Genomic DNA, 144,179 nt, shown 5'->3' on the forward strand with positions numbered 1-144,179 from the left:
CAGTTGGGCATTAAGAGATGATCTGCAGAAAACAAAGGATCACCGGGTGTGAGGGACAAACTCACACCCGAGATAGATATTATTCACAAATAGTGTTATTTAGAGCAGGACAGCTTACTCAGAACTCCCATTTGAATTCATCCAGGCAGGTTCTGAAGCAGTCGAAATCAGCATATGTTTTCGTGTTTTTCTTCCCCCTCTGCCTAAGTAAACAGTAATCGGGCCAGTACGTCAATGAATAGTGTCTTTATTCCACATGGATGGCTGCAGCAAAGGATCTACTTGAAAACATCCCCTAGGTGGTCTTGATTCAAGTGCAGACTGGAGCAGTGATTGAATTACCGACCGAAACCTTGTATTTTTATTCAAAATGCCGAGATTAGCGAATGCATAAAACAGGAAACTTGTTTCAGGTTGCCTTGAAAAGTGGATTTGGAGGGAGCCCAGTAACAACATTAGAAGGCTGATGTGATTACCGGACTGTTGGTCGGCACAGAAATGTGACTTTAAAAGCCGGCAGACTTGTGATTGTGACGCTTCTCTGTAGCAATCGGTTTAACTAGTGGAGGTGTCAGAGTTGCAGGACGCTAAAGAGGGACAAAATCAAACATGATGTATGGTTTTGTGTTGGACTGGGAGCTGGTTGGCAGGAAATGCACATCCATCAAACCAACAGCCAACCTATTTAGTCTCTGACTGAACACTTTAAATCGTGCTTAATTTGATTGACTTTTGTGAAAGAGTGTTTCCTAACCAAATTTGCACACGAATCTGACTAAGTAGCCTTTGTTTTGTGTTTCTGCATTTTGAAGGTCTTTCAAAATAATCGTCAATGGGCTGTACTTTTCCCAACACGAACTCAATAGTTGTTAAAGTGATGCATTGAGAAGGAAAGGTGGTATGAATGCAAAGCCTTGAGAGAGCGAAGGCTTTTCGGCCATGTCAGCAGCTCCGTCATGCTGTACTTATGTAGAGTAGTGCTTTGGGCTAAATACATCAACATGATAACATGCTCACAATGATCATGCTAACTTTTAGCAGATTGTTTACCATATTCATGTAGCAAGTTAGCAGGCAAACATTTGCTAATTAGCACTAAACATTAAAGTAGAGCTAAGGCTGAAGGGAATGTTGTTACAGGGTCATAAACCAAGTATTAGACAAAGTGAAAATGTAACCTGTTGGGGATCACAAAATACAAAATGAAGGGAACACTAAAGTGATTACTCCTCCTCCTCTGGAGGCAATGCATGTCTGTTCCAAATGATGTGACAATCTATCCTGTTTTTGCTGAGATATTTCACAAAAATATCAACCTTGTAATAGAAGAAAGATCACAAAGTGAAAGGGTTTCATCCCCTGGTGACCATGAATTAATGTACAACAATGTCATGGCAATCCATCCAATAGTCTGGATCAAGGTAGTGACCTGTTATTAGCTTTCTCAAAACACTTTCTGTGCATTAAAAGATATACAGAAATAAGTATTCCGAAGTTTTCCAGAGTGGATACAAAAGTTTCGGGAAGAAACTTCTAAATCTTTTTCTTAAAACAGGAATCCTCAGTATTTTCTGGAAGTCTCCGCCGTCGACTCCAAAACATCTCAGGACCGTTTAAGGTGTGACACGCGAGCTTGTGAATGTCTTTGTTTTGGTTGTGGTGAACTGAGGTCACTCTCTGTTTTGTCCTCAGGCTAATAGCGGGTTAAATGAGCCTGGCAAGTTGCAAAGAGGGCAAGAGTCCGACTGAAGGGTCTCACAGCTGATTTGTCCGCAGACAAAGTCCAACACGATGCAATTTATGCAATTAATGAATCTTTTGGGATGAATAAAAATCTTTTTTTTTTCTTCCTTGCACATTGCCTGGGTAGAGTTTGGGCTGTCAAGTTCGATGTTGTGTTCAGACTGTTGAGTCAATCCTGTAGGTCCGGGTTGTCGCCACTGGTTCCCCCGGGGACGGGTGACCTTTGACCCCCCCCCTTGGTAGCCAAGGGGTCGCCAAGCTTTGACCTCGGCAGTAACAAGGGTGCGTTCCCACTGAAAGGGGTTGAAGCCCTGAAACCCCAAGTTCGCAAACACACACATTCAGACACAAACAGATGCACACACACACACACACACACACACACACTCCCAAGCATAAACACATTCAAAATACCAACTGAGCTGCTCTGCCGAGTCAGCAAAAACAAACTGGCTGGTTTTGATAATCAAGTTTGCCTTTGCCTTTCAAGTTTGCCCCCCCCCCCCCCGAGTCACAGAGTCTGGCTTTATTAATTAGTGCAATGAGTAGCGAGTGATTTACGGTGGGAGTCTTTGGTGTCGGAGTTTAGAGTGGTGGAAATAGGTATCATTAGTCTGTGAGACGCTCTAAGTATTGGCCATATACACATAATGAAGGCTTTCATTAGGAGTCTGGGAGGGTTGGTTGGGCAAGGCGAGTAAGTGTGTGTGTGTGTGTGTGTGTGTGTGTGTGTGTGTGTGTGTGTGTTGTGGCAGCATGATATGAATGAGAGTAAGCGCGCACACTTGTGTACGTGTACCTTTTTATTTGGTTTAGTTTGTCCATGTTGCCATTTGTTCCTCAACCCACATGACCCGTCTCCCTCCCACAAGTGTCTGTCTCCTTGAATTGAATTATTTTCCATTTATTTATCTTGTGTACCAGTATTTTTCATGTACTCGAGCTTCATCCCACTCATTTTAAAGATGATGCTTCTTTGCCCTGAGTGCTTTCAGCTGTTAGACAGTCTGTGGCTGTCATCCGTGTATTCAGATAAGATTCAAAGTAAATATAATCTTGGGTTTTATGTTTGTTATATTAAATTATTCTTTTGTACAGACTAGAATGTCCCTCTGTCCCTTTCTGTGCTTCTGCTGCCTTGACCCTAACACTCTATTCATTGCAAAGAATAGTTAAAGCCATACTTCAGTCCCAGACAAGTCAGTTCGGCCATTTTTTGGGAACCAGAAATGACACGAGAGGGCTGAGCTAAGATACTTTTGGGCAACCAAAATGATACAATCAACAACTTTCACGAATTGAAAGCACCATTTTAAAGGGTTTGATTTGATTTTGGGACAACTCAGTTGATAAATAACGAATTAAACTTGCCAACAAGGTCTAGATTCTATATCTAATGACTCGTTGGTATGCTGAGTGTGTTTTAGATGTTTAGATGTTCACCATACAGAGCAGTTTTATTTTCTTTGTCGATTTATTCCGAAATCTTTTCATGTGTTTGTAGTTCAAACTTGGAACGCATGCAACACGTCTGAGGTCAAAGAAACAACAAAGGGAGCAAGCAGCATATGCAGCTTCTCGTTGGGGTAAAGTGAATGCACCTGAGGGGGGCGTGTCCTGTCCAGGTAGGACTGCTTGTGCTGGTCTCCCTTGCCCAGGTGTGACATTTGTGGCCTCCTGATCGGCACTTTTGACAGTTTCCATGAAATGGTTCTCATCGCATAGAAACTCGTATATTATCACTTTTTGACTTACTTACTGAGGATAGTTGGTGTTACTTTCTTCAAACAGCACATTTCAAATTTGTATGCCTCGTGAATGAAAATCCAATGTCTTCACCAAAATCTCCTATTGGATGTGAATTTATGCAGTACAATCACACTAAAGTGTTAATATGAGCAATGCCTTCTGCCCACAGTGCTGCTAAGCTGCCAGTGGATACAACTACACTAAACACACACACACACACACTCACACATACATACACAGCCAGCAACAAGCAGCCAATTAACCGCAGACCACACCAGTTCATCATTAACATTGTGAGTCTCTCAGTGTGTGTGTGTGTTTGTGTGTAGACAGAGGGATCTCTAACCTTATGTAATCTGTGTATATCCTGTAGGCTTGTCATCTGCTGGTAAATGAATCATTAAGTCCTGCTGCTGCTGCACTGAACCATCTCTGGCCTCTGGTAGCCTCTGGTTTATTTTCAAGCTGTGCATCAAGCTGTTCTTTTATAGAATACTAAATCCAGTGTAAAAAATTAAATATATTATCTTTTATGACTTTCATTCCTCCTGTCTGTAAATAAATAAATACAAGCTAACTTTAGCGTATCTGCACTCGCTGTAAGTGAAATGACATTTAAACACCGAAAATTTGATACCGAAATTAGACATAAACCAAAAGGTTCTCAGAGACGGAGTTGCGTTTTGAATATAATTAAGAGCTTATCCACAGGGGCATCTTCTGATGGCTTTGGTCCTCGGAGACTCGTTGATCTCAGCAGCAGGTTTTTATCTCCATTCCTGTCTTCCCTGCTGCTGTACGCAGATGGTTAGCTCCTTCAAACAGCTGAAAGGGTTTCTCAAAAAGCACCTTTAGGAGAGTGCACGATTTGTGCTCTTGCAGAATGTATTCTTTGTCAGTTCTTCTCCTCTCTCTTGGTGCAAATTATTTTTTAACACACACTCACAAAGACACACTCTGTGGGAGTTGGCTTGCCATGGTGGCTGAGTGTGTGTGATGTCAAGGCAGCAGCCTGGTGCGGCAGTGACGGTGAGTCATAGCTAGCGAGAACACAGCAAGAAGCCATGGCACCCAGTCATCACACACACACACGCACACACACACACACACACACACACACACACACACACACACACACACACACACACACACACACACACACACACACACACACACACACACACACACCAGACAAGATACAAACCAGGTGCTGTGCAGATGCAGCAGTTTCTTTGATTCAAGTGAGAATCAGCATGTTGAACCGATGAGTTTTCCTTCGCCATCACTCTGTCTATTTGTATATTTCTGTAATTCTCCTGTGTGTATTTATTTCTTCTCTATCTGTTCTCACATCAAAGTAACATGATTTCCAACCCACTCAAACACTGGGCCTTAGTACTGTCAAACAACACAATCGCCTCATCGTCACAATAACCTCTGCAAAATACATTGCATCAATCCTCCCCTGTTTTCATTCTCGAGGAGATGGTGATGCCGTGCTTGGTTGCAGAAATCGATGGTGGTTTGCCACATGCGTGACCGTGTGTGATGACGGCTGTGCGCCTGCATGCACACGTCAGCATTCATGAAGGGCTTTTTGCATAAAAAGCCCTCCTTAATGATCTGGAGACATGATTACGGGCAGGAATCAGAGTTTTCCTCCTCTCGATTCGCTAACCTGTAAATGTCAGCTGAGGCGAGCACAGCTGGTTAGCGCAGCACTGCGAGGCCCCACTCTGGTGGCTTTATGCCTCATTGGACTCTAATGTAGCGTGGTAAAGCAGCAACACAGATCAGGTAGCGAGCTGACGTATCGCCGAATTAAGAACTTCAGAACAAAATCTGATAGTCGTCATTTGAAAATTGAGGCCCGGTCTTATGGGTAGAAGTAAAAATGACCCCTTAAACCTGAGTTAATACCCCTTCAGATCATCAAAAATGTATTGTGTCAACTGTGCTGACCTCCAATGACAAATGGTAAATCATAATTCATGTACAGACAGGGCGAACAAATTCACACAGACTCTCCCGTAACATGTAGGTCACAAGTTCACTCCATATAGCTTCCCATTTGCTGCCATTACAAGCCAAGTATTCACTCTCAGTTTGAGCTGTTCTGACCGTTTCGCTCGTCCGCTGTAAATCACTGCAGTGAAGTCATGACAAGTATTTTGTGTTGCTTGTTCTGCGGGCGACGAGGTCGTAAAACAGCAGATGGGTTGCCGAGGGTGGCATCTTTACTTGCAGGTAGTTTGTCAGGAGGTGCACTCTGGGGGGGAAAGAAAAACAGCATTCCTAATAGTTCTCTGTCTCTTCTCTGCACACACACACACACCTGAGCCCACCTGTGTGTGTTATTCTACACCCAGCAGCAGCAGCAACACCCCGGGAGAGCTCAGGCAGGTGTAGCGTTACATCACTGACACACTTTACCGTTAGCTACAGCTCATCAGGGTGCTTCTCGACTCGCCAATCACTGTTTGGGAAGGTCTTCGACTGTGTTGTCACTACTTCACGGAAAGATGAGATGTGTGGTATTGACTTGTGAAAATGCGGTGGGATGATATGTTATGTTCTCTGTGCAGGCAGCCTGAGAATAGATGGCATTCATCTGAGGCAGACATTGCTATATCAAAGCTCTGAGTCCCATATGGACAACCTTTAAGTACAGTATATCCATTTGATGCTACTTTGTAGCAGTTTCAGTGCAACAGTATCAGTATTTAAATTGCCCCTTGTGTTTAAACCGACTCTGTAAATGACTAAATGATCAAATGTATACTGCATATTGTACTTTATAGTACATGTATCTGCAGTTTGCCCTGGTCCAAGGCAGCTGCTGCAGAAGCACTGACTAAATGGAAACAGTGTTTGGATTTTCAATGTTTATTTATAATGTTGCTGTGTATATATATATACAGCACACTGTCTGTCATATATGTTACACCATCCTGATGCCCCTCTGCAAAGTGTTCCAGTGTTTCACTTGTTTTAGTTCAGTATTTGTTGATGTGTCTCGCCATCGGTCTCTAAACCAAAGCAAATCCTTGTCCATTTATTGCCCTTGGCAAATGAAGTGATTTGGATTCTGATGATGAGAGTGTCAGAGTTTGGCTCGGCGCTGCTTTCTATACTTCCGAGAGATGGATGAGAGGTGGAGCAACAGAGGTGGGTGGGGGGGAAGAGTGTAAGGGACAGAATGATAGATGGACCAGGCACAGTGGAGGCATGTTCAGTGGACACAAGCCAAGATTTCTGTCGGAGGGGCTTAACCCAACAGGGTGACCTTTCTCACATCCTCCCCTGGAGTGTTTCAGCACCTCCCCTCGACTACGTCCGTCCCACCCATATTCCCCCCATATCCCTCATATTCCCCCCTCTTTCCCTTCTCTTTTTATAGCTCTCCTCCATCTGTCTCCGCTCTTCCCTTCCTTCCCGCCGCTCTTCTCCCTCTCTTCACAGGGGTGATGACAGAACTTCCCCGGCACGTGTTGCACAGATGAACCTCCAGAGTCTCCAGACACAGACAACAACACATGCACACCCATGCAGGACACATGCTGAATGGATTTAGTCACTGTGCCATGCCTACCTGGGTTGAGGAGACGGTGATGGAACATAGAGTGAAGCCTGCAACACTATTTACTGCCTTGCTGTGGTGTACCATTTCCTTAGTACCATCTGATGATTCAGCTGGAGATATGCCGCCCTGTAACTTGATGCGCATCCGTGCCAGAAACAACGTGTTAATTAGTGAGCTTCAGAGGTGCTGGAGGAGGATGTTGTTACCTTTGGACAGAGCCAGGCTCGCCGTTTCCCCCCTGCTTTCAGGATTTATGCTACGCAAAGCTCATTGGCTGCTGGATATTTAGCAAACAGTCATCAGAGTGGTATCTATCCTCTCATCTAACTATTAGCAAATACTTGTGTGCACAAATGTGTCATGTCCCACCCTGCTCCTTAGATTATGGTTTTAATTTTTTTTTATCCAGTAAAGACTTCTTTATTTTTTATAAATTCCCGCGTCTGAGTCGTCGACAAAAGGTGCATCCTAGAGATCTATGATCAGATCACAATGTGTTACAGCTTCTTTGTCGTCAAAGTTTCATCCAAGATTTTTTGCCACGGGTGGACTGATTCAAATTTTAAACTCCAAGTTTGTAGCCTTTATTGAGCAAGCTAATACTTCTACATCTGTGTCTGAGCTCTTTTCCGCCTTCTTTGATTTATTTTATGATTAATGGAGCATGGAGAGCGTGTGTCCTCTTGTGTTAGTATGATTGTGCAGTGGAGAGAAATAGTACCCTTTGAGATTTGGTCTGCTTTCTCTGGATTATGTCTTGTAACAGTGTCTGTTGCTGGCACTGGACTCAGACCAACTCTGAGCATTAGAGGACAAAAGGACATTGAGCTCATTCCACTCAGCCCTGGACTTTTAATACGTTTGCTGTCATCGAGCAACCGATATTGAACATGCAAATTCTTTTTAAAGATCTGCAACAGATGACAATTTCTGGAGTAATGTTTGGTGAGCAACAGACATAATGCAGAGAAAGCTGCATCAAACTAACTCGTTGAATTTCAAACATATGAAATCAATATAATTTGCCGCAGGGCTCAGTGAAATTGCCGGACACATTTTTTGTTGTTGTTGCCAGAAAGTGTTTTGTTTCTTCTCAAAGAAAATAATGACGGCATTATCTAGCCAAAAATCTGCACTTGTTTTCTCTCTTGGGCCTGTGGGAGCCTGGTTTTGGTGCTGGACAAGGCTGTGAGCATTAGCTCAGGATGCACAGCACACACTTCACGGGGCGTAGTTTGATAGGAAGGCATGAGACACAGCATTGCATCATCACTGTATATATCATAACCTATATGTTATGAGCCCCGTGTATATTGGAGGAGTGCCCATTCTTTTTTGACCACCCACTTTTGAGTTCAACATTTAGTGAAATACTGTTGTTTGATTCGCTTTCTTGTCCAGAGTTAGACAAGAAGATTTATTGTTTTACAGTTCGGATGGGAGAGTGGTATAAATCCTCTCATCTGTCTAACGCAGGCACATTTTCCAAAATGTCGGATAAAGTCAAACCCCTGGATATGGAGTTCAAGCTACAAACCTGATGGCACACCGTGTGCCATTTCAAAAGGATCAACTGATAACTCAAAATTAAAAAAACACATAAAGAAAAAGAAAAAAAACTCCTTGAAAAGTCTTCGATGGACAAAATGATAATACTGTTGCAAAGTGAATACCCACTTGTTTTGAACAGCTGTTTGGAATTGAACACTTCATCTGCAGGAGAAAGACAGAGTCCCCTGGGACACCTTAGTCAGGGAACCTTCAAAGAGTTCTCAAATCAAGTATTTTCCTCATATGTTATCCGCCTTTGACATGCTGCGGTCTGGGGACTGTAGGGAGGGTTTGACTTATTTGGCACCAGTTATATCAACGGCAGGAAAATTCATTTCTGGACTGTCAAAGACATTTGTTCTCCCTCGCCTCCCAAGGCGAGAGTGCAATCCAAGGTCTCTCCTTTTCTTTCCCCTCCTCTCTTTGGTCCCTCCATCCTCGCTGCCTTTCACCCTCTCTCCAGTCTTGTCCTTGGCCGACATATCCTCGGGATTCTGTGTGTGTGTGTGTGTGTGTGTGTGTGTGTGTGTGTGTGTGCGTTTCTGTGTGAGACATTCCTCAGTGTGGCCCAGGAACTACGAGCTGTCACACACTTCCTCCCTGAGGCCAGAGCCCTGAGGAGGGGGAAGCAGGAAGAGGAGGCAGGGAGGGGGGGGGGGGGTCACTACTTGGAAATACTTTTGAAAAATGCACACAGGTACATTAACATCTCATGCACACAGTGTACATAAAACACAAATCCAAGAAGAGCCTCTGGTGAGCATGAGCGCTGAAAGACGTGATATCATGCACACTGTCACAGACGTCACTCTGCATTTTTAATGAGTGTCATCTCACTCTTCATAGCCCACACGCCTCACATACGTACATGTCATTCATACTATTTTAATGAATATATTGTATTATATTCAACTGGCCCAGATGGCAACGCTGCTGGAGTCTAATTTCATTACTTCCTCAAATCGTAAATCACACCCAAAAGGTAAATAGTAACTTGCAAGATGAATCTTTCATCATTAGAGTTGCGGAGTGCACCTTTAAAATGCGCTCCTTTTGTTTCACTGCTTTGGAGAGTTGATCATAAACGGCGGTGCTCGGTTTCTCCGGAGGCTTAAAGATTAGACAATGTCATATAGGAGAGGTTTAGCATTAACTCAGTGAGGCGATCCCTTTAAGATCTCTAGACAGAGAAGCAGACAACAGGTCCTACATATGGTCACTGATTTGATCTCAAAACGCAAATAGACATGTTATAAATTACAATATACATAAAGATAATGATTTATACATGATGAACTGTATAGATAAGAATGTATGCTTTTGTTCTTGCAAAGCCGAATGTGGATTTGCATCTTTGATAATGAATGTAATTTCTTTAACTGATGACACTGATTACGCGTATGGTTTTCCATGCATTGCATATCTGACACTGTTGATGAAGGTAAACCTCGTTCACAACAAATGGAATTGGAAATTAGCACTCTCATGACCCACCGTGAGGATCCTAAATCTTGAGTTACAGGAAGACTTCACTGTTTTACAGTACAGCCCTGAGGGGGAAAGTCCACTCCAGGGACACAGTCAGGTGTTACACTGCAGATGTGGATGAGGTTGCTCTGTTGGCCAAACATTCGTTTAAGTGTTGAAGGGTCTGGATTATAGATCCAACGGTACACCATCAATGCAAGGGGCAGAAATGTGGAATATAGTGGCATAACCGACGGGTCTGAGGGAAAGGTTCAATCCATACAATTGAACATTGATTTCAAGTCATAAGCCCGAAATCACAGATTTGCCTCAAAGTACTTTACAATCTGTACAGCATCCAACATCTTTAGACCTTTGATTTGGACGAGGAATAAAGTCACCCAAGACAAACTTAAACTGGGACAAAAAATAAGGGAAAAGGAAGCAATTCACAATAAAAAACACATTTGACACAAAGTTTATTAAGGGCTGCCATCAAATCCTTCATATGAAGTGAAGTGTGGGTTTCTTGGCCAGGCAGTGCACTGACCTCTCCAGTAATTGTGTTCAGTAATGGGGATGCAGCAGGAAGCCGCAGGCAGCAACGTGGCGACTTCCATCCCCTCCAGTTGAGCTTAACGACCACCCAACCTAATATGGTCAAAGACTCGAGAGTTAAACAGCCAGGCTCTCGGGGGTTCAAGTGCCTGACAAAGTGCTCAGGTATGCCAGCTATGGTCGCTTAACTGCAGGACGTCCTGCACAGGTTGGAGGTAGCACGCAGGATGCGATGTGTGTCCTTAGCCTAATTAGGGCAGTTTGAGAGGTATCGCCATAGGAGTTGCTTTGTGTGTGCGTAGGGACTAAATGTGCCTCGAGCAACGAACAGTAATGGGATTAACATTTAACCAGTGCGCTCACTCTCTGTCACACACCTGTCTAAAGAAAACACCACACCAGTGAGTCAGGAAGCTGTGTGCGTGTGTGTCCCGGTAGGGGGGCCCCAGACTGTTGATTTACTGCATTCAACTATTACCACTCAGAGGTGGCAGGAATTCCAGAAATGAGGAAAGATTGCGTTCCGCTCCGTCCGCTCCGAGCCCTTCCTCTCGTAAAAATGCCTGAATTAGTCGCAATAGTTGCCCAAGCCTCTCCTGTGTCATACCACATCTCACCCTTGACGGTCCACTTGTCATTGTGAGTTACCTATTCCTCTATAAAATGTTTTATGTTGTGCATGCAGGTATAAGGGTGAGGCGCAGTGCTCAGTTGGGCCGGACATGGGCTTTATAGTAATTGATTTGTTTGTTAAAATGTAAGGGGGAAACAGTCATCCCAGCTCTGTCCAAGTCTGCCTACCAGTACCTCTAAAGCTCAAAAAAGCTTGAAGCTCTAAAATCTTAAATTAGTACACAAAACAAAGTGTAAATACAAGTTTTGCATCGTGAACGCAGAGCATTCACACCTGAATACATATAATGAGCTATATTATTTACCTACATTGTCTTTTGTTTAAAGTGACGATTGAAGCTATGATTGTTCAAAATACAAAATTCCTTTCTCCATTCCAGAACAGCCCACGTATACATGTATGAATGGCTACAACTGCATCTGAAAAATGGACAACGGGGCCTTGCATCCTGTAGATCTTTCCGGTAAGTGTAACCAAACCCCCCTCTGACTTGAGTTAACTGATGACAGCTCAGTGACAACAGTGCCCCCCCCCCCCCCCCCCCCCCCACCAACCCCCATTCTGCCTGTGGTAATGACAGAGATGACACAGGCAGATCGACGAATGGCAGGGGAGAGAGGCAACATATTGCAGGTAGATAACTGCGATGAGTGGCAGTGAGTGAGCGGACATCCGGAGATATACGAAGAAAAAGTTTGTGCTTTTTTGTAACTTCATTAAAATAAGGTCTTCTGCTTTTATCTGAAGGAGAAAGAAGCCTCACACTTTGTTTGTTTCAGGTGAAACAGAGCAGGATGATTCACACAACATTCCTGGTCACTGTCTCCTCCAGGTGATGCTTCGGAGACGGCCGGACGATTACGAAAACGCTGCCCAGATTCCCACAGCTTGATTGACAGTTTTCCTTCAGGGCCATATCTGGAACCACTTACCTCATTCCCATAAAGATGGAAGGAGGTTTTTGGAGCTGGGTTATACAGGGTCACAGAGAGAAGGGGCCCGGTGGGTTACAACTAGGAAAGGGAACTGTCTTTTTTCTTCCTTCTTTTTTTTTTTTTTTGCACATTGCTTGATGATCGCAAGCTATTTTCGCCAGATCAAAACATTTTTACTTTGTATCCAAAGCTGCCTTAGCCACAGCTCTGTTGTAGTTTTCCCAGCTGGTCTTTATCTCATCCGTCTGACATGTTTTACAGGGTTAAATATGACTTTTAATGCACAAATGCATTAGTCACGTTTACGACACGGTGTGTGGTTCTCCAGTGTTTTAATGACGAGTCCTAAAAGCACTTTTCTTTGTTTTACTTTCACTGCTCACCCAGTTAACACGTCCTCTTTGAAATCCATCACCAAATATGAGCAGGGAAGCAAAAGCATAACCGTATTTCCCATTCCAACAAATATGCCAAATGTCTGGGATAACTAATCAGGCCACCGTATGAAAGATGAGCCTGGCGTAGTTCAGAGGAGATGCCTTTTTATCGTCTCCAATAACCAGATAAGCTGATATCTTCATGCAGCAGTTTGCCATTCATTGCTCCCGTCACAAAGCAAGCGGTCCCACATCAATCTGGATTGTTTTCAAAGCAGTGTTCCATAAAGAAAAGAGAAGGGGAGGGGAGGGGGGGGGGAGATAAAAGATAGGATCAGAGATGTACAGCGTGCTGCTCCTGCCTCTGACACTTTCATCAACCGTGCCGCGCTTCCACGCACCAGAAGGTGACAGGGACAGGATTTACTGACCCCCGAGGCCCCTTTTGTGCTCTCCACGCTGCACTGATCCTCGCTTCCTCCCCGGCTGCATGTGTAGGCCTATAGGCTTACCTTTCTATACCCCTCTGCCCTCGCTGTGTTGTCTGCTGTAAATAGGCTCAATGTTACAGATGTCTGTGTGCGAGCACAAAGAGCTCAAGGCGAAGCACAGTGGGCGGCTGTATTCTGCGTCGATGCCGGGACAACAGGTGGAGAGAGAGCAATCGGGTCACAGAAGATGATCGGATTTCCCGTGTTTTAAGCGTGTTTTAAGTGTGTAGCTGTATATGTGTGAGTGATGTGACTCACAGCAGGTGGATTGAGTGGTGAGAATAGCCACTCAGTCAAAGACAAAGTGTTATAGCTCTGTTTTTAAGAGCTAGTGTGGATTTTCTTTTGTCCTTGTTAAAGTGTTTTGCATATTTTTCCAGGCAGCAATAAACATCTGTGGCCAGGTCCCTAACAGAAACACACCACTGCTTGTTTTCAGGATGTCGTTATCTACGAATTGAAGTTCATTCTACTGCTGCACGCATTGCAAGTCCCTCTGGATAACAGCTAAAAGACTGCAAACGTGAAGTGTACATTGAAGTTGTAAATCAAGCTGTCAGAGCAGCAGCCAGCAGGGTGAACGAGGGCGTCCGCGGGTTCCCTCGCTGTGTGGCCTGACTGACTGGCTGGCGGGGGACAATAAGCCATACTGTTTGACCTGCTCAGTCTGTCCCACTGCCAGGCTCACGGATATTCAAAGGGCTCTCTTCACTCCCCATGACTCCACAGCTGAGAGTGAAAAATTCAATCCAAACGCAACGCTTCACAAGTCAGGATTGGCTGCCTTTTGAAACTCTTCATTACTCCATGTTCATCCATCTCTGTGAGCGAAGGAATTACCCTTTTGACAACCATGACCTTAAATAGTAAGACGAGTAATGTTTTGCTCATTCTGTGCATGACGGACATCTCTTCTTTTCATTAAACTATGCTGCTGGTATCACAATATGTCTTGTGTTTGCTTCCGATTGGTCCCTCTCATGACCATAATCACTTTTTTTTAAATAAATGTTTCCATTATTTATCACATTTTAGCAAATAGATAATGTTACTTCAGGGTTGTTGTGCTCTAAAATGTGAGTCAGGGAATGTTACATGGAGATTTACTTCAAAGAACCATTCATTAAAAGGTCAACCAGCAATGGAAGCAGTGCGCATGGTTGTGCGTCGAGGTGTTGAAGGTGCAAACGACTGATTCAAGGTGGAGCACGTGGACTATAAAGCCTGGAGGGCCCAGGTAAACTGCATCAAGCTGACAATTCTCTCATGTCAATCAGAAGCTTGCTGAGGTTGGCCAGGACAGCCTGTTGAGACAGTGGGAGGGGCGTCACAGTTTAATAATACATCAACTCATGATTTTAGCAAACATGGTGGATATATTTTTTAACTAAATCAGTGGTTCTCAACCGCTTCCTGTCATGTCCTCCTTTTGGATCTGCATCCAATAACACCACTGTGGAAATCAGCAACAAAACAAGCCGTATTGATAAGATTGATAAGATGCCACTATTGTTTGTTTTTTTACTGCTATGCATACGGTCCATCCAATCAAGTGTTCCTTGTAAAACTGTATAATGTGTGAAGAAGAGGTGAACCCAGAGGACATTTTGTTACATAATTGCTGCTGAATTCCTATGGGCACGTGCAGTGTCTCTATGGTAGCAACTAATGAGTTCCCAATGCCCTTATCATACTTGTAATGGTATTTTTAGACACATGTGGACTTGAGTATGCTTCCGAAACATATCCACAAAGGCGTGGCGTGGATGTACACAGTATTCTGTGTGCCTGTAAGTGAGAGGGAGGCGTGTGCGTGTGTTGAGGAGGAGGAGGAGGAGGAGGAGGAGGGGGGGGGGAGGAGGAGGAGGAGGAGGAGGGGGGGGGGGGGTTAAACCAATAGGCGCAGAGCAGCGCTGGGGTAATTTCTCGACGCTTAAACTTGGTGGCAGAGCTGCGCAGCGCTCAAACCTTCTCTTTCCACGACCATGCACTGAAAGACCGCATCCATCGAGCTGATTCGGGACTCGGAACGGCACTGAGTTGTGTTTGCTGGTTGCAGTCAGCCCGGATGCCTCCAGAGTCGTGATTTTATTCTGATAACCGGAATATTCGAACCCGATCCCGCACCAAGTTGTTGCTTCTTCGGTGAGTGCGTATTTTGTTTTGGGCTCCGAACTATTTTCACAATAATGTATTGTGTTCTAAATGTTGTAACCTTGCTGTTTTAGTGCACGCAGTCGTGTGTGGATGTAGGAGTTTTCAATAGATGTGTGATCATTAAGAAAATGAGCAAGAAGCTTTGAAAGCCAATGTACCAACGAGATGAAGGGATGGAAATGATTTGTCCCTCCATTACTTCGTGGCCAGACGCATCAAAGCGTATCTTGGAAAGTGCGTGTGCGTAAAGACGCACTTTAATGGAAGGTTGCATTTTGGTTTCCAGATGTGTGGACTCAGCTGTTGCTTGTCACTCAGGTGGTCTCTCTCGGTCTGTCTACTCTTTTTTCCTGGCTTCACGCGCCGCACTCAGTCTTTTCACGCAGCTCGTCGGAACCGCATCAGTGTTGACAGACCGCAGCCCAAATCCTCACGACCATTACAAAGTGAAGCCACATTACTTCAGCCAATCAGAACAATTGACCAAAGAGGGCATTTTTTCTCATGCACAATCACATGTCAGAGACTTAAATCTACTTTTAAAGCAGGTGTCGGAGCTGTTTTAAGTGTTTGTAATCAACTTGTTCCAGATTGTGAGAGTCATTCGCTCCATTTCTTATCTTCTTTGTTCTGAGGCACTGACTTTTGTCTCAGAACGCATAGAGATGTATTTAAAGATCCCAAAGAAAAATGTTTAAATGGGGAATACGAGTATGATGGACTTTCTTCTCAGTGCTGTGTGGTCCGTTTTGAAGCCAGTGGTGGCACCTAGTGGTGGGAACGATTTGTAAAGATGCTGCAGTTATAGAAATAAGCTTTTGGGCTCTTCAGAGAGTTTAAAACTTGAAGGGCGTGCGTTAAAAACCGCTAAAATCGACCTTGAATTTAAAATCTCTATATTTTGAAGTAGTCCCTGGCAGTGCTCTCAGTTCTGCAGAGTCCCCGTGCCGTGCAGTCTTGGTCCTGTAATTGAATGACAAGCTGCTGTGTGTTTAGCTGATCCAGGATGAGAGAGCAGCAGCGGATCAGGTGACTGAGGTGTATTCCCCCTCTGTGGGAGGCCAGTCAGCCAGACTATAGCTGCACGTTGCTGGGGGTATACACGCTGCAATGCTCAGCCTTTGTTAATGAGTATGTATCTGTGTGTGTGTGTGTGTTTCCTTGTCTGTGTGTGGTAGGCCTACTGGATGCACAGGGTCTGCCTGTCTATTACTTTGTATGCTTGTGTGCACGCATACATGTGTGTTTTTCTGTGTGTCTGAATGCCCCTGCTTATGTGTGTGAGAGAGAGAGAGAGAGAGAGAGAGCGAGAGAGCGAGAGAGAGAGAGAGAGCGAGAGAGGTGTTTGGACCCAGGAGTTAAGCTGCTGTTAATTGGTCAGCCATTTGAAGAACATGGGAGAGTCAAGTCAGGCAGTAGCTGAGATGATCGGTGTGCTTGGCTCGACTACTGCCAGTTATGGGACACAACATTGATTCTCAGCTTTTAATGGGTCTTTTGTCTCTCTCTATTTCTTATAATAAATGCAACCGTGCACGGTAAATTCTATGCAGCAGTAGTTTTTGGGACATTATTTTGGGAAACACACGTGTTATCTTTCTACATGTCTGTAAGCTACATGTGTAGCAAGAGCCAGCAGATTACTGAGCTTAAATACTGGAAACAGCCAGCCTGGCTCTGTTCAACGCTCGTTATATCTTGTTAATTTAATCGAAACAAGTGTGGCGCCTTGTTGCATCACCGCCACTTTCACTCGGCAACCAGCAGAGATTACACCGCTGACTTTGGTACAAACTAAACAAGGTATAAGTTATTCGTGAGGGAGCTTTAGTAGGTGCTGGTAGGCAGATTGAGTTTACATTGGGCTGCAGCTTCGTATTTACCATAGAGAAACAAGAGTGACATCACTCTTCACATCTAACTCTCGTCAAGAAAGCAAATAAGAGTACACTTCCCCCAAACAATCCCAGGCGTTTATGTCCCTGAGTTCATGGTGAAGTTTGATATCATATTTTTGCTCGCTTAACAAATGAGACCCAGGGTGAAAAGGTTGATTTAGTTTAAACATGTCGGAGCGAAAGGAGGAGGAAAATGTTCTGGCTGAGCAGGATGTGATTCATCGGGGAGGATGTGAAGCAGTTCTGGAGGAGAGGACTTTTAAGGTTTCAAGACAGAGAAGGACTGGACATGTACCGTCATACAATTATGAGCCTAGCGTTGGCAGCAGAGGTGGACAGATCATGAATGCATCCCTTGACTTTTTTTTTTTAAGGCCCCTGCTGACTTTTCGTTTCTGGACAATTTTCTAAATTGACAGACTGGTTTTTTCAGAGCAGCAACCCGCGATGAGTCTTCATCCTACACTTCTTAATTTTCTCACATGCAACCCAAAATTCTCATTCTCCAGCGGGGTTTGAGTGCCAGAGAGGAAATGCAGCCTGGAGATTGTTTTGATATTGTTGGACACTCTCCTGGAAAACCTCTTTGGCTCAGCGACCACGGGTGTTCTCGATTTAGAGCCATTGGCTCCTCGGCCGAAAAACACCTCATCTGATCACAGCGGTGAAGCCGTTTGAAGAGCTGAAGAGGCTCAAACCAAAAGGAGATTTTCACCATTTAAAAAAACAACATGGAGATAAATTCTGCAACTTTTGAATACATAGCAGCTCATTTAAATCCCTGGTTAACTTATCATAATGCATTTCTCCCACCTCAGTGATGAATAGGGTGTTTTAGAGCAGTTTTTCACATTTACAGTGCTTATATAAACATGCACTAATAATACATACGGGATACAGTATGCAGCTAGCACACATTTCTTGTGTCCCAGGGTTTTAAGTCCAGATTTGCACTAGACTACATGAATGGAAGCAATAACAAACATACACATCTATATAAAGTGTGTTTGTCTGTAAAACAAAATAGCGATCTCCATCTATGAGTAAGTCAACAGTGTTCTGTCTGCGCTGTCTCCGTCAGCCTAATACCTCAGACCAACGTGTGTACCGGTACACACAGGCAGGTTTGTCCTGTCATACTGCAATTAATCGAGTGTTGGGGTTGTGTAAATCATTCCAAACCTCAGAAAACACACACTCACGCACGCACACACACACACACACACGCCTGCCAAGCAGCCATCCCCTTGTAGATGTGTGTGAAGGGCCAAAGAGTGAAGGACCAATCGCTGAACGGGAGAAGCAGAACAGTGAACAATGACAAACATGCTTTCTTGGAAGAACGGAGATTAAACAAGTCTCAAAGTAATATTGTGAAATTGTACATGGGAACAACACAGTTATACCAGTTATCAGCAGCATTATCACTGGTGCAATGGGATACAGTTCTGGGACCAACCTTGACCAATCAAAACATCCCCTGGTCGCAGCTGGAGTTGTTTTTTTTCACTCTTGAGAGACTAAACAATGAATCAAGATATCGGTTGAAAAAAAGCAAGTGTTGCGTCCCAACGTGCATTTTCACATGTGATAAAAATGTCTGTTCATGTTAAAGGAAATATTGCACTATACATGTTGAAAGAGGGCCTGATACTGTGCATGTATATTAGCCATACAGTAGCCATAAACCATGGCTATGCCAAGGGCTGGGAAAGGTGCGGTGTGTAAGTGTGTGTGTGTGTCAGTGTGTGTGTGTGTGTGTGTAGGGGGTTGGGACGGTAGTCCTAGATGTGCGAACACCAATCGTGATCCTTGTGCTCATTGAGTGGTTACAGACCAAACCCTGTCGGCCGCATTGGCTCCACAAGCCTGGTATTATGGTCAGCTTGTGGGGAGCAAAAGTAAACCAGGGTTTAGAAGAATATCAGACGCCGCGCTGTGTTAAAACTTGCATGACATACAGTTGCCCGCAGCACTTGCCAAGCGATGCAACACTGAGGTGTTGTTGAGAGTTCCTGACTCGTGCCTGCGAGTGAGAGTCGATTCGGCACCAGCCTAATTACCCATACACACAGCTGTATTTGATGATGATTAAAGCCACTAGCACACACAGATACACACACACACACCTGCCCAGACACACCTTGCCAGTCGCCAGTCACAGTAGTTAGGGAGACATTAAAGGCGATGATTATTAGATGATAAGAATCAAAAGGGCTTTAAAGCAGTACAGATAGAAGCACAGTCTCATATAGAAAGACAAGACAACCATGTAATTATTCCTCATCGAATGACCACCCTGAGGCAGAACACAAATGATAGCTTCCAGTTTTGTTTTTGATTGGGGAAAAAAACATTAAAGGTCTCCATAACAGATTCTGGTTTGTTGGGTAGATACATCACTCGTACGATATTGCTGTTGCGATGTGAAAAACCTCCTAATTCCAATTTTGATGATGGTTCTTCACACTCTGATGTTCGGTGGTTTCAGGTTTTCAGCGCAGATGAAGGAACACCCTTTCTAAATCCATGGGATCATGTCAAAAATGCACCGCCACAGAACCAAAAACACTCCCAGTGTTCGTGAAAAAGCTGACATTTTGGACATAAATGGTTGACATTTAACAATGATGTCGTTAAAACCTGGTCTTGTCCCATCCAAACGGTATAACTTGCAACTGTTTGCATCATGCAAAGAATATAGCTGGAAACAGAGGAAGGGCTAGCCCGGCTCTGTTCAGAGGTTACAACGCTCACTATAATTATCTCGTTATATCTCCTTCATTTGATCTAAACAAGTCTGGAGACTTGTCATCACCGTGGCCATGCCTCCTTCACTAGGCAACCAGACGAGGCTGTCTAGAAAAATGCTGGAAACAGAAGAACGTGTCCAAAATGTAAGTGACACCCACTCATTTTGTCATGAAATAAAGTATATTGTGGATAACGGATGCAGAAAGCAATTATTGAGCAATCGTTGGCTGAAAATAGCTGTAATGAATGGACAGAACGAGGTCGAAGATCATTATTACTGTTCATAAATATTCCAAAACGGATATACAGGGAATCTCATCGTATGTGATTCCGGGATTAAAGTTGAGGTGCATGCATCAGGAAAACATGGCTAAGCTCCTGCCGTCCCTCTTAAAATCGGTCTCATGTGTTGGACAATTTGTTCCCCGAGGCTAAGACGAGCTCCTGAGCAGAGAATGTCTTAACTCCGGTCTAATCGGGGACAGCCTGCTCTTTTCTTCCTCTTACCGCGTTACCTTCCCTCCAATATGCATGAAGCATCAGATGGCACAGGATGTTTCACATGACTCTAACTCTTGTTTTTTTTCTCCATTGTTAGCTTCAATAAACAGAAGCAGATGAGGTAGAGAACAATTTAGAAGTTTTGTGACAAATGTTAAGTTGCACAATTTCAGGATGACATCCACATTTATGTAAACTGTCTGCTGTTGGGTGGCCGTCTGTCTCTGCAGAAGCCTCTGAGGACATGTCCTATCTGTCATTTTTACCTCCATCTTGCCTCCCAGCATCCCAAAGGAAAAGCAACCAGTTTATTCACCCAAAGGGGAAATGTCTCCATCCAATCGGATGCCACTCAAGAGTCAGGAAATGGCCTTTTTGTGATAAATGCATGTGTGAATGAGGGCGGGGACACTTCCAGGATTCTCACCAAATTCACCAAAAGCTGCACATTTTCTTCAGCACTCACGTGAGTCCTGCTTTCGGGATGAAATGGTCATTAAAGCTGCTTTGAATATTGTTAAAAGTAATATTTCCCTCCGGAGTAATGTTGCTGTGTAAATACTGGATGTGTAAATAGGCAACATGTTTACCTTAAAAGGTGACATGTCAGAGTTCACAGCTTCTTTCAGCTGCCCTCACGTGACAATTGAAATTGCATTTGTTTGTGCAGAAGTCCTGCCGGGCATTTGTAGACGGTACATACTCCTCAAAGGGAAAAGCCTGCACTTCGTTCCTTTTAAGAGGACCACTTGTCTTCTAATGTAGCCATTAACTTTGTTTTCTGTGGCAAGTAATCAAACAGCAGTGTATCCTTCAGCGAGGACAATTTCATCTCCAAGAAAGGGAGAATGGAATCGATACTCTCCAGTTGTGGTTAGCTCATGAAAGCTCGGGGCTTTCCAAGTGTTTCCCGCAAAACCAATCCAAACAGTGATTTGACAGCTGTCTGGTTGTCAGCGCTCAGAGATGCATTCTTTTTTTCTGCCTGAGAACGGGAGCTTAAATTGCCATTTGCATTAATGAGGTAGTAAGTAATGTCGTTTGTGTTTACACTAATGACCTCAAAAAACAGACAGTAAACTGGATGGCTACGGCGTTTATTATCTCTAACCAGCCACCTGTGAAATCCCACACGTGTGGTGGGCTTGTATGTATCATTTGCTTGTTTTAATACATTTGTATTCATTCAGTACTTTACACATATCTGTGAGCGTGTGAATGAGTGTGTCTGCATGTACCCGTCAGAAAAAAAAGCTCTCATGAATCCCCCCTCAGGACCGTTCAGACATCTGGTTGCGGATGGGCAGCTTATATCTCAAAGTAATATGTCCAGTTAAGCCCCTGGGAGCCGCCGCTGTGCACATCATTACAGCCCTCCTCCGGCTTTGCTTGGAACTTTGCTGAAACCCTATCGTTTGGTTTAGAGGGTACAAACATGCTGTATATCCTTTTATACTACTTCCTCCGGTCCGTCTCCCATCTGTTGCAGATTAGTCTTCGGAGTGTGTTTAGAGAGCCGAGCCCGTCGCCCGAGCGGGACAGATAGCAAACCCAGAAGGTTTGAGTCAGAACTGTCAGGTAGGTCTGAATTAACAGAGGCCAACTGAGGATATGGCTGGCTGAGAGGAAAAACAAGGCGGGAGGTCGAAGGAGAGAGAGAGACTGCTCCAAAATTACACAGCGATTTACCCATGAACCTCAGGCCCGCTACTCGAGGGTCAGTGTGGAATGCCAACAGCCAACCGCCTGGCCAAATTCAACCACAGTCCCTGGGAGCGGGGGGGGGGGGGGGGGGGGGGGGGACAAACAGCCTGCAAAATGACCAGTCACGCCACTTTCCCTGTGATACTGACTTTATTTAAGCACGGAGCTCAAAGCCACTTTCATATGACACACAGCCTCGATATCTGTCACCTCGTGGCATTCCAAACCCGCCACCAAAATGTTGCCATGCTGCGCTGAGCTGATATCACTCCGCTGCTTTGTTGTCCGTCTCATTTCTATCGCTGGCTCAGTAACCCATATACAGCGGGACAAAAAGCGCCTTGGGAATCAGCTATCGGAGCTGAAAGCTATATGGTTTCACACACACACACACACCCTTCTCCGACACTGCGCTGCCTTGAGAAACGAGCCAACCAATGCAGGCAAACTGCAGCCCGAGTGTGACAAAGGGCCGGGGGCGGGGGAACTTGGTCAAACCTGCCGTTCCAAGCTCTTGTTGTGTTTCCATTGCTTAATTATGGGAAAGTGAAGGGGCCGGTTGTGTAATACACATCCGCTTGAATGATGTGCAATCCCTTCAGGGTTCTGTCATGAAGCCTCTGTGTACACAACCCCAATCCCTGGCATACATCTATCTCGTATGCAAAACTCATGTGCGATTCTCTCTCACACACACACACGTAAAAACAAACAGCTTTCCCTTAAATGTGATGCAATGCTGCTGCTTGTCTTGCATGGTATGCCATCACATTCCCTCTCTTTAGTTCTCTTCATGGATTTGTTTTTTTTAATCAAGCAATGCTTCCATCTAGCTTGAGTGACAAAGCCCTGACTTATCTGTTTCCTTTGGCTGAATGTGTCATGTGACACACTGTGGTCAGACAGATGGATCCTTAGATTAATAGAAGGATTGCGTGTAACGGCAACAGAGAGGCTGCATCATTCTTTGTTCAAAGTATCATTGAGGCCAGTAAAAATAAAGGTTTTTTAGTGTGCAGCTGGACTGTTTCACAATTATTTTGCTGTTAAAAGGAAATAGAGAAACTGGCTTCTTATCTTTGATTGTCGTCTTTTGGCTACCGTCAAGCCCTGTTACATCTGTGGCATAATAACAGTTTGTTTGTGACTTTTCTTTAGAGAGCAGCTCGAATATTTCACCTTCTATCTTTTATTTGTTTTTGTTTTTACCAATGAAGTAAAGCAAGAACAAGAACAAGAAAATCTGGTTCTTGACATTCCACATGAGTGCATCCCTGACCGCTGTTCCAGCGACAAATATCTGCCTGTTCGTTCTCTTCTGTACTGTGTATGTGAAGCAATGTGATCGCAGCAGCCTGGGACTTTGTTAATACGCTTCAAACACACACACACACACACACACACACTCCTTTCACATTGTTAGTTGAAGTAACCTCTGGCTTTTGTTAAAGAAGGAATGCATCGCTTACCAATATCAAATTAGTGTTTGATGGGATGCACAAGACATGAAGCAAGTCTTCCCTTTCTCTCAGACACACACACACACACACACACACACACACACTCTGTACTATAATGACAGGAGGTTCTTTTTGTTCCTTAATAGGTATTACAGTTTTGTGATGGTGTTTCGCACTTATATCCCAGTTCCTCACTGAATGTGGTGAGAATGTGTGAAAGTCCTCTCTTATTTCATGCAAATGCATTGCTATTACCGGTATAAAGGATTGTCACACTCTGGTAAGTTGAGAGTGATGCTGTTTAACATTGCTGCCTATTTTTGTATCAATGCAGCAGATTGGATATGTGCATATCTTTTGAAAAACATGACCAGCTACTCTCAGACCTTAGTTGCCATTATTTTCCAATACAGAGAAATAAATGTCTTCATCTATTATTAATCGTTTTTCCACAGTGGATATATTGTATAACCCAGTTGCCCGATGAAACACTTTGTATCCAGGGGAATACTTTGGCTTGGCAAGATATTTTAGCCTACAGGGACCATCTAGGACTTGCATGCTGTCAGATTCAGGTAATGACTCTTATTAAGCGGTTTAAGTGAGGCAGACCCCGCCAAATCATGGAAACAAATGATAATAATGAATAACTTACCTCTAGACATGAACGGGAGAAGCCTCTGTATACTGTTTTTGACAACCCTATTTAGCCCTGAAATAGCGTAATTCCTCAACATAGTCGAATCAGCCTGTGAGTAGTGGAGGGATTTATAGAAAATCCCCTCAAAGTTCAGAATAATGGGCTACATGTGCAGGGATATAGGCAGAACCAAAAGCACAATACCGATTGCCATACACACACGTAAGGCTGAACAGAAGCTGCATTGAAGCAGCGATTATTTTCATTTTGCAGCGATTTCTCTTAAATCTGATGCCTACTATTTTGGAAGTGAATGAATAGAACATTTAACCGCGTCTGTTGGACGCACACCAGTGACTGAAGTCAGCTCTAGCTTCAGACGCCCCAAAGCCGATAGATTTAACGATCTTGTGAGAGATCACAAACACTGATCCATGTGCAAAGGTTTCCTGTCTAGTCAAGGAGTTCACTTGCAACGGTAATGCCAGCATGCACACAATGACAACGTGCCATGCTATCGTTAGCTAATTAGCAGGAATTAACACAAAGTCCAGCTAAGTCTCATGGGAATGTCATTCGGTTTGCAGTTATTTGGTCAAAACGTAGATTTAGACCCGATAGTGTTTCTAGATTGAAAGTTGAACGTTCAGTAAGGGCATTGCTATTCATGACAGGTTGCAGGAATGTCAGTACCTATTTTTTTGTGGCAATACATCCAATAGTTGAAAATAGTAGAGTCATGTCACACAACATCTCTTGGTGGCAATAGAGGAAGCGTCAGGGATCACCAAAGTCATTCAGATTCTTATAGGCTTCCATGGAATAGTTGTTGAAATGTTTTAGTGTGGGCCGGACCAACACCAATAATGGGCTGTCCACTTTGCATTGCACTCATAAATGGTTTAAGTCAAGTTGTGAAGCTTTTGGTAAGCTTCCATTCAGAAGAATCTGAACGGAAGCTTCCCAAACCAATCCCTATAAGCTCCCGTCGCTTCCTGCATTTTACAGCCCTTTTATTGCTGCTCCTATTGTCCCAAAGGTGTGCAGGTAACACCCTGCAGTGGTTGACAAATCTCAGAAGAGGGTTTTATGACAGAAACTTAAATCTCACTCGGGCCCGGGAGTGTCGGGGAATATTAACACCGAACTGGCGAGACCACTTAGCAGCACTTCGACGGACCTGATATGTGGCAGCGAGTTAGGCTGGTGGGCCTTGTTAGCGAGGTTTAAAGATCCTTTTGCTGGTGTGAAAGGCTACTGAGAGGCGTCTGTCGGCGTCAATCGGGCTGAATGAGGCATCATAATGGATGTGAATTGAGACGTGGAATCGGAGGTCTTTTTCTGAAGCAGAGATGTGCGTGAGCTCGTTTGTCAGCCGCTGTGCATATGACCTTTGTAAGCGGGACACTGCTGATTAAAATCAGAACGAGATAGTCCGGATACTGGTGTCTTTATCTACTTGTAGAAAGATGTGTCTGGTGGGAGTTGCTGTGGATATATATTGACAACAAATAAGTCCATATGACACAGGGCAATACACGGGTCTAAAAAGGTCTTCAGTCGAAAGAAGTTTCGCTTTCATCATTTGAAATGCCTCTATTGTGATTGTTGTTGTTGTCTGGGCTTGTCAGCTTTGGTTCAGCAGTGGTACTTGTTGTGTCAGGACCTTTTTCAAGATTTCTCTTGCAGCTAACATCATGAGTGAGTATGAGGAGACAAAGGTGTGCACCGTCTGTACAGTTCATGGGGTCTCTTCCCTCTTTGCGATGGCTGATCGTTGAGACGAGCTACAAACATTTGTGCCTTCAGACTTGCTGGGACAACTGTTCTTACGAACCAGTTCATCTCAAGCATAGACTAGCCTTTTCAAGGCGGAGAACATGACTGTTGTTTCCTACAAATTGCATTTAATTGCTGGTAATTTAGAACTCCGCCATAACCTCCACGCCCTTTAGATTTAACAGAATTATATGAACATGGGGTAGCCCTGAAAATTGCCATTGAAGGTAATAATCGTGCTGAAAACTTTCAAACATTCAAAGCTTACGTTGGTTTGTTTAGGAGAGCCATTTGCACAATCGTATCTCCGTGTTTTAATGACGACCTGTCCTGCAACAAGTTGAGACGTGTCAACTGTCCTCCTCGATTTCTGCATTGAACAAACAGAGGGACGTCACCACTGATATTTGCATTCTAAGGAGTCAGTCAAACCCCCTCTTTGCCTCCTGGGGATGAAACAGAGTAGTGGTGGTAGTAGAGTCCAGGTGTGAATGGCCGTTATAAAATGAAAATGCAGAAGAGAGCACGTCTGCTTAGCACAATAAAAGGTTAAGGAAGGGCCAAATTACCAGTTGAGTTCTGTTCCAACAGATAGATGAAATGTGCAGCCAGAAGGAGTGAGTAAGCGTGCCGGGTATGTGTAGTCTAGACGAGGTCTTGTATTTCAAGTCGAGAGAAAGCCAGTCGATCTTGTCTGAACCCCAGGCCAAAGCTTTTGCCAAAAGAAAGACGACACCACTCAGAAAGTCCTTTTTGAGAGACTTGATCGAAAGGTTTCTGCCCAAACTCAGTCTGACTTCACTGTGCTCAATGTCAGCGAATAATACGAAATATCAGCCAAATATCAGGTTCCTCCATTAAATGAGATTAATTCATAATCAATGTCAGTGTTTCTCCCTGTCCTAGAGTCGTTGTGGTTTTATATAGTCGTGACATGTGATGCTGCCAGTCATGTGATATCATTTTGAATAACGCAGAGCACTTGCCTTTTTTTCGAAACAAAAAAAAGGTGCCATCTAAAGCAGCTGTAGCTGTGGTGAAACTGTGCATTTGTGCACATTCACTACGTCTGCATCTTACGTTTGTATTTGCAAGCGTTTGGCTTGGGTCAAAGGTCACTGCATAAACCCCCCATTTGTTAGTTGCTGCTCCTCAGCCTCCGGCATGTGAATGAGACCAGAGTGTCATCCATTCAGCACATGTCCACATGGCTTTACAGAGGGGCTGATACATGACGCCTTTGCCTTATAACGACTAAGACCCATTTAAAACCTCACGTTCATTTTGCAAAGCGAGGGACAGAAGACAGAGGTCTACTTTTCAGCTAAATTGTAATCCTGCTAATTGAAAAGCCAATGAATCCAAACATGAAGAAAGACGTCAAAGTCCTCTTTCCTTTGTGTTTTTTGGCTGTAAAAGAACCAAAACCAACAATAAGACTGCATTTTAAAGAACTTCAGATACTTTCTGCACCCTCTCTTCTGAGAGGAAGTAGAGGAGACGGTAAGGTCAACCGACCTCTGGTTTTCTAAAGGACCCTTCGGTCTTTGGCCACAAGCCCAGGCCCAGTCTGAAGGGCCGATATCTGCCTATTGTGTGGGATAAAGCCACTCATCCTCTGACCTGTCCTCTATTCACGCCAGATAATTCCTCACACACTCATTGTCTGCATTTTTAACCCAAATTAAGTACTTGTCTGTCTCAAAAATAGAACTTTTTCCTCTCCATCCATCTGCCTGAAACATGATTTAGAGAGTTTTTCCTGTTAAATATCTCAGGAAACTAAATGCACATCTTTCAGAGAGTTAAACGAGAAGCGGCTTTCGCAGAGCACCGCCAAGACCCCTGGAAAACCAGAGAGCTGTTCTGAAAGGTTTACCCGCTGACTGGACTGCCAAGGCCTCTCTCTCTATCCCTCTCACACAATTTGTCGGTGGAGCACATAGACAATCCCATCTCCATGCACACAGAGAATCTCTCACTCTGCTAAGCTAGCTATCTAACTGAGCTATTTCTCATTTGTAGCAGGTATTTTGGCTGGAGACAAACAGCTCTGTTGGCCTCTCTCTGCAAGTCACTTTGTGGGGTTGTCAAGGCACAGGGTGTCTTTGTCTGCCGGACAATTGAGTAAACTCATTTGTCATTTTAGGCTCTTTAAATGAAGCCGTTGCTGCTTTTCAGCCTTTCACAATGACGGATGGTGCAGAGCTCGTTCAAATAAATTACAACAAACTTCCCCGGGCATATCAAGCGAGTTGTTTGTGTTTTGTCCACTTCACTGTTTTTGAGCAACATTTCACATCTTATATTTTGATAATGCCGATGTCCCGTTTCTCACATGTTGGATATCTTATTTTAGAACAAAACGCTTGTGCCGGATTGTCAGGAGTTTCCTGACGAGAGGTGCTCTTTGACAATAACGTCGTTGTGATTGGCTGAAAGTGAGAGACGAGGACGGGGGACTCCTCTCCTCACACTCAATTCAGATCTCCAAAATGAGGAAGGGGGCGGTGGTACCAGTGACGGGCTGAGCAGACAGATCCCCAGCGTGAGAATTTCCTGAGATGGATGAGGCTGCCTCGGGAGGAAGCACAGTCAATATGTAACTAGGAAAACCTCAAGAAGAACATGAGGAGTTTCATTTTGGAAAGAAAAATGATCAGCTCCTTTTTATATATTTCAATACCTCTAAATCAGGGAGAGACGTTTGTCATGGTGTTAATATGTTGGCAAACATATTAAGACAAACACTATGTTACCAGTCCAGCACTAAACAGCAGATAGACAAAGTTAGGCAAGTGTTAAAAGTTAACCATATTAACTCAACTGTTTCTGCTCTTCCAAGTGGCTTAGAAAAATCTGTTATTGTAAGTTTAAGTTAACTAATGTCCGTTTAAAAGTACCATCATTTTCCACAGATTTGTGCTGTTAGCCATCATATAGCGTATGGTAGAACCCTTTACAAAGTCAGATTTAGCTCCGATTATTGCAAAGATATTCTGTTTTGTTAATGAGATAAAAGGAGCAGCTGGGCCCAGAAAGCATTGCCACGGGATCGAATCAGCAGCAGAGTAGAAATGAAATGCAACTATGCAGTCACTTGCATTCACTTCAAAAAAATGAAGCTGGTGGGAAAAAAAGCAATGAGTCGATTTATGCTCTTTTACACTTGTATTCTCAAAAAGGAAGGAAAACACTTTTTTTTTATTCTAAAAAGTAAAAAGATGAGTTTGAAATTGCCTCTGGTATCAATGACCACTCACTCATTTCTTATACGGCAGTGAGTAAGGCAAGGCAAGTTTATTTGTACAGCACATTTCAACAACAAGGTAATTCAAAGTGCTTCACATAAAACCATTAAAAGCATCAAAACATAAGGCAAAAGAAAAGGAGATTTAAAAACAATTAAGAACATTCATTAAAACATTAGAAACAGTGTAAGAAATAAAATGCAGAAATGCAGGAAATTGATTCATATATTAATTGAATGTGGTTCAATTAAAGGCAGCAGCAAACAGAAAGGTCTTCAATCTTGATTTAAAGGAGCTGAGGGTCTCAGCAGACCTGCAGCTTTCTGTAATCTGGCTTGTAGAACCAAAATGTTTAGAAGGATTAAGACAGACAGAGAGAGTGTGAGAGTAGAGTGGACATGTCATCTGGCTCTCAGGAATCCTGCAGCCGAGATGGGGGGGGGGGGGGCTGGGTGGAGGGCTTGATGTCACTCTGGTGGAGGAAGGGGGTTTTAGAGATAGGTGGGGTGTTGACTGTGAAGTGTGTGTGATTGAAGTGCAATGGCAGGCGATTTGCTCTGAAGGGGGGGGGGGGGGGGGGTGAGGGAGGGGCCGACAAGTTTTGGCTGCCCCAAGAGCACACACACACATCCACTCACTCCCACACACTCACAGGGCTCAGAGACACTCCAGATACAGACGTCACCTCCTCTTTTTGCTCTTTGGACCTCGACATTTTGGATAGCTGAAGGAGCCGCTCCCCAGCTGCGGCGTGAGTGAAAGTTGCGTCTTTCCAGACTTTCCCCTCACAGCTGACGTTGGGGGAATACTTCCTGGCTGAGTGGGATCTGGATCTGATTTAGAGCTTGGATCCGTTGAGCTTGCAGACATGTAGCCAGAGTTGGAGCAACTGTGTGAACAGGGGGATTGTGTCAGTGAATGAGGGCTTTATGCGAAGGCGGAAGGAAAGATGCTTTTCCTGGAGGTGAGAGGAAAATAGATGAGCTGAAACTTGCCAAAGTGCAGGAAGATTTTGTTGAATGAAGAGCGCTTTTGCAGCTCTGCTGTGGAAAATGCTTCCGCCCAAGTTCCAGCATAACATAGATCTGTGCGTGAGAGAGGTGATCGTGTGTAATGCTCTATTTGTGATGTAGTACATGGTGTGTGTGTGTGTGTGTATAGAAATATACACACTCATTATGTGTCTGTGCAGGTGGTCTCACTCAAGCTGTGTTAGGTACCCCCTGACACCCATTTGGCCTTTAAAATAACACTCTTTGGCCAGTCAAAGAGCGATGACCTCGGCCTTTGAACTCTACAATTTAATGGTTTTCCTAAAGTAAATCCTATGACGTTTAGAAAAATAGACTTCACTTCGTTTTCACTGTCTTGGTCTTAGCAAGTGCTCAACACCTCCATATCTGTTATTTGAATTAACTGCAGATAACTAAAGCTGCAACTGCTCGACCGATTTGATGTTTGCATAAATATCTGCTCACTGACAGAATTTGATACACATCTGTATATTAGGACGTATTCCTTTAGTTTGAAAAGTGTTTGATGAACCAATTCCTCGGCGAAGGAGGGCCCCCTTTTAAAAGTGTCAGTTAAGCGGGGGAGGCGCACACGATGAACCGTTAGCCGGCTACATCTGGCCCGTGTTTACACAGACCCAATGTTGTGACTCTTTAAATGCCTTTTTTTTCAAAGAGTTTCCCCTTTTAACCTCTTTCACCTTCTCCTGTCACGTCTCCGCCGTGGCCCGGGTTAGAGGAAGGAATGCTTGGACATTTTGTTTTTGTTTTCGACAAAGACAGCCATTGTGTTGTTGCCAATGGGTGACATGGTGTAATGTGAGTTGCAGTGTGCATTGGCTCAGGAATCCGCAGTCATCTTTTTTTTTGTTCCCTCATAGCTTGTGGGATGAGAGGCAGGAGAGCTGAAGGGCAGCGGAGAACAGATACAAGGGCACCAAACTAGAGCAGAAAAGATCAGATTCTTTGGTTTTAGCTTCTCAAAAAGGGAGGATTTGTTGCTTTAATTTGTCAACAATGAAAATAATCAAATACCAAAGAAAAAGGTGAGGTGCATGAGGTGATGTTTTGGTGTTCTTTGGCACATTCCTTTTCCAAACATGTCAAATGGCATCATGCAATATCGTGCCAATGGGAACAGAATCACTCTAGTAATTGCCAGTTTGTAAAATGTGACGGCGCTCATGTTGTTTAAGTCTGTGGTGATGCTGGGTGTCCATTAACAAATGTCATGTCTACATTTTTTTTTGCTGGAAATCAAATTTGCAACCATGCTGTCACCAAGAAAAAAAAGAAAACCAAGGCCCCTTATTCTTTCACAAACTACCATTGTGCCACTAAGATAGTGGCTAAAACGTGCACTCCATCTAATTGCAGAACTTTGTGGTCTGAACTAGGTCAGTCGAGATAAAGCAGAACAGGTCAAGAAAAGCTTCTGGGTGATAACATTATCTGTCCTACCATAAAACCTGCTAGATTAGTCACTGGAGAACAAAGCAACAGTCAAATACCCTTTTTTGGTCGTGTGATAAGAGCTTTGGTTTGACTTTTAACAGCATTTCTAATCTGTAAATTCAGTGTTTAGAGTCCCTGGGCTTCATTCAACTGTATGCTAATTGTGGCAATGCTAATATTTCCCCAGTCGTGTTACTTTTGACTGAACAGCTTGGCGTTGGAGGCCTTAAGGGTGAGCTGTGAAGACAGAAGTGACATTTTTAGGAGGATGGGGCTGCACAACAACAGCGTGTTGCTTGTGAATTCAGTTGCAGCTGACCTGTGACCTTTTGGAGGGGGCACACGCAAGATAAACATTCTTTAGAGGAGCATACATTATCATACATTTTTAAGGAAATGTAGGAAATGTAGGAATGGCGAGTGAACTACGGCACCTATTTATGACATAAAGACGTGTCAAAGTACTTCGACGATTTTCAAAAAAAGGATTTCAATTTTCTATTTACATAATGTTGTATCTGACAAGAGACTCTACAGAAGTTATTATGACCGAGGTGGGAAAGGTCAGAAAAGGGGAAAGGTTATGTTTTTTAGATATTCAATTTTTTTGGGAGGTCAGGGGAGGGTCTAAAATGTTTCCTTGGCCCACATTTATATTTTCTTTCACTCTTTTCTTGCTAGATTTACTGTAAAATAAACCCTTACGTAAACATTATTACACGTGAAACTTGCATGTACGCCTATATTGATTGTTCATTGACAGCGGTAACTGTTTATTTCGTGGCTTTTGGTTCAAACATATAGAATTTGGAATGCTTGGAAGACAGGGTGCACCATTTGTCATGTTTATCATCATTTTGGCAATTGCTAATTCCACTTGGAATGTGCGATTTGGACGATGTTAAAGTTATTGCTCCATTCACATATCTAGCTTAAAATCAGGGTTGAATTGAGATTTGAAAAACAATTATGAGTAACACTGGGGAGGGTCTTGCTTTAAAATCACCCTAATGTCCCTCATACTGTGCTGTTGTGTAAAAGATTAAAACTACATGACGTTTTGAGGGCCTGTGTCGTTTCTGACAGTTTTTACCCAAACAAGTTCTATTCTGGTACATATTTGCATGTCAAAGAGGCCGAGCAGGGCAGATCACGAGTGTGCTTTTTTCAACACCATGAGACCAAAGTGCTGTTTATCAGGCTGAGGGGGCTCAGAAGAACATGGCCGCTGCGATAAGAGGGCTACTGCTGAAGGCGGACGACACAGCGACGAGACTGATTAATCCATATTCATGTAACGGTCAAACTGTTATCAGCTCGTGAAGAGGAAGGGAAAAAAAGCAGCTGGAAGTGGATTCATGACCCAGCAGTCTTGAGTGGACACATGCAGATTGTTTTGTCTTTTGGAAGATTATTGCCACATTACTGAGCAATAGTGATTTCCTGCAAGTAAATCACCGCCCCAGCACAATGTGGTAGGCTGCGCTGCTTACACGTGCTTCAGTACGTTGCACAGTGGATCAGAGCAACAGATGTTTTGGTGGAGAACAGCTGGAAAGTTCTGTTGCATCACGTCAAAGCCTTATAATTCTAGTTGACAAAGAATGTGCCTTTGTAAGTACTGCTTTATGGTTGGTTGTTGAATAAGTGCACCACACTGGAAAAAGCTTGCAATGGTTTTCCTTTATATATCATCCTAATGTCTTAAGTTCCCTTTGAAGGTGGACAAGTAGTAGTTTGGGTACTTTATCAAGCACGGTTCTGTGATGGATAAACAAAGGAAGTCATGACATACTCCACTAATGGGATGGAAAATAACAGATACGTTATTCATGAGTGTAACTCGAGAGGTTGAATTGTGAAAGGATGGCCTTATGCGTTACAGAGAAACGTTGTCCTTTCTCAACTCTTAAAATACTGTTGAGAAACAGAGATTAAAACGAATTGACTGATTGCAGGCAAATACAAAATGCAGAGGAACTTATAATAAGTGCAAAAAGACCTAAATCGGCATGTATCCCAGCCACAAGAAAAGGCGAAGTAAAAGCCAGAGCTTTGGGCATAATCAAACAGAGGAGGAATAACAAATTGAAAGGTATTTTTTTATAAATGTGATTCCTAAATCCCCCCTTCTTATCCACAGCGCCCGTGTGTGATGAACCTGGAGCGCAGCGAAAGAGGGGAGCGCCCTTCACCTCGAGGCCCGGACATGGAGCCTCGTACTGGGGGAAAGATAGGGAAAATATCCGTGGGCTTCCAGAGGAGCTCCACCTCAGATGACGACTCTGGGTGTGCGTTGGAGGAGTACGCGTGGGTGCCACCGGGACTCAGGCCTGAGCAGGTAGGACCCCTTTACATGCTTCCTCCAACATGACTTAATTGACTTAAATGACAGCCGCCCTTTGTCTTGTCGGTGGTTGAATTGTCCTTCAGAGGATGAGAGTACAAAATTGAGATTGACATGTTTGCCCACCAGTATCACTAAATAAAAGGACACATATAGCAGCAGTCATTCTGATACTGATAGCACTGCTTGCCTTCTGCTGCAACAGTCCTCTCTCATTCATGTGTACAATCTAACTGATCGTATGATGGAAAGAAAATGATAATACAGGGTCTTTCAAACTCAAAAATGACGAGAGGATGATACTCCCAGTGCACTAAACAAAGCTACCTGTCGGCTGACATGATGTAAATTCCTTCTGTCCTCTGAAGTTCATTCATTCGCCTTCATCCGCAGGTCCAGATGTATTTCTCCTGTCTGCCAGAGGAAAAGGTGCCGTACGTCAACAGCCCCGGAGAAAAGCACCGGATCCGACAGCTCCTCTACCAGCTGCCGCCGCATGACAACGAGGTAGAGATAGTGAGAGAGACAGTGTGTGATCAAACAGACACGCCACCTTGTTATGACTTATAAAAGCTCCTATAGGGCCCCTCGGAGTATCTTAAAGTCTTGTAAATTTTGTCAAAATCTGATAAGTGCGTCATAGATATTGTAGCTAAGGGACGGATGAATGACAGGAAGGAGTCAAGTTTATTTTGTGAACTAGATCTAAGCGAAAGTTTTGGCAGAGTCTGAAATGTTTCTGGCACTGTAATTTAAACTGAAATGTCAGATGTTTTCATCTGGCATTTTCAGTTCAACTGCTTTCATTTCTTATTCTTCAGCTTACTCTTCGACTGCTTTCAGGCTAACATGCAAACGGTTAACTCAACTGCTTACAAAGCTTAAACTTGAGATTGCAAGAAAAGGCTTCTCTGAAGATTCTGCAGAGATTTTGCCAGATTTCTTTCTGGGCTTGTTGCTAAAACATTTTTAAGAAATGTTTGAAATATTAGAAATCACGAAAACTGTTGACGTTAAAGTAGCTTCTGAGGTATCCGTGGAAATGAAAGTGCTGAAAAGAGTTGAAATCCAAGTCGAAATGAAATTGATAACTGCAGCTGGAAGTGGCAGTTGAAGTGGAAGAACTTGGTGCCGGTTCAAGAGTATAAACTTACAGAGACTGTCAGTCAAAGTGTTGGGTGGAAGTGGAAGCGCTGGAGGCAGTTGGAGTGAACAGTGGAATTTGTCGAAGTACATTTATGAAATGCTTTCACAAATTACACTTACACTGATTTTGGCTCTTACTGTTTAACACTTCAACTCCCATAAAACATCTCACAATATGTTGCATTTGAAGACATTTAAATGTGTGTACAAAACATGACCTCAAGATTAAAAAAAAAGACACATTTTTATAAATTTGGTGTAAAATTGACAATAAGAAATGGCAAACCATACCCAGCCCTAACTAAACTATAAAGCAGCAGCTGAGTAGACTCTTAACAATCTTGCTCGTCTCTTCTTGTAAACTAAAACAATGGCTGCATTCCCTCTTCTGGATAATAGCTTCATGGTGTGTAAACCCAGCACTCCTTTCACATCTGTGCTAATAGAGTTTACATTAGGAGATATGGTGCAGGGGTTATCACCAGAGGGGAGGCCCTGGGGGCTACTGTCTGACGGAGGTGGTCTCTGTGTACACACATGGAAGGTACACAATAGTAACACACACAGACACACACACACAGTGTTTGACTGCGCGGTTTTATGATGTTTGTCGGCAGACCTGGTGGTTGAGGGAGCAAACTGCCGGAGGAGAAGCACTCGGTGTGTGTTGTGTGTGCAAAAAGGGCGAGACAGTGAGTGTGTGGAGCTCACGCACCGGCTTCGTTTACTGTTGTTTAGAGAACAACCAAGCTAGTTGTTAGGATACTCTTGGCGTCTTTTATCTGTGCCGTCATCAGCATGTCTAAACACAGAGGAAGGGTTTGTGTATTGCTCACGCCATCCTTTCAACGCAGCCTTCAGGGGAATTATCTTCAATTAAACCCCTTTTTTTCCAGCCATATATAGACTGCATGTCATATACTTCCCTCAAAGTTGCAAGCAAAGATGAAAGCTGAACCACTGTCAGTAATGGGTGGAAGTGCTAAATCAACCTCTCTGGGCTTTTACTTTGTCTACTCCACTCATCTCTTTCTTTCTTTCTCGCAGGTGCGTTACTGCCACTCTCTGACGGAGGAAGAAAAGAGGGAGATCCACATGTTCAGTGCCCAGAGGAAGAGGGAGGCACTGGGGAGAGGAACACCCAAGATCCTGCCCCGAGCTCTGCACCACACCCGCTGTGAAAAGGTAAGGGCCACACGTGGATAGGCACGAGTAGACACACATGCATATTCACACATGGCCTTGCGTCGTTTAGTGCTCATGTAGCCATAAGGTGAGCTCGGAGGAAACCGACTTGTGGGTTTTAAGTTATTTATATCGCGAGCAGCTAACACCCACCATCCCAACGCGTAGCAGCCCCGAGGCTGATTGGCTCATGCGATGGTTTAAATCACGGACATAAACCTCCTCATTAGGGCGAGAGGGGAAGCAGGGAAATTGGGAGGCTCACGCTCAAGCCGAGCGGAGAAGCCAGTTCCTCATGAGGAATTTGACTAATTTCCTGCCGCCCATCTATATCTCAGCATGACCGGCTGCAAAGGAATTTACAGGTGAACAAGTAATTCTTGCATAGAGTCTTAAAAATCCTACTTTTTTCCCCAAACAAGTCACAGTATGCGGCACATATTTCCACATCAACTGCAGCTCAGCTCAGCACATGCAGCTGGTTTTAAGACTTTTTCTGGAAAAGAGTCGGCGTGTTTGAAAACTCTTGAACAAAGTGGATTTACAAGAGTTTTAGATGTAATCACTGGTAAAACAGAAATTGTTTAGTCTGTTAAATACATAAACAGTGTTGTGTAAGCATGTACTGTAAAATAAAAGTATCCTGTTTATCCTTTGTGTTTTTATGAATCCAAGCTATTTTTCAGTCAGCTTGTTTAAGGGAACCTTGGCTTTCAGGGAAAGGGAGACATCTTGCTTTAGGCATGCTGGTTGGAGTCATAGCGAGCTATGAACAAACAATACAAGGGAAACAATCCGGAAACTGGACCTCTGTTTCCTACTTTTGATTTGGTTCGACAAAACACTCAAGTGTCATTCAAGTCATTCAAGCTGCCCTCAACCATATTCCGTAAAAACTTCCTTTCGATGCAACAAACATAAATATTAGTGTTATATGGCTTCCGGGAAATTGAGCCCTGACCAATGAGTAAACCACATGGTCTGCCAGGCTAGCCATGTTAATTCCCCCCTGGACAGGCAGATGCAGTCTGTCATCACTCAAACACAGATGCTACCACAGTGATGCAAGGTCACACACACACACACACACACACACACTGTAACGACACATAGGAACCCCAACGGACACACACACACACACACACATTCTCACACATACTGACCATGCATGTGTGTCCATATATGCTCTGCAAACACACAACCACCCTTTGACTCGCACATTGTGGACGTACACCGAACTGCACATGCCCGTGTATTCAAAAGGATATGTCACGAAGATGTGTGCATTCACACTTTGGCTCCAGTTTCCTGGTGGGGACACTCAACACCACCATATCCGGGGCCCCTGTGTGTCCACCCTGGTAATAATGGTTAGCAGCTGGGCATGCTATCCCATAGGGTGTGTCATAGCTCTGCTGGGTTATATAAAGACTCGTGATTGCACGTTCAGACATGCTCTTACGGTCTCTGTGGAGTCATACGATCTTCTGACTCAGGACCAAGGCCAGTGTATTCTGTTTAAGCTTGTGGGACAAAATGTATAAGTCAACCCATTCACATTGATCTTGTTATGTTGCATCTGCCCCGCATGTTAACACAAATAATTCTACTCAGTAAAGACATTACAATGACTTTTAAAAGATTTAATTACAGTTTCCACGTTAACAACCGTTAACCGTCACCGCTGTAGGATTCACCGATCTGTTTTGAATGGATCACATTCCTTTGGCTCTTGCAGTGTGATCACCTGTTGTTTGGCCTTCTTTGTTTTTAGCATCAGCTGCGATTGAAACCTCAGCGGATGTGTGATATATTTTGAATAGTTATCTCCATAATCTTCGTTTTGTTTATGTTGCATTCCAAATGTGTCACAAGCATCAACTGTACCACACGTCTATTTTTAAATCGCTTTCTCGTATGTCTCTGTTTATCGCCACGGTTTCACTCTCAACGTAGCAAAGTTATCCACAGATTAATTATGAATGCATATTAAGCGCGGCCATGGACTCAATGATGAACCACTAAGTGTAGTAAGCCCCATTGGAAAAAAAGAATTAAGATGCCTGAAATATAAATCTCATGGATCAGCTGTTGTTTGTGTTTGATTGTCAGTGTGGCGGAGGCATCAATGGAGGGGAGATGGCAATTTTTGCCTCCAGAGCAGGGCTGGGCCCCTGCTGGCACCCGGCGTGCTTTGCGTGCACCACGTGTCAAGAGCTGCTGGTGGATCTGATATACTTCTACCAAAATGACAAGATCCTCTGCGGGCGCCATCATGCTGAGCTTCTCAAACCACGATGCTCTTCTTGTGACGAGGTAAGGCTCAGCAGTAGTAGTAGTAGCACAACCCACTCAATGTTTGACAATGAACCAGGGCAATACTAGCACCAAGTCCACAGGGTTCCACAGAGCTCACAGCGGCGTGTGCCTTTCCCTTCAGATCATCTTTGCGGATGAGTGCACGGAAGCAGAGGGTCGTCACTGGCACATGAAGCACTTTGCCTGTTTCGAGTGCGAGACAATGCTGGGGGGGCAGCGCTACATCATGAAAGATGGCCGTCCCTACTGTACTGGCTGCTTTGAGTCACTGTATGCAGAGTACTGCGAGGCCTGTGGTGAAAACATCGGTGAGTTACTCTTGAATGATCCTGGTTGATTTGGTTTTTTTGGGGTTAGGATAAAGAACTTAACTTTTTATACACACGGTCGAGAGCACAAGATCCCGCTGATTCTTTGACTACTTACGCAGAAGTGCGATATCTAACAGTATGCTCCTTTTCTACCCATCCTACAATCCTTTAGGTGTTGACCATGCCCAGATGACCTATGAAGGTGTACACTGGCATGCTGCGAACCAGTGCTTCTGTTGTGCCCAGTGCAAGACATCCTTGCTGGGCTGTCCCTTCCTGCCAAAGCAGGGTCGCATCTATTGCTCAAAGGCCTGCAGCCAGGGGGAAGATATTCAGGCCTCTGACTCGTCCGATTCTGCCTTCCAGTCTGCCCGGTCACGTGAATCACGCCGCAGTGTGCGCATGGGGAAGAGCAGCAGGCCTGCCGAACAGTGGAGACAGTCACAGCTGTTTAACCCCCCAGCCGCTGTACCTTCGTTTGATTATAAGTTTGGAAATGGAGAGGGCGATGGCGATAGAAATGGAGATGCCGATTGCGACATTGGTATCGTAGGGCGCAAGATGGCCCGTCTAGGCCTGGAGGAGGAGAGGTTCTGGAGGGAGCGGGAGGAGCAGGACGCTGGTGGAGAGGAGGATCCAGAGGAGTGGGCCCAGCATGAGGACTATATGACTCAGCTCCTTCTCAAGTTTGGTGACCGCGGGATGTTAAACCAACTTCAGCAGCCATCACTAAAATCTCCCAGCGCTAGCAGTGACAGAAACAGGCTAATGAGTGTCTCTGATCCCTGGCTCAAGCCTGATTCTACATCTATGGGGGTTAGCGCCTCCTCTCCCACCCCTGCTAGTCCCACCCAGAGCCAGACTTCCAATCAATCCCGAGCCAACAGCCTTAGCCCTGGATTGATGAGCAAGAAGCACCTGCCTGAAATGTACTGGGCCCAATCCCAGGATGGGTTGGGAGACTCAGCCTATGGGAGTCATCCAGGTCCTGCTAGTGCCAGAAAGATCCAAGAGCTGGAGTTGGACCAGGATCAGGACCAATCTGGGACAGGGAGACGGGCCTTCTGGCCAGACACCAGGCAGTGGTATGACGATTCCCTTGAGTGCATCGCTGATGAGCTGAGGAAAGCCGAGCAGGGTGCTGGAGACTCCATGGACTCCCTGGCGCTCTCAAACATCACTGGTAAGGAGACTGTTGGTTGCATGTATTCAGTAGAAAAATGTGCTTTCTTTTTCTGTTGAACAGCTGTTCAAAACTTGTCTCTCCTGCTTGCTCTTTTTAGGTGCATCAGCGGATGGAGAAGGCAGGGATAGACCTATAGTCTACACACTCGCCATTCAGGATCCCTCAGTGGCAGATGACTGCGAGAAGATGAGCAACATGGGAACCTTTAATTCATCTCATCTTCACCACAGTGCCAACTCTCTCAACCTAAACATGGAGAAGGGCGATGAGGAGGTAGCATTGTCAAAGAGGGGAGGCACACCAGGAGGACACCTCTCATTGTCCCCAAATTTGGAAGGCCTCCCACCCTCCTTTGTCCATGCCCCAGCTCTGAGGAGGAGCAGGTCCCAATCCAGGCCTCCTCAGATGGTCAAGTTCTCAGAGGACACTGTGGACAATGGATACAATGATGGATTCGATGTCAATATTAGAAGGCATCCCATGAGTGAGAGGCCACAGCGGAGGGCGTACTGCCCAGAAGAGATGGGCAGAGAGAAAAGTCGTCCAACGAGCCAACATGGGCGCAGCAGGCAGCACCAACACCGGCAAGGCCGTCACCACAGGAGCCGCAAAACTCGCTCGGACAACAACCTTCACACGACGCCTTTGGAGAAAGCACAGAGGCCGTATGAGCCCCAGCAGCAGGGTCTGGTAAACTCTCCATGTGGTGCCATGCTCCGACAGCATCCTGCAAACAGGCTACCCTTGGCCTACTCCCAAACCCGTTCTGACTATATGCTTCAGAGCTCAGCTCAAGGAGACCCACGAGTCGAGCAATTCACGGGTCTCTACAGAGATGAGGACGACTGTTGTTCCACTTGCTCTTCCTCATCGTCAGACTCTGAGGAGGAGGGCTATTTCCTGGGCCAGCCAATCCCTCAGCCGCGAGCGGCCGGGTGCTACTACGCTGAGGACTACCCGACGAGGGTTACAGCCCTCTCCTCCCAGAGCCACGGCTCACAGACTGGTCGCAGAAAAGGCCACCGCTCCAAAAACTGTATCATCTCTTAACAGCTCAGAGTGCATTTACATTATAACCTGCACCACACTTAGCAATAAAGTCAGATTTTCTGATTATATGACGGATCAAATCTGGGTTTAGAAAGGCAGTTTGAAGCAAATAATGTGCACAGACTGCGTATCATGCCCTAACAGAAGGTCAAGATGCATATCATATTTCAGGCACGGATCTACTGAAAGAAGAAATCAAACTGCGAAGACAGATTTGTGCAACATATCGTCAGAAAATCTCTTTTGTGTGTGTGTATGTGCAAATTGACCCCATATACTGGGTCTTATTGAATTTTAGCACTAACAAGATGTATGTACTAGTACATTTGGACGCCTGTCTTAAGACAGTGCAGACCAGAATTATGCAGCGTTGGCAGAGTGGCGACTTTTTCTTTCATTGCAGAATTGACCGTTTTTTTTTGTTTCCATGTTTAATATTCAGTTAAAGGTTTTGCAGCAATATCTTTGTGTGCATTAAAGTGGATACTGATCGAACACAGGGGTTGACGTAGAAAATAGAAGCAAACCAAAAAATGATTTAATGTATAATGGTACAAATGATTATACTAAGTTAAGATTTTAATACTGGTATTTTTTATATCCGTGGTTTTAAGAATTGTTTCTGTCCAAGTGTACGATAGATAAAAAATAGCAGTTGTAATGGTAAACAAAACACCCCTCGTTAATATTTCATGAGGAAACCAAGAAGGTGCCACTTCACAGTAAAATGCCGTGTTACTCTGTAATGTTTGACATATTTGGCAACACTATTGGTGTACAAGCTATGATACGTACGGCAGGAACACCTGCATTATCCAAATTCAGCTGACCTGTTCACTACCCCTTGCTCTGACATAACCAGCTAAATGCTTCATGATGTAAAGACGCTTGTAATAAATAATTTTCTCCTCAGTTTCAGGAATGGTTGTCCCTTTTTCTCTCATATATCTGATGTTGATTTTCAAATGACATTTTGGAACCCTCAGATTGTAGTGATGTTAACAGTAAGATGCACTGAAGAGTTTGTGGGGTTTTGCAGGGCAGCATTGGGATCTGCTGGAAGTTGAAAAAAAGAAAAATGTGCTAGCTTGCATTTTAAATGAATTTTAAAGTGAGGCTTGTTGCATCATTGTTATATGAGACTATACTAAAATACCAAAATATAAGTATGGCTGTGGGAGACAATGGAACACTAAAATGGAGTTTCATTATACTATTAAACTGATTTTAAAATGTCTTTGATTGTGTTATGAGATCACAATAAACCAAACCATAAAGTTAACGGAAACAATCTTTACTACAACCTTCTTTCCACGTCATGAAAAATAATCAAGCCGTGTGCCGGTTTTTCTGGGAAGGAAATTAAAGTTTGAAAAGCAGACAATAAAAATAAAAAAAAGTAACCAAACCGGCATTTCCAGACAGTACAAAGTTATACAAGAATGTAGAACTGTAAATTTAGCAGCACCACGTCATACGTCTGACTGCTACAGAATGTACAAAACAAAACATCTTATCTTTTAGAAAAGTGTGTTCATGCTGCAGCACCGACTGTCTATTGTCAGCAACATATTTTCACCAAAATTGTTTAAATAACAAAAAAACCCATGTTAACCATTTCCATGTCATTTAAGACTAAACCAGACAGTGAAACAATTTTGAACATCATTTCATAATCTCCATCTTTCAACAGGGAAAAGTACGAAAAAAGGGTCTGAAGTTAACACTGTTCATCCCCAAATACAATGCACCGCTGCATCAATTCCATTTAGAGTTTGTCTTCACGTCGCTGTGCTATAGTTCCAAGTCCAGCAACAATGTATTCAAGATATCCAATGCCTTCCACGCAGCCGACGGCCGACGTGTCAGTAAGACGAGCTGTGATTGACTCCCGTCTTTGAAAGTTTATGACCCGTCAGGGCTGTCGACGGGGTGGTCGAGTCACAGACAGAAGGTTCCGACTGCCGGACCACGTCGTCCAGCTCGCTGATGAAGTGTTTGAGGTCCTCCAGGCAACGGTCGCGGATCTCCCCGAGGTTCTCCCTGAGGGGAACCTGCAGCTGCTTCTCCAGGTTGGCGTCTTTAGCCACCAGCATCTTCACCACCATGCCAAATGTCTCGCAGTCTTGCCGGTACACCTGGAAGTGGATATCAGAGTTTAAAGAAAAAACTAAAAAACAAGTATAGAGGGTTTGACACACACAGTAAACACAAATCTATTTGTATGCAGATTTTAAAGACGTAAGTGTCAACAGGCAGAGGTAAAGAAAAAAAAAGCTCTTAAATGAGATGAAACGGTGTTTCCTTCCTGCTTAACCTGGCGCCGAGGTGAAAATACTCGAGTGTCAATGAGCCCGAGCTGATCGCTCTGGTGTCAACACACGTCACACGTAGAGCCTAAAGACAAACACTTCTCTTCTCAAGTTTAATAAGGGCCCTTTATAGAGGACACGGTGGCACAAGCTGCAATAAAACCCCCGCTTTAGTGGCGTCTCGCGGGCTTATAACAGGTGTGAGAGAGACAATGAGGAAGATGTGCCGGAATCTTGTTTGGGAGCTTCTATTTCACAGACTCTCAAATGTCTCATTAAACGAAAAGAGGGGGGCCTCGGCTTCCACATGAAGCGGTTCGATTTGCAAAATGCCAAAAACAGAGACTTGTTTCCAGCTCATGATCAGACAATGAATTTCCAGAGGGGGAAAAATATCAGTCAGCTAAACTGATGGTCATATTTTATATTGTTAGTTTCCATTTTTGAGGTGAAGTAAAAGTTCTCCCTCGTTTCCTGTTGACCCTCCATTACTGCCATCTAATAAAAAGGATTACAATTTCCCCAACAATAAATCAACAAACTACACATCACGCGATGAGGACCTTTTCTAATTGGACAGTCTGATGCTCCACACTAACAGACCTCAGAAACCTTCATTTCCCTGGAGAGTGCTGCTCTCTCTCTGTTTTCTTCCATCTGTCCTTCCACTATTTCATGACTCTTTTCCTTCTCTAGTCAGTCTCTCTGTGCCTCCTTTCGTCTTGGTCAATCCGACACGATACGACTTATTAATTCGTGCCGCAGGCCGGACACAAGGGCCCATCCAATGGCAAGGGTTGTGTTTGGATCTGTGCGTTTACACATATGCCTGTGTGTGTGTATGTGTATATATATATATATATAATTAGGCCAGACAGGGGTGAGTTTCAGCCATTCACCGGATACCAACAGTGGCTTCTGTGCCGCGGGGCTTTTCGACCTCGCTGGCTTATTTATAGCTTTTGTTTTCTCACAATGTTCCTGGAACAGAGCATGTTGGAGAAGAGGACAGATGAAGATCCGCTGTCAAACAGAGTTTATGTACTTGGAAAATAACAGTTGGCAACTTTCCAGAGCCGGCATTAAACAAAAATACATCTACTGTATAAAAGCTATGGTGAACAAAAACAGTGTGAAGCTTGGGTTCTCCTAATATTATCGACCGCGATGAGACTTCACTGAAGATGATTTCTGCTGGATTGGACACGTTTGTGGGGAACAGTTTCAGGAAAGACTGCTAGTGCTTACGTAAAATGAACACATTCTGGGCGTTTCTGATGTACATGTACATCGTCATGTACAATAAATGATCAAGTGGAACAAGTTAGAATGACAAATCTGTTCAAAAAACACAAACCCCCGATAGCCCTGGGCTAAAGTCAGTACATCACCCCGTCCTTTCAATGTCTTAACCTCCTGTGGTCTCATTCAACAGCTGATCGCTTGATGACAGTGAATGTATTCATCACATTTTCGGAGGAAGTATCCAATCAAGTGCGCCGACAACAACTTGTATGAATAAAGGGAAAGTCGTTCCTAGATAACAATGTGCTGAAAATGTACTTCCTGTATTTAAAAACACACATCCTGAGATCCCTCCCTTGTTATCCAATCAGGAAGGACAAAAAGGCGAGCACTTGACTTCGGGCGGAGTCGGTCCAGAGCCGTCCGTGCTTCTAGAAAACGTCTTTAAACTGCATTTTAAATAGAAAGTTAAAGCAAGGATTAGGGGGGAGCGTGTGAGAGTGAAGGAGTTGGGGCCTCAGTCCAGTTCTGCGGTCTTTGTTCCTAAAAAGAAGACTGGAACAGTCTTTGCTTTCTGTCTTGTAGCCAAACATATTTAGATTCCTCACCAAATGAAATAAAACTCCCTTTGTATCGCAGCACGGCCTGTGAGGAGTAAAACATAATACCCTTTATTGCCTCTCATGCCTCGTCACTCACTAGAACCAGTTAGTCTGTACTGCAGCCAAAGTCAACGTTGACAATGAGAGCGGTTTCAGGTTGAATTTCAGCGGACCAATTTCACTTAGCTACACAAACAGCGAGGCACTGGTGTAATGCGGCCCAGCGCGATGTCTGGCCGACGACGGAAAGTTCAGCTTCTGATCCGTGAAAAGTGTAGAGACAGTCGGGCGAGGAGCTACTGGACTGGAGCGTGTTTGTGTCCGTGTGTACCGAAGAGATGGCTAGACCAGATCGAGTGCAGAGAACCAAAACATCTGGCCGACACTTGTCATGTGGCTAAACACGAGTCGCTTACTGCAACTTTGTTGTTTCAGTCAGAGAAAGAGAGTCAGAATTAAGAGCGTTTAGCTGCGTGTTCTGGGCATGCTGGGAAAATAACACCGGCCAGCAGACAAGCGCTTACTGTATACGCTTTGCAGCGGCTGGTTGGTTTGGTCTGCCGCTTTGGCAGGTAACCAACTCTCGGGTTTTGATTGGCGTTTACAAAATGTTTTAAAGGGTTAAAGTCTTTACCAACAAACAAAGATTTTGCGGACGGAAATATAGGAAATATCCAGGGCAAAATGTTACTAAACCTCTGATTTCTAACCTGGTTGTGTGTGTGTGACAGAAAGCAGGCTGAATTAACTCACGGTCACGACTAAACAAGCCAGCCTTTCATAAGCACACAGACAACCTTCATGCAGGTTGGTCTGAATGTCACAAAAGCCGAAGAAAAAGGGGACAGGAGGAGGAAGAAACGCTGATAATCATCAATTTCTACCGAAAAACTCCAAAGAATTCAGAAATCCTGGAAAGAAAAAGTGAAACTTCATATCCCTGTGAACACTGTTCCCTCTAATCTACTCTTTCCAGACCTTCATTTCATGACTACATCTGAAGATTGAAGCAAGCGGGCACGAGTCATACAGACATAGATCCATGACCAACACCTAACAGATTCTCGACATGGGTCTTCCCAAAATGCACGCTGTATGAAATAAAGCTCACACGATAGAGCTCGAGGAGGAGGAGACGGGCTATAAAACGGCCCAGAAGCTGCAGCGTCAGCAACAGACGTTATAAGCCGCCTATAGGCTCTGTGGCGCAGCTCAACGTGAGAGCGCGGTGTGCGCTCCAGGGCAGAGCTGGCTCGGGTTTAATGGTCCCAGTAAAGCAGCGGCAGCGCTCACTGGTGCAGGAATGGCCTTCATTAGATAACTGAGCAGAGCTGGAGCCTCGGGGGCAGTTTTTAGCTCCGTTAAGCTCTCGATTTATTGTATGCACAAATCTATACCATGCCTGTGCTTTACTCGTGTTCCTGCTTTCCATTATGCGTTCCTGTAGGATGCACATTATCCTAATGTTCTAAATCTCTGTGCGGGCCTTCCTGTGTGTGTGTGTGTGTGTGTGTGTGTGTATGCAAAGATGAGTCAAACTCAGAGGGAGAGAGTTGGGATGTTGGAGCCATGTGGGACATTAAGCTAGCGGAGGGTATAATGAGCAATTCTTGCCCTCATGCCAGTCAGGATGGGAGATTAGCAAGAGCCACCAGGAAACTGGTGATAGATTTGGCAACCAGCTACTTCAGCAGATAATTAACCATCATTCTGCTCCGACACTGATGTCTGGCGATCGATTGGTGGACTTTAGGATGTGCCCGCCACTGTGACTGGTGGACAGAGACGTTCATTTCCTGCCTTGTTGGGAACACAATAGCCGGCTGTTCCAGGAAAAACAATCCAGGTGTGAGTCAGAGAAGTCTAGGCCACCACATGTACGGGATCCTTTGCCAAGCGCACAGCACGGACCGTGCGTGCACCAGGTTGACTTTACAGAAAACTCTTACAAATGAATAACTTGTAATGAGAGGATTGGAAATGCAGTCGTTTTCCACTGGCACTAAATGTTCACATATATATATTTGATGTTTTTTTTGTTTTATTTTTTAACACTAAACTACTTGCCCTCCCGCCCCAGTCCACAGATCATCTGGGTGTAAGCTGGAGTTGGACAGGTACCTTCTCTATCTCCTGAGCTTTGGCCGTGATGGCCAGGGACCGCCGCTCTTGAAAGTTGTCCGGAGACGGCTTCTGGCTCTCCTCGACGACCGGAGCCACCAGAGGCTCCTCTTTTTCTCCCTCTGGAGGATGGTTCTCCTCCTACAGGAGGTAGAGGAGAGAGCGGCGTGAGTCACTGCTCAGAGGAGGATGCAGAAAGGTCAGCAACAATTTCACAAGCACGAGAGGAATGAAGTTTCTAAAAATCATGCAGCACTACAGTAGTACTACTACTGCCAAGTTGGCAGAAATGACGAAGGCTAGCAATAACCCGACACAGAGAATGTGAATGGACGTAGGTCAGCAGCTTACAGCGTGCGCAGCGCTGTGACCCGACCTACTGACTGTTTAACTTCACAGGAAAGATGAGGCTGAGGCGTACCGAAGGATGAAGCTCAGCTTCTGAAGCGGAACAGTCAGAGCATACCGTGTGTTACGTCTGCAAATAGTGCTGTAACTCCTACGAATCCCTTATCCTTCCACGAATAAGCTGCAGCTCGTACGTCTTATTCATCACGGCAGATGTGGATCTTCAGATCGTACACTGTTATCATTACTGAGCCAAATTATGACTAAAACCTCCCGGCTTAGCGTTGCACTTATCGCTCAATGTAAATTGTAGAATTTGATACTTCAGCCGTTTATGTATCTTAAAAGGAAATCTGGCCAGGCAAGCCACGATGAGCCACCTAATGGATAGATTGGAAACTCTCGTGCCCATAAGTATGAATGTTGAAAGCCAAAAGGAGCAAAAAAAAAAAACAAATACTAAAAATCAATAAAAGAAAAAGGAAAAGGTTTTAGACAAAGAACTTGCTCGGTCTGGAGAACCATCACAAAAAAAAATCTCGACAACCATCTCGTGTTGGTGAGATTCTGTAATGACAGGGACCCGATGCCTCGTGTAACCTTTTCAGTTACAGGTTGTGCTCTCTAACCACAGCCTGAGGTGCTCTTTCGACCCCCTCCTCTGTCTGGGATGGCTCCACGGAGCCTGCGAGTGTGTTTGTTGAATCCCCACAGCAGGCAGCGACCGGGAGGCCTTGAGTTGAGTTGGGGGGGGGGGGGGGGGGGGGGGGGCCTTTCATCTTGGCCAAGGTTACGGGTTTGTGCCCCCAGAACAAAGAAGAAACACTGCACCACAGGCCAGATCAAACGGCAAAACGCAGCAGTGTGTATCAGTGTGTGTGTGGAGGGGTGGGGCTTTAAAACTTTCATCACAGCAGTTGATTGGGTGATGGTGGGTGGTTCTTACAAAAAAAAGAAAATGCACATAAAAGGAGAAGAGGACTATGTTTCTATTCTGTATCTTGTATAAAGCAAGCGCATGGATTTACAAAAGATATCAAAGAGCCCAACATGCCACAGCTACCAGACGCAGTCAGCCAGACCCTTCAACAGGGAAAAAAAGGAAATGATTGTTCATTGTAAACGGTGTAAACACACCCCAATGGGTTCCACAGGGAGGCTAGTCAGGGACCGAGATCCTAGGATAAAACTGGGACTTCGGCTACCGAGTTAGCCTCTTCACTTCTGGGTGGCCGTAGCCAGATGCAGTGCGCCTAATCACATCTGATTCTATTTACACTCCTCTGCAAAGACGGATGATATCAGCAGTCATTTGCAAAACACGCAGGAGGGACCGACATTCAATACTTACTCAAAACAGTAAAAGTATTTATGTATTTCTTATTTGAAAGAGCACTTTAAGGAAGCGCGGCTCATACTTTCGCCGACACTTGAGCCCCTTTTCCCCCTCCATCGCTGCAGGTTCTTGTGATTGAAGTCTGCTTACAGCACAGGTAAACAAAGCACAGGCCCCATGGCTTTTATGCTCTGCGTGAGGGCCACTTTAAAACCCATTAACATACTTGAATGGGACTAAACACTTATTAGAAGGATGGAATTTAAGAAGTTCCAGATGCATCCTGCTGTACAGTGACAAGAGGCGGAGCCCACGATGTATAATAAAACAGAACAGGAACTTTTGGGGCTGAATTGCTGCATTTACAATATAAGACAAAAAGCGTATATTTTCATAAAGAAGCGACGGCTTGTGTTGCGTTTTTGCTCGTTGGTGTCAACTTTTAAAGTCAAATTCAAGTAGTATTGCAGTTTGGTACCTTGTTTGAGGCTGCGCTGTGTGGGGAGCCCTCTCTTGACAGGCCAGGAATTTTGTCTGGAGAAATAAGAAAAAAAAGAGACAAAAAAGAAAGTTTGACAAAGTGAGATGTGAGTGCGGTGCAAAATAACATGAGGAAAAAAATAAATTAAAAAAGATTTGGAATGAGGATAAATGAGAGGAAGGAAAAGGGACAATTAGTATGTCCCGACAGTTCGTGAGTATGAGTTTATGATTATCAGGGCTCTGTAAAGGTGCTGATGTTTGGATCCAGGATCCGGATGGGCACAGAGGCTAGAACATCTGGAAAAATCAAGACACAGATGGTTCGCAAACTCGCTCCAAACTAGACACAACCTCCCTCTCACACTATTCTCCTGCAGTCCGTCCAAGGCTTTGCAGCCGACCAATCAAGTCTACACCAACAAACACGAGCTCCGAGCAGCCCCTCTATGAAACAACAACACCCCGATGTGGAAGCTTTGGCTTCAGGAATATCCATCAGACATCCTATACCCCCTTTTCCCTCTTCCGTCCACACACACACACACGACCTGGTGGCATCTTTATGAGGCCTGACAAAGTGGCAGACAGAGCGGGGAGGAAGGCTGGCTGCTGGACACATTACAGACCACTCAGTGTCTCTCCGGTTACCCAGCCTGGGAATAGGTTAAGTTTAACGAGTGTAACCTTTGTATATTTCTGAAACAAACCCGCTGCATGTAATTTCATCTCGCCCTCGTCCATTTAAAAAGAAAAAAAAGAATCAATTGAAAGAAATGGCACAGAGACGGTACCGTGTAGGTGCAGCGCTTACATTTAACGGTGAAACCACTTTCCAATGCTGTCCACAACTATTCTGATGTGCTTACAAGTCATCCTGCTCTGAGAAGAAGTCAACCTAGCACTGCCCGAATGCGCCGCTATAAAACATGATCAATGATGTTATGTTCTCCTTTCAAGAGGTTGGAATCAAACACATGTAGAAACAGTCTTTTGTCACATCACGTCCACTTGTAATTCTGAGGTCTACTGAGGTAACTAAGAAGGCCGGCCCTGAAGATGGTAGCAGACCTAAACAACACTGTGCTACTTGTGCAAATAAGGAGGCAGAGATGTATAAAAACATGCAGAAAACAAAAGGTTACACTAGCAGTCATGCATTTTACAGTCCAGTTAATCAAAGCTGTATTGCTGACATGCTGGGAAATTAGTTATGTAAACTTAGCACAGTCAATGTCCGATGGAAGTAACATAAATAATTGAAATAAAAATAAAAACAGGCATTAAAAGGAGGCTGCGTGTCCTAATGCCTGCATAGAAGTACTTTGAAATACAGCTTTGATACGGACCGTAAAGCCTCCCGTTCCTTCACTCTACCCTCACCAAATGTGTTCTTTCCCGACGGTGTTGTGCCTGATGACTCAGAAGTGAAGGGAGAGTAATGTTCTACACAGCATCAGGGTAACACCTGCTCAGCTGGTCTGTTTAATTACTTTTAAAAACTTTCATCTCCAAGTCTAGAGATCTAAATGGCGGCGTACATTTACAGACCAGTGGAACCACGGAGAGTGCTTAACATACCTCAACAGATAGAAATAGTTTAGGGAAAGGGGGGAATCCATTACAGCAAAGTCACTACTAGGAACTAATAAATAAACAGAATTCATGATGCAACTTACTTCAGACCTGAGTGAAACAATTTCAGTGTCAAATAAGACATCGGAGTTTATCGTGGTCAATTACTCTGAGGGGTTATATTATACTTTACAATCAATTCATCCCGTCCTCCATCCTTGCATCCTTCTCGTGACCGAGTGGCCGACATCTTTTCGAGCATAGAAAGCCACAACATCACCTTCTAACATGAGAAGGATGCAAGGAGATGTGTGAGGAACAACGCAATCGAGCTTACGGTCACCCAGGTCCAAGCTTGTTCACATGGCTCAATGTACAGACCCAAAGTTTCATGTCCACTCTGTTGAGGAACGAGCGCCCCCCAGGGGTGCTCAGAAACCCCCTCTGGACCGTCCACATCTGAAAAGCCAGCCAGCCAGATTATCAGTCATGGATAAGACAGTGACATAAAAAAAAAAAGGTCTTGGCAATGAATGTACATCTTTGGGGAGAGAGTGTCCGGAAGTTAAAACCTAAATCATCTTTTTCAAATGGCCAAGAAAGTAGTCGTGGTTTACGTTACAACAGCTGGCAGTGACTATGAATGTTTGACAATACTAGGAAGATGAAGACAGGATGGACACAAGGGGGGGAATTCCAAGGACTCTACATACTCTTGTCTTGCTGCGAGGGAAATGGCAGGCTCTTGGCTCTGTCTGGCGAGTAGCCTCTGCTGCTGACGCTGGAGCCGGAGCGACTTTGTGGGGAACGGGCCACCTCGCGGCGCACAGGAGAGCGCTCTCTGAGCGGGGGGAACGGGGCCACCTTCCTCCTGTAGGGGTCCTCCCTGTTAAAAAAAGCCAGAGGGGAAAAACGAGTCACGGACCAGACGTCGCAGTAAACGCAACCACTTGTCCCTTTCCTCTTTCGTGCCAACGTAGCACAACACTGCCATCTAGCATTGGGGACTACACACACACACGCAGGTTTTTACTCTGACCCTTTGTGTTTTCACTTCCTCTCTGGCTGCAGCATTAAAAGGCTGCAATGATTGCACATGAAAGCCCTCTGCGGAGATGAAGCATGCATTCGTTCGTACCCTCGGTCCAGGTTGAGGATGGCTTGCACTAGCGTGTCTTCGCCGCTCTCTGGGAGCGATCGGGGCGGTGGGTAGATGCCCTGGTTTCGCACGCTGTGAGGAGGCGGGGCACGGTTGCTGAGGGAATAAACACACAGGAATGTTGCGGTCGGTTGCGGATACATGCTGTACAACACCATTTGGTCAATTTGTATTTCACCTTATTCAAACAACCTTAAAATACCGTGCGGTCAGGATTATGCACCCTTATCCCTGGTGACAATTTATTAGCATGTTCTTCTTCCTTTAGCAAAGTATGGTTATGACTTCACACATTACCATATAAGGGGTGGAAGTCATCCAATAGCCAGATGAGAGCTAACAATGCAGACTAAACCACTTCAGTCGCTTCGGTTCTCTGTCCGGATCCTAACCCGACTTCAAACAATATCCGGGTTGAATGCCAGTCTGGCTTTGATTTTAAGGATCTACTTCTAAAATATCATTCATGCTAATGTATGAGAACACGAAAAGAAAGATAAAAGAAAGGAGACACTTGTCGTGATTGCAAACGGATTTCCCAGAGGGTCTAAATATTCATGAGAAGCTGGAGGTTTTATTATAAGGTAGATCAATGTTTAATGTGTGGTCACATGGTCATATAATAATCAACTGTGTGGAGCATTTAGTTCATGCTTCACAAGAACAAAACCTTCTTGAATGGGAAAATAAACCTGTACATGCATTGAGCAAAACCTTTTACCAGCTACCCACCACATCTCACTCTCAAGTGACCTCTGACCTCAGTGCCCTTTCACAACTCTAAATGTTAGCTTGGAGTGAAAGCCTTCATTTCCCTGTCTGTCTGCTAAGGGGGGGAAATCGTGTGAGACTTTCTGTTCTGAAACAGTATTCAACAGTTCATGTTTAAGTTTGGCCCCCGACCAACGGTCAATGTATATGCTAATGAGGGGATTTCCGATGGGGTGATCATAAAAAGGCCGCAGAGCATCGAGTGTCACGGCAGGTTGTGTTGTCGTATTTCACACCTTTGTTTTGTATGTGAATTTCAATCAGCAGTCAAATATTAACTCATAAACTGGTTTTGGCAGCATCAAACGGGTGCGATGTGAAAACCAAATAAATGCTCTCAATAGCCAAGAAGGATGACTGTTTCCCACCATGCAAATGCACCAGTAGTGTTTCACTGTACTTCAGCACACCTTTATAAATCGTTTTGTTTTTTGTGTGTGGGGGGGGGGCTCACTTTGGTAATGCCTTTCATTCACAAATGGCCGGTTTTCCCCTTGATATTATTGCCATTTATGCCTGGCCAACACTGTTTTATATGGTATTAAGCTGAAATCCTTAGACGACCAACATTATAAGCAGGTAAATTGACGACTGCATTTGATGTCAACTGTGATCAGTTGGCTGTGGCTTTGAGCGTTAACAAACTGTGACATAGTTTTACCAAAAACGCCTGAGTGGAAGCACGGCCAAGGGTTTTGAGTGAATGTTGTCAACAATCAGAAAAATCCGTAGCCTAAATATTTGCAATCCGATCGAGAGACACCGTTCAGCTACAACAGGTCAGCAGAGGTGGGTGTGGAGCGCCAGGATTGTGAATAGGGTGAGACGGGCCAATATGGGGTCGGGGCAGACCTCGACTTAGAATTGCTGCTATTTAAACAAAGCTAGAAGAGAGGCCTGCTCCTGTAGCACCGCCCTTCTTAGTCTAATTAAAAAGGAGTAAAACACAAAGGACTTGTACAACTCTCCAGCTATTCATAATGACAACATCTATATCTAATGAGTGATTTTACATTTGAAAAATGGTTCGGTGTTTTATGGAAGAAATATTAGCTGCAGTTTACTTAAACTCCAAAGGCCGTCCTGGGTGCTGGTCTTCCCTGGGCCCTCTGTAAGGGTACTCCTCCTACACAAGGAAGAAAATCTCAATCAAATGATTTGATTATGTCCTAAAATATAGCGGTTATGAAACCTAGTTATAAATAATCAATCTGAAGCTACCAACAATGATGCAAGTTTTGATTTTTTAAAGGTTTGTGTAACTTCCATACATCTAAACTTGCCCCTGCAATAGCAGCTCATGGATTCATGACCATCAAACTGATAAATATGGATGCAAATATATACTTTTTAGTGAATTTTAGAACGTGTCTTCAGGAAAAGTCACGATGTTAGTTAATCAGCTATAAAATAAGAACCGAAAACTACTGCAAAAAAGAAAGGCTTGAAAATATTTAAACTTGAACCTTCAACTATAGCGCCCTCAGCTGGCCAATTATGAGCGTAGCTTTCAAACCAACAATATTAACGCGACATGCAGTTGTAATATGTCTGCAGCAAGTTTAAGACCTTTGGTGGAAATGTATGTACAGTTAGTCAGTCTTATGCATGTGGGAGTATTAATAGTATTGTTAATTAAAGCATATATGAAAAAGCACAATGACAAAAATAAATACTTACAATCTGTGTTACAATCTTATGTTGTTACAATCTTATGTTGTTTTTAAATGTGCTCTATAAATAAACTAAACTTGAAACAAGTCTGTGGAAGTTCCTAACCACAATGTTACTTTTATGTTCTCACCCTCCTTGAAGGCGGAACAGCTCTGCGCTCGGCAGAGAAATGAAGATTGTCACCACCGTGGTAGCCCCTCTGTTCTTCATGATAATTTCGTGGGCCTCCTCCATTTGGAAAAAAGCACGGACCTCCTTCGTATTCGTAGCCACCGCCGCGGCCATAGTCGTCCTCCGGCCTGCCAAAGGGGGCCCTTCTCTCCGCTGCCCCAGCTACCCGCGGGTAAGGACCCTACCAGGATGGGTACAATATATTATATATAATAATGTATGCATGCTGCTTGGAAGATAAATACATCTATGTACTTGTGTTTTTATGTGCAGTCACTATGTTCACACTCACCGGTCTCTCTGCCAAAAAGCGATCATCGTACACCTCTCGGATACTCCTGTCTCTCCTGTACGTCACTGCAAAAGGCAGACAGTGAGAGATGATGCACCGTTACATTTGTACATGCAACTGTGCAGGTGTGGTTCCACAAAATAAATAATGAAAACTAGTTACTGTGTTCATCGACGGTGTGTTTGTTCATGTCAACTTCTTTGGACAGCAGACGTTATTACAAGATATGCAAGAACAGAGAATGATGGTTTATATCTAATCTGATGACTGGACAGAACTTTCCTCAAGGCATTTTGGTTTGGACCTCAGGTGAACACTGCAACAATTAATATAAAAATGCTCTGAATATTGTCAAAAATCTTGCATGTGGTATTATTTTTGTTAGATCTCTTGTGTTGTCATCCTAGCGTAAAACAAAACAGTGTTAAATTAGTGGACTGTAAAGGCAAAGGTTGATCACCAACTTACTTTTGGACTCAAGGACCTCTGAGAATCGGGGTGATATCGAGAAAATACAATCTTCAACAAAATCTGTAAAAAGATTTGTTTTTTTAAACAGTGTCAAGTCTATACACATGGAATAAGTTGTCATGCAACCGTTTAGGAGATAATCTCTATAATCAAGCCTATCAATCGGTTATCAGATATTTAAAAAACGTGGGAATGTTGCGGTTTATATTTTCTACTTAAGATAACACAGGGAGTACTGCTGGACCATGAGATGTGATCCAACAGCTGAGCTGGCGAGGTTTCTTTCTGCAGACTAGCTAGCTTGTCGTACGGGTGACAGTACGTTTGACCAACAACACCGTATTCAACGTAACACTAGCTCGATAACACACAGCCGATAAGTTACACAAACAACAGCAATGTGTCCTTTGATGGTGAATTGACTACTAACTACTGTAGCTCCACGTAGAACAGACAGCTAGCGTTGCTAATTAACTTAGCTCGCCTCCATGTATGCTGCAAACATCCGCACGTTTCATTTCATCTGAGAACAAGTTAACTAATATATGCCGACATACAAAATCACAAAACTATATACGGCAACATAGCGCATCTCCTAGATCAATGGGTGTTGAATAACTCACATTAAAAGGTGATGTATTCCACGCGAATTGACAAAACAATCTCACCTTCTGGTTTGGTTAGCTTAGCCTTCTCGGAGAGCTACATGTAGAACGTCTGATTTTATTGGACGAGGAGTGACCATACGTCATAAATCTGCGACGTACAGACATGGCGTTTGTTTCTTTTTGCTAAACGTCAACTTCTTACAAATACACACAAATCTACGATTATAAACACATTAATATATTATACAAACGTTGGAGGCTGTGTAGGTAAGTAGTTTAATTGATTCTGCTGCTTCCAGTTACGTTAAAATGTGTAACGCGACATGAATGGTGGACTTACCAAACTAGCAAAGTAGCTAGTTGTGCATTAACCTATTTTTTCTGATCATTTGGCTTCTTTTTTGTCTTTCAGTGTGCCATATTCGTCCAGTATGAGCGGGGGTTTGGCACCAAGCAAAAGCACCGTGTATGTGTCGAACCTGCCATTCTCTCTCACCAACAATGATATACACAAGGTTAGTTCCTCATCACTCATACAACAATGTTGTAGTCAGTGTTATGAAATGTTAACAATGCTTTTATTTGGCTAAAACACAAGTGAGAGTCAAGTCCACCGTGGTCTCTGAATCCAGGCCACTTCCTTACTGAAACATAACTTTGTCTCATTTCAGCTATTCACCAAATATGGAAAGGTTGTAAAGTAAGTGATGTCTTTCTCATAGTTTATTTTGTATTATTTATATCATACAGCAGTGAATAAATAACCCACAACATTCTGTTAAAGGCTCTGAAGACTTGTAATAGTTATATAGCTATTAATAACTGTGATGCTTCATGCAGGGTTACAATTGTTAAGGATAAAGATACTCGCCAGAGTAAAGGAGTAGCGTTTGTTCTCTTCCTGGACAGAGAATCGGCTCATAACTGTGCACGAGCAGTGAACAATAAGCAGGTGAGTCCGTCACATTACGACCACCAGTGTTCACGTTACTGTACGTTACCGATCATGAGACGCTTGTGTTGTGTCTGATGTTCACTTGTCAGAGTTTCTAATGTGTTTGTCTCCCAGTTATTTGGCAGAACAGTGAAAGCGAGCATTGCCGTAGACAATGGGCGAGCAACCGAGTTCATAAAAAGACGGAACTACACAGACAAGACCAAATGTTACGAATGTGGGGTGAGTGCATATTAAACATTTTATCTTGTGAGATTATTAAGTTTTATTGAATTACAGTTGCAAGTATAATCTCTGCCCTGAATGAAAAAAAAAAAGAGTATCCCAGAGAGAGTTGTCTGACTTTGTGTGTTTTTTTAAATGAAACATGACAGGACACCGGTCATCTGAGCTACGCGTGCCCCAAAAACATTCTGGGAGAGAGGGAACCTCCGAAGAAGAAAGAAAAGAAAAAAAAGAAAAAGGCTGAACAACCTGAGCATGTGTAAGTCTTAAATAGCTGACATTGTGAGATATTGTACATGAGATTGTGCTGTTTTGATTCCTCCATCTTTCCCCTTTTTATAGTGAAGAAGAGGAAGAAGAAAGTGAAGAAGAGGGAGAGGACCCAACCTTAGATAGTCTGAGCCAAGCCATAGCTTTTCAGGTAAGTGTGTAGATATAGAAATCCAAAATAGATACCTCTATGAAAAATGCGACATACCGGTACTCACTCCCCCATATAACATGCTATATTATGACCTTTTTATGATGTTCTTATAGCATACTATATCATGACATTTCTATAGCACACTATACTTTGATATTTTATGACTTTTGATCTTTTCGCAGTGTTATATATCTTCTGTCTTTTGTGACCCTCCAGCAAGAGCGTATCGAGGAAGAGGAGATGCAGAGGAAGCAGGCACGTGTGTCTCAAGAGGAAGGCGCTTCAACATCCTCAGACTCTAAGAAACCAAGGATCAAAAAGAGTGCATACTTCAGCGACGAGGAGGAGCTTAGTGACTAAGCATAATAACAATAATACACAAGTTGGACATCAGTTGTTTGTCAAATAGTGCTTTATTGTTTTTTAAATTGTATTGTGTTATAGTTGGGATGCTTCCATTTATACTGATAAAATATGATTTTCTTTCTTCTTGTACATAGAACTAAGACATTTTTTTTCTGTTTCTAGAAATACTGTAGTAGTTGATTGAATGTGTGTGCTTTTTTCTATGTCAGTCAATAAAACCTTGTTTCATACTGACAAACCAAGACAATTGTTGGTTGATCGAGTGTTAAATGCAGAATCAGATAAGAATCCTGAAGAAGGTAATTTACTACTTTTCTTAGCTCGATGAAATGATTTGGGAACTGATGCTGGAAATATCCATTTTTATTAATCATTGATCAATTTAGTGGTTGGACAATTAGTTTTTACATAAAACTAATTTTGTCCATAAAATGTCAAAAGCGTTTTTTATAGTGTACTGTTGCGCATAAGGTTGTGTATTTCATATGACCATTTTTTGTAGTTGGTACATTTTCAACAAGGATTAAACAATGGGCGACACTGGGTTGACCAATTCTGAACTTCCTTGCAGACAGTGTGTGTAAATCCTAAATATTGCATCCCCATAATGCATCATTGAAGTCGAGTCGTCGGAACAGAATGAAGATCCAGTTGATATGAAAAGGTTTGAGCGTCCCTGCGGTCCCTAATCTTAGCCTTACATTAAAAAAAAAAAAAAAAAGCAGAGGATAGATGAGTCAACGTTGTGGTTTGCTTAGAAATATGTCTTGTTGATGCTCACTTGCGTCAGCACGCAAATAAATCGAGGGATTCCCCGATGTTTAATGTGCTCGCTTTTGATCTGAACGGCTGCGGCATTTCTGCAGTCTGCGAGTGAAAGCCAAAGATGCAGGGCTATGAGACGATTCCCAGTAGAGTGAGCCGATAAGAGCGGTTAACACATTGCTGCAGACGCAACATTATCTTCCATGGATTTTGTTGCATTTAAGTGCTTTCGGAAATTAACAAGCTATTGCTCTCGTTGCGAGGATAATGGATTTACACAGTCTATGAAACAGAGGTAATAGCTGCAAAGAAATATAATACCCTGAGATGCGACCAGTAGTAGTCAAAGTATGCATTAAACGCAGTACAATCATTCATGTAACTAGTTACTGTAGGCTGTTATGTGTACAGAACGTTAATAATCCTAATTTAATTTTATGTTCCGTGCTTTTTAAAAAAAACATTTTTAGCATGAGCACGATATATTTTATTCGTTTTCGCAGTGAATCAAGAATGTGGCAAGGACTTTTAAATCAAACACAGCATGAAGAGGTGTTTTTTAGAATTATTTTTCCCGATTGACGGTGTGCAAACTTGGGTACATACGGCTAGCGGGCGTAAAAAACGCTTGTTAACGGGTCACGTTTGTCAAAATAACCAATGCGTATGATGTTATTAATCTCCAACACACTCAGTTTACAGAAGTACGAGTTTACAACGGGTACCAGAAGGCGGCATATATTCATCAAGAGGAATGTCAGCCCTCGGAAGTAACCCAGCCTCTGATTGGCCAAAGCGAGTCACGTGACCCTTTCCCAAGCGGAGTTTCCACGACAGCTGGAAGCCGAGCGGCAGGGGCGCATCGCTTCTTTGCTAAAATTACTGGAAATAACAAGACTTCTACTCGCCTCAGCACCTCCAGATAAACCCTGGTCTGGTATGGGCGACAAGAGGAGTCCCACAAGGTAACGACCGAGTGATTGTGTCCCAGATATTCAAGCTAGGAGCGGGGAGCGGACATCGACAAGCGCACGGGAAAAAAAATGGGTTTTCTCCACGGTCTCTCTATCTCTCTCCCTCCCTCCGCTCTCTCGCTCTCTCACTGCATGTGTCTGTGTTCGCGTGCGGGTTGTGTGTGCGTGCGCGCGCGGGTGTTAAAACCTCATCGCCAATTACAGTGTCGGATCACAGCGCGCTTGCAGATGATTTTCATAAATCCTATAGGCTTACCCAGATGTTTGCTATCGATAGCCTTCGTGGATGCGAGCTGAATACACTGTTGTCTCCTCTCGCCCCCTTCTTCTTCTTCTTCTTCTCTCCCACCATCTCTTTACGTTTTTTTATTTCCTTCTCCCCCCCTCCCTTTTTGTTGGTACATTTTATTGTTTTTAAAGGCCGAAGCGTCAACCGAAGCCCTCCACCGACGAGGGGTTCTGGGACTGCAGCGTGTGCACGTACAAGAACACGGCAGAGGCTTTTAAGTGCATGATGTGTGATGTCAGGAAGGGGACGTCAACAAGGTAAGGCGATGCATATACACACCACCTTTGGTCTTTTCCGTAATGGTGGGTCCCCAAGGGGGTTCCTTGGGGGAGACTCAGCAGCCCCCTCCCACCCAGAACAAAATGAGGAACAGTTTAATCCCCCCCCCCCTTTCTCACTCCCTCTTAGCAATTTGTGCATTTGTACCATGAGACAATGGATTAAGGTAATTGTATATTTCTCAGATGTTTAAAACCTCCCCACTGTTGTACTGTTCTATATAGAGTACAGGCAGTTAACATAAACGAACATGGAGTGCGCTGGTTCATGTACTGTAGTGTTTCCTGCATTTATGTTGCATGATTTTGTGCAAAGGAATATATATATCTATATATCTATATATATATCTATATCTATATATATATCTATCTATATCTATATCTATATCTATATATATATATATATATATATATATATCTTACTTTATCTGATAGTTTTCATCAAACCCAACATGATAATTCTGTTTATTTCCTCTGAGCAATGCATTAGTCTCCATGTTGTCGTTCACACTGACCTCCGTAAAATGAGGGAGAGGGACGGCTCGCTCTTTAAGCACACACACATCCATCTTGTTGCCCCGGAGATATTTGTAACAGATGAGGGGGGTTGCTTCCAATACTCGAGCATACAAATACACAGCATGTAGGTACACACACACACACACACACAGGCTGGTATTTTGTCCTGACATCAGTGATTTGAGGCAGGAAATGACTGTTATTCCTGAGTGGCAGTCATTATCAGGATGAAAACACAACAAAGGGTGAAGGAGAGGAAGTGTAGCCATTAGCTCTGGCTATGGGAAACAGTGTGTGTGTGTGTGTGTTGTAACATGATCTTCCTCTTTAATGTCTCCTCTCCTGCGTTAGCACAACTTTCCCAATGATTTAACTGCAACAATAACACATCGGCGCAGTCGTCCGCTTTGGTGCCTTTTCATAATTGTGGTATTTCTTGTGTCGGTGCATGCACTCATTCGCCCGTGCGTGCACTTGAGTGCATGAGTGTGGGAGGGCTTGTTGTGAAAGGAGGTTGTCAGAGCAGCTGCCAGACAGACAGCCATAACTCATTACTATGCAACAGCTTAATCAGCCCGCTGTCATCAGAGACACACACACTCGCACGCAGATGCACTCAACATGCAAATTGTACACATGACTGCCTGCGTGTTCGTACGCAAACACACACATTCTTAATACGCACAATTATAATCGCTCGCGCAAACAAAGCGGTTGAACGGCAGACATACTGTTGGCATAGAGTTCAGCTTATTGCGGTTGATTGTTGAGAGCACACTCCAGGGTGTGTGTGTGTGTGTGTGTGTGCGCTTCCTTAAAAGCAAAGCAGCCCGCAGCTTTGCCAAGAACCTGTCTGAATCCTCACGTCACCAAAAAACCGTGACATTCTTTGTCTCCTCCATCTGGGCATTTTTTTTGTGGAAATTGGCAAGGGGCCCACAGTTCCTCGCTACACCCCTGACAAACTTAGAAAACGTCCGTGAGAAGGTCTTATTTAATGTCAAGAACTCCCTGTCTACCCAACTGCAGTGCTGCAGAAATGTAGTAGTAGTGTTTGTCATGCTTTTCCCCCCAGAAGGCCGTACGACAGGCTAACACTGCAGCAAAATGGCCACACGGGTGGTCGCAGCTGTTAACGACCGAACACAACAGACAAGTGGACGTCTCCAGCGAGCGAGCCAAAAAGGCGTACGACACGCGGAATATAAATGTGGGACGAATCCCCTCGCTGGTTACCAAACAAGCATGACTGAGCAATTACCGCGAAGTGACAAATGAATGCTCGACACGGGGCGATGAGTGTCCGCCGGTTGGAAGAGGCGTCCCACGGCCAGAAGGTCACAGTTGTGGGCTCTGTGGAAAGTGGCTTAAAATCAACTTTGTCACAGGTTGACACTTTTTTCCTGACGGGATCTGCAAGTGCTAGAGATGACGGGCCCCAAAAGTAACATTTCAGGGGCAAGGTAGAGAAATATTTTTGTCGTTTGCATGGAGCTAGCCGTCGAGAGATGGATTTTTTTTATGAAGGTGGGGTTTAGCGGATCTCGCCGCCTTGCTGCTTCTGATGTGGAGAGATGATCTACTGCAGGGACCCAAAGCCGGCGTGCTGATTGAAAGCACGTCGCAGAGGCTGCGAGCTTGACTGACGACAGGGGATACATCAGCAGAACTGGCTTATCAGAGAGAGAGAGCGAGAGCGATAGATTCTGTCAGCGGGCTCGGAAAACTTGTGCGGCTAGGGAGTCGAATTTTGAGGAAACGTGAGCGGGACCTGTTTAAATATTCGCTCTGCACCTACGTTTTGGGAAAGAGAATGCACGCTGGCTTGCAAACCTGATGCATTTGTGCAGATGCTTATGGAATACTGTGTTTTTCAAGCTGCTTTAGCTCACAGTGTCGAATTAAAGCCGCCTTTTTAGAGGAGCTATATGATCACAACGCATCGTGTGCGGCCCTCATTACCTTAAAAACTTTTGCCGGGGAAAAAGAGTGGCGGGATCGTTTCATCTCTCTGGGCTCAGTCCCAGCCGTTTGAAAAGCTGCAGCACGACAGATGAAAGTCACAGAACGGCGGTGTGGCGCTTAAAAAGGAGGCCGTTTTGATCAGTGCAAGGTCACAGGTTTGATTCCTACATCAGCCGAAAAAAAAACCAAAACCTCAGGCAGAGCTTCCATTGAGCAAGACAACGAAGGCCTCTCAGCGAAAGCCCATTGTCCTGGATAGGAGTCTCTCCTTTAAGAAGGGAGACGAGGCATGATTCAGAGTCAACGCCCGGCGGCTGGCGTGCGGTACAGCTTGAATAAGCCGTAGATGTCCCGTGCAGTGGTGCTGACAGACGGCAGTATTTGGCCGAGGACGTGTGTTCAGGTTTAACAGCTGAGTGTAATAGAGCACCGTGTGTGTGTGTGTCGAGCCTGCACCACCTGCATCTGCTGTTCACCGAGCTGAGCTCTGACAGGGAAACACACTGTGTGTGTGTGTGTGCGTGCGGCCAGCAGCATTATATTTCTGCAGGTCAGGACAGTGAGCTTGATCAGTCCTCTCTCTCTCTGCCTCAGGCCATCTTGTTTGTGTTCACATTCTCTCTCTCTCAGCTATTCCCGCTTGTTCTCTCTCTCTCTGCGTCTCTCTCCAGGAGTTGAACTTAGCGTAAGGCGTCTCTCGATGACAGCTTGAGTGATGTGCGCGTTTTGTCAGCTCCGCCTAAACAAGCACCAGCCATTCTGGCCGGCTTGCAACCTGTCAGCATCTGGCTGCTGCGGTTCGTCGTAGTCTGCACCGGCTCGCCCTCACGGGTCATGAGCAGTGTGTGCACACACTGTCACAAAAACAATCACGCTGTAATTGTTCGAGTGGCTTAATTGTTGTTGATCTACCTTTTAAATAAACGTAGCTTTCAATACAACACAGCTCAGAGTATCTGGTGCAGGATTCAGGCCTTGTTGTATTTATCATTCAAATATAAAAACTTGTTGTTTTTGTTGTTGATTAATCTGACGATTATCTTCTTGCCTTTCCATTTAAGTAAAAAAAAAAATGGCCTACAAATAGGCCAAAACCCCAAAGATACTCAGTTTACAAGCGTATAAAACTGAGTCGAAAATCTTCATTTTCTGGTACTTGTAGCCTGCGGAATTTTAGGCATTATCCCAACAGAAGACAGTGATTCATCACATGGAAACAAGATGAAAGGAATTAAATGCTATCACCAAAATCATAAAGCAGTACAGCGCAAAGAGATCCAAATTGTGATGTAGATATTTGTAATACAATTGTTGCCATTTCGAAGCCTTATAAATATGAGATACTGATCAGCTGCTGGAGCCATCTAGTTATGGGAAACCGTGTCCCGAGTTGCATAGACTAAGTTTATCTTTAAAGTGGATGGGGGGGGGGGGATGGGTGTTTATTCTCTAAAAAGTAGCTGCCTCGGTAAAATGCGAGCAACTGACATGGAATACTAAAATCCATTTAAAATGCTGCCTGAAGGAAAATGTATCCGTTTAAAATACAGAGAATAAAGTGTGAATTAGCTGTACTTCCACGTTGTTCCACTCACTGCCTGTGCACACACACATATATATATTCTGCACATTCTTACGAGAATGCAGTTTCATTTGGGCAATAAAATGAATTACCCATTTCTTACATCTCTGTTATGGGAATCAGCTTCCTAGCTTCCCGCCTCCGCACTTTTCTACAGGGTCATTCTTCCGTTTTGGAATAGTCAAATGATTGATACAGCAACTGTGTATCACCAAATCGGTGTTTGATCGTCCCATTTAAATGATTACAACCTCTTACAAGTCACACAGTCGGCTCGGTCATGTGGGCTCCTGGTTCCAGCGGCCGCACGGCATACAAACACCGGAGTGTACACTGGGGACAATGAAGCTGGCTGTTATCACGTCACCGTGGCTCAAGATTATGGCTACGTGATAAGCCTGTAATTACACTGGTGACACTGATGCATGACATGCTGCTCTATGTGTGTGTGTGTGTGTCTTGTGTGCAGGCGGGCCTGTGAGAGAGAGAGAGAGAGGAGAATGTGGTGTAGTGTGGCTAGTGGGCTGTAGAAGGTGTCATAAACCACATGAACGGGGCGGGCCATCTGTCTCTCTCTTCCACACACACACACACACACACACACACGCGCACGGTGGTAGCGTGTACAGGCAGGGAGAGACATTTATCATCGGGTTGGAGGGGCTCCCAGGAGCAGCCTACGACCCGCTGATAGGACGCACACCACCTCGATTGAGAGTGCTCAACAGGGCATAAAATAAGCTATTTCACAACGATCTTACAATCATCACAGAACAGCGAGACGAGATTTTTGTTTATCGCAGCACACACTCCCGCGCTTATTTGCAGTCCATCAGAACGTCCCGCAGGCTGTTTGCTCATCACACACTCGACAAATGTTAGCGGGTCAAGCCGACGGCAGCAGAATTCTGCACTGCCTGTCAATTCATATGCAACGCGTCACCAGTTCAACGGTTTCATAGAGAGCCGTTGGAATAATGGCCAGAGCTGTAAAGATATTCAGAAATAAAAGTCCAAAACTATGAAGGCTTTCGCCTAAAGACTGGCATCACGTTCAAAGCAGGAACATTTGGGTCCGTCCTTTGCGTGCTTTGGTAGAAAGTAGTTCTGAATCAGAGAATTGGGAGTCGGCTTGGAGGTATATTTGGAATAAAAGATGACGCACATCAGATTTTAAAGTGGAATCTTAGGCTGCAAAACCCTATTTTTGCTGTCCAGTAAAAATCAATGTATCTCCAAAATGCTTCATCACAAAGCTGAAAACTGGACGTGTTTTATTAATGATAAGTATGAGTATTAGTCGTCTTTTTACAAAGGTCATTTGGCCTCGTCTATAAACAGATTCTGGCTCGCACACACACACACAGTCAGTGTTAACGACCCGTTTGTCCGCTGATGGCAGAAACTTGGCGGTCAAACCTAAATTTGCTATGTGACCAAATCAGGACCAGGGGAGACATGTTTTCTTTTTTTTGCTGTGTTGGTTCTTCCACTGCTTCGGTTGGTTCGTGGAGGAGCGTGAGGTCAGCGGGTGCATCAGAAGGAGGGAGAGAGGGAGAGATAGCGATAGACTGTGTGTGTGTGTGTGTGTGTGTGTGTGTGTGTGTGTGTGAGAGACATATTTGCAAAGGGGTCAGCCAGAGTTTCCCCGTCAGTGAAATGTGTGTGGGATTAATGGCATCGTTTGTACTTCCCAGAGTTTGTCTCCGTTAAAAGCGAAATTCTTCGTCTTGTTTAATCTAAAGCAGCGGTTCCCAAACTTTTTAGGCCACGCACCCCCTTCTACATCCCGACCGGGTTCACGCACCCCCAACCCCCCCCCCCCCCCCCCCCCCCACACACACACACCTTAAAAAAAAAAAGCAACAGAGCCGCATAAAAATCGGACGAATGAGAGAACAGTTTGCTCGCGCGTGGCGTTTGCCGTGAGGCACCCGATCGTCAGGTCTTCAGCCCTCGGAACAGGCCGCGGGTCAATAACTCGTGGGTGGCGGGGTAGAGGCGAGGCAGATCACAGAAAAATAATAAAGACTAGAGTACAGCAACGATATGTTGATGAGAAGCGTATTTGTACGTCAAACACAAACGTAATCAGGGAGAAAATACGTTCGTGGTAAAACGTAATTGAGAATGCATTTTAGTTTTGGGGGAACGTAATTTTTAGGAGACAGGACTGCACCGCCATTACACTTTTCCTCTCGCGCACCCCCTAGAGGCGCCCCACTTTGGGAATCCCTGATCTAAAGCAAGAGACAAGATGGCGGAGCGGCTTTGCACTCACGCGTTTGGAAATGTAATAATGGTCTTAATCTAAGTAATGAAACTCCAGCAGAAGCGATGGACCAACAAACGCGCCAGTACAGAGAGACTCTATGTTCTCTTGACTACATTAAAATACATTTTCCTTTTCAAGGAAATGGAATTTGGCGCGTTTAAAGCCCGCCTCGTAACGTCCTAATTTCCCAGTGTGGGACTCCATTAGCTGCCGTGGAATAGATGGCCCGAGCAGAGCAAAATATCGATCGGAACAACAGTTCCAACACGCGGTATTAATGTCAGAAAGAATAGGCTGTTACATTAGGCACAGAAATTCCTGTTGGAATCAATAAACACACACACACACAGCTTCCAGATGGAGGCCAGTAGCGAAGGCCTAAGTGCTACGATAATAACCATTTGATTGGGTTAACAGAGGCAGTTGTGTTTAGGCCTGCTTGCTTTGCCTCGCGGAGCGATATTAGCTCGTCTCCTCTTTCACCTCCGGGGTTATTGAGCCGGCTCTATTAGTGAGAATCTACTTCATTGTTACACAGGGACGCACGAGTGGTGTTTATACTCGGCCCACGATCGCTCTCAGGCACAGCCAGTCCTTTCCTCTTTTTCTTTTTCTTTTAAATAGAAAAACGGAGCATAATTAGCCTCAGGTGATGGCACATACAGTGCTCATTTGCTGCATTAATGAGAGACGGAGACTGCAGCAATTCAGCTGTTCAGCGCGCGTACAGTAAATCACAGGAACCATAGAAGCGCATAATGAAATCATGAATCAAAGAGGAGGTTATGAAACGAGGCAGCCAGCAGTCTTGTTTTTATTTTATTTGGTAGAATGTGGCCCTTGGGGCGGGATGGTATTGGTTGTAAGGGTGCCGTAAATTTCTCTTTGAGAGGTCTCTGCATTTTATTTAAAAGAAAGTCCCCCAAATAAAAAAAGTGTCAGCAGTTCTGCAGCGCCGCGCTGACAAGACGGACATATTAGAGGATCTCGACATCTCCTCCCTATCAGACGGTTATGTAGGCCAAGAGACCCATTTGCATTTGGCTCCAGCCTTGCTAGCATCGCTGCATGTTCTGTGAAGGCAGCGATAACTCCGGCAAGAAGAAAGACTGACTCTAGGAGAGTCTCTTTGAAGCTGGGCCCCAATTTAGGTCATCACCGAATGGTGGAACAACAGCTTTGCCCTTAGAACAAGACAGCAGACCAGCAGCTCTGGCTTCTGTGTCTCCTCTTAGAAAAGCCTCTAAATCCAGCGAAATAGGCCACCGAGGCTCTTTGCACAGCAACACTTGGCCAAATGCTCACACTAATTCTGTAGATGGATTTCGTCAAGTACACTCTGTACTGTATTTGCATGAGACATGTTCTTTTTTTTTTTTTTGAAACTGAAGCACCTGGAGGCCTATGTTTTGTAATTGCAATACTTTTGGAAGGGTTCACACACAGGTTAGTGCACTTGAACGAAGCTGCTGTACTGTGTTACCGACAGAGAATCAATACAAAACCAAGCTTGCTTTCTCACAGAAATACTTCACCAGCGGTTTGTTCAAAGCTTACATTTCACAGAAAGCGGCTGATGAATTTGTTTTCACCGTGTTAATTTTTCCGCTCGAATTACAAACCGGAGTGCTCACTGGGGCTCAGAAAACACACTGTGCTGTTTCCCATTATGCCCTCATGCTTCATCTGCTCACTGTGTGTGTGCATACATGTGCGCAGTCTTGTGTATGTGCCTCAATATGCTTCAGTGTTCGATTGCATTCATAAAAAAGCATGCATACGTTCTCATGTGCACCCATTATAGATTTGTACACACCGCTTTGGCTTTTGGGTGCGGTATGCCCGTGCTGTGGTGTGTAGAGGTGCATTCATACATATAACTGTGTGTGTGTGTGTGTCTGCGCATGCAAAAATCAGCCGCTACATGTGCAGGCTCTGTCAACAGATGGCCTTTTCGACACACTCGCCTCTCGGCTAGGGCCCCCCCCCAAAAAATCTCTCGCTCTCTCTCTCTCTCTCTCGCACAGAAATACGATCGCAGCCTTCATGCATGCAAACTGTTGCCAAACCGATTGCATAATGTATAATTTTTGAGACAGCAGGCACTCACGGAGGATGGACTGCGAAGAGGAACATTTAGTGGACCGTGTTCCACATTCTGTTTGATATTTGATTCACCTTTTAACATTCTGCAGTGTGTGTGTGTGAAGGTGCATCATCCTCGCTTATCAGGCAAGCATTGCCGTCGGCGACCACTGGTTTTCTGTCATTGTTAACAGATGACGGGCTTTTGATGCAAGGCAGTTAAAACATGAAGTTGGGTGTTTGTATGCGATCTATAAATCTTAAAATCCATCATCGAAAATATAAATTAGCCGGTGAAGGATCAAAACCGCGGCGTGGCAGTTCACGCCCTCGCCTGGGGATAAAAGACACAGACTCCAGTGAGAATATGACATTCCACATTTGGAACCTTTTTTTTTTAAGAACAATAATATTGTGTCACACCGTGCTTGAAGTCAGATCTAATCTCTCCTTCACATGCAGTCTCACAGAATCCTGTCTGAGCCGTTAAAAAACAAGCCTGTGCAGGTAAACCACATATCTCACAGATGGCTCAATCCCCGGGCCCTATAACCAGCGCTGGCAGTGATTATTGGCTCTTGACGATGGCGGTGAAGCCATGTGCTCACTGTGATTTTCCCTCTCATTAATCTGCCGCACTCTTGTCTCCCCCTTCCCTCCCTTCCTCCCCCCCCCCCCGGAATCAGGAAGCCTCGTCCCGTCTCCCAGCTCGTCTCGCAGCAGCAGGTAACGCAGCAGTTTGTGTTGCCCCCGCAGCCCAAAAAGGAAAAGAAGGAGCGAGTAGAGAGGGAGAAGAGCGACAGAGAGCCGGCACTCAAGAAGAACAGTCACAAGAAGATGAGGTAAACAAGCTGACAGGGGGTTTAGGGGAGGGGATGCATGAATAACCATGCTATAGATGGTGTTTATGTTGCCACTTGAAGTGTTGTCATATTTCATGAAGAACTTCAAAAAGATCGAGGTGAGGAGGGTGGGGGAACACCAGAAATGAATTTCAAAGCTGGAGGATGCTCTTTGGAGTTTTCAGTGAGAGATGAAGGCGCTTTCACTCTTTGGGTAAATCAGTGATCGTAGTTTGTTTTTTTTGCAAAGGGCTGATTGGAACAGGAACCTCAAGCAGGATTTTAAAGACATGTTCAATGTTGTTTCTCACTCTCTCCCCCAAGGCCGAGGTTAAAAAACATCGACCGGAGCAGCGCCCAGCACCTGGAGGTGACGGTCGGGGACCTGACAGTCATCATCACGGACTTTAAAGAGAAGGCCAAGCCCTCGTCCGCCCCGGCGACGTCGTCCAGCACCGCGTCCACGGCCGACCTCCACAGCCAGAATGGCTCCAGCTCGGAGAACACAGAGAAGGGGCTCTCCCGCTCCTCCTCACCCCGAGAGGAGGGGAGCTCCGTCAACGGGGAGTCCCACTGAGTCACCCCCCCCTCCCTCCCACGGCCTCTCCACCCACATCTCATCTGCAGGCCCACGGGTCACTGGTGGAGCATTCCTGCCTTCACTTTCAAAGCTGCACATTACTGACGAAGAACAGTTTGCTTCTTTTTCTTCTTCTGGATATTACAATTTCAAAAAAGGAATTGTGACCGAACACCAGATTTGGTCGAGTCCAATAGGTTTTAAAGATTCTCTGGATTCCTGCATTTAGAAAAGCAATACGAAAGACCTTTTAGCTCCACGTTTCGTAGAACATTTGGCGTCATTGGAAAAGGATCCCCCGCACGCTTTCCGAACCTCGCTCCGAGAACATTTACCAAGACTGCCGATTTTATTCTGACGAAGGACTTCCTCAGAACTGACCTGAGACATGTCTGAATAAATGTTCGGACAAGCTTTATGGTGCTGTGCGGCTTCCTTCGGATGCGCCTGCCTTTGTCGAGGCTTTTCTCTTTACATGTGCAGCCGCAACCTCACATCCCCCTGCAGTGGCCGTCAGAGTGACCTATTCTCTCTCTCTCTCTCTCTCTCTCTCCCCCCCATGGAGTCTTCAGCCTCTACCTTCCCCCGTTATGAACCTGAACCACCCATTACGCACTCAGTGCCCCGACACTGAACCTTCAACCTCACAGGCAACCGTTGCTCCTGCTCTTAATTACTCCAAGCTTTTACTTGTGGACTGCCTCAGCTGTGGAGGGACTTTTTGTTTTTTTTGACACAGCGGAGCAGGCTGTACTCCTACTGGCACCATGTGGTGCTTTTGGGTAATGTTTGGAGCGGGTCGATTCGTTCAGGTAATGCTTGTTAATGTACGTGTTAAAGGACATCGGGCAGGTTTTGATAAAAGCCCTCTTTTGAATGGTGCAGGAAGGTATAGCATATGATATTAAAGGATAATACCGGTGTTTTTGTCTTGTTTTTTAGCTTGTGCCAATAATCTACACTACTCCTTTTGGTTTGCATTACAGCCAGCGATGTTTAAAGTACAATCAGGGTTTTGTTCCATCTTTACATACAGTATAAAAACCACAAATCTGCATTAAGTGATATTTTTGGGATAATCATGTCATTCTGAGTAGTGCTGCAGCATGTAGATAATTAGCAACTCTCTGGCTGCATGCAGCTTTAAGTTCATTGTTCTGGTGTTCTGACCCACACACCATATCCATGGCCAGCAAACCAGCTCTGACATGCTGTTGTTACACTAGACTGATGTTTCTGGTGAAGAGAGGCTACGAGCTAACTAGCTTCTAGCCAATTACAGACCAGACCAGAGCTAAAAGTTGGGTAAATACTGAGCTGATGTTTGTCAGAAGACCAGAAACATTAATCCGAATGGACATTTATGTTGGTATGTGTCTGCCTGATATGCAAGTAGGCAATAGATTGCTAACATATTAGCCATAACAGCTCAAAATCTGTCTTTCAGGGCTTTATTTCGCTGTGCCCTCATGCTATCAAATAAATACACTTAATGCAGCTTTGTAATTCATTACAGCCCGCTTGAAAAGTGGTGGTCATACTTTATCCGTCACATTATAAAGTACATGATGCCGGCAAATTGTGACACTAATCACTGACGTCCTACCATGCTACACCGTGGTGAGCGTCAATCACATGACTCCCACAGAATAAGACACGTCATCATATTTCTGCTTTTTACCTTTATTGGCACTTTTTATTTTCTCCATCAACAGCTAATTGAAAGCCAAGTTCATCACAGAGGAAAAAAGTGACTGGTTGTTGTCAATATGAGGAATTGGCAACTAAATATGGACGGAAGCTACGGGACTGTGGCTGTAAGGGACACCGGTATTCTCCTTTTAATCTCTGCTGCACCTGCTCAGCGGTCACAGTGGAGAACCAGAGGGTGCCTAAGCTGTTCTGCCCCCCCCCCCCCCCCCCTCCTCTGTGGACCCAGTTTGGACACAGCATGGTGCTTTTAAACCGTAAAAAAAAAAAAGGAGATTTGACTTCTGGACATGCGAAAGCTGATTGTGTGCCGTGTGACGGACTTCAGAAACTGCTTCAACTCCTCCATTTTGACGTAGCAAAGTGAGAGGAGCTTTAGGATATACTAAACCCTCAGCGGAACAACTACGGATCAACCGAACTACACACTAACTTATGAAACCTTGTAGAATACTACACAGATAAAAATGGATATTTCTAAAAAAAAAAAAAAATATTGTACTACAATGTTTTGATGTGGTTGTATTATCCATCATAGCAGTGTTATTGTCGAGAGTTTTACTTTTTCATTTTAGCACAGATCCTAAGAACTGTCATGGCATGATAATATTATGGTCTCGGTATATTGTGGGACAGGCTACGTCTCTTAGTTTGCTAGCATCGTTCAATGTATCGAGATCTCACAGGTTCACCACACTAGCTGGGACTAGCTGCGTGGACCCGCGAGAACTGTTCGGAACAGACGTTTGTTATTTGGTTGTGGCAAAAGTGGAAAGATTTTTAAAAAAATATGTTGGTTGTCACTTGTTAATATTTGTTTTGTTTTGCTCAGTTTTAAAAATGTGTAAACTTGTTTATTACATGTCTAAATAAGAAAATGCAAACATAAGAATCATTTTACTTATTGTCATATCGCTGTCACAGGTTTGTTTTGCTCAGCAGAGTGCTTGTTGTTTCAGCTCCATCTGGTGAACGACTTCATAACTGCTACTCATCCTCAACACTGTATGTTTGGGTTGTAATGTTTACAGATCAGGCCCATGTACATACATTGAGAATGGTGTTCATCCATGCAATAGCTAAGACATGTCCATGACTTCATTATAAAGGCTTACAGTAGTGAGCATAAGGTGTGGTTTACACACCATTAATTAGTCAACCACTACAAAAGTTGGTAACCTAATTTCCCCAGACTAAATGAAAGTGCAGTTGACGTCCAGGTCTGTTGTCTAGTGGAGCCACATCAATAAAGACGGACTAGTCACTTGAAGCCATGAATGGGTCTTTTCAGAGGTGGAATCCATTGAAAGTTGCTGCAGACACAGCCTGGGGGGGGGGGGGGGGGGGGGTTCAACACTGCGTATCGCTCCCACCCTTCCCCCATTTAGGGTCCCGACCTCCTGCTTCTGTTGCACTGAAGAGCATCAAGTTAAACGAGGGGAATCGACAAACCCGGAAAACGGTTGTGTCCTTCAGAATAAAAGTCTAAATGTAGTCCTTAAAGTGGTTATGAAGGCCAGTGGCTGCACGGAGGTACAGAACCTCGGAAAGTAATTATGATAATGAATGTATTACAATAAACGATGAAGATCACTGGCATATTATTTGTATTAGGATATGTTCCCAAGCCTCCCATCAGGTGTAAGATTGTCAAAATTCTTGAATTTGGAAGAGATGGACTAAAGATACAGCAAATAGTTCCTCCTTCCCTCACAATATAGTCTTCTAGAACACGAGTGTAACAGCACACAAGCATTACCATATTACAGCCACATTTTTACAGTTTAACTTCATTAATGGGTCTCAAATGTCATAAATATAACCAAATAATTGTACAATCCAATTTATCCAACCAGAAATGTCCACTCTGACTCCACTTAAATGTGGTCTCTTTAGAAAGGAAATCTTTTAGAAAACAATGAAAATCTGATGTGAGTATGGCAGCTGAGGAGCATTATGTTTAGCTACATTGTTTTCCACACCTACATTGTCACACAATATATACATTGTAACATAGTATTACTATACAAGATATCAGCTCATTCCATCAGACCAAAACAGACAAAAAAAGGTAATTAAAGCTAAAACAGCATACAACAGCAAAATGTGGAGTGAAGAATTGCATGTCTTCAGAATTGCCGTCAGAGGGTGCAATTGACACGCCAGATAATCATTTTATTTTTATACTTTAACCGGAAGTGCGTTCCCACTGCGACGAGCTTCGCAGGTCGTACTATAAGCTTAGTTTCTATGTCATGACTGTAGCTACGAGTTGTGTTTTCAAACTCCAAAATGCGGCGTTACATTCGTGCACTAATGTTGTGCACGGTGTTCGCCGTGTTTTCGGGCTTGTACGTTTACAGTAAACTATTTTACGCGGACGTGTCTGTCGGTGGGAACGGACCGAAGAGGGTTTTCATCCCACCGAGAGTCCCCGGAGGCAGGCGAGGTACCGCGGACAAAACTGGGCCCAAAAGCCCACACTGGTACAATAGGTAGGACTGGACTTTTATGTTTTTCCTGCTTTAACGGGGTACAACTGGGGTAAAAAAAAAAATACATTTCATACGATACGCATAAGTGTATATGTACACATCAAAAGTTACTCTGTACCACACTGGATGTATAGGAATGTAACGCTGACTGACTGAACGGCCCAACGCAGACAAAGTACACTGCAGTTAGCGTCATCTTTCTATGGGTGTTCTATGGGTGTAACGCGAGACGTGGACAGGTGTGGGACCTCGCGTGCACCCTCCCTCAGAGTTCCGGTTGTAATTGATACATCACTTAAGTTATGGATACAGTTGTCATACAAATAGTCTACACAGTACGACTCCCACAGACCAATAACTCAGAAGTATTATTTTTTTTAAGTCAGTTGAATCAAGTGCCCTTTGACGTCAAGATTAGCAACAAATATCATTATGATAACATAATCATACCCAGGACTCTGAGATCATCATTTTACATCCTCACTCCGACTCTCCTTCCTCTCACTCAGGTACATCATGCGTCAGCGGGGTCAGGCGGAGGCCGGTGGCGTTCAGAGCAGACCTGAACCCCCCATGCATCTGGCCGTGGTGGCCTGTGGGGAGAGGCTGGAAGAGACTCTCACCATGATCAAGTCCGCCGTGCTTTTCAGCATCAAGCATCTCCAGCTGCACATCTTCGCCGAAGATCAGCTACACGCCAGCTTCATGGAAGCCGTGAGTAGGAAAATACTGCAAGTTGCTTGCTGTTTCACTGTAAACTACAGAGTTTGTGTTGATCATATCCTGTATAATATACCCCTACTATTAATGTATCTGTGTTCCAGTTGGAGGCGTGGCCTGGTTTTATTCGCTCCAGGTTCAACTACACAGTCTACTCCATCAGCTTCCCCAGTGAGAACGCAGCAGAGTGGAAGAAACTCTTCAAACCCTGCGCTTCTCAGAGGCTCTTCTTACCCGTGAGTTTCTTACAGAAGCATGAGAACCACCGTGGAGATGCATATCTGACATCATTATGACATTCTCAGTTACTTTTATAGACAAAACATAACCCAAGTTAGAAAAAGGAATGGGAAGCTATAACAGATTATATTCTGTTACCCTGAGGAAAATCGACTTTGTCAGGCCACTGCAGAACATCCACGTTATTAATATTCTCAGTGACATCTATCTCCTGTGTGTCTTTCTCCATCTGCGCAGCTGATCCTGAAGGACGTCGACTCGATCGTGTACGTCGACTCAGACATCCTCTTCCTGCAGCCCGTAGACCGCCTGTGGGAGTTCCTGTCCCAGTTTAATGCCTCCCAGCTGGCCGCCATGGCCCCGGAGCACGAGGAGCCCCGCATAGCCTGGTACAACCGCTTCGCCCGCCACCCCTTCTACGGCAGGACGGGCATCAACTCGGGGGTCATGCTCATGAACATGACACGGATGAGGAACACGTACTTTAAGGTAAGGCTGAGGAGATATTTGTGTACTACCTTTATTGGCCACAAGATGTCCTCCTTCCGCTGCAGATGTTCACCAAAGTCTGTGCAAGGAGTTGGCAATTGTGAAGCTCCGGACACTTACAATATTGTGACACAGTAAAGGCATCTTTTTGGTGTTTACATATGTGTTGTTGACAGAATGACATGACGTCTGTGGGGCTGCGTTGGGAGGAGCTGCTGATGCCTCTTCTTCAGAAATACAAACTCAACATAACCTGGGGAGACCAAGACCTTCTCAATATCATTTTCCACCACAACCCTGGTAAGGCTGCACACACCAGTGCAGCACACATAGCATGTATCTTTCCATATACAAGACGGTAGACTTTTATCCATGATGCTTTTCAGCCTCCACAGACAAACTGGAGAGGGGTTACTTGTTGTCGACTGCTAGATTACCTCATCGTGCTCATCAAAGTCTACAGGATGTCCCTTCGCGGGCCCGATTTGTTGACTTGTTTCTGTGTTCGTACACTTCCACTCACAGAGTGCCTGCTGGAGTTTCCGTGCCGGTGGAATTATCGTCCAGATCACTGCATCTATGGTAGCAACTGTGCGTCAGCGGAAGAGGACGGCATCAACATCCTGCATGGAAACAGAGGGGTTTACCACGACCACAAACAACCTGCGTTCAGGGCCGTTTACGAGGCCATACGGAAGGTGAGCAGGAGCCCCCGTGTTAGAGTCTGTGGGATGCTTGAATACACTCGTCCATCTATGGGCTTTGTGAATTCAGTCACAGTATGGGCCTTTTCTCATGTTGCATCACAGGATATGGATTTGACATGGACAAAAATTGTCCCCAGTGCATAAAATGAACTGCGTTTCTATTTATCTTTTATTAACTTAATATTGTTGACTTTAGACATCTTCATCAAACACAACTAAAATGTCTTACCCTTGCTTTTTTTTAAATCCATTTCACGAATAATTACTGAAGACCAAAAGTAGATAACAAGACGTCATATCAAGATGAGTGCAGTTTGTCTACGATTACAGTTGATGACAGAAACGTGTCGATATTAAAAAGGTAAATATTAACAGAAGCCCCCCCGAGGTCTCAGCAGCCACAGCCATTATACAGGCAGATATTGATGGCAGCAGAGGAGCAGCCAATGCAGCCTCATCCTGCAGTCCATTAGTAGAGGACGCATCTCACTCCTTTTTGACTGGAAACACTTGCTTCCTTCTTATGATCACAGGGTTTATACATCCGCACATCACGTTTGACTCATTGCAATTTGTATTTCCACACATACCGAGTGCTGAGCACTTGGCAAAAACGCATTTTGGGAAATAAGAGCATCTACCAGAAAAGTGGCTGAAAACAGGCCCCCTGTTACAAGTCTCTTGGGTATATTAAAGTTTAAAAAAGAGACAAAAGAGGCAGCTGAGCCCTTTTCAAAGTGTTGTCGGTGTAATTTAGTGCATCATCCGATGAGAGGAGCCCTTTTATAACCCCAGTGACACACCTGCTCTCCAACACCGCCCTGTTCATTCACCCTCCGAGATGAGATTTTGGATTGGCGCTGACCCTAAAGACCGTTAAGTGTTCGTAACATCCGATGGTCTTCATTGGAAAACAAATGTCCACCATTTCCAGAAGGTCGGAGTGAAAGCTAATTTCCCCCATGAGGATTGTTTATGGGTTGCTTACCAACAGTGTAATGATATTGACGACACCGGTGGCATTTACTTAATGAAGCCATCAACGTTGGGAGTCTCATTGCTTTCCTATTAACACAGCATTGAACATAGATCAGAGCGATGGCTGATATACACCGTATGCATGGCCTGCAGTTCAAACTGCAGCTTTATAGGACAGGATCAATGACAGCAGTAGACACACATGTACCGCTGCGGCTAGAAGCGAGCATGAACCCGAGGGCCCATAGCGTGCGCTAACACACATTCTTTCCCAATAGCCGATGTAGGTATCGATACTTTCATACATCTGTGATAGAGTCTGGTCGACCAGGAGTATGGATTGATATTCTGTGTGTTTCATCTGCAGCAGAACCATAGGAGTCTGAGTAGTGTTATGGAGGGAATGACAAACAGGACAGCGCTATTTTCAGGCCTGGAATAAATAAACCCACAAAGTTTGGAAAAGTCGTGGGGTTTTCCTTTGCAAATACTTCTATGAAACTATAAATCTATGTTGGTTAGACAATATTGTGTTTGGGCAGATGAGATTCATCACTTGGCATGACATTGTTCTCTGCGTGGGGTGACAGAGTCTGACCTTTTTATTGTTTTATGAATCAACAAATGTTTCAGAGAATGTATGGTCATGGAAATTTGCCTCAAAGGCTTGGAAAAGTCGAGGAAATGTCATGGTAACCTTGTGTATGAACCCCGACTTTTACTCGGTTTAGAATATATAGCACAGTTGCGGGGGCATAAAGTTTGAGAATAGAACTAAGTGATGATGAATTGATTTGCTCTCACAAACAAATGCTCATGTGAAGGAGGATGGGCACAGAAAAACATGGCCCAAAGTGCAGATCCTATATGCTCCCATTTGACAAACCCAACCTGGCTGGTTTACTGTGACTTAGAACATGTCTAATTTCTTAAGCAAGCCGGCCATACCACGTGACTGATTCGGGAAATGGTTCACGGGTTTGGTGTGCGATTCGAATTATAAGGGGAAGTGAAACGCAATGGATCCCCCCTCACACTTTGTGGACTTCGGACTTTATTGCGAATTGTTTTGCAAACTATTATCTGTACCCCAGCGTCATCTGTGCCCTGTGAAAGGGTGTTTTCTAAAGCAGGCGAAATAATCAAAAAAAAAAAAGAAACTGCCTGAAGCCCAGCACTGTGGAAAAGTTGTTATAATTCAATAAAAATAAATACAATGTTTCATTTTGTCCCTAGTAAGATAAGGAGAGTCACAAACCAAAAAAACAGTTATGTTTGGCCGTGGCTCAATGGATAGAGAGGGTAGTCCGGTCATCGCTAGGTCCCCAGTTCGATTCTTGACTGGAACATGTTGATGTCAAGTTTCTTTAAACTTTTTTTACTTCTCACATCACAACCCTCTCCCCAATTTGTTTCCACTTTCCCTTTTGACCCCACCATTGTATCATAAAGACAGACACCATATTAATAAGTTCATAAGTTATGTATTGGCATCACAAACATCATTCATTAATTTATTCAATTCAATGCTTCACACACCAAAGCCATGGTGTCATTTTAATCACACTGCCTGTTTTACATTTATTGTCCACTTGATGGCGCAGTAGAGCAAATGAAGCACCATGAAGCTTTGACCCATGTGTGAACCAATTGGATGGAAAGCTTCAATGCTTCATGAAGCTTCATCTCGCCATCACTCGTAGCAAGTCTTTCTTAGAGGCTCATACAGGGAGGCAGTAAAGAGAAACCTCTGGTAAGCTTGGGCAGCAGAGACAAACTGGCAAAAGAGTGAACGCCGGTCGGAGAGCACACAAATACTGGGCCTGATTGCTAATCTGGAGCAGGTGTGTAATCAGGTGAGGGTCTGGGGCGGGGAAAACGCACTGAGTGCAGATTGAAGACAGGTGTTGCTGATAACATTAACATTATGGCTGCGGTGTATTCACCCGTCACGTTGAGCTTTTCTGTTGTCTTCACTGCTTTACATGATTGTTGAAGTTGAACTACTTTACCTGAGCTCAGTGGCCACAAGATTGTTGTTAATTTCATTGTCAAAGTCCTATCACCTGTTGTTAGTATCACAACGAGTCATTAATTCTACTGTGAAAAGCTCATTTTCTTAATAAACTGGCCATGCCCTGTATCCTCACACAAGGAAATGGGAATACAAGCAGCAGTGCTCCGCCCTGTCTGTCCGCCCGTCTGTCTGTCCCAAGCAGACCACAGCGGTCTGTCCGTCATAAAGCATCTCCTCCCTCCCTCCCTCCGCTGCAAAAAGAAGCTGAGCCCGGGAAGCAGCAGTTAAATTTTTACAGCCGATGGTACGTTTAGAGTTGGAGTCTGCACACCAACAGCGCCCCATCAGCCATACAAAATCAATACACCAACTGTAAATGCAACTTTATGACCTTGCAGGTGTGTGTGTGTGGAAGAATGTGCTCATAAAAACGCCATTCTCTTTGTGACCCAATATCTGGGACTCAACCGAAAGCAAATGAGCTGGCATAAAAAATGGTAATTCCTCTTTGATTTCCTCGGAGCGTTGTAAAGGCCCCTTCATTATTGGGAAGACATGAAATTTCTTCTGAAATCCCCGGTTATCACCGAACGGCAAGCCTATAGCATAAAACTGACTCCAACAACGTGGGCCGCTTTATGTTGTGCCCGGCCGACCGATCAGATTAGATGTGCGGTCCCGGCTGAGTTCAGCATGCCTTGCGGATTTTTTTAAAAAAATTTATTCTGGGAAAGAACCCAAATGCTGCCCAAAGCACCACTTTGCCCACTTGCTGAGGGAATCCGATCAATTCCACTGGAACAGTAGCAGGTTGAGAGCGGTCCTCGGGGGAGTTTTGATGGTACTTTGGGATTTCAGCAGCTCGTTTTAAGTTTACAACCTTTAGACAACCGCCACCCCCGTGTTTCAGCTCTCTGTAGAAACAACTTACTTGGCAAGTTTCCTTCATAAAAAAGTTCCTTTTCATCAGGATGCTTTTTGTTCCCTGATGTAAGTTCAGTACTTTTAAACCGAGGAGCTTATGCTCCGTTTAAATATGGAGTGCTTTTGGGATTTATTTTTACGTCCTCTGAGCAAATTTGGAAACAATACATCCCACCAAACCGAAGCAATGAATTGTTTTTGTCGTTCCAGTTCTCTTTCGGCGCAGACCCGGTGGCTTCGTTGTTGGATCCACTGGAGGAAGAGCTGCTGAAGACGACACACACGTATTGTGGTAAATCCCACGCGCTTCTCACCAAGAGGCTGGCACACAGCCTGGCAAACATCAACAGTAAGGCCCCACGTGGACGGTGACAGGACGGAATCACAATGATGGGACGGAGGCCAAAAGGAGCTTGTTCTCAAAGACTTGATTGTGACTGAACAGTAAGATACTGTACAGTTTATGTCTAATCCCCCAACAGCAGGGTTTTTAGACTGATCAGAAAAACATGTTTTTACTTGGCAAACTGTTCAATAACAAAGAATTGTGTCCACACTTCTTCGTGGACAGCTAATGAGTGGAGCTTTTAGGTTATTTCGGTGAACACCTGCTCCATAAAACAGTTGGGATTGTCTCAAACTGAGACTAATTAGTGCTCACCTCTTAAGTTGCTCTGGATAAGAGCGTGACGTAAATGTCTGCAATCTGCTCGAAATCTTACATTGTGTGAACGTATAGCAGAGAAAGCTATTTACTACTGGTGGACACATGGATGTCTCTATTACAGACTTTTATGACATTTTGTGTTTTACTTGACAACTGGGGATTTTTAATTTTATTTAAAACCAGCCAGCATTCAGTCTCCTCATCCAATCATTTTTTTCTTTGAGTGCCTTTGGTGACCGACTAAAGGGGAATAATCCTCATGGTGCAAACTCTCTGTAACAGTTTGGAAGAGTAGCTCTTGACTTTCCATCTTGGAGAATGTATTGAACCTTGTGAAACGCTCTTATTAAAAGAGACAACAGAATCCTATCAGAACTGGACGAAGGCCCCATTTTCACAGCTGTATGCACTGGCCCACTTTTTTGACCGTCAGAAACCATTTTAGTACCAACAACATGGAAGAGAAGTCGTTTCAGAGAACATGCAGCGGTTACTGATGATCATTTCTGAGTGTGTGATGAAGTGATTGTGTAAAAAATGTGTTTGAATAGTTCCTCATGTGTGGTTTTCCACAGTGGCAGGGGTAGAGCATATGGTTTATTTTATCTGTTACACAGATCACCTTGACCCAATATACAACAAGCAAAAATGAGGAGAGTCACATGGTCTACGGCCATGTTTATGTTTTGGGACGTCAGGTCATGTGACTCGACACAAATGTTTCTTTTTTGTGTCTTCTAAGTTTATACATTTCCTTGTTACTTTGAATACACGTGTTTCTGGCAATTTGTGAATAATTCAACACCACAGCCAGCGTACATAATGCGGAACAATTGTTGTTGAAAATGTGAATAAGCTACAAGTTCCACTCCCAATGCCAAAGCATTTCTTTTTTACTATAATTATGGGTTTTGCACCGTTGAATGTATTTTCTAAATGTTATTTCCAGTGCTTATGTTGGTATGGTTGTATTGTGAGGATATGCTTTGTGACATGTTTATATGTCATGTGCTGTTGGTGTGTGTGTTTTTTACATTAAATATCATTTTTGTGGAACTGTACAGCAGTGTGTCTTGTTTAACCACCAGAGGTCAGCATGTTTTGATATTTTGGTACGAGTGCTTAATGAAAGCTATTGTTTAGGTACTTTTTACAATAATAATAATAAAATATTTACAACAAAGTAATAACATAAGGGGAAAGCTACTTAAGCAATTACATTTTTTAAATCATTGCTGTCATTTCCACACTTTAATAATACAAGCATCTCATTAGATGTTCTCTTTTTACCAACATGAGGCCTCTTTGTAAGTTTATTCTATAAAGATGTAGCGCGAAGAAGATTGATGCTACTTTTCTATCGCCTCCTTGGGCAGATCAATGGACTTTCCAAAAATCCATGACCGCTTCAGCTCTGAGGCGCTCATAAAGTGTAAGTGATGGACCAATAACACGGCCGTATACGTGCCTGTCTGGGACACTGTATTGCATTGAGTATGTAGAATGAGTTTATGCTTATTCCCATTAGGTGGGGGAGACAACTGTCCGTTTATGACTCCAGAGGTAGTTTGATTCATTGCACCAGAAATATCCTCCATTCATCACCATATATATATCCGTATGAGAGCTTATCAATTACCTTTATTGACCGGTGTGCTTAAATGCAACATGTAACAGGCCGGGTCCCCAAGAGGGGAGGGAGACAATGGCTCGGATTGAGCACCACGTAGAAAAATTCAATATCGCCCGTCCTCCGAAGGTTTCATTTTCCTGAAACTACATGTTTTATATCGTAATAAATTACTCAGATTTTATTCCTTTTGTTCCATTGCGGCTGGAGGAGAAACTATTTAAAATAAATACGTGACCTCCAGCTTTTAGAGTGGGGTTAGAGTGGGTAGAGTGGAAGATGAGGAGGAAATGGGGACATCGCAGAGTAATTAAATGTGTGTGTGTGTGTGTGTGTGTGTGCATGAAAGAGAAATATATTTATATTTGAATCAAGGTAAGGTTGGCTATTTTTCTCGATTGTCACAGGACAGAATGTTGAAGAGGAGAGCTGAGTGCATAGTGGGGTGGGGGGGGGGGGCAGAGAAAAGGCTGACTGAGTGTGTTGAAAGAAAAGAACAAGGCTGTCATAGCCAATATAGCAATTAGGGCACTTTACTGCTTCAGAGTTCCATCTTTTGGTTATTGCCTCTGTAAACAGAGTAGGATCTATAAATATATCATCAAAAGAAAAAGGCGACTGAGGAACAAGAAACAAACGTATATTCCAGGTATGTGCACCGGTTGGATGGCATACAGTGTATATAGCAGTGAATTGCTATAGCAGGGTTCATTATAAACTGAATTAATTGATCAAATAGGATAAACAACCACAGAGGTAAAATCTGAAATCGATAAACGCCACAAGAAACCGAAGAGGTAGATTAGCGCAGCATGAGAAATGTATTTTATCATCATTTTTAACTGGTCAAGGGGGAACCGTTGCTGCTAATCCATCAACACGTGCTACATTAACACTGACTCTAAATGCAGATGCATCCAGTGTGAAAAGAAAGGGCTGATATTACATACGCCTGCTCAGATGTGGTTCTTATTGCTGATCTATAAAGCACAAAGATAACACACACAAACAACCTTTAGAAGTGGATCTCATTAGAAAGCAATATCTATTTCAATATGGGCACTGTGTGCTCTCCGTGCTTGCATGTATGTGTCATTTATAGTGAGTGTACGCTTTGATGTAAAGTAGAGGTTCCTTTTATTCATGTGACTTGCCATACAGAAGGACAAGACGGCATCCGTCTCATTCTGACAGCTTGAATCACACAGCATATGGATGCATAATGCACACATGTCCAAATGCAGCGGGTTGAGAGGCATCACACGCGCGCGCACTCACTCTATATGACTTCTGCTCCGCACAATTTGAGCATGTATGTCATACGGTACTGCCAGATTGCACAGTAGGGGGTCATTTACATGTTGTAATAGGGTCTACATATCACTGCTGGAGGAGATGAGAGAGAGGCACACAGGCCTGAACGTCCCCGACAAACACAACGCCTCGTGCCACGCTTCTTATTTACATGTGTGCGACTCCCGGGGTACATTTGACGCCCATGCGAGATGGAATATGACATCTCTACTCGTACACCGACGCCGAATCTGCTTCCGTGATTCACTGGGTACGTCACGTGATGAAAGAGAGTGATGGGTATTTCAGGCAGATTGGTTTATTTACTTCACAGCTTATTTACTGTGTTTATTTGTCTGACTCGTGGCGGCAAAAATGCCATGCAGCCAAGTACGTCTCTGTCCAGCTCTCTGCGAAATCTGGCTGCTTTCAAGGGAGGCAGCACTCAGGAATGTCCAACTATTATCCGTCTCTCGCTACTAAATGGCATGCTCGGGAGGGGTTGGGAAGTGGTCTGAGCACCTGGGTTTGCGATATTAACATAAAAGCGAGCAACAGCGTCAAAAGCACAACAGCTCCGGGATTCCCTCCAGAGTGAGTCACGTCGTTTTTAAAGGAAACGTTTAAAATGTAGCTGATTATCATGAGCATATTGCATTATAATTGTGAAGCTACCACCAGCAGCCGGGCAATTTATTAAAAACTTGTGTTTTTGTGCAGATAAAACGTAGTAATGTAGTAATTACTGAGCTCTATAGGTGGATGTATTTTTTTTTACTTTTGGTATGAACCAGGCTAGATGTTTCTGCCTCGCTGAAAAGATTGATACCACTCTCTTAAAACTGTTACAAGGCTACAGCTAGCAGATAGTTAGCAAAATGATAGGCTACACAACTTTTGCACTTCAATGTCTGTATGTTTTTAAACCATATGGCTCTATTTTGTATGAATTAGTGAGCTTTAGAGGTGCTGTTGTTACCTTTGTACAGAGCCAGTATTCTCATCTAACTCCCTGCAAGAAAATGAATAAGCCCGTTTCCCAAAATGCTGCCCCTTTAAAATATTGTGTGATGTGTTGGACTCTTGATATAAAACGCAGAATGGCAGAGGTTTCTCATTCAAAATATTCCTTTTGCAGAGAATGTCAGCAGCATGGGAACACAAAGCTGCACAATACACCTTCACACAGGAAATGCACACACACACACACATCAGACTCACACACCATCTGCTCTCCCCTGTCTATAGAACCCATATAAAACTTAAAGCCGAAGCAGAGGTGGCTGCTGAGATAGAGGGGCTGACATCAGAAATGAGAGTGACCGTGGTGCTTTTATATCCCAGCATACCCTGACCCTCCTCCTCGTCTCCCCGCCGCATCCCCATCGCACAACAATAGATTTCCCATTACTGCTCCCTCCTTCGGACCATCCCTCAATCACAGCTCGACAATATTTACCCCCGGAGTGCTCTGTTTCAGAACATACCTCAGCGCGTGTGTGTGTGCGGTCATGTGAATATTTGTTCATGGCTGCAAAAGTGTGCTTATATGAATGTGTGTGTGCAGTGAAATGTATAGCTTTATTGTATTCCAAAAGCCCAAAGATTATCTTTTCCATTCTCCTTTTTTATTTTTACCCCACTCACTCAAGTCGCTCTTACTCACACACTCCCTCTTTCCCCTGTGAGCTTTTCAATTAAGCAATTACAGTAGCAGTGAATAGAGCCTGCCTGGACACTGGCGCTCTATTGTAGAAGCACCTGTCCCCCCATAGACAGCAATTACCTGCCAGGCTGGAGGGGAGTTGCAGGCTATTGTCTGTGTGCATATATTTGTGTGTCTGTGTGTTTTGTGTGCACACTCATTTCGGCTCTACAGGGTCTTTTGTGTGTGTGTCAGAGCTGGCCGCACGCAGGGGGAGATTGTTCTTAATGAGTCATATTCAATGACAGTGACAGAGGGAAATTTAGAAAGTCTACTTTTATTTGAGGTGATTTTCACGAAACAAAATATCAACCTAACTTTCACTGCAAGTACGTTGATTGTTCAGGGTGTGGGAGCAGACCAGCGTGATTTGGCCCGGAGCAGCTCAGATACCGCTGGCGCCTACAAGCGGCACTTTCATGGCGTCGTTAAACGTTTTAAGCCCTGCTATGGAGCGAATTAAAGAGGGGGTTTCTCTCAGCGTGAGCAGAGAGTAAGTGGAAAGTGACAAATAGAAAGAAATTGAAGCAACTTCAGAAAGGTTTGAGGGGCCGCTCCGATTCACTTAAAACCGTATATCTGGCCACAACGTTAAAAGTCACGGAAAGATTGAAAAATAATTCATCAAACCGTATAACACTCGAGTCGCGTGTGCGCAAGTTACAAAAGCAACAGGGACCCAATCAAAAAAAGATTTCTTGGCATTGCTACTTGTGAAAAAAAAACTCCACAGGGTATCTTGTGATATATTACAGTGTTCCCAAAAAAGCACATATAGGGGTTCGCAGATATGGCCGATTGACGTTTACATCAGGCGGACCAAGGTGGACATGGAGACGTGGAAAGTAGCTTCAGCAGGCTATATCGCTGTTAGTTCCCTGAACTAGCACAGGTCTCAGATAGCTAGCTAGCTTGGTGGCTGAAATGACTGACAGGCTTCAAAGCTTCTCAGCTAACAAACATGTTGATTTACACCCTGGAAGGTGCTGCACTTAACACAGTCCCTTTTTTAATTCTTCATCTCTAACTGAACCAACATGTCAGAACACAGTGAGACTGATAACAGTGACTCTTTAACACGTCAACCAGTGTAGTCCTACGGCAAATGAGGATTATCTTTGTTGTTCTTTGGTTCATTCCCAATTAACATGTAGCATTCAGAACAAGCACACATAATTAATTCAGCAGAGTTGCTGTTGAGTCCTGCAGTTTTCCTTTGCATTAATTGCGAGAGCTCTTGAAGTGTGGCCCTATCCTGGTTTTATGTCGGCGATTCATTGCATCATCAATGTGTCTTTTTCTCAATGTTGCCTTTTTTTGTTTTGAGCACACGATTGGATCCAGGTAGCTTCTGGGAATAATTCATCTAAAGTAGTAAGTGTATGATAACACATTAGATCATCAGAATTACATTTAGCCAACGGCATGGAGCGCAAGGAAAATATACTATGTATTAAATGTTTTGACAACCCATAATAACTCAGGCATGTATAATAGATTTGTGCGAAGTAAAGCTTGTTTCCAGGAAAAGTTTGTTGAGTTTTTAGTAGGGCTCCAGTAGCTGAACTCACTTGTGGGGTATAATCTAGGAAATGATGATGATGCAGTATTTATATTTCTGTCAAAAAAAAACATTTAAATAGTGCAGAAAATTGCAACCCCAGCTACTTTTTCTTCACCCAGGCAGCTGAGGTGTATTTGTCCAAATGACACCCCAGTGAGTCCTGTGCTGGTGTCTTGTTCTGGCAGCTCCCTGGTGTGTTAATTTACGCCCGGGTCCATTTTATAGTGAGCCTCTATTGATCTGCTTGAACACACATGTAAGGCTCTAAAGCTCTGGTAAGACAAGGCAAAATGTCTGCTACATATTGATGGTGTATGTGTGTGTATGTGCCTGTGCATGCAGTGCTTCACACCGTGTAATTCTCAAACCTCTCAAGGTGGCAAAATACGTCAGCATCACCCTATCACACTGTTCCCATGACGATAACGATCCACTCCGTTAATTAAAGCCCTCTACATCCCCGCTGTGTTATGTGATGGACAGGTTAAAGTGTGCCATTTGGGGCTTACACAGTACACGTAAACAGAAATACCATAATTTAGTGATGTGACTAAGTGGAGGACTCTAAATGCGGCATTGTTTCTCAATCTGTTTACAGCTCTATTATTTCCCCCAGGTAAAAGCACCGACGCATGAAGATGATTTGCCGTCAAATCTACCAGTAAAATGCAGAGCGACTAATGGTTAGGCGTCTTGGCAGGGCTCCAAGTCGCCGTAATCAAACGCATTCAGAGTTTATCAGTGATGTTTATCGGGCTCAGCGCGCTTGATGTTCCGGGCGGAGGATGCGAGGCAGGATATGAGGCTGATGGTTTTGATCAATCACTGATAGCATCACACGGGACTAACGAGGTCTCCTCACGAAGGAACATGGAGAAAGGGACGTAATTGGGGAAACTCATGACTATCTACCACAAAGATGGATTCATATTGTCTGGGGAGACTTGGTGAAGAAGGCAGGGGAAAGAAGGAGAGGAGACGCGTTGAGAAAGACAAAGACCACGGGCTAGAACAATCATGTGTCCTTTCAATTAAATCCCTGAGAGACAACTGAAACCCTACCTGCTGTCTGTTATATGACAAGATACAATGCGAAACTAAATGGCCCATATATACACATACAACCTCTGGTGCAACGGCCAGTATTGTGCGTGTTCCAGTGTAGCCAGTGGATATCAAGGCCAAGACTTCCTTTTCTGTGGGCTGGTCAGAGTTTACAGTCTGATTAGCAGCTTGAGACACGAGAACTGAGATGGAAGTCGTCAGTTAATATTCAGTTAACAGTTCATTTTAATTCAACCTGGATTACTCAAAGCAGCTCGTACTGCAAAGGGAAACCAGAATGCTTCCGGTACCAAAATCTTGTTCTGTTTATAGAGATGACCTATTTAATAAACAAGGCATGGAAATACAAGTGCCTTTTTTTAAGGTCTTGAATCCGCACATCTCTTTCCCCAAGTCACGAACCAGCAGCAGTGAGGCAGGCAGAACCGGCCCGTGGATCCTCCTGCTGGGGCGAGCATATGAAGGGCACTTCAGCTGCTCCGACAGGCCTCGCTTTGATCTGGGAATACACAGAGTCCTCAGTGCTGACAGTTTATGTAAGCAGCAGATCCCCAGCCTGTCGGTCGGATCACCGCCACTTTGGGGGGGGGGGAGAAACAGCTGGCGCTTTTGAGAGCGCCGGACATGGAGACACGCTGGGAGAAAGAGAGGGATAACAAAGCTAAATAAAAAAAGACACTGACACATATGGGTCTCGAACATGGGAGCGTCTGGATTGAAGAGGAATGCTGGAGAAGTCTCGGGGCATTTCAAACACAGCAGCCAGACTGCAGTCAAGGTCGTGGCACAGCGTGATGACTTCCCGATCTTTATGTGCTGCTCTGCGCTGATGGTGAAATAGAAGTGAAATCGACGCCCTGAACACCGTTCGATGGAATGATTCCACTTTCTAAGGACTCATTCATGAAGAGGTTAATGACTCGAAAATGGGAAATTAATTTAACGTCCAATGGAACATTCCCCACAAGTGTGTGTGTGTGTGTGTGAGGGATGGACCGTGCTCAGCCATCGGCCTAATGTTCTTCAAAGTCAAGATGAATGGACCCCTCCCTTCCTCAGTGAACTCCATTTCTCCTATACCGATCACAGATATGGGCGGTTGCTTTTTTTTTTTCATGGCCGGATTCAATTTATGGTTTAATTAAAAAAATTTGGAGCCAAAAAGACACTCTCGTCTTCAATGGAGCAGCTGGCCCCCCCGAGATGTATTCATGGATAGAGTGAATTGAAAATGAAAAAGGCACAGAGATTTTGACTTGCAGATTGTGATATCATTTGACTGAGCCACATGTATGAGCTCGCACTCGACAGCTGGGTGGAAACTCTCTTTTTAGTTCACCGTACGCCTGACGGTAAGTAAGACTTCCACCAGAAGACTTGCTCACTAAAACTCCCTCCATCTCGTTGCTCACTGGGGAACAATAAACCCAGATGGTAACTAGAAGTATCCACGCATGCAGTACGAGGACAATTTCTGATCATAATTTACCCCCAAGCTCATCACAGTAATGTTGTGTTTGCAAAGTGCTTAATACCTTTTTGATTCAGTGTCGTCGTAAAAAGACACAGTCTTTGTGGAAGTGAACACTATTTCAGTTGTCTGGCCGGCTACAGGCTTACTGTCAGTTATATTGGCCGATGCTGATTAAAGCTTTAAATTTGGATCACTGGCGATTCGGCCTCTCAATGTTGGTCAACAGTGATTAAGCTGTCACACGGCAGGGCGAGGTCATTTTGCCTGCTGGTAATGATGCAGACTGCTTTTCTTCCGTCTACGTGTTTTCAATATCTAATGGTGATTGCACGAGCAAAATGAATTCTGAGTTCTGAGGGACTACACGGTAATACTGTGCGTGAACACATCCCGTATAGACATGAAGTATACTGAAGCTGTGTGTTCAGCAGGCAAATTGCCTCAGGTATATCATCTTCAGACTTTGCTTTTATTTATCTTTTAACATCACATCACATGAGAGCAGATGGAGTTTGCTCACTTGTAATAGATTAGCAGATTTTAAGAGTGCTTTAAGAGCTTGACATTTATTCTTTCTGTTTGGACCAGTTGCATTACAGCTATACGTACAGTCTGTGCTTTGGACTGGATATCAACATATCATTTTTGATCGTTTTATCATTCCATTATATTGCTTGTAGCCTACCGTTGTATACACTGCACACATGTTGACAGAGGACTTCAATGAATTCGGATTAGTTGGAATTAAAGAAGGCATACAGTGATGTCTTAACAAATGGCGACAAATGTCTTTGTTGTTCCATTTTCTGAAGTGTTTATTCACTTCTACCAGCTGTGATTTGGTGCCGCCGTCACCATTTCACGCTGAAATGCTTGACAATGGTGAAGCACCGCACTCCAAATTGAGCAATGGGGGCCGTAAGTATGTACGCTGGCCGTGTTGTTCATGGTGCTCAGAACACTGGACAGCACGATTGAAGCCTGTTGGGGATCGAGGACGGTTATAGATTGTTTAGATTTACAGCGCGGCAGAGGAATAGTCACATATTCTAATTGCAGCTAAGTCTCAGCCCTCAAGGGAGCAACACTGCTCCAAAACAAAGAGAGATTAATAATGAAATGATGAGACAGGGATGATGCGCTGGGAGGGGAAAGCTATATGATTTAAAGATCTGGACAAGCTAAGACTTAATCACTTCATCTGATTGGTGTTTGAAGCCATGAATCTCAATTAGCAGGCATTGGGATCTTTTTGGCAGTTATGCGGAGGCCATTTCCATGATTGTACTGGGCCTGCTTGTCAGCCAGAGTTAATATACTGCAAGATGGATGTATTCCAAAAACAGCCGGAGAAAACGTCAGTCGATCTACTGGCTGTGGAGTGAATTTATACGAAATCAGCGCTTGTTCACCTTGAACAAGCGCTGAAGTGCTCTTCGCTGCTGTTGTTTCCTTTTTGTTTTATAATGAATGATTTCCCGTCTCTCCGTGCTCGCCACTGTGTACTGCATCCTCCCGTCATTGTGTGCCTTAATTACAGCTGAATAGGAGACAATGAGTCTTCACTGATAGGCCTTTCTCTTCCGCTTACAGGTCCTTTATCATTCCTCGCCACAGGTTCTCAAAATGGCTGCCTTTGGACCCGCTGCCTCCGTGTACAATTATGAACCAACCAGACGGTCGTCCTGGTAACCTGCAGATAAGCAGTAGGCTAATTCAGTTAGCTTGTTATCTCATCGGTTAGAAGGTAAAATGAAAGATGCGGAGGAAATCACCAAATTAGCCCACTTTGAAGCATTGTCACTACAATCAGCAGAAAAACAAAAGATTAGCTCGCTTCCTCCGCTGCTGAATGCATGATTATCAACATGCTTTTCTTTCTTTCTTCCTGCGTTTCTGTAGTATTTTTTTTATTATTATTCACCCTCTGATCTCCCATTTTTGCTCTCTAGGCGCACACACGTTCCCAAAACCCAGTTTCCACAGAAGCCTCTTTAGCATCACCTGGGGTGGTTTGGGAGGAACGCTCATCTAGAATTCAGTTTGATAATACGTCCATGAAATATTCACTCTTCTCTCGGCGTGGATGTTTGCATCCTACAGTAAGCTGCGAGCTGCCTCTTTGTGGCGGCGTGCGTCTGATATTGGCAGAGGCTCTCGGGGAGATGTGCGCGGATGACATCGGGGGGAATCGCTCAGACGAGTATGCTACTTGACAGTTGCTCGCTGCCATCCGATGCCTCTCACCTGAGGCAGAGGCGCCAGGCGTCCTTCAAAAACCATCTGCCTGTCTTTCACCGCTAATTGATTTGTCCTCGGATGGAGGTGTCTGGGAAGTTCGGGGAGAATATGTATTTTTGACAGACGCTCAGCACGCGAACGTGTACCGTACACGAAAAAGGGCGGGGCCGCGACTGGAAGGCACTTCTCGGCGCCTGCAGGTGAATTAGTCGTCTTTGTGATGCGTCGAGTTAAAGAAAGCAGCGGGGAGCTTACTGGCGAGGCATCTCAGCAAATTTACGGCAGCAATCTATTTTTTTTTTTTTAAAGCACATAAAACTATTTGTCTCTGACTTCCCTCTTACCCTCTGGCAGCTCCTTAACTAAGCCAGCACTTTTCACAGTCTTCAGGGATTCATGTCTAAATGCAAGAAAACACTATCACAGGAGAGGGTGGCCGCCGTGCTTATTCGATGCAGCTTCCAAAGCAGTTTCCCATCATCAAATGCCCGAAGCACTGAAATAGTTTTTTTTTTAACACAGCAACATCATGCTAGCCCACCCTTTGTGTGTGTGTGTGACTTCTTTCAGCATGACCATGAATTCAGGAAGTGAGGAATTATTCAAAAAAAGAAAAAGCTGTGAGCCATAAGAGGAGATACTGTAGCCTTTCGTTTGAGTTAAGGGATTCCTCCTGAGATTAAATTTCTTTGCATAATTACATCTTAAATCTTATCGCCCCTCCTCCAGAACACTTCACCACCTCTCTTACTCGCCAACGAATTGTCTGGCAGAAATGTAGGTTACCATCAGCATGATGGGCTGTGTGTTAACAAGAAACTTCATAGGCTTAAGTCAGACGCTGCAGAAGTAGATGGCTGTGATATCCACAGATCCACTCAAAAGGGATTTCAATCATTCATGGTCCATCATTGTCAGGAGGACCCATCTCGAATCCTGAGGATATGAAATAAGTGTTACGGGTTCATCACGCTGCATGTCCAGTGTAATGGGAAATACTTTTAATGAGCATCAAGTTCAAGCTGTTTGCTGGCTACAAATAAAGAAACTTCTATTTCAATAATCAGATGTAACTTGATATCAGACCCACAAGAAGCAGCTCCTGCTGCTGTACCTGCCCTCCTAATTACCATAGGTTCCAGTGCGTGGGGGCTCCTCTTCCCACAACGCAGGAGTGAGTGCAGACTTAAACTACCCACCAATAATTGGTGGTGTGGCTCTGAGGATCTATTCCCTGTTGCTTAAACAAGGAGAGTAGTTAATGTATTGGTGTTGGAAGAGGTTAAATGCCTGCACTGCAATTTAAATGTAATTGAACTTTTCTCCCAGTATAGAAAGAAAGTAGACACACAAGCATGTTTTGCATATTATATACAAAAAAACATTCATACCCTTTTGAACATACTTGTTTTAATAGTCTACACCCCACTTCTCCTTAATATTGCAGCAGTTATAGAGACAGTAAAATGAGAAAATCATCATTATATAGAACATAAAATATCCTTAGATTCCAGCATGCTTTTGAAAGAGTCCCTTGGCAATTCGGAGGCAAGGCAACGCAATGGAGGGTTTTAGAAATGCAGGTTTAATTATTTGATTATACCTGTGATCGCTTCCCCGCCAACCTAATAACGGTGTGAATGTCTGCTGGGGGGTACACATCGATTCCTGGGAGGCTGCGGGCTACAGAAGAGACGATTAACCATTTGCATTTAGATTGTGTGTTGACACACGATTTAGACATATGGCCCTGTGATGCAGACGTAGGGAGAGAGAAGCATGGCCCGAGAGATATAAGTTTTCTACGGGGGCCTTTAGTATATGTATGTGTATGCACATGGATGTTTAAATGTACACACGGTTTAGGTGGTCCAGTGTTAATAGCCATGTCTACTTCTCTCCCCCAAGGCTCTCCTCATGGTCTTTCTCCTATCAGTGATGAAGGATTGCAGGATTTCCAGCATGAGCTCCAATGTAGCCTTTTGCTTATTAGTTGGCCTCAACACCCTGAGGGGAACATGTGGGTAAATATAAGGGGGATTTAAGGAGGTTCCATCTGGTGAATGGCTGGCTTACCTGATTATGAAGGGCCCTGCAGCGAGGCTTCAATGTTAGGAGACGCAACCATGGGTGAAAAGAAAAACATGGAAATACAGTAAGCAGAGGACGAGAGATGAGGAAGGACACCTTCAATGTGCACTGATGTAAAAGGAACATTGCTGTGGGCATTTATTGTCTTCTATTCTGGAGAAGTCAGTGAGACTGTACTGGAGTGTTACGGTTGTGCTCTGTAGGCAAATGGTACTTTTATGTAAGAAATGTGTTTTTACAATCTGGGCCTCATTTTCTTAGTCGAGGCCATAATCTCTATTGGTTATGATCAAATAACTTACAGTTTAGTTAGACAAAAAATAGGCCTGAATTCAGACTTTTATAGTTTGAACCTGAATTAATTGATTTTTTTTTGTTTTTACTTGGTGGCATCACAAAAAGCAGTAAACACTAAATTGACATTACCACCTCATTAAATATGTCAAACTTGTTCGCCAACATCTTCCAAATTTACACACCCAGAAGACACGAAGCAACAGCAGCATTCATTTGGAGTCGTGTTTCTGGCTATACCTTGCAAAATGCAAGTCCAAAATGTCACTCTTCTTTTAACTTTGTTTTGCTCTCCACCATCTCTTGTGAAAAAGATGTGGCTCTTTAGTGACTAAATACGCCGCTATGTTCACCAGCTAGTTGCTACCTTCGTCTGTCTTTAAGAAGTCCATCGTGTCAAACCACAATATAAAGTCTCTCGCAGAGCTACCTCACAACATTATTAACTAATAGACAATATCCAGGTTACTGTGGATATACTCACTTTTTTTACATTACAGTGGACATTTATACGAGTGGCTTATTGTCTGTAAATACATTTTTCCACAGTGCCTTGACGTTTCTGCAGCTGATGTTCAACTGTAGACACTGACTCTGCTCCTTTTTTTCCACTCAGCCTTACTTTGTCAAATGGCAATTAAATACGAGACTATTACTCCATCAGATCACGAGACGCCCTGCGCCGGGAACTGTACGGAAATCTGCCGATGAAAGTCCAGTAGCGACGACTTACATGACAAATTCTCTCATAACAGTGATCGAATCGATAAGAGCGTGAAGCATAATGTAAGTTTGTTAAAGCAGTGCGGGAGACAAATGCAACACGTAGAACGTCAGATGGTTCTGTCTTTATCGACCGGTTGTTTCAGCTGATGTTTACAGAGCTCGGCTGTGTGAAACAGTTAATTAGCTTAATCGATCGCAAAACAAACACTTTTCAGTCATGCTGTCAAATAAGCTGCTTTGGTCTAAAGCTGTTTTTTATTGATATCCCTTGATGTTTCCTTGTGTTTTCTTTTTTTTCACACATCTCTTATTGATTTCAACCTTTAAAAACACTGTCTTTCCTTTTCTGCAAATGTCCAGGAGGTGTACTTTGTGTTTTCAACCTTTTGACCAAATAAGTTGGAGACAAAGACAACAGATAAGAGACGAAATTCTGCAACATGTAGCCACCTTGTCAGTATATAACACATCGTATTTATATTATCTTAGTAAGTCTTTGGTGGGTCTCAGATTGCCTAAAGCCAGTTTGTCAAAGAAGAGATGGACAGTTTCAGAAATCTTCTTGGATAACTTCATAAACTCCGAAAGATCCTAAAGACGTTTTGTTTTTAATCAAATTAGAAAGAGCTTCGCACTCTGGGATACCTGGATTCTCTCTTTAAGTTGACTTTAAGAATGTATGACTTAAAGTTACTTCCATATCCATTTCCAGCTATGATATAGCAGCGGTTATGGATGGATTGCCATGACATTCCTGGTGCCCAGAGGATGAACCCTACTTTGGTGATCCCCTGAATTCTTTTCTCCAGCGCCACCATAAAGTTTACATTTACATTGCATGGCTCAGAGTGAAATGTCTCACCAACTACCAGATTGCCATGACATTTGGTACAGACATTCATGCCCCACCCAGGTTGAATCATAATAGCTTAGGCGATGCTCTGACTTTTCCTTTAGTGCCATCATCAGGTTAAAATTGGTGAATGTGATGAACATTATGCCTGCTAAACATCAGTGTGTTAGCGTCATCTCTGTAAGAATGTTGGCGTGCTGACTTTGCATTTAGCTCAAAGCACCAGTTGTCCACACAGTGCTGTGAGAATGCTCTTGCTCTACTTCACTTTATCATATTTGTAATTCTGGCTGTTTTCAAGATTTATGTGACATTTGAGGAGCTCTATCACTAAATATGTACTGGGTGATAGTTTCACAGCAATGTAGGTGTATTGACACACTTTGATATCCTATGACGACATGTACTATTTTCCTCATTTTGTCGCAAATATAAAAGGCAACAAATATTGAACAGCCTTTATTGCTTTAAGCAGCCATTCACTTCATTTTTCCTCAGCATGATTGGCCCACGGATCCCAATGACTCGACTTAAACATCCCAGTGCAGCTTCTCATAAAACCAGATCAATTACTCCAAGTGAGATCTGGTTTTCGTCTCATTCCCTGTCCTCGCTTTCACAGCTTCACAGGGACTATAGGGGAAAGGAGCACCATCTGTGCCCCCCCCCCCACAATAAGAGAAAGAAAACACATCCTCTCTGTGTTTAAGAAAATGTCATGGAGGCACTTGTTCCTCTGGAAATGCTCTTGCCACTGAAATCAATTTGCTTTCGTCTGGCCTAATGACACTTGGTTAAGGCTGCCACTTCCAAGTAGGCCATTCAGGGAGCTATTCATGGAGGATGAAGTAACTTGGTGAAAAACACTTCAGTAACCAATGATCCATATGGTCTATAGACTTTGCAGGAAAGGATCAAAGAAGTGCACACCCCATTGTATTTCTGCATTTAAACTGTGAAACTCCTATACCATTTACCGAAGTGGAATAATAATCTCCTTACTCCTAAATGCATTTAGTTGACTCATATGAGGTCCTTTATGCCCCCAAAGCCCATTTGTGCGTTCTACAATAAAGCTGTGACATTTGAGGCATCAGCTGTTTTCACTAAATTTCAGAAAGAATTGTAAAGAGATTCAACCAACAGACCTGTGCTAATGAAAAGGACGATGGAACAATTAAGTGTTAAACTGTGTTGAGAGTTTACAGCAAGAAGATGGTGATGATACTACACTCCACCAACATTAACCCATTCTACGTATATCACTTTCAACACATAGAAAAACAACACATTTATATACACATAATTTGTAGATAAATTATACATTCATTAACAGCAAATTGGTAGAAAAAGAAAAGCTATTTACAACAAATAAGATTAAAAATAGATTTATTGACTGAAAAAAGAAATAGCTACAAAAAAGATGAAACAAGAAAGCCAATACAGTCATCTGTGGAGTGACTGGCTGTTCACATAAGGCCCAGGTCTGTCCAATGCCACTGACTGTCCAGCCTTTGCAGACAGGAAAACACAGAGCAGCAATGCGGCACGCAAGGGAGTCAGTTGTAGTTGTGAATCTCTGTCATCTAAGAATGCTCCCTAGTCCTATCTGATATAAGGTAGGCTGCCAGCTGATGTCTGGCTCTGCCTCCTTAGTGTCCATTGTCACTATTAAGGTGTCAGGATGGGCGCTTGGAAGAAGGCTCCTCAGAACCTCCAGGGGTTTGATGCGCAGGTTTGCATCCTACTCGAGGATCCTCTTGGCCGGATCTACGAATAGATACTCTGGTGTCCACAGTTCATCTCCATTGCCTCCTTAAGGTCATCAAGACCCTTGAGTCTGATGTGTCTCGTATCCTGAGCATACAAGCCCATCTCATAAGCAAACTCCTCGGGGGTCTTCACTGGTCTGCTGTTCGTTGAAGTAATCGTCTTAGTCAGGACAGAGTGGGTACCCAGTAGCGATTTCTGCAGCTAGCAGGCCCAGAGACCACATTCAATGGCCTCATTAATAAAGGGAATGTGCAGCTTGGCTTCTGGTGCCATGTCCAGGTGGTCCGCACAGAGACAACACATATTGCTCCAGGTCAAAGTCAATAATCTTCACTCTCAGTGGCTGCTGCCGGTGGTCTCCAAACATAATATTGTCAGGCTTGAGGTCTGATGTCTGTGGCCAGCACTGACATTGGAGGACCCTGGTTCTTTCTGTCCTCCATGTACACATAAAAGCTTTGATCCAGCGGTTCAAAGTTAAGACACATAGGATCTTTGTCAAAGAAAAAGCCATTCCACCTCACAATGTTGCAGGTGTCTGGGACCAACTGACATTTTTATCCCAAAAGATGCGTCAATAGCATGGCTAAAAGTCATGGCAACTGCATCACAAAATAATGTCTTTCTAAGTACAATAGCATGTTGTTATTTTTATTGTGGAATACTTAAACCTACTACCACAGTCAAAAGCCATTCATGTTTGGTCCCTACCTCCGGGAGGTCACAAGTTCTCACTGTTAAGTTTCTGTTAAAAACAGCTTGTGAAGATGTAGTGCTGTCTCAACTGATGCAATACATTGTGTTAGATTGCATATGGATTGGCATTTTTCCATAACACGACATCTCACGTGTTAATGGAACTATTTTCTTTTTTATCTTTGCTATCAATTCACACTGAGTTATTGTGGTGGTAATGCAGCGGTGAAACTAAAGCAGGAGAAGAGTTTCTAGTTTTCATAAACATAAATGCTGAGATGGCTGCCTAGTCTTTGGTTGACAACACTATATTTTAGGTAATTGTTGATGTTGCAAAACAGGAGCCGATGCAGCGTTTTTCACACAAAGCTATAGTTTGTGGAAAAAGCTGTTTTGTCTTTTGCTCTGCAGCAGGACAGAGATGGTGTTCCCAGCACAGCACTTTAACACTGAGCCTACCAGGGCACCGGCAGTAAACCAGTAATAACTGAAAAAGATGAGCAGTCAGCCAGATCAATAGCTGAGCGCATCACTGGCTAATCAAAGCCTTCAACCCACAGGAGAGACTGGCACAGAATGTGTTTGTCTCTCAGGATAATCCAGGTGTTGGCTCGGCTGGATTATGAAACCAGCTGCAACCTACCGCTATTTGTCAATGCTGAGACTGAAACAGCTGCTTCAAAGCATTATGTTCACATTGCAGTATATGAGGAGGTTCCAAATAATAAAAATGAAATCAACATTTGAAGGAGGTTATATTATATCTCACATCATGGGACATTAGGAACAAAACACCTTATTTTAAGTCAATCCAGTTGATTGTTAAGTGTTTCATTCAGATTTGAATTGGTTCATCAATAGGACCTCTTGCAGGTGAAATGAAAATTTGAAACAGGAATCATGATCAATATTCTCCAAGACACACCTACTGTGCCTCACTCAAAAAAAGCCTATGCAGTGTTCCCCGCTATCCCACCTTCTCCGTATGTAATCTGTTACATACCAATTATCTCAAGCGTTAAATCTGTGTCAGGACTGGCCCTATGCATATTTTATAGAGCTAATTACCGCACGTGTTGAGCCTATACTGTTGCTGCTAATACTCTGCACGGGTTTTTATTCTATAATAGCAGCTCTTGACGTTGCTTGGTCTATGCTGGCGGCGGCGTCTTATCTGCTGAAACCACACAATGACACAAAATCGACTTAATTGCCGACAATGTGTCATAAATATGATCTTTTTTTTAATGATATATTACATGTTCGGGTAGGATCATCCAAGTGAGTAAGAGCAGACAAGTTCCAAGAGGTTGATTTGTATTCTGCAAAGAATCGAACAGAAAGTACCGGTACAGGCCTTTTGTGCAAAGCCTTAAAAGAAACATCACAATAAGTTCATGCAGGGAGAAGAAGTTGCTCCAGCAAAGATAAAAAGAGTGTGGTGATATTTCTGTGTCTGAAACAGACTCCACAGGAGTAGAGTTGCTTGTCCTTCGTGAGGGAAAGACAGTGGAAAATATCCATTTCGTTAATTAGAAGTCTGATTGGGACATTAGCGCATAATTGAGGCCGTAAAAAGAGGTTTAATGAATGGAAAATTAGCAGTCATTACCCCCACCCTAATAAGTAATTTATTCCGTGATAATACACAACTCATGATTGCGCTGCTGCATATTAAAAAAGATGACTGACTTGGCTGTCGTTGGAAAGACAAACAACACTGATTGAACAAATGTACATCTGCCGGTCATCCATTCAACAGTACAACACTCAAAGCGTTCACATCGGCGAGCAGTAAAGCATCCTTTTCAGGGAGCTTTTATGCGTCTATAAAAAGGCGGTTGCTTATAAATGAGACTACTAAACGTCATCCCGCCTCGTGTAAACTGACGTTCGCTTTTTTAGTTTTGACAATTGCATTCACGCTTCAAGTGGTGTTCATTTGTGGAGATTATCCTGCTGAACAAAATGTGTAAGTATCTGAAACGTGTGTTTGCCACAGGGGTTATTTTCTGCAATCATCCAAAATCCAATGGACATATCCCATTGGCGTTTTTGCTTTTTGCGATGCCAGCTTTCATGGTTGGCCAACAAAAATACTTCATCCCTGCAGCACTCCATGTTTGCCAAACACATTCTCAGTCCTCGTCCTCAGAGTCAATTTTGTCAAAATTGGGACATGCTGAAACTTGGTGACTTGGTGGACTTGCTGAAAGGATTTCAACCAACTCCCATAGTTTGCGTAATTTGGCTACGGTTTAAACCAATGAATCAACAGTCATCGGATAGAAATGAGAACCTTGTTTTTGTAAACCTCTGTGTGAAATCCATGACCCACTGTTTCAAAATGAATCACACACATTATAAATGTATTTTTAGATTTATTGTCATCTGTGTTAAAATGTGCCATCAAATAAGCCACAGAAAAGCTCCATTTCCACATATTTTCTGTCTTATAATGGAGCATCAGCTGAGGAACTCCCAAGTTGTTTTTTTATAATGGCCCACGGCATAATCAAACACACACACACACAAAATGTCACCCGTTTCCCATAACGTCGTCTAAGCCGGCGTCTCAGAAAAAAGCAGATAATTTTGTTCTAGTCCTGCTCGTTCGCAGCTGCTTCAAAGGCGCCGCTAGATTAAAGCGATGAGAAGACTGGGAAAAGGAGTCAGGATATAAAGATTTCACATCATCGTGCTCATGTTGTTTTGGGGGACATCCTGCTGTGAGGACAGCTCCAGATTTGACTGACTAAACCGTTGTAAAGTTTCCAACAAACACCAACGTAACTCTTCCGCAAACACTACTGGATGAACAACCCCCCCCCCCCCCCCCCCCCCCCAGGTGTTCTTCCTCGTGGAGTTGCAGCTCCTTCACACTTTTATTTCTAACAGGAAAATCAATGGATGTCACCTGGACTTTCTGCTGCATTTATTTTTCTTTCACTCTTCCTGTCAAGTTTTTCACTCAGGTTGTTTGTTTGTGTAAATTTGCTGGTGAGTTTTTCTTCAAACTATCCTTAAAAACATCTATGAATGTGACATCCATTAAAGGAATAAAAAGTTTGACATTTTGGGAGATTCATTCATTTTTTTTGCCGAGAGTTTGTAAAGATTGGTATGAGAGAGCAATCCAAAAATATTTTCACCGAGACAGCAAATTTGCCAAAATTAAAACAAACTGTCTTTGAAATTCACGTGAGATTTCAACTTGTGATCAGAATCTGCTGATGGTGACCTTTTCATGGACCCTTTTCACTTTAACCGCAGCAGTGTCTGCATCCATCCAGCGGCGACCAATAAAGCATTTTATTCATAACGCCATGTTTGAGCATGTAAAATGTAGACTTTTCCATTGTATGTGCTAACGTCATAGTTATGACACATTAAAGCAAAGGCAGGGCTCCTTTGAACAAGCGTAATCCATCCAAGGTGGTATTCTCTTTGTACATCCTGTCTTGATGCGTGAAGCTTGCATGCAACCTCAGCCTCAATGCCTTAGCATTAAGCTCTTTATCATGGTCATGCCATTGTGCTTCATGTGTGTATAGAAATACAAGCCTTAGGCAACCACACCACACCACCATAACAGATCAACGTCCAATTATCGTTGCTATGCACATTGGGATTAATCATTTACAATAGGTTGACTGCACCGAATCTTTCCTCAGTTCTTGTGCCACTTCTGTCGCACAGAAATAACCGGTCGGATATTATACAGCGAGATGGTTAGCTGTGAGAAACGTGGTTGGTGCAGCGCTTATACCTGATTTAATATGTTATGCATAAAAGCCCCGGCGATGGGGTTGCCAGTCTGACGTCGCTCATTAATTCATCAGTTCAGTGGGCTGTGGACAGACGCAGCAGATTGTCAGGGGATGAGGAGACTTCCCCGGCGTCTCCTTAATGCTTTGAAATGGGAGTATAGTTTAGCTTTGATGCTTCCTATTGCTAAATGGACATGCAACCCCCCCCCCCCACACACGCACACAGCCTCCCTGCACCCGTATCCAGCCCCCCCACACAAAACACCCTGTCACTCAGTCATCCCAGTGTGAATACATGAATACTGTAAACTATAGCGACAGGGTAAATTGCGATGTGTGCTATCAAGCCACAACACATGAAAATGCTTTATGACTTCCTGTGAGTGTGAATATGGAGATCAGGAGGTTTGGTTTGGTCGTTTTTTACAGGTGCGGCAATCATTGCAGTCTGCATTTAATTCTCCCATGTGTTCAATTAGCAATCATTTTCTTTATAATCACTCACAAACAGAATCCATGTCTTTTAGAGTGTAGCTGATTGCACAGTATCGATCAGTGGCAGCACTTAGGTAGATCTTCCTGCATTATGCAGCTTAGATAAATAACCTGGCCGCCTCTTCTCGTGTATAGCCGGACACCACACACACAAAAGCACATATGATCAGATGTGTTGTTCTCTGCAGGAGACAATACATTTTCTTCAGAAAGAGCATGTTTTATTATAGATATAGTGTTGCTGTTGTGCCTCTCACAGCAGTGTAAACTGCTGGCCCCCGCATGCATAATGCATGGTGACTGAGCCACAGTTAAAGTGAATTACTGAAAACTTTGGAGCTCTGTGTGTTTGACTCTAAGCATTGGGGAGGATAGCAGAAACATGAAACTGATAGTGAGTTTGTCAGGTACGGTTTTTTTTTTTTGTATTTTCACAGAAAATGTGTCTTTGGCATAGAAAAGGCTGAATAAAAAAATGTTTAAATAAGATTCCACAGGCTCTCTTAAGCACACTGGTAGGGCTAAACCTCAGCATGACAATGCTTGCAAGCTGGTGTAATGCTTCCCAGCTTGGACAAATTTGAGACAAATTACAAGTTTGACCTGATGATGTTGGAAAGGCACTAAATTCCAGGGGCTGAAAAAAAGTCATTGTGAAGAATTATATAGATGTGAAAAAAGACAAAATGATCAAAAAGACGTTTTTTTTCTTAATCTTTTTTATCATTAGTTTTATTACAAATACCACCATCAACAAATACTGAACTCAAGGCCTCTTCAATGAACTTTACAGTGAAAAGCAGCAGGTTTGAGTTGATACATTTCCTGGACTTCCCTATGAAGGGTAGCCGCTTAATGCGAAACATTTATTGACGCACCATACAAATTCATTTACAATAAATAGAAATAACGGTAAAGAATATAAATATGAATCTATTCAACATTTTAAACATAATTCGCGCATTTATGGTTTAGTAAGGGTTCAGGGCCGACTCGAGGGGTTTGACTGTGAGGTAAAACTGTTTCAAAAAGCCTTTCAAAAAGAGCTTTCAATTTTTCAGATGACTCCGACTCAACAGACGTTATCAACACAATGAAAGGAATGTTTTATGAGATGAGTTCAGTGATTTCACAGAGTTTCTAATTTCTCTTGAGTTGGTCTGGCACACAGTACAATCAAATAGTGTCAACTCTGATCTTGATGGTTTGGTGATACGTAACATAAATAAGATAGCACAAATTAAATGTTCACAGAAAATGACATTCAGTGTAAAAAAATGCTTACAAAAAGTTTAGAGTTTACAAAGTGTGAAAAATATTGTATTTTCCCCGATTTATAAAAAAATGCCACTTTGAACGAGGCAAGTGAAGTTGCTTCATATGCAATGAAACACAAGAATATGGAGTACGGAGAGACAATAGTAGTACATGAAGTTATCGTGTTGGTTCAGCACTTTTTTCTGTGAATCAATTTGAACCAATATGCTACCAAAAGCATCTCCTATCAAAAGCCAGTGCATTACCAAAACATTTTGAATGGCTGAGGTCTTGTAATGATGAGTGTATTACAATTCAAACATTCTTGAAGTGATAGTTACAAAGTTGCCTTGGGAATGCTACAGAAGTCCTCCAGCAGTGACATTATTCATCACATTTCACAAACAGACAATTGTTTATTACATAAAGCAGTAGTTCCTGAAATGCAGGTTCAGTGTTCAGTACTTAGAAATATGCAGTGCTGCTTGTGTCCGCTAGACAGTTGTGACAGATAGGAAAGCGTTATGTACTTTGGAGCCCTCTGGGACTCGAGCCCCATGGCTCATCAGCTCCTGGATGGTCATCCAGTTATCCAGGATCTTTTTGTTTCGTTTCTTCATCATCTTTTTGTGACTGAGCTCCAAGATATTGACCTCCTTCCTGCCCTCAGCTCCACTGGCTGGCCCCTCCTTTAGACACTCGAGGCGGCTCTTTTGCATGAACTCCCTCCTCTTTCTTTGCTCCCTGGCCCGCGCCAAGTGCTGCTTCCTCTCCTCTTTGCTCCAGTAGCGGCCCATCTTCATCTCGCTCATAGCATCGTCATCTGTGGTCATGCCTCCGCTCCTCTCTTCTCTGATCCTGAGCGCCCGCTCCCTCAGAATGCGGTCGCGAGCAGGCCTCCGGGCCACGTAGCGCGTGCCGTCAGCCCGAACTTTGACCTTCCACTCTAGACGGGGTTCCCCAGGGCGTCCCGTCCGGTGAACGGGATCTCGACAGACACTGAGCAGACTCAGCTGACTCTGGGAATACTCCAGGGATGAGTGCTGCTGTAGCAGCTGCATGTAGCTCTGCAACAGAGAGGACATTGTTAGCAGGGCATTGTCTTCAGATGTGCCTCTCTCAAAGGCATATCAGCATTAAGCTTCGTTTATACTCAGCATAATCAAGCCAGCGGGTAGGCCCCGCAAGTGGTCATGGCGCTTCACTGATAAAAACACTCTTTACATGTCCAGGGATTATATAAAATAGGTCAATTTGTTTTAGAAGCAGGTCTTAAAACGCTTAATTTGAGTATATATTCTGCCAGCCAAATCAACCCTTGTTTCTTTATAATCTATGTAATACTTGACTTGTTTCTTTATAGGGCTTGTACAAAAGCAATAAAGTATTCCATAAATATGAGATATAAGTTTACAGATAATTACAATCCCTCCTCGGCATTGTGGAGGTTGGTTTATGGCTTTTTTGCCGATTACACCCACAGTCTATGGGCAAATGTATGGGTTACAATGGTTGTCTTTTTGATTCTTCACAGTTCATTTTGTTTGTACGCCCTCTGGTGTTTCGGAGAATAATGCAGCGCATAGAGTAGACACGGCTTCGTTCATGCTCGGAGCTCCAAACAAAGCTTAAGGGTTGACACATCTCTTCTTGATCAAACCTACCTGGAGTTGCCGGGATCCTCCCTGGCCTTGATAGGGGGTTGTCTGATAACAACCATAGGGAAGCGCCCTCCTGGAATCTCTGCTCCTTCCTTTTTTCTCACACCTCTCATCGTCTGCAGGCAGGGAAGGGTCTGACTCAGACCGGGAAGGGTTGCTCTGGTCTGGGCTGCTGGAGATAACAGGGCCCGGGTCTGCCGGTCGGCTACGACTGGGTGTACTCAGGGGATTGGGGATAGGGATGGGGCTGTAGGGTGTGGAGGAAGCCAGTCTTAGGTTTTTCTGGTTGGTGATGCTGATGTGTCTATTCAGAGAATGATCAGGAGATCTCTCCATTCCTAGCGGTGTTGATCGCGCACTCTCCGCTGTGTTGTAGGCACTGGAGCTGTCCTTTTCCCGAATCCTATCGCTGTCCGATCGCTCAGGGTATTCATGGATGTCGGCCAACCTGCCTTGTCGCTTGTTTCCATCTTTGGGGCTTTGTCCTGGTGACGCGGGTTGTGAGGGGTCCAGCTGGTGGGCCTGGCGGAGCTGATGTGCCTGCATGATGCTCTGGCACTCAAGCTCAATGCTGCACAGTTCCTCATTTAGCATCCTCAACTCCCGCTCCACTCCATTCCCTCCGCCAACACAATCTACGCCATCTTCTTCCACTCCTTGCTCAGTGACACTACACTCTATGCTGTGTCGAATGGAGTACACCCCACACTCGCCTCCATTCCGGATTTGACACTTGAGCTCCAGAAGTTGCTGAAAGCGATTCTCTAAACCTAAAACCCCTCCTCCACCATTCCGAATACTGATTACCCCTTCATGGCCTTTGGACAATGTCCTCGGACCCTGGGTGTCCTGTGGCACTAAAGTCCCTCGTCTTGAGTGTGGATGCTCTACCCGCCAGCGCTCCCTCAGGCATTGGGCTGGGCTCCTCCTGTGGAGTCTTGCCAACAGTGGTTGGTGATCTGGACTGTCTGTACTGTGACCAAACCCACTGTCTTTGTCTTGATTGTTGGAGGAGCACGTGGCTGTGTCTGTTGTCATATCTTCTTCAGCTAGATGCTGGTGCATGAAGAGAAATAAAAAAAGTAAGTCCTCCTCAACGGCACTTGAATTCATGCAAGAACTTATGTTTGTTGCAGATCATGATGTTACAAAGTGCATTGTGAGGGGAGAATGATAAGCCAAGTGTCCCTTGGAATTACATTCATAATGGACAATTCTTACCATTTACATCCAATGCCAATGCAGTAAGTAGTGTGCCCTATGTCGAGAGCCTGAAAGTCGGGTTGTGAATGTCAGGGTGGTTGATTGGTGCGTAAGCACGTCTGATTTTCATGCTGGAGACCAGAGTTTGTGTCTTGTCATAGACCTGCAGTTGACACTTGCCATTTTGCTTACCGTAACGAACCCAACCTGGTAGCCCAACTGTAATAATATATTTTTTTAAGCTGGCACTGGATTTATAAAACTTCATGACTGAATGTGATCCAGTTGTGTAGAATTCTGTCTCCAATTTTGATGCATTTCTCTCAGCTTACGCCCTCACCTCATCTCCCCTGTCAAAGTTGCGTCCTTTCTTTTTCCGCCTCTCCTCCAGGATTTCCATCTTCAGCTCCTCCACAAGCTCCCGTTGCTCGTCATCCAGCCATACCTCCTCCTCCAGCTGAAATCACAACATCTTGTCAGAAACAAGTCTTGTCTTTTGCCGTGTGTGTTTGTGTGTATTGAAAGAAACTCCAAAAAACCTTGCTGACAGCTCGAAGGAAAGCAGAATGCACTTAGACAGCTATTTAACATGACATAGGATTTCAAGAAAGGGCCGAGAGTGTAGGTGTGTGTGGTTACCTGGATTTCTGGTCTTGTCACCAGCAGTATGATGCTCCTTGCTTCTTCACTTGACAACAAGGCAACGGCTTTCTCTCTGTCTTGCACTTCACAGCCATTTATCTGTACATCAAAGACAAGTATAAATGGTCATGTTAAAAGGACTGAACTTGTAGCGAGTCCCAACCACACATCAAAGAAAGGACCTGTAATTTCACCATCATTCATTTAACTGACATGAATGAAAAGATAAGTGTAATACAACTAGCCCTTGTTCCTTGCAAGACACACCTTGAGAAATCACACATCTCTCCTCTTCCCCTCTTGTTGCTGCCCATTTTCCGCCGTCATTCGTCTCTTTTCACACCCTTCTTTCTCGGATCTCTCCGTCTTTCCCCTTTCCTCCCTCCGATTCCACACAATCCCTAGGAAAGGCTCCATGCTCGGTAAGGGGAGTCAATTGCAAGTGCGTAGTCCGACCTCACGAGAGTCTGCTGTCAGCGCACATCCAGACACACAATTAACTGTTCTGTGACAGGTGGCGTTCATCTTTTCCTCACTAGAGTAATGGGTCTGTCAGAGGAAGATAATAGGGCCGAGCAGTACAACGGGCCCCGCTCCCCACAATCATTCACACTACCGGGATGTAATCAGAGAGTGCCATGTTCAATGAATATGGAGGAGAGGTAATGTTGGCACACTGTTGTTCAGACTGGAAGCAAGTTGAGAGGACATGCAGTAAATGTCCATCAAACTATATTTAAGCATTTCAATATTTTTCTCAGAAAATCAAACTGCCGTTCACATATATGCTCAGTCATTAAGCTGAACAGTTTAGCTTTACTGCATGATCAAGTTCAACAGCATATTTATATTTAATTTGTCTTAGTTTGTGCTATTTGTTAGTTTTGTAATTCTTTATTCAACATATCAGGTACAACTAACATAATGGATGCTCACATAATGATTTTAAATAATACAGTAACAAACATGCCATTGCTATCTAAAGCATTCTTTAAAAACTATGTGTCTTTTCTAACTTGACCAAAATTATGTCTCCATTTTAAATGTGTAGGTTAAGTGAAGTGCATTGAGTGAACTGAAATTAGAGATATGTTGAGTTTGTCACTGCATATTGTCCTCAGTTGTGACCAAATCCACATGGCTCTGTATTACATGGAGAACTGCTTGTGTGCTGACCAAGAACTGAGAGACTCGTCAGACGCAAAAAAAGGTTTCAAAGCTGTCAGGATAAACTTACAGACAGCATGGCACTGGAGGCTCAAATAGGCTTTCAGGGTAAGGGCAACAGCCAATCAGACGGAGGGCAGTCAGAGGCAGAAGGTGTTTTTAATGAACCCATCAACGAGTAGGGTGAGGTCAGGCCTACAAGTGTGTATCTGCATACACACACACACACACACACACACACACACACACACAAATATGCTCTCAAAAGCTAAAAAAAGTCAAATATATATAAAAGGGCTGAATTTCACAAATATCAGACATGGCTCACACAACAGATATTAATATCAAATTGTATAATTAGTAAGGTGAGAGTTGTTTCCACATATGGTTCTGTTACAAGACACAGACAACCTCTCATTAAGTCCTAACGAGGGACTGCTCACCTGTGCGACCGACACCTGGTGCCACTAATTGGTAAGCTTGGCATCAATAATGCAAAGCCTCATACTCTGTTAATCCTGTATTCCAGCGGGATAACAATGGGCGCTCAAACAGTCTTTTATTTGTGGTAGACTGGATACACAAACACACAATCCAAAGCAGAACAATTTTTGCAAATGATTGCAAATAAGGTTGTAACATTTTAACTGTGTGTGTTTTGAGAGAACTACGAGGTGTTTTTCGCATGATGACGCAGAGTAAGACTGAGACAGAGCGGAGTGCCAGAGATGATGTACGGCCTGGTGTAACTGTGAATGGGGCTTTAATTTCCCTGCAAAACGAAGTGATTAAATATACATATGCTTGCCAGGACTGGAGACACCTGCTGCTTAGCTGTTCTCTAACGGGACTGCCCTGCCAGCAGCTTGGAGGACCTAACGAGGCATGTTTGACCAACACAGACAGCTCAAATAGGAAATAATGAGTTTCATTTTTATATATTTTTTTTGTGAATGCGTTCATAATATAACCTGTGTGACTGTACTGCGACGACAATAAGCACCTGTAGAATACGATCTCCTTCCTTGATGCGTCCATCTCTCGCTGCTATGCTATTTGGCTCCACCTGCACAAAAGAACATGAAAATCAATGCTGACAGCCGGTCACTGTGTATTTCTGTTTTCTCCTAAAAACACCACAAATGCACCGCTCCCTCATCTCTGCTGTCAGCTAAAACGTCTGTTCTTTTTCTTCATGAAGAAGAGCTTATTTCCTCGCCGACAACCTCGTATTTCTTTTATGACACAGGTTTGTTTTCACAGGTTCATATGTTGTTTAGTAGCTGACTGACACTGACTGAGGTAGCATGTAAGTCCTTAACATTATACAAGAGACCATGTGAGTTATAAATAATAAAAAAAACTGAAAACAATAAGTCGCAAAAGTTTATGGCACAGACATGATTTTATTTTAGCTGAATGAATAAACATCTCACATTTTTCAAAAATGCATCCCGGGTGGATTATGCGGCAACAATACAAGCCCTCAAATTTCATAAACTTTGTTGTTCTTGCATTGAAGATCAAGAGAGATAGCAACACGGGGGGGAAAATAAACCCTCGTGGAAATGGAGAAAAGAATGAGGCACTTCCTAAAGTTGCTCCGATGCTATCCATTCATACATTTTAATGAGGGAAATTTGCAATTTTATTCTTTTTTTATCAAACATTTTAAAATAGATGTGTGCATTCGGTCGGTGGGAGACCGAGGTTTTATATTAACAATCATTTTCTTTGTCTTGTTCCAGTTGAGCAGGTGAAAACCAGAGAACTAGCTGGCAGAGTTAACAGATTAATTGATATGTAATTCTGTTATTGATATCCTCATGGCAGCATTCTAATCCCCATAACTGCTCTTACTTTTCACACGCTTGCCTCTTTTGTTAATACTGGGATTGAAACTGCACCTGCAGTCAGATTGAACATTTTGAAGCACTCATCAGTTCATCATTCATTCAGTTTTTTTTTTTCTATGTGGAAAAATCATTTGAATTTGAATAAGAATCTTTGTTTCGTGTTCTTGATATTCAGTGGTGGTACAGTAAATGAGTCATTTAACATTATGTGAGGGGGAAAAGTGAAGGTTGTCGCTCAGAGCTAATTAACAAAACCTTCAATTAAAACAAATCAAAGCAGGAGGAATGAGGAGGAATAAGAATGGCAGGACCGGAATCACATTTCAAACCTGACTTCCTCTTTTGCCATGAATCGCTCATTCAGAGTTGATATTTGACGAGCTAACGTTTTTCTCTCCTACCTCCCTCATTCAGTTCTACTTGCTCTGTGCTTCAGGTTGTAAAGATGGGAATTCAAATGGGATTTCATGCCATCTTTTAATAACTTCCTGCTCCAAAGGAAACTGATCATGGGAACATGTAGCTCTGTCTCTATCAGACCTCATCGGGGAAGTAGGTAATTGCGTGACCAGAAAAAGCAATTACGACTAAACAGTTAAGTGTGATAACACTATTTTTTTTATCAATATGTGTAAGTGTAGGACCAAGTAACGGGAACATCTGTCCCTACCTGGCTGACATAGATGCCGCTGTCCTCCTCATCGTCGGTCCTGTAGCAAAGTGTCAAGCCAAGCTTCTCCAGGCTGTTCTGCCTGCACAGCTCCACTTCCTGTTTCACACACACAAAACAATGCTGATTTAAACTGAAACAATGCCACCCATGGGAGATGAGGTCTAACTTGATTTTTATGCTCTACATCACCGTCACTAATCACTTAGTGGGGGGGGGGGCATAAATAGTGAGATTGCTTACGGCGAAGATAATCTATGTTCATTTTACTACTGATAATATCCATGCAACCTCAAATGCCTACCCCTCCCTCTTTTTTATACACATGCTCTCTCACACACACACACAAGTAAAAACTAAATAAGTATGCGCTTGAGGTGAAAGTGTAGCAGTTGAATTAAAAATGCTTTTTTTTGGGGTGGCATTGTTGCAATGTTACATGTTCTTGATTGCCTCAATTTCTCTGTAATTATTTGGAGTCAAGCACGAGACTTTCCTTTTAGCTCTTCTTTGCTCTCCACCAACTCCTGAGGGAACCATCGATATCTTTTGCTGCTAACTCTGTCAGTTGTTGGTCCTGAGCAGAGGACAGTGGGTTTATCAGAGCTTACCATGAAAACAGTCGCCTGCTGTGACTGGAAATGAGGTTAAATAGAGCATCGAGAGTGAACCAAAAATGGTAAAATGCCCAAAAGTGGGAACCCGCATTGCTATCATTCGAGCAATGTACCAGTCAGGAACGGTTGCCTGCTACTAGCTGTTGACATTTTCTTCAGGGAAAAAGAAAAAAGGTACCAAGTCGATTGTGTAGCTCATACACACACAGATTGAGGATTTCAGTTTCAAACTGGTTGAGGCCCTTGGATTCGGTTTACTAATTAACACCTTGAGTTGCAGTACTCACCGCACTGGAACTGAGAGCAATGAACATGTACACACACACACAATGGAGGACGCCACATCAAACACACAAACAAAGGCCCAGCATGTGTTCGGTACATCAATGAAATAGAATCCCGTTAGTATCAAACTGAACCCAGCATGAGTCAACATACAGGGGCAGGTCTTTAATGGCTACAGTAATGATATTCCACTGGCTGGTCCCGTCCCACAGGAAATGTCTCTAAATTTAGCTCGACTCGCTATACTGGCTCCTTCTGATCTCTGCAAAGGTAATCACATAAAGATAACTCAAGGGGTAATCTTTATTAACCCCATGCTGCCAAATTCATTTCAGTGCTGTGAAGTCGTGAAAGGAGGGGAGTGGGGTAAAATGAGGGATGGGGGCAAGAATTAAGCCCCAGCCCCTATTTTTCTGTCATGGGAAACCTTGATAGCAGAGATTGGCAGGGGAAGTAATTAATTTCTGTGGCATTCAACTCCCTGTGCAGACAGCCCTGACCTTCAAAGGTTGGGTGGGGTGTGTGAGGAGTTTATAATATTGTTACACCATGTGCTGGTCCTGACTTTCCACACGCCAGTTTAGTACACTGCCTGATTTGTGCATACACTGAGATCAGACAGCACGAACGCCTTTATGTCAGTGCACATTGGGTGGTACGCTGGATTACTGGAGTCAGTTATCGTGCTGTGAAGCCCACTGGTGAAGATGTGTGGAGCCAGGGGTGCTGAAGCTCTATTTGTGATGATTGGATCCTAATCCGTTCAAATTATGGCACAGCTGGCGGAACAAATTTCATGTGGCTTCCAATGCATTGTCACAATTGATGGAATTTGTCTTCTAAATGTACAGTATATGGTTTCCCAATTTGAAAAAGTAGAGATCCCATTTACCACATGTTACTAATTTAAATAAGAAATCGAGACATGTGACAATAGTGCTGTTTTTCAGAGCCACATTAAACATCTGTTTGTAACATTTGAGTCTCATATGCACTTAACAGTCACTTCAGTTTTTATTCAAAAGAAACGACTGCCTAACGTTCATTGGCTCATTGTTTCCACATAATGACATCCTTTCAGCTGCCACTATTTTATAACGCTAGTCTTTAAAGTGTAGTGATGATAATTCAGTCAGCCAGGAAAAGCTTACCTGTTGATACGGTGCTGTTTTTAGCTTCAATCGGATGTTTCCCTCTACTCCGGTGCTTCTATTCAGTTTGGTAGTACATTGACAACCTCCACACAAACCATTTAGCAGATGCAGGTCTTTAAAGTGTGGCAAAATAACTCCTGTTAAAAGGGTTATCTTGGATTGGGTTAAAGACTGTTGACTTTCAAACGTAGACCTGTGTTAAGAACATGGGGGTGTGGATTTTGTAAGGCATTTATCAAGCAGTAATAAAGATAGTATCGAGTTGCATCATGGTAACTGTGGGATTTTTGGAGCTTGGCCTACACCACAGAGTAAAAGCTTGGATGTCTTGGCCTCTGCTGCATTGATGTCGACCATCCTTCATTTATCATTTTTTAAAAACATGGTGGTACGTCTTTCTTCTTTATTGTATCCCCTTTTTTGTACCTGCACTGACAAATCTGAAAAATATTCTTTATTTGTGTAGCACCCCTTGCATACCAATATGTTGGGGGCTTTGTGCATTAAAACCAGCCTTTGATGTTTGGCATTGTTGAAAATCAAACAGATACCTGTCTGCTTTGTGTAAGACTGCTGCCGCTTCATTAATCACTGTGTAAACTGATGACAAAGCATTCATTAAAATACCTGCCATTATTCAACATCATATTCTCTGGTAAGTAGATCTAAATGTCTAAAAGGGGGTTGCAACTGTTTATATATGAAATTCTGTATATTCAGTAACTCTGGGCCTTGGGTTTGGATTGGCTTGCTAACAATCAAAGATTAAAAAAAATGTTGACTCTGAAACTCATTTGCTGCATCTACTGTCTGCTTTATTATACAAAAGTAGCAGGAGCAGTATTATGACAGCAGGGGTACCCATGTGGCCGTTGGAAGTGAAGCCCAACCTGTCAGAAGTAATGTTCCTGGGAATGGCAGCCCTATTCTGTACCATCCAAGAGGAACGCCATTCGTGTTTCAGTTAGATACACATGGATGGACAGAGGTAAGTGAGGATAGATGATTTGGTGTGTGCATGTCTGGCAGGTGGGGGTTGGGTAGGGACTGTATGTGCGTGTGTTGTAAAGCCAACCTTATTCCGCTATTACTGCACACCAGCCCTCCAACGCCCCCATCCCACCCCTGACACACACCGGTGACTATTTCATCCAGATGACGCTATAAGGTAAGGCCACAGCTGGCCGCAGAGGAATCCTAATGACCCACAATGCAGTTCGCTGAACCAGGAAGTGCCCATTAAACCAGGGAGGACCATTGACAGTAGCAAAGGCCACCCATCACTGTCACCTAGCATGGCCTCAAGGTCCACTCTCCGAGTGGCATGATTCATCTGTTTCAATGGAGACACTACAGACTGTATGCTAAGATGTAAGAAAAGGCTGAACGTTACATCAGCCTGTTACAATGTCATCTTAAGCATGTTAGCATGACGACATTAGCACAAAGAATCGCTAGCATGGTTTACTAAACAATCCTGAAAAGATGACTCGTCTTCAAAAAAATCGATGTAATTCTGCGCAATATGAACTTGTATGTTTTTAACACATGGTGGTGACTAATAAAATAAAGGTGTATTTGTATTAGAGATACTAGTATTTTGAGTACTGTCTACGATAAACCAGACACGATAACACTTGTGAAATACATACCATAGATGGCAGACAATTCACTTGCCACAACTGAACATATTCCAGTTGATTTATCTTGGTTCTGTAACATTGCTCACCCTAACAAACAGTGAGTGCTTCCATTTTACTACATAACATTCACAATTTCTGTTCAGCTGGAAGTGGTTGTCTGAAAAGGGGACACAGATATTTCTGAAGGACGGTGCATGATGAAAGGGAAATTAACAGCCTGTGACTGAAACACACTGGCGATTCAACAGAGAGGGATTTTCTTTTGGTACGATTAGATGAAGAATGGCCTTCCGTTTTAAACCCAGGGTCTTTGCTGTGCTATGCAGAACAATCTAGCGTAGATGCAGCTTTCACAAGGGACAGTCAATTCCCTTGTAGTGTTGTGGTGGGACATTGTGAGCATCATACGTCAGGGCGAGCCTTGGATTATCTCCCGAGATTGTTTATTACTGACACAACAGTGGCCTCTTGTCCAACTGCATTCAATCTTGTTGGAATAGCTTGGAAATCCACAAAGTGGGAGATTGCACACCCTATGGCTTCATAAGAGTCTGATACAGCATTGTCACCATTTAATTCTTCATTTGAAAAATGAATACTCTGCATGTAATTAATAAGCTACCAGTCTGACAGAGACATCTTTTTTTCAGCACCCATCAAAATATAGTAAAATAAAAGCAAGTGGAAGGGTAATCAATTGTCCAAAATGGAAAAGGTTTGTACTATGGGGAACATACATGTGGTTGGCAAACTCTCATTTTGATAGTTCTGTTTTTTTAATGACGGCATTCATTGGATGGCCAACAGTAGAGAGATGACAGGAGGGGAGAGTCATCCTCTGTAGACCAGGAACATTGATTCAGTAACAAAAAAGTGATCTAGTTCTAGACCAAAGTTGTAGACGGATTGACTTGTTGTATTGTTTCACTACAGTAGGAGTACTTTAAAGTACACTCATACAGCAGCAAGATACAAATAAATCTTACCTCGTACTCATACTCTTCAGTCCTCTCCACTTCTGCTGGGATATTGGACAGGTACTCTGGACATTCATAAAAGTCATGCTCCATGGTGTGGATGGAATGACAACTAGAGAGAACAGAGAATAATAGATCGTTATGTTAAAGATGATTAATGTATGTTCCTCTATGCATAAGTCTTTGTGGTTCTCATCACTAAATTTGGAATAAGTCGCCAATCTATGGAATGGCTTTGGCAGTTTGAGAATGATGCCATCATACCAGTAGTGTGCATGTTTTAAATGGCTTCTTTGAGAAAATTTAACCAAAAAATATTGCACAAAACGTATCCTGATTGTTATCATACAACATAGCAGACCCCTTACATTAAACTCGTTCTTATTTTGCAACAAAACTCTAAAAAGCAATATAAACATCAACCAATCGCCCCATAAAAGCCATGACCTCTGCAAATTGTCACCATGATAATGGCCCCTCCATAACCATTGACCCAGCCTGGCAGATTTGTAGTTTCACAGGACAAATTGATTTCATCTACTGCCCAGCAAAGCCCTATTAATAGCCACTGAATGGACCGAATGCCAGAATGCCCGCTCTATCAGCCCATTGGCTTTTAATCGTCCAGCAAAAGCTCCCATTAAAGAAAATGAATGTAGCACACAGAAGCAATTATTGCATGCGGGTTTGGCTCCGCATAATGATATCACTGGGAAAAAGTACTTAGCTATGCTGGGGGTTTCCACACCATGATACAACTGCTTAATTACTACCATGAAATGTAAGAGAACAAGCCTCACGGAAGCTTCAGGTACATTCGGGTTGGGAATTTGTGTTTTCTGGTTCCAGCTAACAAAATACGGGGTAATCAATTTCAACCTATCCGCTTCATTTCAGTGTGCGTTAACAGTCATTCACCAGATGGATAACGTCTAGCCTTAGCCGTAAACTTCACTGTGTGTGTTTGCCCTCACCTGTCAGACAACAGGAAGGGACAGATGTCAGGGACGGGAGGAGTAGCCGGCCGAAGCTTCGCCAGCGCCACGATGTGCTCGAAGGTGATGTCCGTTTGTGTGCAAACGTCCACCACACACCCATCCTGTGGCACGCCGCCGTGGTTATGTGCAACAGCAGCCGTCGCTCTGGCGGGGGTTCGTCGGAGAACCTGGACAACGATGGGGTCTCGCCTGATGGCCTCCACCACTGCCTCCTCATGGTCGATCTTGGAGAAGTTGCGCCCGTTCACCTGGGGGGAGGGTGGGGGGTGGGGGGGGGGGGGGGGGTTGAGGAGACCGAAATCATCAGCTTCATGTTGAATGTTATGGTAAAAAAAGATGCAAACCACAGTCTGAATTCCCTTATCAGTGACAATAATTACTATTGAAACCATCTCTGAGAAGAGGCGACTCAGTAAAGAGTGAAAGGAGACACTTTCAAAGATCCCAGTGCCTTTTATTTTTTTCAAACCCTCATTTAGCCAAGGACGACCTGACAGACATGCATGCTCTTTTCACCATTAAACTGTTTCACATTCACACTTGGGAGCCTAGCAGTACTTTTACATGTCTACACAGTCAGGTGCTGAACAGCTTCCAGTAAAGCAACTCCAAGTTAAGTGCTTTTATAAAAGGGCACTTTTGCAGTAAGTCTTGATGGAAAAATAAAAATAAAAAATCTCCCTTGTTTTTACCTTGTCGGTGCACTTTTCCAGCAAGTTCAAACATTTTATCTGCTCCTCATGAATGCGCTTCTCGATCCTTTTGGCTGCTGCCTAATTTACACAGACTGTAGAATGTACTAGATCGCAGCGTTTCCTGAGTGGGGAAAACTCTTTAATGAGCTCATTTTATCTTGTTTTGTTTTCCACCAATTGTCTTCTTCGAATCAATCTAACTCAAATGCATTATTTACTCTGCATTCCTACCATTAAGCCCATAAAATTTAGAATAAAAATACTGATTTCAGCAAATGTGGGAAGGAGAAGTGGGGGAAGACAATGATCCATTGGGAACATCAGCTTTAGCAAGCAGCGCCTACTTAATTTGCAAGATCAGGAAAGGTTGTGCCACAAGGGAATCGGTGCAGAAAAGATGTCATACTGACAGCTGTCGATGTGAAAACACTCCCCCACGTGTGTGTTTAATTGTAACCCAATTAGTTTTACCTCTGTATGCCGAGGCTGTGAAGTTCAATTTTAGCCTGAAATTGATTGTTTGCATTGATTTTGGATGTCTGAGTGTGTCAGAGTTTGTCAAGGGCTTAAAATGTTGAAGCATATGCCGAATGTCAGCATCATTATTGGGAGAACAAATTAGAAATGTGAAATGTCTTATAATGTATATTTTAGCCTGTTTGAAAGGCTTAGGAGGGGTATGTTGATGGCATTATATGGTTTTCTTCTTGGGATGTCGCATGGGGTATGTAAACAAATTTACGAAATGTTCTAATGGCTTTAGGAACCCATCAGTCCACATCCACCGCCATCTGCAGCTATGAAGTCAATTAACTTATGGCTGCATCCAACCTGTGGCCTGATTGGGTTTTTGCCACATAAAAGTTCTCCTCCAGAATTTCATCGTCCCATTTGAACCTTTGACCACCTCAGAAAAAGTGCAGAGAAAGTTCCACAACAATGTTGACTTGTAATGCGATCCAGATGGACACATTCATCTCCAATCAGAGGGAATGCTCTGGAAAGCAGGAAGTGATTATGCGGATACACCTGCCCGTGTGTTTACCTGCTGTTGTTCCTCCATTCAATCTGCCTGTTGACGAGCTAACTGGCTGATTAATAGCCAGCAGATGTGACAACGACCGGGGATAATGGCTCAAGCGTGCCGGTTGGTTAGTGTGTACGCGCTTGTGCGCAACGCGCATTTTGTACAGAATATACACATAATTTACAAAAGCATTAAGGATAATTAAACCACAAATGAGGAGATAAAGAGGAGCAGACGAGTTAGAGAAGGGTTTTAAAGCTTTTGTTTTCTTTATGTCCTCGTTTAGTATGCTATAAATCTTCCTATTTCTTAGTTGTGTCATTCTATTTTCCCTTTTGATCACACATTCTGCAATAAACCTTCAGTGACATTGATCCAACATCAAGCATTTTCCGTTAGTTTTGTCGAAATATTCTCATCTTCTGTTCTGTGTCTAATCTTTTTCTTTGCGGTTTCCATTGAATATTATTGGTTACCCTTGTAATTACTTCCCCAAAGGGATTGCATTTTGATTTAGTCATAGTATGGGATCTTCAACTCCATGCACGGAAGCTATACGTGTTAGTACAATATCCGTACGGACACATGTAGGTGTGCGGATTCCATCTATATCAAACAGTAATTCCATTTTGATTACAAGTACCCTTTCTCATTTCTCCACTGTGGTCCTGTGACCACGCTGACACAGAGACAATATCAAGTCAATGCATCATCTGATATAAACCATGAAAGCTCCACCACAACACTAAAATAGTAGAGATCACGGTCGTCTGTAGGGACGGCTGTAATGAACCAACAATCTAGCGCAGCCTTCATATCCCTCTCAAGTTAAAGGTTACCATTGCCAATAAAAAATGGTTCCCAGTAGCCCTAAACCAAAGCTTCACTTCTCTCCAACCACTCTTCCTTTTAAAAAAGATCAAAAGGTTCAAAGTGGTGTGCCACAGTTTGGGACAGCAGAATATACCATAGTTTATGTGTGTGTATGTTCGCTGAATGTAGTGGGTCTTCATCGATCTACAACCTTTACTGAAAATGTAATTTGCTTGTTATCGACCCACGTTGTACTCGGTTTGTTATTACACCTTCAGACACTTATTGTCTGGTCTTTGTCTTTTTATCCACACAGGTCCGAAAAGGCAGCGACTATAAAAACAGTAAAGTTTGGACCCGGTAAACCGTCTGATGGTTTTAAGGGTTGAATCATGCTAGATGAGATATTATCTATGATGTATTGCTGCAAAATATTCATACAAATTAAAAACCATTTGGCTGCTGAATCTCCAAGAAACGATTGAGCTAAAGTGGTGAAAAAGAAGTCCATACAGGGGAGAAACCCTTTAGTTGCTCAGTTTGTGATGAATATTTTATTGTAAAGCAGACACAAAGAGACAAATGAGAAGTCTAATAGGAGTGAGACCACTTAGCTGCTTGGTTTGTGGTAAAACATCTGTTCAGAACAGTTAAATGAGAAGCTCATTCATACAGCAACTGTACTTTTAGTCCTTGCATTTAACTTTTTATGCTTTTTTATCATGTTCCCACTTTCGGCGAGTTGTTGATTATTTCCATCTTATATGACCAGCATACATTTGTTTTGTTGTTGAAATGAACTGACTTGGATTCTTAAGATTCCCTGTGTCAGATGTTGACTGTAAAGAAAGGCAATCATTTGCATAATTTACATTTCTCAAGTTATAGCAAAATGCTTCTAAGCGAATTCAAATATTTTGGACTATAATCTCTGTACATTGCACATATTCTATTTATACTGTTGCACATCCCCTGGACAACATTTTGCACAAAGATACTACTTTCATTGATTTTCATGTTTGTTGTCCTATGCAGGGCTTGCTTTCATTGTTATGTTCTCTTATAGTATGCTTCTGCTTTGTATGCACCAAACAATAAATCTAATTCCTTGTAGGCTGTGTGAAAACCTACTTTGCAATGAACGAGATTCTGATTCAAGGGTGCAGGGGAAACACAGTATCTACAAAGAAAATAAATGAAGCTATCTCAGAAGCTTAGCTGGCACTTACTGCTTACATTACCCTGCAAACCTAAACTACTGTTTCGACGGATTAGTGTATTTCTCGTTATCATGATTTGGATTTAGCTACCTTGTAATTAATGCGGTATAACAAACTGAAATACTAACAGGTTGGATTCATCTAAAATGACTTACAGGAAATAGGTTGGCAAAAGTAAGTACACGCACCTCTAGCTAAAGCTAGCTGTGGCTAACTCACCAAGCCAGCTTTAACGTCATCTAGTGTTCTTTGCTTTAGCTGTTTGGTCTTTGGAGCCAGAGTTTTTTTTTGATTTGTAGTTACGGTACTGCAAATGTGTAAGACATGCTTATTGTCCAGACAACCTGAACTCAGACCACTGTCTCCTCTCTCCCTTTGTCCTGTGAAAAGTCCTGTGCAGTCTTTGATATTCACTTCTTGAAATGGTTCTACGAAGACTTTCAGGTCACACACATAGCAAACGGCCAGTCTCAGCTCCCAGCCAATAATGTCACATTTTGCTGCCTGTGATGCACCAATTACACACATCATTGACTATACGGGTTTACTAGCGGACCGTGGTGTGGAAATGGTTGGTACATGTGTTGAGACGGGGTTGGCAGTAGCACAGTGGAAGCCAATCAGGGCCGGGCCTGAGGCTTTCAATTTGCTCAAGAGAGGACTCATGTCAACCTTTAAATGTGTCACACAGTTGGATCAGTCGGCCACTAAGATGGCGAAATGTTTCCACTTTTGAATACAATAAGGAAAGCCCAGAGATAAGAGTTTGTGTGTGTGTGTGTGTGTTTGCGGTGCAGAGATAAGAGCGTGATGGAAACCACTCAACCTCACAGCTAAATCTGACAGATACGGTATCATTGTGAGCAAATGGAGGCAGACACACACAAATGTGCACACAGTTTAAACATGACATCGGCTCCCCACAGACTTAAAACAGCTCTACAATGCGGCTGTTTGCATTAGCCATGTTTGACTGAACAATGGCAGTATCTCAGACTGAATAGGATGACAAAGGCCCACGAAACAATAAGCTGCCGAGAGACCCCCTGCCTATTCAACGACGACCTCGCCTGCCTCCGAGGAAACAGAGCTCTACACCAGCAGCAAGCTTTCTTCCATGAATCCCATATCGTGGTTTTTGTGAACTTCAGCTCAATACAAGTGAGATTGTTTTGACATTGAAATTGGCATATTGTGATGAGTGAGGAAGCGCAGGTGGCGCGCTCCAATCGTCTGTCAAATCTCATTTATTTTACTCCTTGAGCTGCATTGAGATGGTTCAGGAGGTCGCTTTCATGTGGCGAGGGATCACTGTCATAAATGTCTCATTTCAATGATAAAAGTCTCCGACATGCAATATCACCTATGTGTGCAGCGAAGGCAAAGAAGATGATGGTTTCATAGATTTGAGTGGCAGCCTGGGCATCTGGTGGGTCAGGCTCGGTCAACTGCGTCACGCTGATTCTTGCCTTGTGCGGGATGAGAATAACACAATGCTATTGATGCACCCGGGGCGAGCAAGCAAAACAGAATGACAGGGTTGAAATAAACTTTCTAATCTTGATCAGCTGAAGTTTAACATGTAAACTTTTTGCAAATGGTCAATGGATTTAGAGTCAAATCAAGGCAGCTAGTTTGGTTAGCAAGTTGCCCCATTAGTACCTCTCTATGCAGTTAGCGAGCCTGCAGCCAGTTGCTAATCCAGGGGGCTAACTTCTGTGGTTGGATTCGGATACAATGTTTGAAATGATCTTAAAACTGAAGAAACTTAAGGATTTGCACTGTCTGCGATTCCCTATGTTAGGACTTCTCACAGGTTATACACATTTCTCTTTCAGTTACAGAACTTTTGTTTGTTAAGGTTTGCTACGTTTTTGGTAGACTTCAGTGAAGTTTAGTTTCCTTATGACTTTTATATTGAGCTCAGAAGTCCGAAAGTGAAAAAAAACAACTCAGATAATACCTCTCACTTACTGTACAATTACAGCACCTGCCATTTCAAAGGACATAGAGAATCCTATATATAGGTTTGCGTAAAATTCGCCTGAGAGTGGCTAAAAAACATGTAATTCACTACAATTATAGGCAATTTCAAGCCGAGTATGATGACTCTGTGCATGGGATAAATGTTATGCTGTGATGTGATCCATTTGAGGAGAGACAAATTGTGTGAGGTAAGGAAAGTTCATCAGTACCCCATTGCAGAAACCTAAATCTGAGTCAGAACTCAACATTTTGACCTCAAGTTACTCTCAACTTACATTTTCTTCAAAGTTCAACAGTTTAACTTCAGAGAAAACCCTGACTCAACTTAAAAGTGCGTGAGATTTCACATCGGTTTTGCATTTTAAGCCCGATTTGTTCGTCTTTCCCCAATCAGAAGCTGTTCACTATGCATTGTGACGCTCTGCTGTTTTACATTTCTGTATCGCACCAATTAATCAAAGTGACAAGGTATTTAATGAGAGGCAATTAGAGTGTTAACCAAAATGCAAATCAGATTGAGAGAGAGCACGGAAGGTGGTGCTGCGAGCGATGTGTGTTTGTGTTGGTCGTAGTAGTAGTAGTAGCAGCTTCGGGTATGTGTGTGTCCGAGTGTGTGTGCGTGCGATGAGCAACGGGGGTTCAAGGAGATTTCACTCAGTGCTCCTATTAGAACTCTTATTCACTGGTTTCCTGCCTGTGTTTCTGTGCTCGTCTGCATCCATGATTGCATCTGTGTCCACGCAACTTGTAATGAGTGTCCTTCAGTTTATTTAATTTTTTTACAGACATGGGCTCCTGCACAACGGGCAAAAACAACCAATTAGTTCTGCATGGAGAAAGAGCTCACGACAACATGAAACATGGATTAAATAGCTGCTGTCGGGACGGATGTTAAGTAGCCCGCTCAAGTCAATCCCTTGTACATCACACAGTATCTGTATGCCGTAGATTAGACTCTGTTTTCTCTTGGAATCGCTCTTCACAGTGCTGGCTTGTTTTTAGATCTTTGCTTCAAAAGGGAGCGTTAAATGTAAAAATGTCTGAAATTTTAGCACAAGAGTGGCTTGCTTCAAATGGTTTTTTCACAGTCTCGCAGCAACAGCAGAGACCAGTGCTTCCCACATGTCCCAGTTCAATACTATCTGCTAAAAGTAACAGGCTGGCGCACTGTCCTTCAACCGGTTATCCTGGAGTCAAGCCTCTCATCGTGAAGCATCGGCACTGCTGAAGTGTCCTTCAACAAGATCGACTTTGCTGCTCAGCAGCTGATCATACACTGTTGCCTTCCCATGGCGGGCTAAAACAAAAGATTATTTCCTATATTTCCCAGAATCACTTCAGGCAATCCTCACCATAGCCAGAACTCGATTTTACACCAATAACTCATTTAAAATATCTCGTCACTATAACCTCCTTGTGCCAAATTTCCCCCATAAACTCAAAGTTGGTATCAATGCGGCTGGCAGGGTTTCCTTTTGTAGTTGTGAGAGGAAGCCAAACGAAAGAATGGTTTGCTGTTATCTGGTAAAAGAGAGTGGAATAAAACCGACAATCCGTTCTAATTTTCAAAGACCAAAACAATAGAAAGACCAACAGAGCGATGAGTCAATCATTCAATAAACCATCTAGGAGGTAGCTCGCCATTTTTCAGCATGCTTGTGAATGGAATTATTGGAATAATGAAACACAAATTTTAGGCATTCCAGTAATGTATTCATTCTCACTAAATGTCTGCTTGTCTGGATAAAGATGAACTTTAAAGTTGACTTTCAGTAAAATAATACAAAAATATTTGTCAATGTCACAACCCTGTCCTGATGAAACGTGATTACTTTCACACCCTATTTTTCATCCAATTCGATTTTGTAATTATTCTCATTTCTTTCGTGTAATCAACAACAAAATTACTTGCATGTCCAACATAATGTGTAATGTAAATTATTTTACAATAGCAGTTGGTTATGCAGGGCAACAGGGATGGAAGCCACATGCAGACAAGGGAGGCAGCAGGACGACTGCAGTGAATTTATTGGTAAAATAACTTACAGGCAGCTAAGATAATAGACGCTCAAACACAAAAGCAGGAAAGAAACCAGGTAAAGGGCCGGTGTATATGGGGCTGGATCTAATCAGAGGGAAGGAGATGCAGGTGGGTGATTTGGTGATGCAGGTCAGGTGAGGCACAGGGGTTATTGGAGGGCAGGAGGGAGTGGCAGGTTTTGAAATGACTTGATAGTTGGTTAAAATGAAAATAACATGAATAGATTGAAGAATAAATACATGAATACAAGGACGTGTGGGAGGATTCATATAGTTTCAAGTATTGTTTGTTTTTACCTTTGGATGGAGTACTAATGGGCCCATTAGACTTCCTCAAAAATATGTCCACTGATGATCATTTATGTAAGCATGCATATGTCTCTATTGTCTTTAAAATGACTGGAATGACATTTTTTTGATCTAATAATATTAGTACTTTTATTTCTGTCATCCTCCTTTCTTTGGAGTGACTTTTCTTTGTCTTACTGTCAAGGGTTTATTCCCCCTTTTGTCTGTCATTCTAACTGCAAGTCAGCCCATTTCATTTAGATTCAATGTGTGAAAACACTGTATATTGCTAAAGCACTCTTAAAACAGACAGTACATCACTTTCTGTTCTATGGGTTTTCTGCATGTCTCGAGGGTTTTCTCCTCTCTAGGTCTTCGCATGTCTATTTTTCCCCACCCCAGTGTGAAACCACCAGCGGTATAAACGTGCGCGCAGACATCAGAGACTGTTGACTTGTGACTGTCATTCCAAGCAGCCATTTCTGATGTAAGTGGGAAGAAATCAAAGGTTATCATCTGTCAGTGAACACATTAAGAACCGGCTCATTTCCTGCTCTTTGTACCACTTCCAAATGCAAGGCGGCTTCCTTTCAATTAGGCTTCATGAATACAGATACTTCCCACTGTTACAACCTTGGAATCAAACATGATTTGTTTCGTATCCTACGTTTTGGAATTACAATACGAGTATGTTTGTGTTTTATTCAGGGTTAGGGATACAGCATATGGGACACTTTCAAGGGAAAAACAGTGTCATCACTGAGCTAATCCAAAGCATATGAAGTCCAATTAAAAAAAAAAAAGGTATACAATAAAAAAAACCAATGGCAAAAGTCGAGATTTGCTTAATCCACAATCTTACTCAACATCAGTAGCATAGCCTGGCAGTTTTCTTCATTGTCCTTCATAAAATGACAAATTCCTTTTTCCTGGTGGGCTCATACATCATGGCAGGGCCAATGTGTCTGTGTTTAACTAATAGGCACGGATGGCATGGGTTATGACAAACTGCATCAACAAGACATTCATTACCCTCAACATCCTAGCAACCAAATCACAATTACCCTGATCCAAGAGTGAGCATCCAGCCCTGCTGCCACACTCTTATTCCTCGCACAACATGTCGGCAACGGCATAAATTAGCCTTCTTTTGTCACATTGGGGGGTTGGCGGGTATGAGAATTGGCTTAGTTTGTTGTGCTCGTGATGAGTCTGGGTGAACTGATGGCAGATGACTGCCAAACATCTTTCCGGGCAAATCAACAGACACTTAAATTTTTACTCTGCGTGCATCTGTACATGCATTTGTGTTTGGGGATGTTTTGTGTGTACATTTTACATATATGTATCCTTTATGTGTGCGTCCATGCAGATCGTTGTCTTGACTGACTAATGGACTTGGTCTGCGCTGTGCCAGGACTCTATTGTTGCGCCGTGTCCTCCCCACAGTCATTAGATCGCCATTAATCTCTCATCTGCCATTAAAACAACAGCCAGTGAGCTGGGCTTGAACAATACAGTGTCCCTGCCTCCAGCCCCTCGACACATACTAGCAATGAGTTTGAATTAGGCTCTCGGGGGTCACCGATTAGACCCACATAATTCATCCAGACGGCTGAGTTCACAAAGAGGTTATGTGTTACTCTTCTATATGGGAAAGCTGAACATACATTCTCCATCCAAGCATGTCGTCTTTTATTGTACTATTTAAAAACGAGACTGGTGATGATATTATTCTCAACAAATCCCATTTGAAAACCAACAATGAAGCGTAGTAGGCGTGAAATACTGTGGCTAATTATTCTGTGCCGTTGACCTCCATTGTTGTCAAAAAACAACAACAATAAACCACAATTTTCATTACCAGGGCACTGTAGTTTATTTTTGAGCCAATCCCACAAACACCATGCTGCTGCCATAAAAACTCTCCAGTGCACCAAATGTGTTAATGCGCTGCTGAAAATAGTTTGAGTGACGTCCGCTAAAGACTGCAGTGTCCAGCTATATTAGGATATTATTTAGCCTTTCAGACAAATTAAACGAACTAATATGTGCCCCTTTTTATCTAAAAGATTTTCTTTATTGGGAAACGATGGGCATGAGGTTGAGTGTCATCGACAGGGTAGATGTCTGGATGGATGATGTTTATATTGAATTTTATATTGTGTATATGATGTCATAGTAAGCATGAAACAATATATGGTTTAAAGTTATCTTTAGATCATTAATTGAAGGCAGGAATCCTGAGGAAACATTATTGGACTCTGGACTCAAAATCCTTTAGCAATGAGTTAATTTAAACCATAAAAAGAGGGATAATGCTAATTTAAAATTTAAGTTGAGAAAAGGGGGTATCCTTGCTATATATTATTCACACGAGCATAGTTAGTTCCAGGCAAAAGAGAGCCAGCTCCGGATGCAGGGGCATAATTAGCAAAACATGCTAAAGCTTGGAAAGTGAAAACATTACTGGGGACCAGGAAAATGAAAGATTTATGTGCTGCTTTTTGCATAAAATTAAGTATTTCTTTTAAAAAGCCTGGAGTGTGAACTTTCCATTTGTTTCCCTCCCTCCCCCACCAAACCGTTGCCTTTTTCCATTTTAAAGTGATGCATGTTTATGCTCACTGGAAGCACCTAATCCATTAGCATTATTCATTACAGGAAGCCTCCGCAGTCCGCCTCTTTGGTGGAGAAGAAAAACGACTTCACACTCCACAAACTGTGAGCGTGCGAGAAGAGCTCTTCCTTCGATGAAAAATACCTTCATCCAAAAGCATGGTTGGTTAGTTCAGCGAGAGACACACTGCGGTGCAATTTACCCCTCACATCGATCCCGCCACAATCAAGACTTAGACTGCATTCACAGATGAGGTTAAATCTACAATATGACTGAGTGAACGGCTAATCGCCAACGTAGTCTCAGTCGGATGATGATTACTGTCTGCCTTTGGGTAATTTCTAGACTATGTCACAGATTGACTCTCAATCAAATCACAGTTTCTCAAAATGGGTCACAGGCCTCATTTGTGTGAGTCTCCACGTAACAAGGCCATGAAGCATGTTGTAATGATGATGGCTGACTGAGAACATATGCCTTCAGGGAGATAAGACTAATTGTTAACTACTCGTGGCCATCTTTTGTACACCCAGATGTTGATATTAGACTCGTAATGCTAGATTTTGTTCAATGACGACCAGCGGCAACATTTTGGAAATTCTAGCTTTCTAAGGTACAGGTTTGGAAAAAGGTTGAGGTTAATGAATAAGGTGCACATTATTGGCAATGTGTGAAAGTATAGGCAAACTCCAGTCATGCATCCAACATAAACTCATAGTTTTTGTGTCTAAATGTTATCAAACTTTAACTACAGCTTTGACAGATGTGAAAATCTTCATATGGGTCATTTTGATAGGCATACACATGTTTTGTCACGTTGTCTTTGGAGGCCTTGTTGCACATAGACGTGGCTTTAAGTTCCTTTGCAAATACGGCACATATTTCTCATTTCTGTCAGTTGTGCAAAAAGACTGAACATAGTATTATATTGTTCTTTTAAGGTTTGTTCTTTTTCTCCAAACACGTATCTCCTGAGGATTTCTGCTTTGAACAATTCTCAGCATGAAGTGTTTTTTTTTTTGGGGGGGGGGGGCATTTTGCTCTGCACTTTAGGGAAAAACACTCAATCCACACCAAGACGGGTGTTGGAGTATAAGAGTGTGAGCAGAGGATACCTCTTGACCAACCTTTGTGAAATGTTCAGCCAAGGCATATGCAATTCTTCAATTGTCTTAACAACCTTCCTCCAGACAATAATTTGCCATTGTGCTCGTTGTTTGGAGCCGTTGTGCTGCACTGTCTCTGCATTTACAGCCATACATTCATTCATCCGCACCTAACGAGATTGAATGAAACTGCACCACACAATTCATGATCTACATCTCCTCAAACGAACAACAACAAAGACAGTGCTGCGGCCACTCTCCATCCCGAGGGCTTTTCCCATATTAACACAAGGCTTATGGTTACACCCTGCACTAAATGCAATAACTCCCCCCCCCCCCCCCCCCCCGCCCTCCCCCTATGCAGATGGTTTAGTGTTATTCTATCTGTAACTGGACTCGATGCGAGGCTCTGAGTGGCACTAATGACTCCTAGCCCCAAGTTGGTAAAGTGGGAATTCAACACCAGTGGCCTGTTGTAACCTCATCTCTCTTTAGACCACCTGGACCCAGGATCCACCCTGTGGCTTCAGAACACATTTGGCAGTGGCATTTTTAAGCATTGAGCTAAAAGCCTTATCGAGACACATACTTTATGCAGAATGATTTAGCTCCACAACATGTTGTAGAGCGGATGTGACATCCGTGACGGTGGCGGTGAGAGAAACCATCATGACCGACATTACAGGCTGTACATGTTCACGATTCAGAGCCACTGTTCTTTGAAAGAAGCTGTAACAAATACCCCCTGTCTCCCCCGAATGGTTATGGAGATGGAGAAATTCTTGGCAAAGAGAAAAAAGGTTTTCTTTTTATAGTTTAACTGACATTTGGTCTCGGATGAGAATTGCACCTTCGCTGCCAAAGAACTCATCCAAAGATCTGACTGAGAGGAATTTTATGCTAATATGGATGTCGTTAGATGTTTTTATGTCGAAGAAGTTGTGTCTTAGCATTTTTTCCCCTGAAACAGCTAAATATCTCGAGGGATATTTTTCTGTGCAGGTGTAGATTTTTGTAGCAGCAAATGCCTGCAACATATCCATAACAGCTCCAGATGGTTCCTCGTAACATCTGTCTAACCTGACAAAACATAGCCTGCAGCGTGTGGCCATAAGGTGCATTATTGGGTTATTCCGGCACAAGGTTGGCTTCAAACCATATAACCATCATCGGCTGACGGCTAACACACTGAGGCGAGACACAATTAGTGTCCTCCCTGACTGACATGTCTGTGTCCTCCATCACTATATCTTTCTTTGCAGGATTTTCCCAGCACGCATGGGGAAATTTGTAGCACCTCCAAGGGCGGGGTCACGCCAAAGTGTATAAATGAGCCGGGTAGACAGACGGTGACAAACAAGGCAGGGAGACAGACAGGGGCAGTGGAATGGAACAGACTTGAAACTGTGTTTGGCGACTGATAAGTGATGGGAGGAGGAGGAAGAGACATTGTGTTTGGGAAAGGGCGAGGTTAAGAAGGAGAATGGGGGAGTTTAAAGGACTTATTGATGGCTCGTCTTTTCTCGCTCTGGTTCGCTCCCCTCATGCTTTCATTTTCTTTCTTCCTCACCTTTCCATTTTTCTCCCGCCCCCACCACTCTCTGTCCCCCTTCTCCCTATACCTCCAATCAGCTTGGCCAGGCCACTTGGCCAATTGGTGAGTATGGTAATCAGCTAGAGGCTGATAACAACTGATAAGTCCTCTTGTCAGGCACTGAGAGCTCAAATGACATTTTTACAGAGTCGTAAAAAAAGGAAAACACACCGTAAAGCTGATGAATGGATTCGTGTGATTTTCCTTCCGTGTGGTACATTAATGTATACACAGTATGTGCAAATAGGCATATTTACCTCTTTTACAATGCTGTGTGGTTGTGTGCCTTTTGTGGAGGGGAGACACAAGGGGGGGGGGGGGGTAGAGGAGTGTCACTCTGCCCACATGGAGGGCTTTCATCCTGGGCTTATCAGAGCCAACGCAGGGGGAGATCGTTGGCTGGTGGAGTGAAACGGCGACTGTTGCTGCCCCCCCTCTAAACGCCGGACCGTCTTCCTCTCACTTTGTGATTCCCCCACACACACACACACACACTCGGCAGGAAAAGTGGTGTGTATGTATGTTTTCTTACAGCCGGGCAGACAGATACACAAAGAAAGACACCAGACATGAACAGAGTGACAAGCTGACTGTCATCATCCATATCACTCACACAAGTAAAAACACGCACGAATGAATTCACAGGAACAAAAAACTAAAAGACCACATCAATCCATTCCAACTGTTTCCATATTTTTTTTTATAACAAGCACACAGACACAACAACACCAGGGTGATTTTTACCGCGATAACCTGAAATCACCCGTTTCCTGTTTCCAGTTTGGCCGGCGACCAGGAGACGTGCTTCTCACAGCGCCGGTGACGAGGCCATATGCACCTCTAAATCATGCGGTAGCCACCACGCTGTGCTCCGACGAGCAACTATAACCATGATGGAAGACACCAGATGATCTGTGTTCAACAGCAGAGTTCATTTACAAAATGCTACGTTGACATTTTTAGTAGGGGAAAAGCCATTACCCGAAGTTTATCGTTCAGTAAGCTTTAAAAAGTGTGAGCGTTAAAGGTTTTTCCTTTTTTTTTTGCAGTAAAATTCATGACCATTATCACGGACCGATTTCAATGCAAGCAATGATGTATGTTTGTAAAAATCTGTTCCATTTTCTGACATGCAATTCAAAACTGCATCTCAAAACCACACACGGGTAAAAAGGTCAAACTGACGACTGACCTGCACAGAGAGGAAGACAAGTTGTTGGGCAGAAAAAGGCAGCAATAAATGGAAAGCCCACTTCATTTTATACTTTCTGAAAAAGCTTGAAATCCCATCAGAGACAGGCAGTTCAGCACCAGTGTTGTGCCCCCCCCCCCCCCCCCCCAGTAAGAAGACAGCTGATGAATCAGGTGATACCACCTCTGTTCATCCCCTGTTGGTCATCTGTAACATTTTATGACCTCAAAACATCATTCAGAGATGAGATCTGGGAGCGTTCCTATTGCATTCTAACTTTTGGATCACAGGAATAATCATGCGGTAGCTGCATGATGACTGCGGTTTTGTGGATTTTTCCACTTCATTTTTCTGCCTTACACGTCTCTCAACCTCTCAGGCTGATGTAACCGATAGCACCGACATATTCCACGTCCTTATCTGGATGAGGTGACCATATGGAGGTGACGGCTGTGTGGGTCTGACCACCATAGGTGGTGGCGGGAGGAGGGATGAAAGGGGTGACTGTCTAGCCCCCTTCATGCTGTCTAACAGGCTGGACATGTGGCACAGCATCTGTGTCCGGAGGACTGGCTCACACCAAATATTGACCTGGGACACAACCATACACACCCATGAAAGAGGGTGCAATATGTCACAAAAATATGAACCAGACCTGACTGAAAGGCTCTCAACAAGCCATGCTTATGCCTCGTTTGCACCATAATTATTCAGGAATTCTTCCATACCGTACCCTATTACTTAGCAGAAATGCAGGGGAGGATTACACGCGGAGCAGTTATTGGCTCTTGTATTGTGTGATACAACAGTGCTGAGCTAAAAGGACAAAACTAATTTGTCCAGTGAGGCTCTGAAGGCCAGAGGCTGTGTCACAATTTAACACAGCCACAAGCAAAATACATGGAATAATAATTACTAAAGCCAGAATGGGACCCCCGCGGTGTGAGTGTGCAGAGATAGACACACACACACACAGTCACAAATGAAACGTTGAATGTAAATGGTCTGACGGAAGTCATAACTCTCTCAGTGGCCGCTGGGCAGCAGGGGTCACCATGGGCGGCCTGACAACTGGAATTGGCCTCTGAAATGCTCCGTTACTTTGTCAAAATGGAAAGTGCTGAACAGGTCTGTTCCAAATATAGTTTTTGGGGGGGGGAAATCATTACTGTAAGTCGGAAATAGCTGCAATCCATTTCGTCATTGTTTCATCCACAAAAGACATTTTTTCCATCTTAAATGAAGAATCACCCGAAAGGACTACTCTAGCTGGCAATAGCCGCTACAGATCAGCCGCCGCTGCTGCGTTATTATGAATCCTACTGATATTCTTAGCAAGACCCGCCCTGTGCAGCATTGAAGCCCTGTGATTGACAGGCGTCCATGCTGTCCGTTTGCCGTCAGCATTGCTACGTTCTTTCAATAAGGAGCCTTATTGGAGAGGGACATACGCTCACAGGAACAACAAGCTTGCTCACTGCTTACTGTCAGTTAGCAAGCTTGTTAGATCTCTAAGGGGGCACGCAGTTTATTCAAAAGCTATTTGTAACATCAGCTGATTTGCTTTGAGCACCTGGGAGAATCATTTTCAATGCTGGTGCGAGCTAGGCCTTGAAATAGAATTTTACATTTTAGCTCCAAAAATTCTGGACAGGAATGGTGGAGGTCAAAGCATCAGGACTTGAATTGATGATGCCATCGGATGAGTGAAAACAATGTCAACAACATCAATCTGTTCTTCTGAAATGTCTCTTAACAAGAAACTCACCGTCCACGACACAAGGGAGTGAGACAAGAGGGATGCATAACCAAAGTACCTGGACAAACGTCCAACGCTGAGAGATCCCTGCTTCAGCAACACTATCAGCAGCCATTGGTTTTTCACTGGTATAATGAGCAGGTGGTGTCCTATTGTAGCAGCGTTGAAAGAACAAAAGCACATTTAGAATATGCAGTGCTGTGCGTGTGCCAAAATAAAGTGAGAGGAGGGGAGAAAGAGATTGCTGAGAGAAAAAAGGACAGCGGGGGGAGAGAGAGACGAATGAAGGTTATGGAGAAGGAGAAAGTATGAAAAAGGAGAAGAGAAGACATGAGTCTGGAATGATAAGAGAGGAGAGGCGGAGGGATTGTTGAGGAGTCTCTCTGGATTTGTAGAATCCCCCTCAGCCTCGAGCTTCGGGATGAAGTCACACTGACACACTTACTGAGCTCTCTTTTTCTTTCTTTCTCTCTTTCTTTTGCACTGGTAATGAGAACCGTAGGTGTTCGCTGACTGTCACATGCTGCAGAGCGCTTAACAGTGCGGGTTTGCTCGCACACACAATATTCTTGGACGTCTGCCACAGCGCCAGGACACCTACAGTGTGATGCGGAAATAGGAGGAAACCAAAGGTCATTTTTATGTTCTCCACAAAAACACCATGCTCTGTGATACAATCATGCATCTGCTGTTATACTATGCCAAATGAATGTTGCCTGAGCTTTGGCTTTTATATATATATATAGGCTGTTAAATATTTTCTTTTCTTTAAGGTAAACCAGTGAATACATAGCCTACAGTATGCACGTGGGACAGCGCACACTCTCCATGTAATTCTTCCAAAGTTAAAGGAGACAGTTTTGCTTGCTCTGGCTAAATCTGGTTGTATCTACCTTCTCATCTAACTTATGGCAAGAAAGTGAATGTGTTTCCCAAAATGTCAAACAATATTATTTCACAACATAATTGAATCCTTTTTTCTCTGTCAAAACAATTACTTTTTTTTATTGCTCCCTGTGTTAACATATCTCTTTGTTCTGGCCAGTTTACTCAATTCACCTCGGCGGTATGAAAGGAGCCTCACCTCTTCGGGTTTCCTTTAGCTAATAGGCTCATTTTCTTGCACTCCACCCAGGCAGACAACACAGACATCCACCATCTCATTAAAGCATTGAGGCACTCAGTCAGCGAGCGTAATGAGCTCGAGACTGCGGCGCAGTAAGTAACGTTCATGAAAACAGCGTGGAGCAGCGATTGAGGTTATTGGGGTTGTGATAATGTATTTCTTACATTTTATAAAGCCTATAACACAATCATCAACACTGACAACAGCCTTGCAGTCATTGTCCACAATAGGAGTTGATTTCCCACCAGTGTTGTAAATACACACACTTTTGACATGACTGCAGACATCGGACGGCAGTTTGTGATATGATGCTGGTATGATTTAAAACTGACTACCAACAGAAGCGCTCGTTCTCATTACGCTGTATCCAGTTTCCGCGGCGTCTGTAACCGAGTAAGATACTAAATGGTGAATGAATCCTTGCTGCTGGCCGCGTATTCGCCCGTACTGTACATCAACAACAGAGAAGTACCAGAGCACGTGTTTCCCCACAGTAAGCTCAACACATATCGCTGCCGTAGAAAACGTGCAGCAACAATTCACCTGTTTATCTTCCTCTGGATTTGAATTTAGTTCACAGATGAAACCGTTTTCAAGAAGCAGAGAGAACAAACCCGTAACATCATCTATTTCTAAAAGAATGGCACATTGGAGTTATCTGTTTATCAGTAGATTCACACTTGCTGACACTTCATATCTAATCAACACATTCCAGCCAAACATTCACTGTTTTACTGCTTATTATGAAAATGTGATTGTTTGTGGAGATAACACCGAGAGCATCAGTCAAAATATTTCTTCTATTGTTGTTCTGTCTACATCTGAGGGAAATTCTATGAATAAAAGTGCCAAATACCAGAGCCGATCTTTTTTATTTTTTTTAAAAGCATCAACATCGCAGAAACTTCATAGTATTTATATATGACAGCAGGGTTGAAAACTGTCACATCAGGTCAGAAGAAACAACAAAAAAAACCTGTCCAGGTGTGACAGACAACAGAGAGGGAAACAGCAGAACACATTTGCTGGCTGTTCTTTGAACTGTATTGCTTCCAGACAGTCACAGGCAAGAGGAGATGTGATGAATTCCCCCGGAGCCAGCGCGAGAAAAAGAGCTGAACTTGTACTCGCATCTCCTGCTGCTGAGGAGAAATAACTAGCTCCACTCACTTTGATGGAGAGGCATACACACACACTGGCTCTCCGGCTGCTAGGAAGTAACTCATTTTTGTACATTTCTCTCATGTCCCTTTTCCATTTTTCTGCTCGTTTCGCCACTCAACCTGCCTAGTGCCTTTCTCAAAATGACTGACTTTGCTCAGTTCCTGCTTGTGATTCTGTCTCACTTTCATGCTCAATTCTCAAAATCCTCCCTGCAATGATCATCCTCATCGCCTCTGCTGTCCTTAAGCTCATCACGCCGATAATTCCCACTCGTCAACCCCACCGAACCGCCTCCCTCTTCCCTCCAAGACTCACTTACCTGTGCAATATCATACAGCAGTTTGTAGTGTTCTTCCCGTTTCTGCAAGGTGCACAAATTGCAGCCCATCCTAGTTGTCAGGGAAACCGTGCAGAGTACCCGCTGGAGTGTGTGCCTTGTCTGCGGTGTGTGGGAGCTCCCCCTGGGGCGAAACACACTCGGGCTCCTCTTCCTTGGCTCCCCCACTCCTCTTTCTCATCCGTGTATCCTCAGAGATCCCCTCTGTTGCTCCAAGCGCAGGAAACTCTCTCTCTCTCTCTCTCACACACACACACGCCCACGTGTGTCAGCTCACTCCTTTAGTAGAGCTTGTGGCTGTAGTTCCTTTAGTGTGTGTGTGTGTGTGGGGGTGGGGGGGGGGAGAGGGGGGGTGTGTATCAGTGGTAAGATGAGCAAAAGCACCTGGCTTCTCTTTCCCTATTGCTTGTCACTCCTTCTCTTGATTCTCCCTTGCATGCCTACATACACTCTTCTCCACCACCTCCTCTCCCAGTGTGAGCACACACTAGTATACGCACACACACTTTTGGCTCATGGAGACACACCTCCTCCTGTGGCAGGCTGCCTACACATGCCTGCTCCTACTCCCGGCTCATGAATAGACGGCGTCCTCATTGGCTGTTTTAAGGAAGAAGGGCCGGGAGAAGAGGGGAGGGGACTGGTCTTATCTTGGGCATGTTCAGGATCTGAACATCAGTGTTGTAGCTTGCAGGCGATGTGAAGGACATGCTGTGTGTGTGGGTCTGTATTTGTATGGGCAAGAGTGCATCTGTTTGTTATGTGTGTACAAATTCCAGAAACGTGCGAAATCCCTACATTTCAATGCAGGACGTTCAATTAAAAAACAACAAAAAAAACAGGATCCCTGCAGTTAATCGAGTTACTGAGATGGCTATTTGTCTGCACCCACATTTGACAACTGGATGTGGCGTGAAAAAAAATCGATCTCATTTGAATTCAATCAGATGGCATTTTTCACTCAGTTGGAGTGTTGGATGGGTGGTGTTTATTGTCCACCATAGATTTACAGTCAGAGAGTGATAGTCACCGAACAGATACTCCCTCTCTCTGCCGACAGTTAGGCAAGGGCACAGGATTAGGCTGACACACACAGGCCGGTATTGATTGGCTTCAAATTAGCTTCCAGCCCAACTGGCCCCTCTCCACAGGGGTGGAAGGACAGAGGGGGAGTAAAGGAAAAGGGGAGAGAGGTGGATGGAAGACTCTGTGATGCTGTTAAGATCAACTGAGAGCCCAGTGAAGGTATTACAACCGTGTTACACTCGAAATTATAGCAATTTGATATGGTAAATGTGCTTTGACAGAAGTGCAATGCTGCCCAGATTACCTTTTAAATCAGCATCATGAGAAGTTGTCAATGAACATTTTTATGGTTATGTTGAAGAACTGGCAGCACTTGGTTAAAGTTAGGTCTTGGTCCAACATTGAAAAAGTGAATTGAATATTAGGACACATGGTCAAAGTCAAACTGAAATTAGAATTTTTCACACTTTTTGATACTGCAGCTATTGTACATAATGTTATTAGGCACAATAGAGAGTCAATAAGGATAATTTGTCGTGGTGAACACAAAAAGGTTCAACAGAAACATGTTTTGATCAAACCCCATAAATAGAGGCGGTCAGGGTGGATGGATGGGTCCAGCACTTTCACCCAGGAGACCTGTGTTTGTGTACTTTTTTAAACCAAAAGTCAACTTTGAGTTATTTTGAATCAGGCATACATAAGAGTCTTTTAACCCAAACCATGGTCTGAATGTTAAACTGTGTTGGTCACAGCCATTTCACGTATATTTCTGTGAGATCCCGTGGGACAAGCACTAATTCCCACTAGACGTTACATTTGGTTCATGTTATTACTCGCTATCTACCCGCAGAGTCAAGTACCCGAGTCAAACTGCAGGATATGCTGGTTTCTTTTAAAAAACACATGATACGAACCCTGGTCATCAGTGTCAAAGTCTCATATTTCGTACGCCCACCATCTACCTAACTGCCTGGATTCAACTTGCTTCCTGTATAACGAGTTGCAAATGATTCTAATCGAGGCAGCAATTATGTTTCCCCTGAAAACTTAATTTCTATAAGACAAAGATGAATATTAATACACTCATGCAGTATAAATTAACATATAGAAGTCTATAATTTGTTCCCCTGGACATGACTACAAATATCTTGTTGTTTGTGGTGTGTATATGTGTGTATATATATATATATATAATGGAAATGCTCGTATGAATATTACAAAACAACATGTTTTGTCCTTAGAAATGTTCAGTTTGCAAGGACGGCCTTCGACGTCCGTCACAAAGGGAAGCAGGGCTCTCACTCGCTCAATGCTCAACAATGTACTGTGCGTTTTCTCAACTCAAGTGTTTATGTTCCGTGTGTAAGTTTGAGTAATTCTTTCTTTACAAGAGGTTGGTGGTTTACACCTTAGTATCATTCATTTTACAATGAAATGTATATGTTTTACTGACCAACAGTAAAAAAAAAAAATCTGTTATCGAACTTCCACCCGGGCTGTATGACGAATAGCCGTCACTGTTAAGACTTCGAGCAGAGAGCACAGATGCGTCATCCTCCTTATCACCAGTCATGCACCTGCATGACTGGTGATGACAAGGACCATAGTGGTTCAGTCAAGGGCGTCGGAGCAGATCCAGATACAGCCCCCCAGATAACACTTAACCCTTTCTCTCTGACCACTCTCGTCACTTTCTGATGAGGTCACCGACTCAGGGGTGACATCGCCGCCCTAATGAATTTTAGGGTTCTTCGATTATTTCCTTTGTTTCTTTTTCTCCTCTTCTGTCAGTTTCTCCCACTCTTTTCTCAGCGCTGATGTTTGTAGTCTGAGTATGGGATTAGTAATAACTCTGGTTGAACTGCTACTGTGACCATCCCTGAAGTCGGATTTGCTGACGGACACAGATAGTTAGATGTGTGTCCAGAACACACTCTAATATACAGTCTCACCCACATAGCAACATAAATGTGAAATTTTCCATCCTATTCCTCAATTTTTCCCCGAAAGGAAAGGAAATCTGAGATGCAAGTCTTTACTACAGGAGGTGACATCATCATTGTGGTCATTTATGGCCTACCACCATCCTTTTTATTGTTCATATCACCCACTTTCCATCATCTCCACAATGTCTCTCCTTCATTTCATCATCCTGTTCTATTGCCTCTGCGTACATGAGTCATTGGACAGATGTCTGGCTCATGTTCTCATATAAAATTCAAGAGACTCGTATAACTTTTAAGAGGCGTGGGATTTGAACCCTGCTGAAATTGTGTGGAGAATATTGCACAAACAAAATGCATTTCATCATCTTTGATGTCTGACGAGTGGTGTCATACCTGTAAGTTGCATGTTGAATTAATCCTCTGACAGGTAGTTAACTTTAGGGTTGAAGTGGGTTCAAACAGCTGTACTGGTCATTTCATATTTTATGCTAAAGTTCGTCAGTGGGATCTGCAGTCAGTGTAAGGTTAACCAAAAACAGCATGCTGCAGGGGGAAAGTGTTGCACTTCAAAGGAAGCCTGAAACGCCACATTAGCATAATGTCCTATATGGCTGTGATTGAAAGAAAATTGGCCACTCTGCACGTTCCTCTGAAAATAGAAACTTGTTGGGAAAGCTCTGAGCCATTTCAGTCTTGAATCTACAGTAAATCTGAGTATAAACTTTGAAAAAGAAAACTCAGTCAGAATTTTAGGTATAGCAGGTAATTACAACTGCGTGAATAATTCGCCAAGATGTTCAAAGGCCACAGTACCCTTGGCGACAGACAGAGCAGTGCGTCATGGGTAGAGAGTGGATCTAATCAGGAACAATGATCACGCATTCGGTCCGTTGCTCTGAGGCCTGCCCTGCAAAATACCAACAAACTGCTGTTAAATAAGTTACCAGTGGAAACTTTTCTCTCACAAAGTTGCCTCGAACACCTCAGTGGGGACACATCCCGGACACGAAAAACAACGTGAGCGCAGGCAGACTAAAAACACCTCCAGGACTCATAAATCTCGGATTTATGTATTTTATGATGCTTTTGGTCTCGGTTGTTGATGTTCAAAACAGCACCGGATTCTACTTCAAAGAAGTTGGAAACGGGGCTGGAAGCACATTTCGTCCAGTCAAATTAGCTGGTTTCACTTGCATATGGCTGTTGTGAAAAGATGAAATCAATTCTCAACCACTTGTGGTGATAGACTTTGCTTCGAATGTGACTTTTAGATGTCACGTCATGTATGGAAAGATCAATACAAGACAGCAACATTTCTGCTCGTGTAGACAGCGGGGCGTCTCAAAGCCAATGGCGTGAGAAGAGCCTGAGGGCGACTCAATAGCCATAACCCATACATTATTTAACACTCTGAAGCATTCATCAAGGTGAAAACATGATTAGAGTGCTACTTACAGAACGCAGCTAAAGGCCGAGGGGAAATGATGGTACGTGATGGTAATTGAAAAGCGGCATCCTTTTCTGTTTTTTGTTCTAGTAATTACATTGTAACTATTCATTACTGTCTAATTACTTTGCAGGAGGCCAGCGTTCAGATCCAATCCTCATAATGACTGTCTGTCCTCCACTCATTGTCTCCTGATCCCAATTGTTGACGCAAGACGACTGACTCTGTAAAAAAAAAAAAAAAAAGAGCCCGAGTGACTCCAGTCATTTAATCATCAAATAATGAGCCGAGTTAAAAGAGAAACAAAAGGCGGTCAAGCCCACAAAAGTAAAGGAAAGACAAAACTGGGATCTATTCAACAAAACACAGAGGGACCTTTTGTTCATAATTTTCAGACTGCTAGTTTGGCAAAAATCATTCATTAGTGAGTTGTCGTAGAAACACGGTGTTTTTAATGTCCAATCTTAGTTATGTCTCCTTTGTGCAGCCGGGCAAAGCGAGGTAGACGCATGCACAAAAATGCACACATATACACAAACGGACAAAGTGTGCGATAATGAAACCGCTCAGAGCTCGGCGTCAGATGAACCGTGGCAGCCATTAAAACAAGTCAAATCACTGTTGAATCAGTCGCTAACAATTTCTTTGTCCCTGCTTCATTGAACAAGGCTATTTAGAAAAGCAAATGGAAATGTTTCTTGAACCGCTGTGACCACACACCCAGGGGCTGCGTTTTCCCCCTTCCTTGCTCGCTATTCAATATCGCAACTTAACCACCACACAGTGCAGCATCACCGGGGGCAATATGAGACCCCGACAGTCTCTTTACTCAATAAGCTAGCAGCCAAACTGGCGTCTGACCAGCTGACCTCACACCACGTTCGCTGAGCAGGGTCAAGTGGCCCATAAGGACGGAGTTGTCCTCGAGCACTGGGACACAAGTTCAGATTTCCCATGCAGCTTGAACAGCTTGAATGCACTCAAAATTAAACTGCGAAGCATTAAAGACCTTCGTTCAACTGAAAGTCATTTTAAAGAAGTGGCAGAATAAAATGAAAATAAGATGTCTGGGTTTAACTCGTCTGAACTGGTTTGTACCTTATGTTTGGTTTTGGGTGTGGCTCAAGGGCTGACAATGGTATTCCAACACTTGGGTTCAAACTGAAATATCGCAAACACGATTGGATGGATTACCATGAAATTTGGTACAGACATCCTAGGTGACCATAGGATGAATCCCCGCGACTTTCTTGATCATGCGACTTTCCCTCAAGTGCCACAAGCCGGTCAACCTTTTCCCTTATCCATTGAAATATCTCATCAACTTGTCAAACAAAATTCTGTCGAGGTTCATGGTCCCCGGGGGATGAATCCTACTGACTTTAATGACCCACAATCCTCCTCTGGATCCCAAACATGGCTTGATATATTCACGAAGTGAAATTTGGTACAGGTTTTAATATGTCAACATTGTCATTTTGAGCATGTTTAAGTAATGCTTCACATAGCGGCTACAGCGTGTGTGACTCTTAGTCTGGTTGTCTTTGATCACTTATTTAATTACATCTGAGTCTCAGGTTCCACCCATGACCAACATGTGTGCATAAAAGAGAGAGAGACAGTGCCTCGCCTTAGGTGTCAATATACACGGATACCCCTTCTGCTAACACACACATTTACACAAGAGTGTTGCTGGGCTCTGGGCCTGACCCTGATGTGTTAACCCAATAGCATAGCTCCAATAAAACTGATTAAAGAAGTCTTCCCCTGCTGCTCCCAGGTCCTGCTGCTGGACTAATGGCACAAGTGGGCCTCTTAATCTTTCCACAACATCTGTGCCAGTATTGAACCATAAGAATGGATGGAGCACCCGGGCTGAGGGAGCACCACAAGCAACCCGAGGGAGGGAGCAAGATAGATAAAAGAGATAGGTAGATGGACACGGAGGATATAGACCAGTTGATACTTGGATCTGTCCGTCTTATTCTAGTTTCAAATTCTTCATCTGAATGATGTCCCTACACTCGATGCAGAGCGAGGGAAGACCAAGCCAGCTGTTCCTCCATTGTCCAGTAGCTTAACAGGATTACAGGAGGGCACAAGGCGAGCCTCTTCCCTTCCCCCCCCCCCCCCCCCCCCCACCACCCCACACACACATGCAGACACTGCAAAACTTAACCTCAAACTTCAAAGGCTGGACACATCATACCTTGGCTTAGTGAATAAGGGATGGAGCCATGCTTGGCCAAGCATACAGATATTGTGTTATTGGGGTGCTCAGTGTTACAAGAAATGGTGTCAATAAAAGAATACCACATTGCAAAAAATATACATTGAATTCTGTCATTCAACCCTGGGTTCAGCATCATATCTGCTTATTGTTATTGAAGAAGTGAAAGGAAACCTGGGACTTGCTGAGTATCTTGTGCCACCTTGAGATTGCCGTCTTTCTTGAAAAACCATTGTCAGGTACAGCAGATCACTCGACAGGACACAAGTACCAAGTTACTGCCATTTGGTTTCACACAATATCCTCACATACAATATAGCACATAGGGTTATAGAAAAGGGTTATAAAGTGCTTCAAATGAAAGGACAATGCTAACATGCTGATGTTCACCATCTCAGTTCAGGATGTTAGTATTCTAACATTTCATCATGAACACTAAACACAAAGTACAGCTGAGGCTGACGGTTGTTTATGCAGGTATTTTGGTCATACTTTTTTTTTAATAAAAATGTTGACAGGTCTATGGATCTAGATGAAGTTTCAGGGGATCAAGTTATTACAATTCATCCTCAGTGGGATATGAGTGTCTGTACCAAATGTCATTGCAATCCATCCAATAGTTGTCGAGACGTTTCACTGAAAAAACATGAATGTCAACCTCATGGCGGTGCCTGAGGAAAAGTCAGCGGATCACCAAAGTTACTAGGATTCGTTCTTTGAGTTCCATGTATATCTTTTAAAAAATCCACGTCAAATCATCCAACAGTTACGTTATTTCTGTCTGTACCAGAGTCCGACTGACTGACAATGCTGTCCATTGAGCCACGCCTCTATCATGGCTACAAATACATTGTCAGGACTAGATAAACCACTAAAGTACTTGTTAAGTCATGTAGTTACTAGGTCTCGCATTTCTTAGAAGTAATACAGGTACTTCATTATTTAGTCTGAATAAGCTTAATCTACAACTTTAATGGTTCTCTCTGACATGAATGCACAAACCCCTATTCTTTCTTTTCCCCCTTTCTCTGTTCTTTGTTTTCCCAGAAGTCTTGCCCGTCTGAAGCACTTTTGATCTGTGTCACTCGCTCAGTTTGGTTTTGAAAAGACCCACTATGCTCTTAAAATCAAACAAATACACTCAATTCTGCCTGAGGGCTTCTTTCTTCACTCAGACTTACCCCAAAATTTACTGCCCAATTCGTGCTGTAACTCGAATATTTCATAAAGGGTTATTGTTCAATAATATATGACATCAACTATGTGAAAGTGTTGTCTTT

At 43.5% G+C, this 144,179-nt stretch overlaps 6 protein-coding genes across 10 annotated transcripts; 4 read left to right on the forward strand and 2 right to left on the reverse strand.

Annotated features, from left to right (window-relative positions):
• The first annotated feature begins 15,075 nt into the window (after nucleotides 1-15,075).
• Nucleotides 15,076-42,156, forward strand: LOC306795859 (prickle-like protein 1). Its single transcript, XM_079294534.1, has 8 exons — nucleotides 15,076-15,233; nucleotides 33,844-34,041; nucleotides 34,441-34,554; nucleotides 36,241-36,378; nucleotides 38,491-38,694; nucleotides 38,819-39,005; nucleotides 39,181-40,191; nucleotides 40,292-42,156. Exons 2-8 carry the CDS (start codon nucleotides 33,856-33,858, stop codon nucleotides 41,242-41,244), a joined length of 2,793 nt encoding a protein of 930 aa, XP_079150660.1. The 5' UTR covers nucleotides 15,076-15,233; nucleotides 33,844-33,855; the 3' UTR covers nucleotides 41,245-42,156.
• A 436-nt stretch (nucleotides 42,157-42,592) lies between these two features.
• On the reverse strand, nucleotides 42,593-56,495 carry pphln1 (periphilin 1). 4 transcript variants are annotated; one of them, XM_079294535.1, is made up of 12 exons: nucleotides 56,470-56,495; nucleotides 55,799-55,861; nucleotides 55,493-55,528; nucleotides 55,331-55,395; nucleotides 54,998-55,219; nucleotides 54,258-54,319; nucleotides 52,402-52,518; nucleotides 51,977-52,149; nucleotides 51,645-51,722; nucleotides 49,687-49,742; nucleotides 47,525-47,665; nucleotides 42,593-43,382 (listed from the first exon to the last, which is right to left on the reverse strand). In XM_079294535.1, exons 3-12 carry the CDS (start codon nucleotides 55,518-55,520, stop codon nucleotides 43,110-43,112), a joined length of 1,215 nt encoding a protein of 404 aa, XP_079150661.1. In that variant the 5' UTR covers nucleotides 55,521-55,528; nucleotides 55,799-55,861; nucleotides 56,470-56,495; the 3' UTR covers nucleotides 42,593-43,109. The 4 variants fall into 4 exon arrangements, with proteins under 4 accessions (XP_079150661.1, XP_079150664.1, XP_079150663.1 ...); XM_079294538.1 differs by lacking the exon at nucleotides 51,645-51,722; XM_079294537.1 differs by lacking the exon at nucleotides 55,493-55,528 and having other exon boundaries at nucleotides 56,470-56,490.
• A 61-nt stretch (nucleotides 56,496-56,556) lies between these two features.
• zcrb1 (zinc finger CCHC-type and RNA binding motif 1) lies at nucleotides 56,557-58,698 on the forward strand. The gene is made up of 8 exons (XM_079294539.1): nucleotides 56,557-56,676; nucleotides 56,822-56,924; nucleotides 57,081-57,109; nucleotides 57,250-57,361; nucleotides 57,479-57,586; nucleotides 57,739-57,848; nucleotides 57,932-58,010; nucleotides 58,230-58,698. Exons 2-8 carry the CDS (start codon nucleotides 56,841-56,843, stop codon nucleotides 58,371-58,373), a joined length of 666 nt encoding a protein of 221 aa, XP_079150665.1. The 5' UTR covers nucleotides 56,557-56,676; nucleotides 56,822-56,840; the 3' UTR covers nucleotides 58,374-58,698.
• Nucleotides 58,699-59,984: 1,286 nt separating this feature from the next.
• Nucleotides 59,985-73,836, forward strand: yaf2 (YY1 associated factor 2). 2 transcript variants are annotated; one of them, XM_079294397.1, is made up of 4 exons: nucleotides 59,985-60,109; nucleotides 60,539-60,664; nucleotides 69,798-69,953; nucleotides 70,278-73,836. In XM_079294397.1, exons 1-4 carry the CDS (start codon nucleotides 60,084-60,086, stop codon nucleotides 70,528-70,530), a joined length of 561 nt encoding a protein of 186 aa, XP_079150523.1. In that variant the 5' UTR covers nucleotides 59,985-60,083; the 3' UTR covers nucleotides 70,531-73,836. The 2 variants fall into 2 exon arrangements, with proteins under 2 accessions (XP_079150523.1, XP_079150524.1); XM_079294398.1 differs by lacking the exon at nucleotides 60,539-60,664 and having other exon boundaries at nucleotides 59,989-60,109.
• A 699-nt stretch (nucleotides 73,837-74,535) lies between these two features.
• On the forward strand, nucleotides 74,536-82,453 carry LOC306795525 (glucoside xylosyltransferase 1-like; the record flags this gene model as incomplete). The annotated part of the gene is made up of 7 exons (XM_079294058.1): nucleotides 74,536-74,738; nucleotides 75,248-75,452; nucleotides 75,563-75,694; nucleotides 75,936-76,187; nucleotides 76,364-76,487; nucleotides 76,713-76,885; nucleotides 81,024-82,453. 7 exons carry the CDS (start codon nucleotides 74,536-74,538, stop codon nucleotides 81,183-81,185), a joined length of 1,251 nt encoding a protein of 416 aa, XP_079150184.1. The 3' UTR covers nucleotides 81,186-82,453.
• Nucleotides 82,454-104,784: 22,331 nt separating this feature from the next.
• pdzrn4 (PDZ domain containing ring finger 4) lies at nucleotides 104,785-136,298 on the reverse strand (the record flags this gene model as incomplete). Its single annotated transcript, XM_079294349.1, has 9 exons — nucleotides 104,785-105,474; nucleotides 106,072-107,124; nucleotides 107,612-107,728; nucleotides 107,911-108,012; nucleotides 110,084-110,146; nucleotides 111,607-111,705; nucleotides 116,292-116,394; nucleotides 117,257-117,528; nucleotides 136,230-136,298. 9 exons carry the CDS (start codon nucleotides 136,296-136,298, stop codon nucleotides 104,902-104,904), a joined length of 2,451 nt encoding a protein of 816 aa, XP_079150475.1. The 3' UTR covers nucleotides 104,785-104,901.
• Nucleotides 136,299-144,179: the final 7,881 nt, after the last annotated feature.

This window comes from Melanostigma gelatinosum (assembly GCF_949748355.1).
Source record: "Melanostigma gelatinosum genome assembly, chromosome: 22".
NCBI classification, from domain to species: Eukaryota; Metazoa; Chordata; class Actinopteri; order Perciformes; family Zoarcidae; genus Melanostigma; species Melanostigma gelatinosum.

Excerpts from the sequence above, each read along its gene's own strand:
- LOC306795859 (XM_079294534.1), top strand. The coding sequence starts at position 33,856 with ATGAACCTGGAGCGCAGCGAAAGAGGGGAGCGCCCTTCACCTCGAGGC. Across the intron at positions 34,042-34,440 it reads CGGGACTCAGGCCTGAGCAG|GTCCAGATGTATTTCTCCTG; the intron begins GTAGGACCCCTT and ends CTTCATCCGCAG. Across the intron at positions 40,192-40,291 it reads GGCGCTCTCAAACATCACTG|GTGCATCAGCGGATGGAGAA; the intron begins GTAAGGAGACTG and ends TGCTCTTTTTAG.
- pphln1 (XM_079294535.1), bottom strand. The coding sequence starts at position 55,520 with ATGAACAAACACACCGTCGATGAACACA. Across the intron at positions 47,666-49,686 it reads ACAGCGCAGCCTCAAACAAG|GAGGAGAACCATCCTCCAGA; the intron begins GTACCAAACTGC and ends TACCTCCTGTAG. Across the intron at positions 43,383-47,524 it reads AAGCTCAGGAGATAGAGAAG|GTGTACCGGCAAGACTGCGA; the intron begins GTACCTGTCCAA and ends ATCCACTTCCAG.
- zcrb1 (XM_079294539.1), top strand. The coding sequence starts at position 56,841 with ATGAGCGGGGGTTTGGCACCAAGCAAAAGCACCGTGTATGTGTCGAAC. Across the intron at positions 57,587-57,738 it reads CCAAATGTTACGAATGTGGG|GACACCGGTCATCTGAGCTA; the intron begins GTGAGTGCATAT and ends GAAACATGACAG. Across the intron at positions 57,849-57,931 it reads GCTGAACAACCTGAGCATGT|TGAAGAAGAGGAAGAAGAAA; the intron begins GTAAGTCTTAAA and ends CCCTTTTTATAG.
- yaf2 (XM_079294397.1), top strand. The coding sequence starts at position 60,084 with ATGGGCGACAAGAGGAGTCCCACAAG. Across the intron at positions 60,110-60,538 it reads GACAAGAGGAGTCCCACAAG|GCCGAAGCGTCAACCGAAGC; the intron begins GTAACGACCGAG and ends TTGTTTTTAAAG. Across the intron at positions 69,954-70,277 it reads AACAGTCACAAGAAGATGAG|GCCGAGGTTAAAAAACATCG; the intron begins GTAAACAAGCTG and ends CTCTCCCCCAAG.